At 36.0% G+C, this 127,743-nt stretch overlaps 1 protein-coding gene across 1 annotated transcript; it reads left to right on the top strand.

Annotated features, from left to right (window-relative positions):
* The first annotated feature begins 7,971 nt into the window (after positions 1-7,971).
* Positions 7,972-107,877, top strand: KDM5A (lysine demethylase 5A). The gene is made up of 28 exons (XM_044679413.1): positions 7,972-8,136; positions 10,349-10,426; positions 13,366-13,488; positions 19,342-19,512; positions 20,151-20,285; positions 24,484-24,589; positions 25,922-26,010; positions 28,849-29,007; positions 30,132-30,251; positions 31,163-31,321; positions 40,948-41,129; positions 43,259-43,421; positions 44,548-44,667; positions 48,244-48,438; positions 55,572-55,753; positions 56,996-57,120; positions 57,850-58,000; positions 61,256-61,370; positions 62,227-62,582; positions 66,584-66,722; positions 80,277-80,456; positions 81,118-81,279; positions 86,145-86,696; positions 87,995-88,138; positions 95,151-95,310; positions 98,682-98,902; positions 100,149-100,559; positions 106,046-107,877. The coding sequence occupies exons 1-28, from the start codon at positions 7,972-7,974 to the stop codon at positions 106,250-106,252; spliced, it is 5,070 nt and encodes a 1,689-aa protein (XP_044535348.1). The 3' UTR covers positions 106,253-107,877.
* Positions 107,878-127,743: the final 19,866 nt, after the last annotated feature.

The following is a 127,743-nucleotide window of genomic DNA, read 5'->3' as shown; positions in this document are numbered from 1 at the left end:
AGAGAGAGAGAGAGAGAGGAGAGGGACACACATAGAGACAGAGAGAAAGAGAGAGAAAGATAGACAGAGAAAGACAGACAGACAGAGACAGAGACAGAGAGACTGAGAGGGAAAAGGAGAATCAAAATGCTAGCATCAGTAGCCTGCTCTCTCCACTCCTATAAAAATGAGCCTTGTAATTACAGGCCTTTGTTCTTTGTTCTTTTGTCTTTTTTTCTTGCTTGCTTTTAGGTAAAGGCTTATCAAAGTAGGCTAAAACTTCTGTGAGCTTCAGAAGGTCAGGAGAATGAGCCATTAGAGATTTCGGAGCTGTAGTACACACTGGAATCTGTGGCCACTCAAGCCCAGTGAGGAACGAAGTTCTGCGCCGTCTGCTTGACCCAGCATTTGAATCCAGGGATGCCAGTGAGGGAGTGACTGTGACCCGTCTATGGACACATTCAGAAGTGAATTTGTTAGCATAAATGCAATGCAGAACTTTCTTTTAAGTTTGAACTCACTCTCTCCAGGGACCAGTGTGGCACAGGGGAGAGTGTGTGTCCTGATGTCTCAGGAAAATATTTGTACTTCTATTTTAATTATGTATTTCTAGTAAATATCCTTTGTAAAAGCAAATTGATATTAATTGGCTAAATGAAACCGGGATGCTAATCTCTTGTAATTTATCTTGGGAAAGACCTAATAGAATGGGAATGTGAGTCAATAATATTAGAGCAAGGACCTTCTTACCCCTTGGGAGGGCCCCTAAAGCTCTGAAGGTGAAGAGGTGGACCACCACCCTGGGGAATCTGATCTGCTAGTGTACGTGTGTATTGGGAATAGGTAGGGCTTATTGAGAGAATAATTCCAGAGCCCTGCTGATGCTGAACGTAAGAGGGAACCTTAAGAGCCAACTGTGCTAAGTAGGTCCAGTACAAATAGAATATATTCTGAAGCATGGTTTCTCTGGGTAGGCCACTAACCTTTGATTTCTTTAGTTCCTAAATCTCTATTAGATTTTGTAATTTTTCACTGTTCTATCCTGACGTATTATGTAATGAAGTATTGAAGTTTATGCTGATTTAGTTTGGAAGTATTGTTTTTTTTTGAAGCACTTATAATCTTATGTACCTCATTAGCTGATTTTATTTTATTTCCCATTGTGTAGTAACTGGAATAAAGTGTTTTTTTTGTTGTTGTTGTTGTTTTTTAGGGGGAAAGCTCTGTGTTCTATTTTTAGTTTAATTATAAAAGAAATAGCCATATTAATCTGACATTTTATAAATGAATATCTAAATTTGTAGTGGATTCCATATCTATTGGTTTCTTTCATTCTTTTTAAAATATAAGATAGATCTTTTACATCAGAGGGTTTTTTAATATAATTTTATATCAGGACCTTAGTCCACCTGGAGCTGCACCAATCAGATTAAAATGTAAGTGGGAAATATTTAACAAAATAAATAAAAATACAATACAAAATAGATGCTAATTTGTGGTGTTCTAAGTCAATATGTGGCCTACAGAGTTCCATTTCTTTTTGAGAATGAGACCACTGTTGTCTATCACAAACTTTTTCCTTTCTCAATGATATCTGAGGGTGCCGATTTTTTTTTTTCAGATATTAACCAATGTAGGCATATATAATTACTTTCTGTATCTTTAAATATTGAATGGAATGGAAATGAAATGGAAAAAATGATGTTACCAAAATTAAACTGGGGCCTCACTTAAGAATGGCATTCTTTTTTCTTCTCCCTAATTTTCTTTCGTAACGTGGCTAATGTGGAAATATATTTTGCATGCTTGAGCATATATGAAATTGCTTGCCTTCTCAAGGAGGGAGGAGGAAAAGGAAGGAAAGGAAGAATTTAGAGATCAAAATTCTAAAAAAAAGTGTCAAAAATGTTTACATATAATTGAGAAAATTAAAACAAGAAAAGTTTCTAAGGTTAAAAAAAAACTGATTAAAAAAGTTCACCACATCCAGCCCCACTGAATAAACACAATTCTATATGGAGATGTGTGGGGTTGTGCTTAGAGGATCTAAGTGCTACTCTATCACTGTTGCATATTTTTGCTATGTTAGAGCTAAGCAAACCTAATTTTGTCAACTATCCTATGACCTACACATGCTTCATTTTATCCCATCATTGAACTTGATCTAACAGGATGCCAGCATCAGGCCTGCTTGTCTTTGAAATACAGATGAAGCAATTCAAAGCCACTTGTATTGGGCTCAGTATTCACCATTTACAAGGTGTCAAAAATAGTGTGCTCCTGGCAGCTGGGTAGCCCAGTGGATGGAGAGCCAGGCCTAGAGACGGGAAGTCCTAGGTTTCAATCTGGTCTCAGACACTTCCCAGCTGTGTGACCCTGGGCAAGTCACTTGACCCCCATGGCCCACCCTTACCACTCTTCTGCTTTGGAGCCAATACACAGTATTGAAAATAAGTAAAAATAGTGTGCTCTCATCAGCCAATTACTCCCTGTAAATGGATTAGCCACCAGGGCCATTACAGCATGTGCACCTTGTGCAATCACTCTGGCACATGAAACCAGGAAGGAATCTGTTGAAAGCAGGATCCTTTGTAGCCAAATTCCTCTTCTCCAGTGCTCAGAGCATAGAAATTTTTTTTTTAATCATTTTTGGAATCTTGTCTCAAACAGCTGAGTAACTCAGCCAAGGGGATTACTGATGGTAAATGCTGAACTACAAGATGGGATTGGTATTTGCTGTGGTTGATTTGATTGGGATTCGTAGTGAAGGTGGTGGTTGGAAGATTCAGTGTCTGATAGAGAAAAGCTCCCTCTCCCAACTCCTCCACACAGATTTAGAAAATGTACCAGCTGGAAATCTGATGGGGAAAGCCAAGAAAACGTCACTAGTGAGTCATTTCCCAACCCAAGTTACCTGGGGAGACAGAGATGTCTACAGACACAGGGGATGGCATCTGGTGATGAGCACACTAGTGTCTATCGAGCATTTGTGAAGGGGGGCAAGAAAAGATTCCAGAACCATATGGGACAATACCTTGGGGACGGGTGAGAACTGGAAGGGTGGTTTTTCCCTCCCACTCCCAGGTCTTGGGCCTTAGGAGGTATAAAAAGAAAGGAGGAAGCAGTGGCGGGACAGCTCAGAATTCGGGCCTCCAGACCAGTCTGAAGCCAGCAGGAATCCTAGGCCGAAGGGAAGCTTGCAGTTCTGTTGCTCTGGACCAGCAGAGCTTCCCAGTCACTATGGATGCCTAAGACTAGCAGCAGGCTACTGTTGGCAGAATTTTGCTGGTTGAAAGTGTATATGTATGTGTGTGTACGTGTGTATAGAAGTGTATACTTTTTAAAAATTCTTTCCTTGGGTCTGACACTAGGTAGTGATTCTAAGGCAGAAGAGTGGTAAGGAATAAGCAATGGTGGGGTAAGGGATTTGGCCCGGGTCACAGAGTTAGGAAGTTTATGAGACCAGATTTGAACCCAGTTTCTCCCATCTCCAAGTCTGACTCTCTATCCACTCTGCTACCTAACTGCCCCTATGAGTGTATAATTTAAAAAAGAAAAGTCACAGACTGTGGCGAAAATTTATCACACCAATACAGAACTCCAAGTTAAAAAAATAGGTTTATTGAGAGGAAGCCCACCTCACAATAAAGCTGGACCATGGACCATCAGAACCAGAGCCCCCGAGCCTTAGGGGATGGCCCTTTTTATTTTTATTTTTTTTTAAAATTTTAAACCCTTTACTTCTGTGTATTGACTTATAGGTGGAAGATTGGTAAGGGTAGGGAATGGGGGTCAAGTGACTTGCCCAGGGTCACACAGCTGGGAAGTGTCTGAGGCCGGATTTGAACCTAGGACCTCCCATCTCTAGGCCTGGCTCTCAATCCACTGAGCCACCCAGCTGCCCCGGGGATGGCCCTTTTTAAAGAGAGAAATCTTAGGACATGACAGTGATAAAGATGCTAAAATCTTTCACAGAGGTGGTTCTTAATTAGTGACATAAGTGCTGATTAAGCTAGTGAATATAAAAGAAGACCACTTTGGGTGGCAACTTAAGGCTATTGTTATTGCTGACCTTTTAGAGGCCTTTACACTCTTGGTGTCTTTTACTGACAATATTAGGAGTCAGCAGTTTAGAGAAACAAGAGGGGCCCATCCCTGTGTGACCCTCTGGTGCTTGTGCCAAAGGCAGGCTTGGTAGTAACTTTTTGGGTATAGGCCTAAGGTCAAAAGGATGTAAACAAGATTTGATACCACCTTAAACTGTAACTTTCTTAGCTAATCTTTATAATTTTTATAAAGATTTTATAAATGTATCACTTTGGCTATTCACTCAAAACTAATGATTATGTTATTAAAATAATCATAAAGGCTAATACTATTATAATCATAAAAGGGGGTAGAGAGTTTCACACTTACAAGACATAGGAAATGTTGTGTCATGTTTGAGAGAATTTACAAAAAAATTTATAATGTGGCTCAGCTGTGGACAAAGACTGTCTCTCTAATTCTAAGCCTTCCTTAAAGTATTTTCTAGGCATATTTATATAAATCCTGAGTCCATCTTGGTAGGCTGATTCCCATCTATTTATGCATTCTGTAGTTATTTTGAAAGGGTTTTCTCTATTTTTTAAAGTAATATTTAGATATATTGATAATTCTATTTTATACCCAGACACTTTAATGAAGGTGTTAATTGCCTCATTGATTCTGAGAGGTTTTAAAAAATAAATCATTATAATATCTACAGATGGGGATACTCATAGTATTTTTTTGGATAAATTGTTGGGATAATTTGGTAAATGTCTATTCTTTTCATTGTATTCATTTCTCTAATTATTAGCCAATGATGCTAGTTCTATCAAATAAGGAAAATCCTTGCTTTCTGCCCCCCCAAACTTACTGATACAGTTTCCAATTTTTCTCCATTGCAATACCACTAGCTCTCTTGTATAAGATATATGATTCTGATTATATTGAACAGTGACCCTTTCATGTCTATGCTTTTTAGGATTTAAAAATTAAATGAGCAGTTTATTTTGTCTGTTGTTTCTGAATCTATTGATATAGTCTTACTTTTGGGATATTTTTATGACTAATTATGTTGTTTTCCTCATGCTGAACCATCCTTCCATTTTTAGTATGAACTCAAATTGATTACAATGAATAATTTCTCAGATATGCTGCTATATTCTCTGTTAATTTTTTTTGTTGCCTTTTTGCTAGGACTGGTAGTCAAGAAGTACCAAGTTCAATTTTGACCCCAGACGCTAGTAAACTGTAGTAGAACTGGGCAAGACATTCTGTTGGCTACAGTTTCCTCAACTATAAAATAGTGATAATAATTTCATTTAAGCATCTATGTTTCAGGGTTGTTGTAAGGATCAAACAAGATTAGGACAATGCCTTGAAAAAAGTGGGTGATACATACATTTTTATCCCTTTTTCTTTTCCCTTTTTGGCATCAATATTCATTATTAATATTAGTACATCATTCTGTTTCTTTGCTATATCTCTCTGGCTTGTGTACAAAGACATATATGTCTGTCAGAGAAAGAATTCCACATTAGATGAACTTGTGGATCTAATTTATTATGGAGTTTTTTATATTTTTACTTGTTGATAACCACTTCCCCATAGTTTTCTAAAGCTTTATATTCCTTAGTATTTCAGTGTATCTATGATTTCATTAATATAGGCAGTCCCTCTAACGATGCACAATTCTTCCACTCCAGCCTATCCTGTATGTCTTTTGTTTATGTCCTCTCATAAATTTTCTTAAGGACCCCACCTGACCTATTTGTTGGGGACCATCTTCTTGCATTCTTCACATTGCAGGGTTACTAGTGGTGCATTTGGATTGTTCATTGATTATCACTCACTCTCCTAACATGACTGGCCCATCTTTTTTTTTTTTTTTCTGGTCATGTGTTTTTATGACATTCTTTATACTACCTTCCCATAATTCATCATTTGTAATTTGTTGAAGGATTCTCATAATCATGATGAACTTCTCTATTGCACTTTAGGTGATCAACAACTTACATTTTTGGAGGTTTCCTATATAAGTTGCTGTTGATGAGTTGTTGTTGTTGTTGATCAGTTGTTCAGTCATGTCCTACTCTTTGTGATCCCCTGGCCCATAGCATGCCAACACTGTCCCTGTAATTTTCTTGGCAAGGATATCAGAGTGTTTTGCCATTTCCTTATACAGTGGATTAAAGCAATGAGAGGTTAAATGTCTTGCCTAAAGTCACATAGTTAGTAAGTATTTGAGGCCCAATTTGAACTTGGGTCTTTCTGACTCCAGATGATCTAGTGAGCTACCTAATTGCCTACATATATGGTATCTCATATTAAAATCAAACAACATAGGAAAAATGTTAAATATATGAGCCTTTGCTTTAGGGAGAAGTGTGGGATCAGTAAAAGAACTGCAGGTTCCCAATGTCCCCTTCTATTCTCTTTTTCAGTTCTGAGCACAGCTCATCATCCATTTGCAGTGTCTAGAGAAGATATATATATTGGTGTTCCTGCCATCATGATAGATTTTCCCATGCTACAAAGCTTTCACTTAATTCGGGTTGTATTTATTACTATTTTGATATAAAGGCATTCTGGTGTAGTGGATAGTGTTGGGCTTGGAAGCAGGAAGAACTATCTAGCATAGAATATCAAAATCTCTGAGGAACTGAGGCTAAGGGTCACCAGAAAGGTGACACAATTAATTAATCTGCACAATTAGAGGGCCATTTTTTATGAACAAATTCACTCATCCACAGGAATGCCAGTTATTTTCCATTCTTCTACATCTTGAGAGATGAGGCAGAGAAGAGCATAGGGGAAACCAATGAAGAGGTTCTGAAAGTTAATGCCATTAAGGACCCAGATGAAAACGCATTCAGATCATGGTATGGCATGGTCTTAACTGCTGGGAAGGAACAGAAGGAATTCTTTAATTTAGTGAGTTGTCATGGGAATGAAATTAAACCAATTGGGAGGGAGCAAAAGAAGATAGTGTTCTAGGTGGGGTTGAGTTAAAACTGGGACAGTTAGGTGGTGCAGGGGATAGTATTTGGAGTCGAGAAGACCCTAGTTAGCAGCTTCAGACACGTACTAGGTGTGTGATCCTTGGCAAGCCACTTAACCCTGTTCACCTCAGTTTCCTCATCTGTAAAATGAGCTGGAAAATGAAATAGCAAACCATTTTAGTATCTTTGCCAAGAAGACTCCAAAATGGGGTCATGAAGATGATATGACTGAAACATTAAACTGGCATTTTTTTCGGTATATATAATAATTAGGGGGCGCTTGAAGTGCAATGACGTGGCCAAGGAAGCAGCAGTGAGAACTCTAGGGATGGAGAGGGCAATGATGTCAAACTCGCTGTCATTGAGTCAGGTTAGACGAGCTTTACTGCAGCCATTTGTACACAAAGGAGGAAATGGAACCTTTGAGCGGAAGCAAAACCTTTACCCTCTGGGGGATTACACATTCCTCCGCGCCGGAAGAACGCGGCGTCTTTTTTTTTTTTTCTTCCGTTTCTTCCCTCTGTCCAATATTACTCTTATTCCTTGTAGCTCTCCCCCGCCTTTCCCAGAGGAGGGGGTGGGTGGATTCGAGTGCCCCCTAGGTGGGCGTGGGCGAAGTCCCCAGTCTCATGGAGGAGATGAGCACTGCGAGTAAGAGGCCTTTAAGGGAGCGGTGGAAGGATCCACAACTCTCTCCAACCGCATTTGGCGGAGGGATCTGACATCGCTTCGACTTCCGGGAGCGTCCGTGGGGGCTCGAGAGGAAAAAGGCCCTAAAGAAACAATAACAAACAGGAGGAGGAGGAAGTGCTCCGTATCCCTCCGGTCGTCGCGGTCTTGCTAGACTATGAGCTTCATTCTCTGCAGGGGAACCTGAAAGGACCCGCCTGGGTTCCTGCTGGCCCGTTTTCCCTGACTCCCCTCCTCGCTCACACCCCGGGGAGGGGGTCTCCTCAGTGTGGCCATGGCGGGCGCTGGGCCGGGGGGCTACGCGGCAGAGTTCGTGCCGCCCCCGGAGTGCCCAGTCTTCGAGCCTAGCTGGGAGGAGTTCACCGACCCGCTCAGCTTTATTGGACGGATCCGGCCCTTGGCCGAGAAAACCGGCATTTGCAAGATCCGACCTCCCAAGGTATGGGGGTGGGGTTTTCTGCTCTTTGCCTCAGTTTCCTCAGCCTTAAATCTCAGGTTTCGGGGGAGTGGAGTCTTTGGCACTCGGCCACTTTGTTTTTTCTAGGGATAGAATTATTTGTTGTTTTGGGAGTGGAGCTGCTGTGACCCCCACTCCCCCGCCCTGGTCTCGTCCAGATGGAAGGGGCGCCCTGGGATGCTGACAGGGCCCAGACGGGGGAGGGGTGCGGGGGGAGAGAAGAGGGCGGGGCGGCCCCATCTGCGCCGCTTTGTTGTTGTCGCCTTCGCAGCCCCCTCTCCCTGGTTCGATTTAAACTTGCTCCAAGTGCTTTCCCAGTCCAGCATCTCGGGGTTTGGCCTTGTGGATATCTTAACGAGGCTGGGGACACTTTGTTGTCCCCTAGGACAAGTGACACAGTGCTGGTTACAGCTGCATCGAATGGGCATTGCCAAGAATGAGGCAGGGAGTCGCCGCTGACCCTTTAAACCTAAGGGAGAAAGAGCTGTTAGTGTCAGTAGTTGTTTTGAATGAAGGAAAACGTTCCGTTCTTTCTTAGATTCTAGATATTATGTTGCCGCTTCCTCTGATTTATGTATCTTTTTTTCTGCGGAACAGTCTGAAACGCCTCATACTCTTAGTATTTAAAAAAAGGGGATTAGCATGTAAGAAAGCGGGGATTAGTATTAGTAGTAGTAAGGGCGAGGGGACGACCGGTATTTATAGTCTGAACTGAAACCCAGGGGTCACAGAAAGTGCTCAAGGTCAAATAGCAAGTTGATAGCGAAGTGGTTTTTGAATCCAGGTCTTCCCAGCCTTTATTTTATCCACTGGACCCTTAGGTTTGCTGAGCAGCTTGGATCAAGATGACCATTTTGATGATGAAATCAATGTTAGGCACTATTAAAGATGTTTTAAAAAATCTCCGAAAATACATTTGAAAAGAACTTAGAAAAGTAAAATCAATGTTGAAAGTGAAAAAATCCAAGATAATTGCTATCATGATGGATTTTCCCATGCTACAAAGTTTTCACTTAATTAGTATACAGAATTTCCTCTGGGAGGAGGGGTTGTATTTATTACTATTTTGATATAAAGGCATTCTGGTGTAGTGGATAGTGTTGGGCTTGGAAGCAGGAAGAACTATTATCTTGTTTTCCGTGATACTAGCTTTGTGACCTTGAGTTAGTCATTTAACCTCTATGAACTTTAGGCAGATCTCTAGGGCATCTAACTGCAGTGGTATGGAGAGTTCCTGGATCAAGGGTTCATACACTCACAGAACCTTTCTGATACACTTGTATTACAGGAATTATTTGACTTAAAAAAATTGCTTTTCAACTGGGTAGTTAAGATTAGTTCTTGACTTGTTAATTACAAATTCCATTCAAGAATTTCTTTGGTGATTAGAAAAGCTGTAATTCTTAAAAAACAGTTGAAATAGTAAAGTTAATTGTTCCTTTCTATATCTTTATTAAAAAAACAAAACAACAACAACAAAAAACCCTTGCAAATAATTTTAGGTTAATGTGGGCAGATTTATAAAGTTTACAATATTGGATAGTCACTACTTTTTCATTCTTTTTTCTTTCCAGCTTTTTAAGTGGCTTTACCATTAGGTTTGCCAAATTAAGTTTGAGGCCTTGTCCCCAAATTCACTTAAAGTTTATTCTGCAAAAAACTCTAACCTTAAAATGTTATCCCATTTCATTAATGCAACTACTTTGATCTAGACGTTATGGTGACTTTTTTTGTGTGTTCTTTCATATGTACATTATTTTAAAATATTTATTGAGTGACCTGATACTAGCCATATGTATGACATGTTCTCTCCTTTTGATAGATTTTGATTCTTAAGTACTGTGACAATGCAATTGTATCAAAATACAAATACTTCACAAATTTTAGTTTTATTATTTGATCTATTTGGTTGCTTCTGCATTCCACTTTTCTTTCTAGTTAGACCTAAAGGGAAAAAGTTTTGTTGAAAGTAAGCCTTTATTGTACTTAACTTGTTTGAGAAAGATTCTTTATAAGGAGAATGTAAGAAAGGTCTGTTGATGATTTTTGATAAATGATACTAAAATTTTTTTTCGTTAATTGAATGACTGTCATTTGGCTTAATGTTTTCATGGTTTGTGGCAATTCCTTAAATTGTGGGGGTACATTTCTTGTTTGTGTATTAACCATTAAAACATGAATGTTTCTCATTTAGGACTGGCAGCCTCCATTTGCATGTGAAGTAAAAAGCTTTCGTTTCACTCCTCGAGTCCAGCGTTTAAATGAACTTGAAGTAAGTGAACCTGGAGTATCATTTAGCTTTTATAATTAAGGAGCCATTTTTTCCTGTTCCATTTCTTTTTCTACATTTCTTTAGGAGGGAGATTTCAAAAAGCTTTTATAGTTGTCATTCAGGAGAGGTAGCACTGTAGTAGGCAAAGGTATCAGGATGACCTGAGTTTGAGTTCTGCCTCTGATTTCTCCTGAGCTATAAGATCTTGGACAAATCATCTAACCTCTTAGTGCCTCAGATAACTCTCTGAGTAAGTTGCAGATCAAGTGGTTATCTCTATTAGTAGAGGAAATTGACTGTACCATTGTAATAATAGGTTCCATACTTTGCCCTTACCCCTACCCCATGCTAGTGTTTCAGATTACTGCCAAGAAGACTTAACTGAGGTATGAAGGTTGGGTCTGATTTTTTTATTTATGCTACCTAAATAAGCTACATCAGCTTTTGTACGTAATTTATAAAAAATGAACTGTAATCATGGTTTATAAGTGATTTCCAAAGTGGGCGCTACCGCCCCCTGGTGGGTGCTGCAGCGATCCAGGGAGAGCAGTGATGGCCACAGGTGCATTTATCTTTCCTATTAATTGCTATTAAAATTAAAAAAAAATTAATTTCCAGGGGACTAAGTAATATTTTTTCTGGAAAGGGGGTGGTAGGCCAAAAAAGTTTGGGAACCACTGGTTTATAATATTGAGGGTCAGCAAAGTGCTAAGCTTTGAGAATTTTGTGCCTGTAAAATATAAGCTAACTTTTCCTCCTACATCATTTTTTCCTAAGTCTAATTTTGTTAGTGAATCTTTACAGAAATCATCATTAGATTTGATCTGTGTGTAAAGCAGATTACAAAGATTAATAAACTTGACAATTTCATAGGAAACTTTTTTGTTTCTCAGATTTGTCATAATTTCTGAATTTTTCCTTCTCTTTTGTTTTCCATATTGTAAGCTTCATCTCTCCCTCATTCCACATATCAAATCAGTTGTCAAGTCTCGCCATCTTACCTCCTCTTTCTTGCATCCAGTTTTATTTCTCTTCACATAGCTACTAGTTCAGTTTATGTTCACATTTCTTCTCTTCTGGACTCTTGCAGAGGCTTTCTGTTTTGTCTTTCTGCCTCAAATTTCTTCCACCCCAAACCATTCTCCACATAGTGGCCAAGTGATTTTCCTTGGGCATGGATAGGATTATGTCATGCCTCTATTCAGTAAATTGAAATAGTTCCCAATTGTCTTTTGGATCAAAAATGAACTACTCTGGTTGTCTTTTAAAACTCTTTACAATTTGACACCTCTCACTCCTCTTTTTGTACTATACAGTCCAACAAAATTCTGATTCTTTCTCTGTATCTAATCCATGGCACCCTCTACTGATTGCCATTTATGATATGGATTCTGACCTCACCTCTGCCTCCTAGACTCTTTAATATATGCTTCAGATACTACCTTCAACTTGAGGCCTTTACTGATTCCCTCTTCCTTTCCTTCCCAACTAATAATTTTCTCCCTCTTTAATTCTATGGTATTTATGCCGTATGTGTATATATATGCACTGGTTGTTTATCCCAATCAAATTTAAATTCCCTGGGCGCAGGAGAGGTTTCATTCTTTGTACTAAAATCACCAACACCTAGCAAGTACCTGGTACATAGTAGACGCTTAATAAATGCTATTGATTGACTGATCTAAGTACATATCACTTATACTACACATTTTGTGGTATAGTGGAAAAAGTGCTGGATTTAAAATTTGAAGAGCTCTGGATTTGCATGTTTCTGAATAGTTTTCTGACTTCAGGCAAGTCACTGACCTCTCTGAGAGTCAGTCACCTTATCTTTGAAGTGGGAATGATAGTTAATCATGTTATCTATCTCACAAAGGAGCTATGAGGATAATTTTATGTACGTATATAGTACCTATATATACATTTTATTTATATATGTGTATATCACTTTTTCTATTACTTTTTAATACTTAAATAGAAAATTTGGTCTTTTATTTAACTGAGATTGAAGGTATCCAAAAGGAGTCCATCCAGCTAATTTCATTCCTCAAAACTTTATTCTTAACACTTAATTTTTTTTCTTTTCACAAAAGAATTTTTCCTTATTCCATACTAAATCTATAACTACATATATATAAGTCTACATATATAAATTCGAGTTTATTCCTTCCTTCCACCTTCATGACCATGTTTCTGGCAGTCATTTGCTTTCTTTCATACCATTTCCTTCTCTTTTAACACTTTCTCATTTGCTTACAAATTTGCTTATTTATCCATTATTTTTAAATAACCTTCCTATCCCATCTAGCAATCTTTCCTCTTCTCCTCTCTCCTTTACTACCATATTTCTTGAAAATATTATTTAATATTTTGCCTCCATTTCTTCACCACCCATTTTCTTTTTCGCAACTAGAAATCAGACTTCCAGCTTTAGGACTTCAATGAAACTTCTCTGTAAAGACCATCAGTGATCTTGACATGATAACCTTTTTTCAGTGTTAACCCTCTTCATTTCTTATAGCATTTGATACTGTTGACTAGCCTTTCTACTTTCTACTATCCTCTATTTTCTCCTTTTTAGAGGTGTCATATTCTAATGACTCTCCAACTTCATATATTTCAACTCAAAAACTTTTTTTTTTGTTCTGCATCCTTTTCCCAATTCCTTAACGGATATCAAATTTAGTCCTCTGAAATTCTGTCATTGGTACTCTTCTGGCCTCAATGCTTTTTCTCTTGTCAAATTTTTACTTTAAAATTTAACTACCTTCTCATTTGAGGTGATTCTTAAATCTATTTCTTTGAGGATAAAGATAATTTCATTTGCATTTTTATATCTGTACCATGTAGCAAAGCGCATTTGGACTGAATTTCATTGATGACTTAACTTCATATATTTTTGATATTTAGTGTTTTTATTTCTTTGTTTTGTATCTTAGGCAATGACCAGAGTGAGACTGGACTTCTTAGATCAACTAGCAAAATTCTGGGAACTTCAGGGATCTACTTTGAAAATACCTGTGGTGGAGAGAAAAATCCTTGATCTGTATGCTTTAAGCAAGGTGAGGGGTAAGCTTAGTTTAGAAATTAGAACTTAGGCTATTGAATTTCTGTTTCATATACACCTGGCTTGAAGACATTGAAATTTATGGGTAAAATTTGATAAGAAATTGAATATTATTTTGATTTCATACATATAATTTAATGAAATGGTAAGAGAATAGACTAACTTTTAAAGTTATGACAAATTTTTTTTCTCACATTTTTAATTCCCTCACATCAGACTGAGTGCTGGGATAATAGACATTATATAGAAGACTTATTATCTTCCTAGTAATGGTTTTTGCATTTTGAGCTAAATGAAAAGTATCCTTGGATATAATTTTTTGTCTTTTTTTACTTTTTTAATCAGAATTCACACTTTTCTGAAGACAGTACCAAAAATGGTAAAGATTTTTACTTCATATAGTCTAGAAAGTTGTATAGTCAGTTTTATTTATATCACCAAATTGTTCCTCCTGTTTAGTGTAGGATAACATTATCCTAAGCAATTTCTAGAAACATTTATCTTTATCATGCTCTTGTTTTCAAATTATTGATTCACATTTTTGTACCCTGTAAAATCAGAATAAACCTGTATGACATTTAAAATTTGAAAGTACTGTAAAAATTTTGCCAACAGCAACCTGTGTGAAGAATTTTGAGTAGGCTGAGTATTATGGGTACAAAGATAAAAGTAAAACAGTCAGTTTTCTGAAGGGACTTATATTTCTGTTACTACACAACTATAGTGGTTATAACTTATGAGGGATAAAATGGCAAGTTGTAGTATAGTTTTAATCTGAGTAGTTTTGTAAAATGATCTGTGTTTACTTTTGTTTCAAAAAATTTGGGAGTACTTAATTGATTTAAAGTAGAAATTGCTTCCAAAAGTTAATTTAGTTCCAAAAGTTAAAATTTCTGCAAAAAGTTAATTTTGTACTAAAACTTTTCTTTCACAGTAAAAAGTTAGAATTAAATTAAGTTGCATTTCTTTTATTTAGGCATATTTAAACTTAGAAGTCTGAGAAGCATAGTATTGCTGTGCTTAAAAATAGCTGTTGACTTGTCTGCCTACAAGATGGTAGTGTTAAGTTAATTGTCTGCTATGGTTATATGAAAATCCATAACAGCATTGCTAATTATAACAAATTTTTGGTGGTGCTTGGGTAGGAAATCATTGTTAGAGTAAATGTAATATCCTTTCTTCTTTAGATTTTTGTTTTGTGCCAATTTTAACTATATTTTTTGGGGGCATTTGACAGTTTATATTTTAGGGTCTAAAAAAAAAAAAGAAATCTTTCTTCAAAAGTTATTTTACCAGTCATATTTAACTGCTAGTATTTTTTAAATATAATTTTATTTTAAAATATTTTCCATGGTTACATGATTTATTCTCCCCCCCCAGCTGACAAGTAATTCCACTTGGTTATACATGTATTATTAATCAAAACCTATTTCCATATTATTCATTATTATAATAGAGTAATCTTTTAAAACCAAAATTCCAAATCCTTTACATGTATAAACAAGTGATAAATCAAATGTTTTTCTTTTGCATTTCTACTCCCACAGTTCTTTCTCTAGATGTGGATAGCATTCTTTTTTTTTTAAACCCTAATATCTTTTATCTATATCTTTTTATATTAATTTTATTTGTTACAGGGCTAGGCAATGGGGGTTAAGTGACTTGCCCAGGGTCACACAGCTAGGAAGTGTCAGAGGCCAGATTCGAACCTAGGACCTCCCATCTCTAGGCCTGGCTCTCAATCCACTGAGCCATCCAGCTGCCCCCGATAGCATTCTTTTTTATAAGATCTGGATCATTGCATTGCTTATTAGTAGCAAAGTCTATTACATTTGATCATCCCACAGTGTTTCAATTGCTGTGTACAATGTTCTTCTGGTTCTGCTTATTTCACTCTAGTTCAGTTCATGTAGATCCTTCCAGTTTTTATAGAAATCAAGTGATTCACCATTCCTTATATATAGCACAATACCACAGAATTTCTTTAGCCTTCAAACCGAACTTAATATAGGATAATGCTTTATATAAAATATATAACCTAGACTAAGATGACCTCATATGTTTTTTAGAAACAATATTATAGTTAAAACGTAAAAGTCGAGTATAATCCCATGATGTAAAGTTAGGTTATATTCTAGATTTCATTCTTAAGTGAAAAAGTTGATGATAGAATATCTATTCTTTTTTAACTCCTCCAAACCCTTACCTTCTGTCTTAGAATCACTTCTACGTATTGCTTCCAAGGCAGAAGGTCTAGGCAATTGCCATTAGGTGGCTTGCTCCAGGTCACACAGCTAGTAAGTATTTGAGGCCATATTTGAATCTAAGACCTTCCATCTCCAGGCCTGGCTTTCTGCTGAGCCACCTAGTATGCATTTCTTATTTGATACTTCATTGATCCTGTAAGAGTGAGTGAGAGAATTTATGTTGAGTAATTAAAATTTATCTTGAGTGAAATGGACTTTCTTAGTCCATCTGTTTCCCAGATTTACTGATTAACCTTAAACAAGTTCATCCTAAATCTGTAAAAATATTTGCTATTTATAAGACTGTAAGACTCACTGAGATTCAGAACTACTGAAGGACTATTATAGTAATTCTCTTTACATTTTACAGTGATTTTTCTTCCCTCATAGAGACAGTGAAGTTGATTGGGCTCTTTGGGGTGATCGCTTCCTAAGCATGGCATTCTATTGTTCAGTCAGAGGGTCATCTTGGTTTAAAATATTGTAGATGCTTAAATTGAGAATTCTAGTGTTTAGGGGTTACTAGGGAAATCTTTTAATCTTTTCAAAAGACTGTCTTTTGTGTTTTTATTTGTCAGTTCTTTCTCTGGAGGTGGACATTCTTCAAATTTTTTTTCTGTATCTATATATGATGTTTGTAATTTCATGTAGATCTTTCCATTTAAAAAAAATACCTATTTCTTTCTTATGATTTAGGATTCCATCATAGTCACATACTACAATTTGTTTAAGACATACTTTTTAAGATGGAAAAGCAAGTTTTCAATCTTGTTAAAGTGGATGGAGAACATGCCTCAAAATTAGATGATTTATGATTATATTTTACCTCTGTAATAAAATGGCTCTGTGACCTTGGACAAATTACCTACCTTCCCTTGCCTCTAGTATTAATTCTCTAGGGTTGTTAGTTGCTGGGAAGGTGCTGACCTCATTCATAGAAAGCATTTCCTTTCCTTGGAGTTCCCTATCCCAATCCTATCACAGGTCCTTATCACTATGGTGGTTTCCTGTTTTTGTGTCCCCCCTCCCCCCAATACCCAATAGCCCAGAGACAAATAGTATAAGCATTGTTAAATCCATTTTGCAGCATAGGAAGCTGAGGTTCAGAAAGGGAATGTAAGTTTCACTTGTGATCAGGCCTTCTAATTTCATGTCTAGTGCTCTAACACTATATCATGTTTCTTTTCCATTAAAGGAAATAATAGGATTCATCAAAAAACTGATGTAAATCGCCCATTTGTTTTCAGGCAGGATTTCGAAAACCTCAGTCTTTTAATTATTCTTCCCGTAAAAAAAAATTAAACCCAGTTAGAAAGCCAAAATACATACAAACTCAGAAAATATCCACCTGTTTTTTTGGGCAATGTTATACTTGATACAGTACTTTCCAACAAATAGCCATTCTTAAAAAAATTCATTTCCCCTAGTGAAGCTAAACTACCTATTGGCATGATGCATAATAATTATTTTGTCACATCATTTTATGGTGAATTTCTTTCTGAAATTAATTGATTTATTTTGCAAATTTTCCATATATATTATGTCCTGCTGACGAACGTAACTTTTCTCTTGTGTAAAGTAAGATGAGGAAACTGAGACATAGGTAAAACAATTTGAGTGAAGTTGGGTAATTTACTTCATGAACTCTTTGGATATTAGGTTCCTCATCTGTAAAGTAGCTGGGGGGGTGGGTAGGTTGGCTTTTAAGATCTTTCTAGTTCTAATATTCCATGACTATGCTTTTGGCTGCAGGTTTTTAACTGTAGCAGTTTAGCATACTTTGCCCCAATCCTTCTCTTGTATTTTAAAAAATTTATTTTATTTTATTTTTTATTTTTCTCCTTTTTTTTTAATAATAACACATGCTAAGCAATAGCCCTACTTTTAATCATTCTGATATGGTAGAAAAAGAACACCCGTTTACTTGTTAGTGCTAGGTCCACTGGGTTGGGTCTCAGAAAACCTGGGTTCTAGTACCCAAATCCAGCTCTGCTGTGTGACAATTGGGCATGTTTCTGGATCTCAGTTCCCTATTCTGAAAAATGAATAGGTTGGACTGAATCAGAGATTCTTAACCTGGGATCTGTGGACTAAAAAAAATTCAGTATCTGTATTTTCAGCATAATTGGCTTAATTTTTAATTAGTTGGTTTGTGAATATTTATTAGGTGCCTATCATGTGCCAGGTTCCATACCAACTATATACAGGTTTAATTGGAAATAATCCAGAGAGGATAATCACTAGAATTAATTGTGTGGAGGACTAGAAAAGACTTCTTATAGATTTTAACTATATCTGAAGAAAGCCAAGGGGCAGAGATGAGGAGGGAGAACTTATTCTAGGTATGGAGGACAGCCAGTAAAGAAATCTTCAATCAGGAAATGGAGAATCTTCTGCAAGAATCAGCAAGAAGACTGGTGTCACTGAATCACAGTATACATGAAAGGGTGTAAGGCATAAGAAGCATGGAAAAGTAGTAGAAGGTCTGGTTATAGATGGCTTTGAATGTCAGAGAATTTTATATTTGATTGACTTTTATTTTAGGTGTTTAAAAATAAGAGAAATTAAGAAGCTCTGGATTGTGTGATCTCCTAAGCCCTTTTCAGTTTTAACAGTTTGAGATATTTATATCATACAACCCAAGTATATTGGTGTTTATATAAATTGAGACATGTCTATATCTATCTGCGCATAGAACATAATGCAGCCATGTAGAGAACGTTTATAAGATTTAAAATGATACCTTATTGGCAAATCATCACATCATTCCAGAAACATAATGTTCTGTAGCCAAGCAAATCCACTACTGCCTTTATCTTTCTCACTTTTCAACCTCTTGAAGGATCTAGGTGACATTGAACGATTAGGCTTTGAGGCAGGAAAACTTGATTTCAAATCCTAGACCTTTACTAGTTGTGTGACTCTGGACAAGTCACTTTAACCTTTCTGTGCCTCAGTTTCCTCATCTGTCAAATAAGGGGGTTTGACTTTATGGTACCTTCTATGATCTTGTGTCAATTGGTCTGTTCCTGACTTCAGAAATTTTGGTTCCTTCCTCTCTTTAAATCCTTCCCTTCTAAATTCTCCTCTCCTTTGTTGAGAATTTGTTTAACTCTAGTGTCACTTTTATATTGTATTATCTCAGCATTTAACATAAATGTATTTTGTACTATCATACAAGCATGCCTGCCTTTGTGTACATTTTTTCATGAATTTGTGAAAGTGTCACAGACCTTTTTTCATGTGTTTTCATCCCATCTCAGATTGTAATCTCCTTAAAGGCATGGATTTTGTATTTTTCTTTTTAAATTTTCCATTGACATCTGAATTATGGCACAAGGCTTTACATAAAGTGAGTTCAGTAAATGTTCTGCCTTACTAGTTGGTACCAAAACAGTATTTCAAATTGTTAAAAAAAGTTTAAAAATAATTTTAAAAAGTCATACCCCAAGTGCTGACTATTTTGTGCTTTGCTGGAGTTGTACAAAGGGAATTCCAAGGATTTGAATTCAGAATTTGTTTAGCGTACTACATATAGAACCAGATTGTTGAATAAAATTTCTTTTTTTTCTAAAATTCTTCTTGTTTAACTTCTTTTCTAGATTGTTGCCAGCAAAGGAGGCTTTGAAATGGTCACAAAAGAGAAGAAGTGGTCTAAAGTGGGAAGTCGATTAGGCTATCTGCCTGGGAAAGGAACTGGGTCCCTGTTGAAGTCTCACTATGAAAGGATCCTTTACCCATATGAGCTTTTTCAGTCTGGAGTCAGCCTCATGGTAAGTCATTATGCTTTACAGAAATTCAGCTTAATTTGGCCTAATTCATCTTGTCTACAGTATCAACTTTAGAGGCCAGTTGGTGGTTAGGTATCTTGAAAGAATCTCTCTTCTTTGAAACAGAAGTGGTTTAGCATAAGCTAACACATTATCTACATGAAATTAGATTACCTCAGTCATCAGGGCTAGTAGAAGAACAAATGTGTATGTGAAAGTTTAAAGTCAGATTTGTTGCATTGGTGCAAGGTGAAGACTTCGTATATATTATTGGAAGTATGCTTCTCTTTTCCTAGCTGTTTACTACTCTTTACATTTTAGTCCTTCAGTAATATAAAGGTTTTGTGATTTCATCAGTGTGAGTAAACCTGATGCAGATTACAAACTCTCTGAGACTTGTATGGGATATCATCTAGCACCCAGGCCTGGTAATTATTTCTTTGAACTTAGCTAGTCTGGTGCTTAGATAACATGCCCAGTCTGACACTTGATCCATGTTTTAAACTTCCTAGAAATATAATTCTCCCTGCTTCAGTGGACTTGTAATCAGTTTATTGATTATTTTTATCCTTTTTTCACTGATTTTCATGCCTAGTGTCTGATCAGTGACTCTGGTGTCCTTTTGTGCTCTGATTCTTTAGGGTGTCCAAATGCCCAACTTGGATATTAAGGAAAAAGTGGAGGTTGAGGTCCTCAGCACTGATGCCCAGGCTTCCCCAGAGCAGGGCACAAGAATGAATATTCTACCGAAGAGAACCAGACGCATAAAATCTCAGGTATCTAGGATCCACTGACCACTTGAGAGAAGTATAGTTAATCAGCAGTGTAAAAAAGTATTTCTGGTCATTGGATCTCATTTATATATACTAATTTTTATTCCTCAGAGACTTGCTCTCTTTGGGAGATAAGTTGAAGAAATTGTGGAACTCTTATTAATTTCAGATTGACTGGGAATCTGTTTATTGTGAATATTTCTCAACAGAGAAAGGAATCCGTCAGGTGGTTAACTGGAAAACTGACCTAATTTCCACTCTCATTTTGGTCAATTAAAATTTAAAAAAAAAAAGTCTTTTGGGGGACTTGGATTTTGGGAAGGGTGGTTTTAGTTTTCATTTGTTGTTTCTGTAAGTCATCATAATGTAGGTTTATATAAGCCTCAGCTAACTCCATAAAGTTGATATGATAAGATTCATGAATCTTAAAATAGCACCACTTCCAGGGACCTGTGCCATCAAGTTACTAAGCATTTATTAAGCACTTACTGTGTGCCAGACACTGTTAAGCATTGAGGATATAAAGAAAGGCAAAACAGTTCCTGCTCTCAAAGAGCTCATTGGGGAGATAATGTGCAAACAACTGTGTACAAACAAGATGTAGACAGGATAAATTGAAGATAATCACAAAGGGAAAAGCACAAAATTAAGGAGGATGGGGGAGAGGTTTCTTGCAGAGAGTGGGATTTTATTTGAGACCTGAAGGAAGCCAGGAAAATCAGGAGATGGAGTTGAAGAGGGAGAGAATTACAGGCATGGAGGACCCTCAGTGAAAGTGCTCAGAGCTGAGAAGATGGAACATCTGGTGTAAAAAAATGGCAAGGAGGTCAGAGTTGATGAATTGACTGTGTGGAAGGGAGTAAGATATAAGTAGAATGAAAGATAAAAGGCAGCTGGGTGGCTCAGTGGATTGAGAGCCAGGCCTAGAGGTGGGAGGTCCTGGTTTCAAATTTGGCCTCAGACACTTCCTAGCTGTGTGACCCTGGATAAGTCATTTAATTCCCATTTCCTACCCCCTTACTGCTCATCTGCTTTGGAAGCAATACACGGTATTGATTCTAAGATGGAAGTTAAGAGTTTAAAAAAAAAGCATGAGAGATAGGAAGGGGCCAGGTTATGAAGGGCTTTAAAAACTAACCAGGGGATTTTTATATTTATCAAAGTGGTGATCCAGGGGATTTCTGGGATTTAGTGAATGCAAGGGATAGGGTGAAGTGGTCAGACCTAAGTTTTAGGAAGCTAACACCTAATTGGAGGATGGTTTTGAAGGTGTGAGGAGACTAGAGGCAGCCCGACTCAACAGTAGGCTATTGGAATTGTCCAGGCATAAGGTGATGAGGGTGCGTACTAGGGAGGTGGCAGTGTCAGAATAGAGAAGGGGGAGGGTGTATTTGAGAGATGGTAAGAAGGGAGAATTGACCAGACTTGTTAACTGATTGATCATGATGACATCTGTTGCCAGCCTGGTGACTAGATTGTGGTATATCATAAAAAATCTTTTTCTCCTTTGTCTCTGATATTCTTTTCTTCTCTCTCTTACCCATTCTATTCTTTGTCCAGTGTGATTTTAAAAGACTTTAAAAGATAAATTCTTTCTCTGTCTAGTGGAAAACCTACTTGTTTTTTTAGATGGGAAATGTGTCATTTCATTTTGAAGTGTGATATCTAGTAGCTTGGAGCAGGACAGTAATTTTCTGGTGATCAGAAAATATGTTAAAAGATTAAAAATAAGGTATTTAATTACTTAGTAAATTACTTTTCCTTCCTGAATTCCCTTCTAAGAAGAGAATATAGAAGTTAAGGAGAGGGAAGTTCTTCATCCCTTTTAAGTTATTCATATTACATGGATGTACTTAAAAATAGGCCACTAGGTGGCATAGTAGATAGAGTGCTGTGCCTGGAATCAGTTCAAATTTGATCTCTGATACTTCCCCTAACCCTGTTCGTGCCTCAGTTCCTAATCTGTAAAATGAGCTGGAGAAGAAAATGATAACCACTACAGTATCTTTGCTAAGAAAACCCCAAATACCAAGAGTAACAACAATAGTGACTTAAAAATTGCCAAAGATGGAATTTCTTTCAGTTTTAAAATAAAAACAAAATTGAATTTGGTCCCTGGAGTGAGCACTTTTGACAAAAGAAGCTTTAAAAATCAAATAAGATAATATATGCAAAGCAGTAGTGTCAAGCTTAAATAGAGACTGATCCCTCTACTGTTAGTATTGACTTCAAAAACCACAAATTAACATTATCTTCTTTGATTGTATTTGTATTTATTTTGTTAAACATTTCTTATTTGCATTTTAATCAGGTTCATGAGTTAGATAGGTCACATGTGGTTAGTCCCATCCTTATATACTACACCATCTAGCTGTAAAAAAAGAGCTATTTACTGCAGTGATAATTCTCCTTTAGTGTTGAGTCCTTTTGTAAATTATTATTTACTTAAAATTATTTTATCTTTGTAATTGCAAGGTATTGAAAAAAATGTTACATAACTTGAAGTGGTTTGTAATAAGATGCTATTTTGTTTTACAGTAGTCAAGAATAGACTGTATTAGTGTTTATCACTGTATTGTTCCAAAAGCAATCTCTACATGACAGTAGACAGATAGGAATTTGAATAATAAATTCTAAGTGGAAGGTAATTATTTCATTTGAATTATACCATATTAATAATCATATCTCTGTGCTTCAACACAGAAAATTTGTATTTCATGACAGAATTAGATTTATTTGAAATCTAGGATTAGAAATGAAATTTTTGACGTTCTTTTTTAGTCTATGCAGCTAGATGGCTAAGTGGATAGAATCCTAGGCCTGGAGGTAGGAAGACCTGAGTTCAAATTCAGCCTCAGACACTATTAGTTATATCATCTTGGGCAAGTTTTCTTGCCTCAGTTTCCTCAATTGTAAAATAATAGGGATAATAATAGCACCTATCTCCCAGGGTTGTTTTGAAGATCAAATGAGAGAATGTTTGTAAAGTACTTAGTACTTGGTAGACACTATATAAATGCTAGTTTTTGTTATAATAATAATAATAATAATTGTTGTTGTCGATCTGCCCCAAATTATTTTTCTCTTTCCATTTGCCTTCTTGTTCTGGTCTTTTTTAAAACCCTTACCTTCTACTTTATATGTGATACTAAGTATCAGTTCCCAAAAAAGAGTGGCAAAGTCTAGGCATTTAAGTTAAATGATTTGCTTAGACATAGCTAGAAGTGTCTGAGGTCATATTTGAACCCAGGTCCATTATGCTATTTAGCTGCCCCTCTTGTCCTCAAGTCTTAACTGAATGTGAGAAACTTACCTGTTGGATACTTACCTGTTGGATTATAGACTTGAAGAAGTCTGGATTGAATTCTGATTCATCTTTATATTGGTTTAATATCTTTTGTTTAGGTGTTAGGTTAGGTAGTAATGAGAAATTACTTAATACATATATTCAGATATGGAATAAGGTGTTAAGGGTGTAAGACATTCACTAGTTTCTGTGAATGGATATATATTTAATCTTTTATGAAAGATATAATGTACATATTTACTAGAAAAGGGTAATAGGTAGTCCCTGCTGCTTTAGTGAAAGAAGATTTGAGAAGAGGAAATCAAACTTCAGATTTAAGCCAGTTTTATGACTTTTTTTAGGGGATAAGAAAAGAGCTTGAATGTCAGGGCCCTGGGGAAGAAGAACCCCAAGGGCTCAGATCAAGGGTCGAGGGTCCCTTAAGTAGGAGTGAGAAAGAAAAACAAGAGAAACAGCTTTTTAGGGGTCAGAAGGGCTGAAGGAGCTGATAGCAACTGCTACCAAGTTTATTGTACAGAGAAGAGGCATGGTTTATAAAGGGAAAAAACCACAAGGAATGAAGAAATAGGGGGTGCGTGAATATATGTAGGGTTCAGTGAGTTCAAGATACAGCCAAGAGAAAAACATGTTTTTCTTGAAACTATTTTTTCTGGCCATCTGTATCGATTAAGATTTTGGGGTTAGGGGGGAATGTTTATGTTCTAGCCTTGTCCTTGGGGTAGGGGGAGATATTTATGTTCCAACCTTTGTCCTTAGACCTGGAACATTATTTGCATGGACTTTTTGCCTAGGACCTTTGCCTAGTTTCCTAGGCCCCAAGCCTGTCTGTCTCTGTCACTTGAATATGGAAGACTTAGGCTTCCCAGTGCTCATGTGTTTTTGTTTGGCTTTTAGGCAGAGACTGGAGAAGTAAGTAGAAACACCGAACTGAAGAAACTTCAGATCTTTGGAGCTGGGCCCAAGATGATGGGCCTGGCAATAGGAGCAAAGGATAAAGAAGGTAAATTTTGTTGTCTTAACAGGGAAATGAAATAAAATACAGTAAGAAGTATCAATTATAAGGAAAAATAACATGGGTTTCAAGGGATATGAATTACACACAATGTTCTAGTCAGGATTTGATTCCTATGAGCAACCATACCAATGTAGTATTTACCTAAAATTTCTCTAAGAGTTCTAGATTTCATTTGATTTCTGTTCAAGTCCTCATAATATAATAAGCCATATTACATTGATTGGGCTTTTATGATGGTTAGAAAGAAGTATTTGCATCTGTTCTGTGGTATATAAACCTAGTACTTTTTTCAAAGTTAAGTTTGTAAGAAAAGGTAAAATTAATGTTTTGTCATATTGGTTGCCAGAGTTTTTAAGTAGTTTTAAAGGAAGACTCATTAAAAGTACTCTAACTTACAGAATTTAAAAATTGCTCTAGGAGCAGTGAAAAGATCTTATGATTAGAAAGTGTTAAATTAAGAAAAAGCCTTGATTTTGTTGATGTGGGTAGTATAGATAACAAACTCTTTAACAGTGTCAGAAGTAAACAATACCATGAATTACTATGGAAAGCCATTTAATGATGATCTTCTCCAAACTTACCTGCTCTATTGTTGGGTCCATATTTGCAGCTTTTTCAGCTTATAGAAACTATCAAAACTAGTATTCCATTAGCATAGACTTCTGGATCACGTTAGTTACTTTCATGCCCAAGTATGGTTTTAAAGTAGGAGCTCAGTGGTGGGAAAGTCTTATAATTGAAGAATTATTTTAGGAGTTACTAATTATTTAGGAGATGTGCTATCGTCTTCACTTTCATAGGAAAGATTCATCACCACATACTGAGACTTGCTTTATAGTGGCAAGAAAAAAAAAAAAAGACCTGTGAGACTTTTATGTCAATTTTTATCAGTTTTTATTCTGTTTAGAAATTTTTGGACAGTCTCAAATTCAGTTTTACCAAAGGGTGGATGAATTGTGTTGTGATTGTATTTATAGAAACCAATACAATAAGAATATGAGTCATAATTACTTCTATGTGAATTGAGAGAGAGAACTGTTTCATAATTCAGGATAGATATCTGAAATGTAGTGGATCAGATAAGACTGCTACTTCATCTCTAAAATACTTAACATGGTTTGGTTGACTTATGCTGTGTGTTTTCACCCACTAAAATTAAAAACTTTGCATTTAGGAATTCTGTTCTTTTCCCCAAAGCTTTGCTTGTGTATCTAGTTTTCTTCTACACTTGAAGTTCAGTGGTTTTCCAAATGTTAATTTTATATTACTTCTTGTGCAAGTATCACTTAACACCTTACTTATGTTTTTGCTTTCAAGATGAGGTCTCTCGAAGACGCAAAGGTACAAGATCAGAAGCATTTAGTATGCAAATGAGACAACGAAAAGGGACTCTTTCTGTTAACTTTGTAAGTGTTATGGGGCATTCCAGGATGGAAAGTGTCTGTCAGTTATATATATGTCTCATATAAAAGATATGTTAAAGCTGAATTTGGAATCAAAGATTTTGAGAGTTGGAAAAGGTACACAGAGTTCTTTTGGGCAAACCTTGGACCATGCTTTAAATCTATATTACTCTATAAATATGGTCATCTAGCCTCTCCTTGAAAATCTCCAGTGACTGGGAACTCATTACATCTTAGGTAGCTCATTCCACTTTTGGACATTTCTGATTGTTAGAAGTTTTTTATTTATGGTCTCAGCTAAAATATGCTTCCCTTTACCTTCTTCCCATTGATCTCAGGTCTTCTAGACCGAGACAGAAGCAAATCTGACACTTTTTAAACACAGTATAACCCTTCCACTTTTTAAGACAATCATGTCTCTATCGTAAATCTTTTCTAGATTAAACAAGTTTATTTCTCTTCGTTAGTGTTTCTATGGCATGGCTTTGAATCCAGTCACAATTCTTTTGCTCTCCTCTGAGGACTCTGGATTGTCAGTGTTCCCTAATATGTGATAACACAGTGTGTTCCAGCTTTGCGCTGATAGGTTGGAATACAGCAAAATTATCAACTCTTTTTCTGCAACGATGAAAAAAAAGTTTATCTTGTCTGTGCCCGAGTATAGCCAAGCTATAGTTCAGGTAGATTGGAAACCCAAGATTAAAATTGTAATGCCACAAAGAGAAATAGTTCTGATGAGCAGAAAAAATAAGTTTTCTGAAGAGATTTATGGATGAACAGAGACTAACTCAGGTTTTAAAAGGATATATATAGGAGATAAATATAAAGGGAAGCAAAATTAATAACAACCAAACATAGCTGAATTGGGGAAGAGGAGCATCAAAGAAAGGGATAGGACAGTTGATAGCTGATAGCAAGGAGAAGGCAGAACTACTCAATTCTTTTTTAGCTTCTTTTTTTCCTTGCTAAAGAGAGTGAGTTTTGTACTGAAAACAATAAAACAAAAATGGCTAATACAGAATTGGGGAGATTTAATAAAAGAATACATTGGTGCTATGGATGAACTCAAGTGACTCGGCCCCAGTGAGGTACATCTTTGAGTATTGAAAAAAAGGGCAGATATAATTGTTGTCAATAATTTTTGGCAACTCAGAGAATGATAGAAATACCTTAAAATGCAAAAGGGCAAATGTTCCAATTTTCAAGTGGAGGAAGAGATAAAATAATGAATTCTAATCATTTGGAAAGGATGGAGAGATATAGGTAACACAGTAGTGCAAATGGATGGTCTAAAACTAGTTGAGTACTGGACTCAAGTAGCCATCAATGACTGTTTCTTACTGGAGTGATGTTTGTAGTGGCATGCTCCAGGGATATGTATTTGACCCTTATACTTTAACAGTTTTTAAGTGATTCCAGTAAGGATAGTGATGGGATCCTTCTCCAGTTTGCAGGTGATAGAAAGCTAGCTAAGACATTGGATTAAAATCTAGATCCAGAAAGATCTGGCCAGACTAGAGCATTGGGCTCAGTTTAAACAAGATAAAATTTAGTAGGAATAACCATACTTAGTTTCAAGAAATCAACTTGAATAGTTGATTTGTTGTATTTGTATGTAAAGTGGGGGAAGCATGATTAGATACCAATTTATCTGAAAAAAAATCTCAGGTTTTTAGTTGACTTTGAACTCAATATTAGCAAACATTTGGCCTGGCAGAAAAACTGATATGATCTTGGGCTACATTAGGACAGACATAGTCCCTCTCTGCTTTGCCCTGATCAGACCACATCTGGAGTATTGAATTCAGTTTTGTGCATCATGGTTTAGTAAGTTCTTGATAAGATCTATAGGGGAGCAGACAGAATAGTGAAAGACTTCAGTCCATGTCATGAAGACTAGTTGAAGAAATTAGGGTTGTTTAACTTGGACAAAAGAAAACTGTTGAGAATATGGTATTTATTTTCAAGTATTTGAAAGACTCTTATATTGAAACAGGATTAGTCTTGTTCTTTAGGAAGGCAGAATGAAGAGTAATGAGTCGAAATTGCAAAGGGACAAATTTAGTTTCAGTGCCAGAAAAAATGTCCCTAACTATTATTCTGAGCTGTCCAAAAGTGGAATAGGTTGCTAAAAGAGTCAGTGGGGCACTGGAGGTCTTTGAGTAGAGGCTGAATAACTATATGTTGGGGATGTTGTAGCTGGGATTTCTTTTTTTTTCATGTATGGGTTGGACTATCGGGGGCCCTGAAAATGTGATTTTCTGGATACACATGTCAATGAGGCCCAAGTCTCATGTTTGATTTAGAATGAGCCAGTTAATGGCTTTATTCTTGGCAATAGGCTGCACTCCTAAACTATTTATTGGGTTCTAGGTTCAAAGGTGGTTGTAGATCAGTGTTATGAACATTGTTAATTATATTGCCATTATTGAGAAAACTAACTTTACTCATGATGTATTTGTTTATGTATGGACAATATATTATGTCTTGTTTATGTAGAAATTACTGTATAAAGTACATGAGATATACAGTGTTTTTGCAACAATATAAGTACCTTAGTTTGAACAGTTATTTAAAGGTTGGGATAGAATTAATTCTGAGTTGTGTTTCTGTTCATTATTGTTCTGCAACATGATTTGATCAGTAATTTGATTTTGGTGCTCAATTTGAGAAGCACTAGGAACATTTTTTTAGGCACTAGTTGTTTGTGCAATGTACATTGTGTTTGTTTTTCAGTAATGAATCTGTTCTAACTAGTGGGCTCCTAGTTTGGGATTGGGTATCATTTGTTATTTTTTTTACAGTGAATAAGGGATAACTTCTTTTCTTTCTCCTCCATAGGTGGATCTCTATGTTTGCATGTTTTGTGGGCGAGGAAACAATGAAGACAAGTTGCTCTTGTGTGATGGATGTGATGACAGCTACCATACATTTTGTTTGATTCCCCCTTTACCTGATGTGCCCAAAGGAGACTGGAGGTGTCCTAAATGTGTTGCTGAGGTACAAGCCTAGTTTTAAGCATTTTTCAAAATGCAAATCAACTAGAAAATTCCACAAAACTCTACCTTCAGCTCATGAAATTTTTTTGACTTTTGAAGAATTGTAATAGAAGGAATTAGAATTTGTATTTTGGTAAATTTTATTTGCCTTGCCAAAGTTCTTTCTTTCACTTTGAGTGCTAGATAAATGAACTCACAAGTTACTATAAATGATTGAGTTTTTTTTGCAGAATATAGGAATTAACGAACACTTGAAGGCTCTCTGTTTGCTTTTAAAATTAAAAACAAAAGTAATTGAATAAAACAATTATGATGGAACAGGGTTTAGGCAGAGCATAGACTCTGTGCACTCATTACTTATACTCCTACCCCAAGCATCCCTGGGCAATTAGTCTTGTTTGTCTATATCTTATTTTGAATTTGATGAGCTATTTTAATTGGAAGGATTGGGAAGAAATAATTAAATAGATTTCCTGTAAGTGTGTTTTCAGGGATGTGCTTCTGCAATGAAGGGGGCTGATAAACCCTTTCAAGAGCTGGCTACAGTAAGCCTAAAAATATGTAGAGGTACATTTCTAGCTATTGTATTTATATTTCCTGGATTAGATAATTAAAATGCATTCTATTCTAAATCTATATATCTGCTTATTTGACGGTTGTGATAATGGATACAGAATATGAAGAAATACTTATTCCTAGCCAGATAACTTAATCCCTTTTATTTTTCTTTTTATGCACATATGTCTTTTATGTGGTAAAATCCAGTAATATGTTAAGATTTGAAAAGCTGCTGTGGTCTTGGTTCAAGTCCATTAGTACTGCTTTATTTGTCTTTGTGCCAGAGCTTAATGCCAGCTCTAAGACTTAAAAACTGTCTTATTACCTCCTTCCTTCTGTACCAAGTGGAGTGTGTAAGCCTATAACAGAGCAGGTGAGGTTCTTTGAGCATTTTCCCTGATGTCAAATCAGATTCCCCGATGTCAAATCAGATAGCATATGCATTTCTCAAATAAGCTAATGATAATTGTTTCACCCTCAGAAATTGGCAATATCTGTCGCAACTCTGTCAAGTATTCCTCCAAGGAATGTGACACTTAGTTTTGTATTTTTTCCTTTTTTCTGCAGGAATGTAACAAACCTCGAGAGGCCTTTGGGTTTGAGCAAGCAGTCCGAGAATATACCCTTCAGAGCTTTGGAGAGATGGCAGATAACTTTAAATCAGATTACTTCAACATGCCAGTCCATGTGAGTCTGTGTCTAATGGCTAGTTTAGGGGAGGTGAAAGGATTCAGAAGTTTTGAACCTTTTGGTTTCTTTTTATTTCTTGCCCTTGCTTTCCTTCTTGCTCCTCCTTTTTTTCTTTAAAAGTAATAGACTATGGGACTTGAAATCAGCCTGGATTCTAGTTTTTTTACTGACTTTCTGACTTGAGGGTTCTTAATATGGTGAATTGAAAAGAGATTACTAGATCTGGAGTTGAGAGGCCAAGTTTTAAGTCCTAGTTCTAACACGTAATCTACTGTGTGATTGTGGGTAAGTAATTTATCCTTTAATCCTTTAACTTCCCCATCTCTAAAATGGGGTTAATGATATATATATTATCTGTAGCAAAGGACTTTGAGGAAAACACTTTGTAAACATTAAAATTATGTGTATTAAAATATGAATTATTTCCCTGTTAATTAAGTATTGATGACCTAATTACCTGATAGCCTTTTGGGAGTAAATTGACCCAAGAGAAGTAGGAATCACATGGCAGTTGCTTCTTTTGTTTAGCTATTTGTAATATAGGGTTTGTTTGTTTTTTTCCAAAGAGCATTTCCATTGGCCTTTCATGGTAATTTATCAGGTTATTTTCTAATTCTTTTGAAATTCTACTCTGATTTTTACCTCTTCCTTTTTCCCTTTGATGTTCTGTTTCATCTTCTTCCTTTTCAGTTTTGAAACAGCTTTCTATAGAAAAAGGTTAATTACACTTACAGATGATTTTCTGAGGAACCCAGCTTGTCTATTTTAAAATCCCTGTCACCTAGTGAAAAAATCTGGGATCTAGTCTGCCTGGAACTGGGAGCTTTAGAGGTTTGTCATCTTATAACAGTTGGCCTGCATGTCATGTCATGGTCATTTTGCTGATTAGCCATTTTGTTCCTTTTAAGATGGTGCCCACAGAACTGGTAGAGAAGGAATTCTGGAGACTGGTGAGCACTATTGAAGAAGATGTCATTGTGGAGTATGGAGCTGATATCTCTTCGAAGGATTTTGGAAGTGGGTTTCCTGTAAAGGATGGTCGGAGAAAGATGATGCCAGAAGAGGAGGTGCAAACTTCTGTGTACCTATAGCTAGGCTGAACTTTGTAGAGCAACTTTCTGGAAAACAAAGCACATTTTCACTTTAGCACCTAGACCTGACTAAGTGCAAAAAGCCCTTTGAGTTGAGGCTTATATGATGATGATAAAAACCACTTTAATTGATTTGCAAAATAGTGAGTTTAATAACAAATGAATAAGATTTATTTACATTTGATATATTTGATTCACTTGTTTTTTTAGTAACTTCATTTTAAACTTGAAGTGGTTTTTTAAATCAGGTTTATTATTTTTAAACTTATTTTTGGTAAACCAAGGATCTGAGTCTCAGCACACCTTTGTTTATCACTTAGGTCATTTGTAATAGAGACCAATACACACACACACACCTGTGCGTGCACACACACACACATGCACACGTGCATGCTCATGAGATTGTATATGATCATGATAAAGTCTACTTTCCAGTTTCCCAGGAAAAAAATGTCCTATGTTTGTGTAGGAAAAAACATTGTTTATTTCTTTCCCCTTTATTTTTGTCTCTCTTTTCCATTACCTCTATAATTATCTAGTAAATCTAAGAGACTAACCTTATCTATTAGAGCTGCATTTTATTTTATTTTAAACCCTTACCTTCTGTTTTTAGAATCATTAATGGGTATTGATACTAAGACAGAAGAGTGGTAAGGGTAGGCAATGGGTGTTAAGTGACTTGCCCAAGGTTGCATAGCTAAAAAGTGTCTGGGTCAGATTTGAACTCAGGACTTCCCATCTCTGGGCCTGGCTCTCAGTCCACTGCCCCCTTAGAGCTGCATTTTAGAAAGAATAAGGTATCTTAAAAAATTGACAATTTTTTTTTTTATATCACCTTTGACTCATTGTGTCATCCCTTGTTACAAAGGCCAAAAAGAAAAGAGGAGGAAAAAAAGGAGTTAAGCAAATATAACTGCCACCTACTGAGTCAGATGGTTTATATAGTGTTCTGTGACTGCTTCTACAAAGAAGGCAGGGAGGTACATTTTCTTATCTCTTCTCTCAGGCCAAGCTTGGTCATTATAATTATACAGTATTCAGTTTGAACTTATTGGTGTTCTTTCCATTTACATGGCATACATTGTTTTCTTGGATTTGCTTTGTCATATACTTCAGTTCAGATGTCTTCTCATGCTTCTCTAACTTCTTCATATTTGTTGTGTTTTTTTTTAGCACAATAATGTTCTATTATATTTGCATACCACAGTTTGTTTAGCCATTCCAATCTCATTATTTGTAGTTCTTGCCTATCACAAAAAGTGATGTTGTGAATGTTTTGTTATATATGGGACCTTGTTGTCTTTGACCTCTTAGTAGTAGGATCTCTAGGTTAAAGGGTGTGACATTTTAGGAGCTTGTTTTTTTTTTTTTAAAGCATAATTTGAGATTGCTTTCTTGAATGGTCAGGTCACTTTTCCTTGCTCTATAAATCACTTTATACTTGTCTGATCCCATTCATTTTCTTTCTAGTCCTATCCAGTTCTACCTAGTTCTTTTTTAGTACTACTCAACTCTCTGTGATCCTAGCTAGTTGTTGTTTTTTTTTTAAATATGCTTTTACACTTTCACTGGTTTTTTAGGTGGGCTTCATTTATTCTAGTCCAGCTCTTTAATGGAGGTCTGGAGGAAGCCATAATGTTTTTGTGAATAGAAGGGTACAGATCAAAAGAAATAGGTTGCTTTTTTTAGATATAAAATGGGCATTTGGAATTTCACCAAATAAGGAAGAGGCTGATTACAGAAACAACGAGAAAGAGCATCATTTTTCTAAGAAATGGTTTAGAGGGGGGAGGAGAGGGATAGAGAAAGAGAGGAACGTGTGTTTATGTGTGTGTGTTTTGTCACTGACTCATGAGCCTTTTTAAAAATTAAATTTTATTTTTTTCAATTAACAAAAATTGATTTTTCTTTCCCTCCAGCCTTTCCCCCACCATTTAAAAAAAGAAAAAGAAAACCCTTGTAACATATACATAGTCAAGCAAAGCAAATTCCCACATTGGCCATGTCCAAAAAATATATATATGTCTCCTTCTGCACCTTGAGTCCATCACATCTCTGTCAGGAGGTGGGTAGTATGCCTTATCATCGGTTCTCTGGAATCATGGTTGGTCATTTAATTGATCAGAGTTCTTAAGTCTTTCAGAGTTGTTTGTTTTCACAGTGTTGTTATTGTATAAATTGTTCTCCTGATTCTGCTCAGTTCTCCCTGCATCAGATCATACAAATCTTCCTAGGTTTCACTGGAGCCATCCTTTCAATCATTTCTTCTGGCACAGTAGTATTCCATTACATTCATATGCCATAATTGTTTAGCCATTCCCCAGTTGATGGGTACTCTTTTCTTAATTTCCAGATCTTTGCCACCACAAAAACAGTTGCTATAAATATTTTTGTTCATGAGTCCTTTTCCTCTTCCTTTGATTTCTTTAAGGTATAGATATTGCTGGGATAGAAGGTATATACACTGTTTATAAACTTAGACCATTTCATAGCCCTACTAACAGCATATTACTGTGCTTGTCTTCCATCAGCCTCTTGGACCTTGTCATTTTCCCTTTTTTGGTCAACTCTGGAACCTCAGAGTTTGCTTTAGTTTTTATTTCTCTAATTATTAGTGATTTGGAGTAGTTTTTTATATGGCTACTTTTAACTTGGATTTCTTTTGAAAACTGCTTGTTTATATTCTTTGACCATTAATCAATTGGGGAATGGCTTTTATTCCTATACATTTGAATTAATTTAAGGAATGATTTTAACAGGATGATTGGAGAACCTCAAGTACATGTGCTTTATAAGGTTTTAAAAAGAAGGTATTGTTTTATCTTATGTATGGGACTACTTAATGCAGAAATGTCATTATTAATGCTCAGATTTACTTAAGGAAAGGAGACATTAGTTGACTATTGTTCTTTTCTTCCTCTTAAGTTTTTTCTTTTTGATCCTGGGCATATCATTTTTTTCCCTTTTAGGTGTGAGGAAAAATAAACCAAAGTAGATTGAGTTCTGATTTTAGAGTCAGATGTCAAGTACTACCTCAAAGACATATTTAACTGTGTGGCCTTGGAGAACTCATTTAGCTTCTTAGTGTCCCAGGCAATACTCTAACACCATGAGTTATAGAAAAATTGCTAATATACACAAATGGAGGAAGTTACCACCTCAGGCATTCCCTGTACCAATTAAATTATATGGCCAAACTTCCTTCTACCGTCCACATGAGATAGGAACAAATAGTATGTAGATGTTCTTTAGTTCTGAAGAAATGGAAAACAGAAGAAGATGAATGATATTAATGTAGGAAACCCCTGACTTTCCACCCTATCATATATTTAATTCTTAACAAGAAAGATTCTTGGATTTTATTGTAGCTATAGTTTCTCTTTTTACTTTTTAGCCACCTTTCATCCCAAGGTGAGGAAATTCAGTGATACTGTGACCATAGAGCTATATAGGGATGATCATTTACTATGGCCAAATGGTAGGTAAATGATTTCTTCTGTCTTTTCTTAGCCCTCTATAATCCTTTTCTAAGCTCAAAGAGCTCCAAGGACATGTTTGCAATCCTGTATAGTTATCATTCTTCCCTCTTACTTTGGTCTAATACAAATGAATAATGAAATTTTGGAGTTAGAAGAGACCTCAGAGGCCATCTTGTTTGATTCATACCTGAAAAAGGGTATGTCAATTTTAAATTTGCTGCCTTTGCATTTTCTACCTATCCATTGTTCCTGATTCTTTCTTCTGTGGCCAAGCATTAATAGTCTGGTATGACCTTGTCTTTATGAAGCCATGCCTCTTATTTTTCTAGATGGCCATTAACCATCCTTTTTAGGAACTTTTCTAGAATCTTCTCAGTAATTGAAATCAGGTTCACTGGTCTGAAGTCTGCAGACTGTTGTCTTTATTTTGTAAAAAGATCAGGACAACATTTTCCTTTTTTCAATCTTGCGTATCTTTTATTCTCTGGCATCTTTTGTTTATTATTGATGGTTGCTTGGGGGTTAGATTTGTGAGAATCTTTCTCTGAGGGTGTATGTATGTCGCCAGAGGTTGGTAACATATCCATCAAGAGTAGCTATGTTTTGTCTTGTTCTTCCTGAGATTTCAGGCTCCTTTGTGGCCCTTTAAGTCTACTTTTCTCCATTCAAAGACTATAGTCTCTTTTGCAAACAAAATAAGAATTTGAAAGCCCCTTCTTTTCTCTTAGTGTCAGTCACTTCAACTTTATCCACCAGGACAAGAAGCTTCCTCTTATCTCCCTGTCCCTCAGGTTAATTAAAACCCTTCTATCATCCTGAACTTTTCCTGCCTGCTTCAGCTCACTCTGAGCTTTTGCATTCATGAGACTATTAGAGAAACTAGTTGTCTTTTTATATATGTCCTGTTAACTTTCCTTGCATCTGAATTCCATATGTACCTTTTAAAAATTTTAAGTTGGTTAAGTATTCTTTGTGCAGCTACACTGATCTCTTTAAACAGTGACCCATTTTACACTACACTGAAATAATTTCCTTTTGTGTATTTGGAATTTTATTTTTTGAGTTTTTCAGTCCTTCTGAACTGACTTCAGAAGAACTTTTAGACAGTGGGATCCTATCTAGCTTTTCTCAGAACCTTTTGAAATCTGCTTCTTCAGAATAAAGGATACATGGCTATTCTCTACCTTTCTTATCTTTTTTTGTCCACAAACTCTAGAAGCCTTGGGCCATTTTCCTTAATATTTGCATTATTTCTACCCTAACAAACAGTGAGAATCATATCTTAGATAGAATCCTTTTTTGGTTCTTTTGCCTTGCATTAAGGCACTGAAAGAAGTTATTATCTTATTCTGATTTTGAGGGGAGAGAGGGAGGAGCAAGAAGAGGAAAGAAAGGTAGGGGATAGAGAGAGAATTAGAATGCTTCATCAGCGGTCAGACGACTGCTGTTTTCCACCAGTCAATCAACATTAAATGCCTAATATGTGCTAGGTCTGTGTTGGGAAACCTATGGCACATGTGCCGGAAGAGTTTGCTCCCTTCCCCCTCTCCATGCGCACTTGAGGACATTTCTCTCATCACCAGCTCCCTCTGCCCAGCAGCCCAATTGGAGTGCTTCCTCCGTCCCTATCTGGGGTAAGGAGGAGGCTCACATGCAGTGTGAGGGTGCAGTTTGGGCACTTGGTCTCTAAAAGGTTCACCATCATTGTCTAGGTTCTATGCTGAGGGCTGGGGATGCAAAAAAGAAGCAGAAGGCAGTACCTACCTTAAAAGGAACTTATAGTATATTTGGGGGAGACATCATGCAAACCAAGGTCACAATGGATCTGCTCAGTTTGACCCAAGTCAGACTAAATCTGAATTCTAGTGTTCTGTTCTAGGAGTATGACTGATCAATTTTCTTTGTTTCCTTAATTTCCTCACATCTATATAAGTTCTTATTGTATATTATTATCTCATTCCTCCTTTTGAATAAGATATATTCTTCTAGAGCCATAATCCATCTAGTAATGAGTTTCATTCTGCCAAGCTCAGAAATCTCTATGAGATCATCAGGTCGATTATTCTTTGCTAATGTAAAATCTAGTTCTTGATTGGTGCTTAAATTTTGGGCATCTGCATACAAACATTTGAGTCTGTGAGCCTCATTACTTCCTTTATTGGATTTTGTTTCCTAGGAACTTTCGGGTACCTCATCAGCTGTTCATTCACTGAAACTACACTATTGTATTTAACCTAGTGGATATGCACAGTTTTTCTCCTCTTAGTTGTTTTTAGCTTAAAACCTTTTAAATTAGGTTTGTAGGATATCCAAGAGAGATAGTCTTCCTAGTCATTATTAGGGACATTCTGTGCCAGGCCAGCAGACTCTCATCTCTGTATTTTAAATTTGTTCCAGAAATCCAAATCTCATTCTCAGTGCTATTTTCCCAAATAAATTGTCTTTTTTTCATTCCTTACCTTCAGTGGCTATTCAGTGAGGAAGAAAACATAGACTGAGCCCAAGACTTAATAATCTTAATAGCTTAGTGCAGCACTTTGTACAGAATAGGTGATTAGTAAATATTGGCTGATTGATTTTGTTTCCTCATGACTAAATATAGTTTGTGTCCATATGAATTTCTAGAAGTGGATTTTCAGTAAGTCTTGATTACATACCTCAGAAAGATAACTTGGAAATAAATACAGAGATTCCAAGTAATTAGAAAACCCACTCTTTAATCAAATAAGGGATAGGCTTATAAATCTGGGCACCACACAGATCATAAACAAAATTCCATACAGAACCAAAGCCTCTGAGACTCTGGGAATCACATCCTTGGGAGAAGACACAGCTCTTAGTGCCAACTCCAAAGAGATACTGACCCTGAGAGTCTCTTTATACCTTTTGGGAAGCCTTCAAAGACTAACCACAAACAGGCATGTAGACCTCCTAACATTCAGCAGCCATGGCATTAGAGAATGGTCAGCTGTAACAAATTAAAGACAAAGGTCAAACTCAGGAGCTGAGCTCCTGGAGAGAAAACTTTCATCCAGTAGAGAAGCCTCCAAAACAAAAAGGTGCTTAACATTCAAATCAAAATAGATGTGCTTTAGTACTGGGTTTTCTCAAAAGTAAGGGTAAACTGAGTCATCCAGAAATCCATGTTGACAAAGAAAACCAACTTTTCTTATTTCCCATTGATAGAGAGCTGCCTCAGGAATCCTAGGCAGGGATCACTGTCCTGTGACCTACCATTGCTCTTGTTTCTTCTCCTGACTTATCTGATAATTTACTGTCTCTGCCTTGTCATCCCCAGCAGCTGTTGCCACTCTGCAAGTTCAGTCCCCTCAGCTTTCTCCTCTTCAGGAAGCACCTCTGATCCACCATGGAGCTTCAGGGGAGCACTTATTATTTTCCTTCTCTACCTCTTATGAGAGATAGTGTTGCTTTCTCCAACTACTTCCTCTATTTTAAGGATCTCAGACGCCCTCTTTTAATTTTTGTTAGCACTGTTTTTCCAGTAACCTGGAGTGAGGTAAAGCTTTTCCTTAGCCCCTGTGCCTTTTCTTCCTTGAGGAAGACTAGATGCTTTTGGAACAGACAGTCTCATGATGGAAAAACAAATATCTCTTACTGCAATTTTTCTTGTTCTTGATAATGATTGAGATTTTTAAAAAATGACTTGTGAGTGTTTATACCTTGTTAAGTCGTTGGAAGCCAGCTGTGACCTTTTTTTTAGTGATTTGTTAAGGTATAACCAGCTTTCTTCTGTTAATTTCAACAACTCCCTTGCCATATCATAGGTACTTTCCATTAACTGGTCTTGTTAGCTCACTTTACCCAACTTGTCCACTCTACCAATTTACTTTGCCCAGCACTTTGTTCCACTGCCTTTTTCTTACTTGTTGTGTCAATCATCAACTCCTTTTCCGTGAGCCCTTTTGAATCTTTTCCTTTCAGGTCCTTACATCTCAATCTTCCCTTAATATTAATCTTTTTTCATTACTTTTCTCTGATTGAAATAGAAAGTGAATTCTGGTTTTGGAAACTGTCCTCCCTTCAAATTTTCTTCAGTTTCTCTTACCTGAATTAAATTTCTGCCTTCATAAGACCATTTTTCCTCAAATTTTCTATTTGAATCAGTTTTCTTCTTGATTTTCAGTGGAAGTCTCTTTTGTCTCCTCTCTTCTGTTCCTTCTTCCATGGAAGCTGGAGTGATCTTATGTAGTGTGTACCTCTGTTCTTTTCCCTTTTTCGCTTAATTATTCCATAAAGGTCTTTTTGATTGCTTTGTATTCCTCACACATGTTGGACTCAATTGCATTGTAATATTATGTTACTTTAACATATAGCAATTTATTTTACCCTATTTTGGGACATTTTATTTACTTTTAGCATCTTGTAGTTGTTATTGCAATTCAAGACTTGAGATAGATTTTGTTTCATATTGTGTTCAGTAACACAATGGGAGTAAAATGCCAACATTGAAATTATTGGTTCATTCGGTATGGTTATTTTTATACCTTATATTGTATGTTGTCAGTTGTTCCCCCTCAAATGATTACGTTTTCAATTCCACCAGCAATGAATGGATTTTTGTTTCTTTTAAAGTGTAAATGTCTTATTGAAACTTTTTTCAAAAAACATTACAATGTGACATCCTGATGAAGCCTACATTGGTTTTTGAGATCACTACTTCCTTTTCTAGATATTCACATTGATTCATTTAGTAATCTCTTCTACATTTTGTTAGGATTTGAAGTCAGGTTTGCTGAACTATTATTTATAGACTCAGTTCTCTTCCTGGTTTAGAAATTTGGAACAGGATTTGTCCTTTTTCAATCTCGTGGTATGTTTGCTATCCTCCATGATAATTCAGGGGTCACTGCCATGTCCACAAATTCATAGTCATCTTGAAGTAGTTCTTCTTCTGGTCCAGGTGATTTGAGCTTTTCTAAGTATGCTGTAATCAATAGCATCATCCCTCTTATCTTGGATTTTAGTTCCCTATTAACCATTTTTTTTGTCTGTCATTTTTAGTCCATAGGACATTCTCCTTGGCTGTGAAAACAGAAAGAAAATACAAATAGGCTCAGCCATGTCATTGTGCTATGATATGTGTCATACCTCTTTCTCTACCATATAGTTAAAATTATTTGGGGAATAATTTCCTCAGAGGTTACATGACATTGACATTATATAGACATTGGTTTGGGGACCAATTAGTTTTTAAAGCCTTTGGATAGTATTTTAGACTTAGTTCTTCTAATCTTGACTTTCTCTTATTTATACTGCATACTGCTTATAGATTAATCTTAAAATATGGGTTTCAGATTGCCCCTTCTCAGTAGCTTCCTGTTGCAATATAGGAAGTAGTTATAACTTACATTGAGCAATAAAGTCTAAATTATTTTTGATATATTTGATATTTGATAAATTAATTTTGATATTCAAGACCTGCCACAATCTGGCTTAAGCCTATTTTCTAGCCTAATTTTTCACAGTTCTTCCAAGTCAAACCTTTATTCCAGCTAACTTCTCTGCTTACTGTCATTGGAATTCATCTTAATGCATTCCTACCTCAGAGGTTTTCCTTGTATTGTTCCTTTTGCTTGAAATGCCTTTGATCCTCCTTGATCTTCAAACCATACTCCCAATTTTATCTCTTATAAACCTTCTATGATTACCACAGTCCATAGTGATCACTCCATGCCATAGTACTACTGTCTATTACTTATTTGGCACTAAATTACACTGCCCTTTCTTGTTTATTTTCATATGTGTGGTTCTTGTCTCCAACTAGATTATAAGCTTCTTGAGAGGAGAGACTTGTGTCTTAAAATCCATCAGATTCCCTAAAACACTTATCATGGCATTATTTATGCAAAGAACACTGGATCATCAACAAATATTTACTGCTAAGTTGATTTAAGTGGGGCAAATCATTTAATAGCCTCATATTTGTACTTTAAGCTTCACCAATGATGACTGAGGGAATTGAGATGAGGCTCAAATAGAGTATAGTTTAGAGAATTGGAGAATTGATGAGCATGAGATTCAAAGGTCATAGATTCCATATAATAGAATAGAGTAGTAGAAAAGAGTTCTAAGCTCTATCTCACACTCTTTATCCTTTGGCAGGAGTATGCCCTTTCTGGCTGGAACCTGAATAACATGCCTGTCCTGGAGCAGTCTGTCCTTGCACATATCAACGTGGATATCTCTGGTATGAAGGTGCCTTGGCTCTATGTGGGCATGTGCTTCTCTTCATTTTGCTGGCATATTGAGGATCACTGGAGCTATTCTATCAACTATCTGCACTGGTATGAGTATCCTTTAGTGACCTCATTCTTGTATTTCACTAGGGCAGGCTTTTTTTGGATATGTATGCTTTGGTCATTTGGGGGTAGGGGATAGATGAATGTATTATTAAAGTGACTTATTGGGGAGACCTATATGATCCAAAAGTATTTTCTCCCAAAATAAAAATTTGGTTTAACAAATGAAGTTAGAAATATCATTGAAGGCTACTTCATGCTAAGTTCCTTTCCTTTTACTATAGGCTACAACATCCCAGGTCCCTTTCACTTTCAACCTAAGTAAGAAGTACAGGCAAAAGTTTTGGACCAAATGATACGTGGCCAATATGTTAGGTAATTCTGGTTGAATCTTATATACCTTTTTAGGTTATTCTAGCTTAATATATATTACTAAATAGCATACCATCTGAATGGATAACCTTTTCATCATATGGGTAAATTAAGTCCAGAAAAGTGGGTTAATCCAAACCCAAATTTTCTAGAATTTTTGTTTTTGTATTTATTTTATTAAATGACAATTTACCCTAAGGAAACTTTAAAATATAATAATATCCATTTATTTACTTCTCCTGAATTGTATTTGTGACCTTTATTTAATTTTCCAGTCACTTGGTTAGTGTTCTGGTAACTCCAGTAACTGATCTTTCTTCTTTATATTCTGTTTTTACTACAGAAGGCAGTAGAAAGTCCTATCACTTTCTTACTGTAGCCCAATATTGTTTCCATTGTTTGTGAATTGGGTTAAGAAATTTGACTTGGAAATAGCATGACTGATAATTTCAAGTATTAGTAGCATGGCTTGGTTATTTAGTAGTACTGTATCAGAATGAGGCTAACAGGTTTTTGTTCCAGCCTTGCTTTTGTCTTTTGGATTGTTAGTCGAACATAATTATGATATCTAAAAATGTACTAGAGTCCAGATCAGTGACTATGACTTTGGCCCTGTTGGAGTTGGCATGACTGGTATTGTCATGTTGGTTTATCAGCATCCTTTAGAAGAATGTATGTTTTTAATGTGCTTTTTTCTATGTTCTCCACTAAATGCCTCATTGTGGTATGGAGATGACCCTTTGTACTTGACAGCATTGCTGCTGGAGTCAGAGCTCTGTCAAGTCCTTATAAAGTGGAAAAGTCTCAGGTGCAGGCCTTCTAAATACTTCCACTATTTAAGGATGAGCATAGCTAAGTTTGAAGTTCATTAGAAGATTGGCCACCAAATTAGTTATTTGTACTTCTGTGACTGACTTCTACAAATGGTAACAGCAATTAACATACATTTACTAAGGCATAGAGGGGTTACAGTTTGCATCAATTTATGTAGTTTTCCCTCACTGTAGTGAAACCATAGATTTTCAAAATGTTGGCCTAAGTATCCTTAACATATCAAGATGTGAAAGATTCATACTCGGTATAGTATGTGTTTTTTGAGGTATTTTTTTTAAGGTCTGATCATATCACCCCTCCTATTCAGTAAACTCAAGTGGCTTCCTATTGTCTCCAAGAGCAAATACAACATCCTTTGTTTAGCATTTGAAACCCTTCATTACCTAGCCCCCTCCTACCTTTCCTCTCTTCTGGCTGGTTTAAGAGTGAGACATTCTACCTCTTTACTCTGGGCATTTTCTCTGGCTGTCTTTGAGGCCTAGAATACTCTCATTCCTTTGCTTAGATTACTGACTTCCCTGGCTTCTTTTAAGTCTTAATTAAAATCCCACCTTTTACAGGAAGCCACCTTTCCTAACCTATCCTAATTCCAGAGCTTGCTTTCTTATAGATATTTCCTATTTATCTTCTGTATTGATTGCTTTGCTTCATATATATTTGTTTGCATGTTGTCTTCACCATTATATTGTAAGCTCATTGAGAGCAGGGAATGTCTTTTGCTTTTTTGTATCCTTAGAATTCAGCACAATGCCTGGAAATCATAGGCACTTAATAAATGTTCTTTGAATTGATTTGGAATATATTGCTTTGTCAATAAACTCTTGTGTGGTCTCCAACTTGTCAGCATTTGGGATGTCATCTTTGATTATGAGACAAATTGAAGTTAGTTGGTTGAGAATGACCTTATAATTTTATCTATATTCAGCGTCATATTCTGCCATGCTTAAGAGCTATTTTTTTTCCTGTAGGGGGGAGCCAAAGACATGGTATGGCGTCCCATCTCATGCGGCAGAACAACTGGAGGAAGTGATGAGGGAGCTGGCCCCTGAACTGTTTGAGTCTCAACCTGATCTCCTCCATCAGTTAGTCACCATTATGAACCCCAATGTATTGATGGAGCATGGTGTACCTGTGAGTTTCCTTGCTTCTCTCTTTGGTGTTTTAAACTTTTAATTATTTCCAATTTTGATGTGAATTAAAACAGGCTATTCTGTGCTTAGTTTCATATCTCAGTTAAATGTTCAAAGCCAATAAACTTCTACTTAAATTAGCTTTCCTATGTGAGGAAAAAAATTTTATCTGATGAAAAAGGGATGTTATAAAATATGAGTCAGACTATACTTATCACATCCTGTTTAAGTAAGATATCCTGAAGAATGACCTTTTGTTTTCAGTAGGGTATTTTGTCCTATGTTTATATAGCTTCATAACTTATGTTCTTGTTTTAATAAAGGCTGTTATTAAATTAGAGCAATTCTATAGACTAATCTCTATGCTTGTGAGAATTGCTTTTCATATAAAGATTTTTGTAGTCACTTTAATAGGTGACCTAATGAAATAAAGATAGTATATCCAAACATTTTTACTCAACAAAATGCTCAAATATATTCTTAAACTTAAATAATAAGCTACTTGTAAAGTACTACTTCATCAAATTGGAGAGAGATAGATGTCTAAATATCACTTGGATAAGAAAGAAAATGTCCAGATTAAATAAGTAAATTTTTTTCTGCTTTCCTTTTGTATGAATTTTACTCTAGGCTCTTCCAAAGGACAAATTTAAGTATTTTTGAACAAAGCTGATTCATTGACAAAATAACTAGCCTTAGAGTGACTAACCTGGTTGACTTCCAAAAAGGTGCCTCTACACCTCCAAAGGAAATATTTATCTTTCTTGTTAGTGGCGTGAATGGAGGGAAAACTGAATGCCAGCTTAGCTAGTATGTAGTTTTCATGATATAGGAAACATTCACTACATTGAGAATTCATTATTTTGGAATCTGTATGGCTACTAATTCAGGCATTTGGTAATTTTGGTCTTAACAGGAATGGGTTTTTTTCCTCAACAATGGAAAAGCTGTTAACTGTTCCTAAAAATCTTGATTAATTTCTTTCTTAATGCAATTATAGTAGTGTGCTTGCTGGTTTTTAGTTTGAAAAAAATTTTCTTTAACAGCTATTTGATAAAAACTTGTCTCTCTTCCCTTATGCTCCCCTCTCTCCCTTTTTTGTATTTCATCCCTTAATTTGCATTCAGGTATTCAGGACCAATCAATGTGCAGGAGAATTTGTCGTGACATTTCCTCGTGCCTATCACTCTGGATTTAACCAGGGCTACAATTTCGCTGAAGCTGTGAACTTCTGCACTGCTGACTGGGTCTGTTCTATTGCTAGTGGTTGTTGTTTATTTGCTAATAAGTCTGTGATGTGTAGTTTAGTCACTGTGTTTGCTTAGTTCAGTTGGGCAATGAGTAGGGTTCATAAACTGGAGTGATGACGTCAGACAGCATTTCCATTATGTTCTTTATTTAGAGGGTTTATAATTAATTGCTTCTAGTTCATTCCTTATTCCTACTTCACTCTGTCTGATTTAAAAATGAGCAATTGATGTCCATAGTTCTTTGCTTTTAGAGGTGGCTTCTTTAGGCTTTTTGTGATTGAGCTCCATTGTCTCTAAGCTTTTGTAAGTTTTTGATATCAGAAACATGACTAAACTTGCAGGGATGATTGAGGTATTAATTTAACAATATTATATCAATCCAAAGGTAAGCTTCTCTGATTGCAGGCCACAGTCCTAAAATTGAACTCTCTCAAAAGAAAAACATTTTCAGGTACACTTTGAAAAGTACTTAGACAAAATTACTGTGAAAGCTCTTTTAAAAAACATTTAAAGTCAAAGTTTTACTCTGATGCTTCAGTTTTGATTTGTAGGCAGTTCATATTCTGAAAGATAAGACTACTAGCATACAAACTCTTGATGGGCTTTACCGAATAGGAAAGGCTTCATGGCAGTCCAAGGACCTTTGACTACTGGCCCACATCCATAGACCAGCCACTTTATGATGAAATTTTTGGTTGTCAAAACACATTTTAAAAAAATGACCATTGCTATTTTCATTGTTGTCACTTTGTTATTCCTACTAAAAATGTGTTTATAGAATAAACTTGGGTTTTGTGCAACCCAAATTTGGGGGAATAGTGATGATAGCTAGGGGCACTCTGCTATCCTTAGAGGATGATAGTAATAATTATATCATATAAAATGAACATGAGATTGCATGTTTTAGAATATAGTCTTTTAGAAAATCCTTGCATGAAAGGATTGGGATGACCACCACTCTTAAATTTTGCTTTTGTTTTTGGTGACTCCGCTGACTTTGGCTCTACATATCTAGACTAGCTTGGTCATTAGGGTTGATTGTTAATTCATTACCTACCAAATACCTAGTGGTATGATCTTGACGTGAGGTAGAAGCTTAATGAAGAAAGAACACTTGTTAGGACTTAACTTGAAACCTTAAACATGTAAAAGTGACATAACAGGATGAATGCCCATTAGATATAGGTAAATGTTGCTATGGTTTGACAAACAATTGAAAGAAAAGCTTTCTGAAAGGATCATGTTCAACTTGTGATTGTTAAGCAGAGGACCATCTAGTTTGTTGATGATTACTAACACTTGATTTTCTTTCCTTTTATCATTAGTCTTTTTTCCCATTTCATTCTTTCTAAAAATTAGTTATAAGGAGGTGGCAAAAAATCCCAAGTCCTTTTTTCCCCCTTGAGTTTAATAATATACAATAAATAATATTGTATGTAAGATAATATGTGTCAAGTACTTTGTAAACTGTATGGACATCAACTGTTAATTCTAATTTTATTAGCACAATAATATGTGGCCATCAAATAAGGGGGCTTTTTTGGGCATGATTTGTGGATATTAAATCTCTAATGACTTTATTATTATACCTCAGGTATTATATTACTATCTTGGAGAAACTTAGAGTGTTTTCATGTAGGTAATCTCATTTATTATAATTGGATAAAGCAATATCTTAGCTTTAAAAGTTTTTTTAGTTGAGAAATAGAAGACTGATGAAATTTGATATTTGTCCATGGTTGGACCTTTGCTGGTAGAGTTATTACTCTTATATTAGGTTTAACTCCCAAATCTAGTGCTCTTCTTACTAGGCAGTGTTACTTCCCATAAAGGATAAATGAGGGAGAACTTTGAGATGTGAATCAAGGAAACTATCAGTTAACTTTTCTGTTTTTCATTGATTAGTAGAATAAACCCAACTTTAATGTTTTTATCATTTTCACAAAGGCATTTATTAAAAAAATAATTCCCATGAACACTCCTTTCTAAACTGAACCATCATGTTTTATTTCATTCTTAACAATAGAAATAACAGCATAAATTCTTAACAGTATAAATTATTTATAAACAATTAAATGGGAGTTATACTAATTTTCATTAAGAAGATCAAATTGAACAAAGTTTCAACTTAGCAATAAAATTTTAAAATACCAAATGATGTATTTAGTGACTTAATTTGATCTGCTAATTTTAGTTATTTTGTTTTAATAACTTAGAAGACAGAAGAGTGGTAAGGGCTAGGCAGTGGGGATTAAGTGACTTGCCCAGGATCACAATAGTCTAAGGTCAATTTTGAACCCAGGACCTCCCATCCCTAGGCTTGGTTCTCAATCCACTGAGCCCCCAGCTGCCCCTTGATTTTAGTTACTTCTTAAGATAGACTGGATATATCCTTAGCCCTGTCCTTTACATATTCTGCCTTTAGTTAGTGTTGTACTCTGTTACTATGTGATAATTCATTTCACTTATGCCTTTGTTTATCTCTGAACTGTATAGGTCAATAGGAGTGAGTTTAATATATTGATTCACTATCTATCCTATGGTTATTTCAAAGTGGAAGATCATTCTAAGCTCTCAATTTTCTAAAGGTCTCCTATATTTTATTTTGTATTCCAGCCTTCAAATAAGATGAAAATTAAATTTACTAAAATTCATACAAATAAAAATTTTGTCATCTGACCTGAACAGATTTTTCTTTATGTGTGGTATGGATAGTATTAATACCTTCAATATCATAGATACCAGTGTTTTGGAGTTAAACTAAGATTGGGCTAATTATTTTGAGGAAAAAAAATCCTTTGCCAAAAAATTTTAAAAAAGACTTTTGCAGAAAAGGCATTCTTAAATGTAAAATTAATGCTTGATTTCTTAGTCTTTTAAAATAACATTTATCTTAGAACATGGGTCCTGACCTGTACAGTTTGATTAATGTTTCTCTTTCTAGAGTATGGAATATAACTTTAGAGGGCATTTTTGGGAACAAAGGGAGGGATCTGTTAGATGACAGTGTGCTTTAGAAGAAAGCAGACTGGACTTGGAGTCAGAGGCTTAAGTTCAAATCCCACGTGACACTTATTGTAAGACCATTCACAGACCATTTAAGCTCTCTGAGCCTTACTTTCCTTATCTTTAAATTGGGGATAATACTTTGAAGCAGTGCCATGTACTGGATGGATGCCAGCCTAATAGCCAAGAAAACCTAGGTTTAAGTATGACCTCTGACATATACTCATTCAGTGATCCTGGGCAAATCATTCAACCTCGAGTGCCACTGGCTACTGACTTAAGACTATAAGTGGCAGAATAAATACTGACTTAAAATGGTAGAAGATGGTAGAAGAAGTTTGTTTTTAAAGTTCCATTACCAAGAATGTAGCCCAATAAATAACTAACTAAATAATAGTGCTTATAGTACTTACCTGACAGGGTTATTGTAAAGCTCAAATGAAATACTGTATGTAAAACTTTGCAAACTTTAAAGCGCTATATAAATGCCAGTTATTATTATTATTCTGCATTATAGAATGTAACGTAGACAAGTAATTCGATTTGGGTATCCTTTCATGGCTTCAGCTGCCTATTGGACGTCAGTGTGTGAATCATTATCGACGACTAAGGCGTCACTGTGTGTTCTCACATGAGGAACTTATCTTCAAGATGGCTGCAGATCCAGAGTGCCTTGATGTAGGGCTTGCTGCTATGGTCTGCAAAGAAATGACCCTTATGACTGAAGAGGAGACTCGGCTGAGGGAATCTGTTGTACAAATGGTGAGTAAACTTAGTGCTATTTTATAATTTTTTTTAATTACATGTAAAAACAATTTTTAACTTTTTTTTTTAAATTTTGAGTTCCAAATTTTCTCCCCCATTCTCTCCCTGAGATGGTTAGTAATTTGTTAGCTTGTGCTGTCATGCAAAAATTTCCATATTTGTCACATTGTTGAAAGAAAACATAGATTGAGAAACAAAAAATAAAATGAAAAATAGTTTGTTTTGATATACATCCAGACTCCCATCACTTTTTTCTCTGGAAGTGGCTAAACATTTTTCATTACGAGTCTTTTGAAATTGTTTTAAATCATTCTAATGTTGAGAGTATTTATATTATTCACAGTTGATCATTATGTAATATTACTGTTAGTTCTGCTTACTTCACTTTGCATCAGTTCATAGATTTTTCTGAAATCATCTTGCTTGTCATTTCTTATAGCTCAATAGTTTCCCATTACAATCATATACCACAACTTGTTCATCCTTTCCCTAGTTGATGGGCATCCCCTCAATTTCCAATTCTTCACCACCACAAAAAGAGTTTCTTTAAATATATTTGTATAAATTGGTATTTTCCCTTTTTTAAAAAAAAATCTTTGTGATTCAGACCTAGTAGTGATATTGCTAGGCCAAGGAGTATGAATAGATGCATAGCCCTTTGGACATAGTTTCAAATTACTCTTTAGAATGTTTAGATCAGAGCTCACAACTCTACCAGCAGTGTATTAGTATCCCAATTTTCCCACATCCTCTACAACATTTATCATTTTTCTTTTCTGTCATAATAGGCAATTTGATAGGGGTGAGGTTGTCTTAATTTGCATTTCTCTAATCAGTAGTGATTTAGAGCATTTTTCCTTTTGACTATAGATGGCTTTGATTTCTTAGTTTGAAAACTGCTTGTTCATATCCTTTGACCATTCATCAATTGGGGAATGATTTGCGACATTATAAATTGGATATTGTTCATCAAAAACACTTGGCTGTAAAAATTTTTTTTCCAGTTTTTGCTTTTCTTATATTTGTGGATGCATTTGTCTTGTTTAGGCAAAGCCTTTTAAAATTTAACATAATCAAACTTTTACATTTTATATCTCATAATGCTATCTTTTGTTTGGTCAACAATTCTTGTTATCCATAAATTTTATGGGCAAACTGTTTCATGCTCCTCTAATTTGCTTATTACATCACCCTTTATGTCTAAATCAGGTATCTATTTTACAATATATCTTGGTATACTGTATGAGATGTTAGACCATATCTAGTTTCTGCTATACTGTTTTGTAGTTTTCCCAGCAGTTTTTGTCAAATAGTGAGTTCTTAGCCCAAAAGCTGTGATCTTTGGATTTATCAAACCCTAGATCTACTGTTGCCATTTACCATTATATATTATGTACCTAATCTAGTAGACTTATCTACCACTATTTCTTATCCAGGATTAGTTTGTTTTGATGATTACCATGTTATAATACATTTTGAGATCTGGTACACCTAGACTGCCTCCCTTCATATTTTTTCCGTTAATTCCCTTGATATTCTTGACCTTTAGTTCTTTCAGATGAATTTTGTTGTTGTTTTTTTTTCTAGCTCTATGAAATGATTTTTTTGTAGTTTGAAATTGGCATGCAATTGAATAAATAAATTAATTTAGGTAAGATTGTCATTTTTATTATATTGACTTGGCCTACCTGTGAACAAATAATATTTTTATAATTGTTTTTAGATCTAGCTTCATTTAACTTTTCCTCTAAGAATTTAGATGCTATATGCCTTTTGAGGCATATGTGTCTGGTGCTGATATTACATCATTGTATAAGATACCTTTTAAGAAAGGTAGTTTGTCTGTTTATCTCTTTTAATTAGATTTATTTTTGGTTCGTCTGAGATCATAATTGCTACTCTTGCTTTTTTCACTTTAGTTATAATAGATTCTCCTCTGGCCCTTTACTTTTATTCTGCGTGTGCCTGTATGCTTCAAGTGTGTTTCTATAGACAACATAATGTGTGATTCCAGTTTTTTAAACCACTTTGCTCTCTGATGGTATTTTATGGGTGAATTCATCTCATTCCCATTCAGTTACTAACTTTATTTCTCTTCATCCTGCTTGTCCCCATTTATCTTTCTCCTTTCATCCTATACAAAAGTTATACTATTCCTTTTCTAATGGGGAGATAACATATATGGAGAATTTAAGTTTTGCACAAGTCATATGAGAAGCTCTAGTGGTTCTTACCATACCAGTTTCTGATGTTGAACCATTTGACAGTGACAAAGTCTTCGGTGTCATGAGCTTTCTTTTGGGGGATTTTAGTAGCTATGGTCTTACCTTTCATTGTGCCTCACAAAGCATCCCACTTCCCAACTTTGCTATTTCTTTCAACTATGCTATCTTGTATTTGATTGGTTTAGCTGAAATCTTTGGTGTTATTTTTGAGTCGTCTATTTCTTTAACTTGGTATTTATATTTTCTTTTATTGTTTAAAATCCTGAACTTAAAAGGAGCATTTCTATATATGTGTATATTAAACAGAAGAGGATCGCAAATGAAACTCTGAATCTCTGTTATATGGAGCTTGCTTTTATTTAGAATATATAATAAATTCAATATGTAATTTTGAAAGCTCTTTGTCTTAGTCTGTGATTCCTTCTGACTCTTCTTTTCTTCTGCCCTGTCCCCTACTTAGTTAAATTAAATTGACATTTTCCCCTTTCAAATGTTTTTTATGTCCACCCCTTCTCTATTCCCATTGTCACTGATTTGATTCAGTTCTAATAATTTATTTGGTGGATTCTGACTTGAAATTTTCCCTAATCTAATCTTTGTTTTCTTTGCTACTATCAGACATTTTTTGAAGTACAACTTTAGTGTGTTATTACTTTGTTCAAATACTTTGTTTCCTGTTTTCTGGCATATTAAATCTAACCCCCCTGCTTAACTTTCAAGGCCTTGGTGGACCAGTCTATATATTATTTCTTACTAAACCCTGTCTCTCTCTGTTCTAGACAGGCTTATTCCCTTTCCTTCTCAATCCCTCCCTCCATGTTGTTTTCCTTACCTGGAATTCTTGTCCCTTCACTTCCTTGGCCTTCCCTAGCTATTTCAGTGTTCATTTTTTTTTTTTTTGTACTCCTATTTCCTTTATGGTCTAAACAAGTGATGGGCAAACTACAGCCCCCTGAAATGTTCTATCTGGTTGTGAGACATTATTCTTAATCTGATGAATACAATGAGTAGGATACAATACAATGAAACTTCGAAAGAGTTGCTTTAGAAACAGACTGAGGGATGAGCATTTCCTTTCCTTTGGCCCCCTCTTTAAAAAGTTTGCCTATCACTGGTCTAAACCATAAAATTTAGCATTAATTTTGTTTGATAACACATATCTTAAGGGTTAAGATATTCATGTAAGTGACTCAGATCTTTAAAGCTTACTATGTTTTAAACCTTTACCTTCTGCCTTAGAATCAATACCGTATATTGGTTCCAAGGCAGAAGAGGGATGTGGGCTAGGCAGTGGAGGTTAAGTGACTTGCCCAGGGTCACACAGCTAGGAAGGGTCTTTTTTTAAGCCCCCCCCCCCAAATTATTTTATTTATAATCTTTTCTCTTTGGTTACATGATTCATGTTTTCTCCCTCCCCCGCTCCTGGAGCTAACAAGCAATTCTACTGGTTTATATATATCTTAACTACTCAAAACCTATTATTATATTATTAATATTTGTAATTTTTTAAAAACCACAACTCCAAATCATATACCCATGTAACCAAGTGATAAATCATATGTTTTTCTTCTGCATTTCTACTCCCACAGTTCTTTCTCTGTGGATAGCATTCTTTTTCATAAATTCCATGGGATTATTCTTGATCATTGCATTGCTATTTGTAGCAGAGTTTATTACATTTGATCGTCCTACAGTGTTTCACTTTCTGTGAATAATGTTCTCCCAGTTCTGCTAATTTCACTCTGTATCAGTTCATGGAGGTTCTTCTAGTTTATATAGAAATCCTCCAGTTCATCATTCCTTACAGCACAGTAATATTCCATCACTCCCTAATTTGTTCAGCCATCCCCCAATCAAGGGACACCCCCGTGTTTTCCTTTTTTTGCCACCACAAAAAACGCAGCTATAAATATTTTTGTACAAACATTTTTAAAAATCTTTTGGGGGAACACACACAGTAGTGATATAGCTGGATCAAAGGGCATGTGATCTTTTAAAGGCCTTTGAGCATAATTAGGAAGTGTCTTAAGGCCAGATTTGAACTCAGGACCTCCCATCTTTATTATGGGAGTCAAGATAGAGGCTATATTTCTAAAATGAAATCTTTGACAAGAAAAATCAGTATGTGGGCATATACTGAAAGTAACGATGATTTCATGTCACTTAGGTTTTATAAAATGAGTTAGATTTGAAGGAACAGTAAGGTCAATCACTTTTGTATTTCCCTGCTCATTAAGGAGGATGTAAAATGGCAAGTTGGGTTGAGAACTGGCCTTGGATTTAGGAATTAGCAAGTCAGTATTATTTATTAATTTTTGCAAGACCCTGTGCTAAGTAATAGGTATACAAAGAAGGCAGAGAAGGTAGTGTTGGCTTTTACAGACCACACGAAGTTCAGTTTCTCTTGGACCCATCAGGAGGCCTTGTCACCCTTGGGAAGTTGCTTAAACTCTCAGTGCTTTGAGCAAGTCTGAGAATGGAATCTAAGTTGAAAAAGAGTTGCCATTGTGTATTGGTAGAGTGATTTTCTTTATTGGAAGTTCTTTATATCCATGAGATCATGGGTCTTATTCCCAAAATAAAATCAGTTACTATATTGTAGTATAATACTACAGAATTTTTATTTTGTTTTATCTTTGTTACTTGTGGCTACTTTTAACAACCCTCCTCTTTAAGTCTTAGTCATGTGCTCTCAGGCTACAACAGTAAATTCTGAGTGAAACCCTCAAGGTTCCAGCTTTTAAAACACAAGTTTTAGTGTCTGAGTTTTATTCTAACTCATTTCAGTTACTCACAGGTCTTTTTTGCTTACTTATGAATTCTTGCTTCTGATGTATATAACTGAAGTTACTAGAGGTAAGATAGGATGCCACTGTATTATCTTATAGTGTTTAGTATTGTCATATGGTGTGCAGGGAATATATATTATAATTTTGTTTTCTCCTTCTCTTCTTGGCTCTCATTACCTGGGATAGGGTTGAGCACATCAGCTCAGTAAAATTTTCAAGATTTTGATCACTATCTTCATTACTGTGAGGCTATAGTAATCATGTTTGAATATCAGCTTGTGGTATGATCTTTTTTTTGGAATATCTTTGTTATTCAGCCATTTCATTCACATCTGACTCTTTGTGACTGCATTTGGGGTTTTCTTGGCAAAGATCCTGGAGTGGTTTGCCGTTTCCTTCTCTAGCTCATTTTATAGATGAGGAAACTGAGACAAACAGATTTAAATGACTTACCCAGGATCACCCAGCGAGTAAGCAATTGAGTTTGGATTTGAACTTCAAAAAGATGTGAGTTTTCCTGACTCCTTAAGTCATGCTTGATCTTTGTAATTTTGTTACATTGACTTTTTTGATGTGTGATTATTCTTTCCATCTACTTTGCTGGAGTCTATTTAAATTGCTATCTTGTACCTGCTTACTTCACTTGGTATCAGAACTTTGCATGCTTCTCTGTATTCATATACATCATTTCTTGACAGGACAATAATATTCTATTACATTCATCTACCAATTTATTTAGGTATTCCTTAATCAGCAGGCATCTATTCCTCCCTCCCCCTCAATTTTGTTGTTGTTTAAAAAAGGGGCTGCTATAAATATTTGGGTGTATGTGGAAACTTTTTTCTTATGAATGGCTTCTTTAGAATATGAGTTCAGTTAGTGGAATCTGGTTCAAAGAGTATGGCCATTTACATTTTGTGTATTATTTTATAACTCCACTAATGATGTATTAGTGCATCTATCATTCCAGCATTGAGTATTGCCAGATGGAATGGTAGTATTGCCAATACCGAAGCCAACAACGAATGTTGCCATTTTTTATCATTTGCCAAATTGTAGGCTATGAAACTTCAGGGTTGTTTTGATTTACATTTTTTTTATCATTAGTTATTTGGATTATTCCTTCTTATGATTGTAAATATTTTATGCTTCTTTTGATAATTGTTCATTTCTTTTGACCATTTACCTATTGTTTAAAGTTATTTTTGACATTTTATTTTCTCAATTATTGTAGTAACAGTTTTCAACCTATTTTTTCCAAAATTTTAAGATCACTTGTCTGACCACTTATCTATTGGGGAAAACTTAATTATTTATTTAATAGCACGTTGGGCTTTATGGGGTAAGTAAGGGAAAATAAAAATAGAACATGTAGACAAGCTAGGCATGGAGAGCATAAGGCTCTTGTCTTAATCCACAGAGAATTAAAGCAGTATCCCTAGAATCATAGTGTTAGAAATGTAAGAGATTTCACACATTCCTCCTAATAGAAAAGAGAAGACTAGTAAGTTCAAATGACTTATTTATTGTTGCACAACTTTTGGGTCTGATAATGGAGCCTAGTTCTTCTGACTTCTTCTAATTCCTTACTTTATCCCTGTATGGTATATTTAGTAGTAGGTTTTTTAGATTGGTTTTAACTTCTGGTAAAACTTAACTTTTTACCCTTGTTGTATAAGGTTATTTATAGTTTCAATTATTGTCCCCATAGCAGTAGTTGAATTTATGAATAACATTAATAGCAAAGACATTGCTTTATCTCTGACAGATGTGAGTACCATACTTTCTTGCATGCTACAGTTTCTACCCTAAATAAGAAGAAAAATCATAATACTTATGTCTTTGTGTATCAGGGTTATTGCTTGGATATTAAACTCTTAGAAGTTAGAAATAGTTTTCGACTTTTGAACCATGTCATACAAATAGGAACTAATACTTTTTTATATTATTTAAGGGTAAGGTATTGTTTGTTATGTATGGTTTTTTTTGTTTGTTTGCTATTAAAAGGAATTACACCTTCAATAATTGTACTCATAACTAATCAGTAGGTAATTTTTGTTCCTTTTTAAGGGCTTAAAAAAAGATAATTTATTTTTAGTGAAAAATTCTGTTTTAGGGTGTACTATTATCGGAAGAAGAGGTGTTTGAGCTTGTTCCTGATGATGAGCGACAGTGTTCAGCTTGCAGAACTACATGCTTTCTCTCTGCTCTTACTTGTTCTTGTAACCCTGATCGGCTTGTGTGTCTCTACCATCCAGCTGACTTGTGCCCTTGCCCCATGCAGAAGAAATGTCTTAGGTATGAAAACTAATCATCTTCTTTTAAGCTTTCTGCCATATTCCTCTTGTTTGGGGAACTACAAACCCAGCTAGAGGCAGCATGGTAGCACAATGGATAGAAGATTAGACCTGGATTCTGGAGGAAGATCTGAGTTAAATTCATCTTCAGACATTTACTGGCTACAGACTCTGAGGTCTCCATTAAATCTTTGTCTACCTCAGATTCTTCATCTGCAAAATGGAAATCATAGCAGGCTCTACATAACAAGATTGTTGGGAGGATCAGATGAGATAATATATCTAAATTACTTAACCTACCTTAAAATACTATATAAATGCTAAGTATTACAACTATTAAGATTATTAATAAGTTTGGCAAACTTGGAAACCTATAAAATAAAAACAGGAAGCTAAAATTCTAGTAAGAAAGCTATAGGAAAATAGGGAGCTATATAGAAGCCTACAACATAATTAACTGTATTGCTGAACAGCTCTCTTATTGCCAATGTTTTATGATTTTTTAATTAAATTTCTAGAAAACGGAATTGTATTTTCTCATTAGTTTCCTCTGTTTTACCATTCCTTTAAATTTTGTTCTGATCATGGATGCTAAAATTCAGCCTTATTAGGTATTTACTATGTTTCTCTTCCTCCTTCCACACACATCCTCCCCTCTTTTTAAATTTCTAGAGAAGCTCCTTGTGGTATACATCTATACCAGTGATGGGCAAATTATTCCCCATGGGCCAGATCCAGATCGTAGTTTGCCCATCACTGCCTTAAGCAATTCCCTAATCACTTCATCTGTAGTGATGACAAGCCTTTTAGAGATGGAGTGCTGTGCCCTCCCCAAACAAGTGCTGTGCCTCTCCCCCAAGACCATGTGCCATGCCTCCTCCCCCCACCAAGTGCCAGGTGTAGGCACCCTTCCCCCTTCCTCCCCCCCATACACGTGGGAGGGAGAAAGTGTTCCCATGGGAAAAAATGTTGTCAGGCATGGTAGAGAGGGAGGAAGAGAGCAGATCTGCCCATATCCTTCTGCCTTTCTAGTAACAAACTCTGGCAGGGGGTGGCCACATGCCCACAGAGAGAGGTCTATATGCTATCTTTGGCACCCGTGCCATAGGTTCGCTAGCACTGACCTAGACCACACTACTACAAGTCATCTTGTATTCTTCTTAGATTGGTTACATTTCTATTACCTAATTTCTTTCAATTTATTAGAATTTTTGACGTTTTTGCTGTCTTATCTTTTCCTAAGGTACCGGTATCCATTGGAAGATCTTCCTTCTCTCTTATATGGTGTTAAAGTTAGAGCACAGTCCTATGACACTTGGGTCAGTCGAGTAACAGAGGCATTATCTGCCAGTCTCAACCACAAGAAAGGTCAGTTTTCTTTATACTAAAGCCATTAAAAGGGGATAATTTCTCTAATAGAGAATTTACACATTACTTATCTTACACAAAATCATTTTCATAAGGGTTCAATAGGTGGGATGAGACTCTTATTTTTTTTCTTTTAAAATCCCTCCCAGACCACCTAGAGAAGTTTGAACTTCTTGAAGTTTGTGATGAATGAATGGATTGGCTAAGAACGAAATAGCCTTCTCTTTGGGAATGGATATCTAGAAGAAAAGTTGACATCTTTAACCTTTTTATGTTGTGGATCCCTTTGGCAGTCTAATGAAGCCAATGGCCTGCTTCTCAAAATAATAGTTTAAAATGTTCTTGAAAATACATAAATTAAAGGGAAAGTTGAAACAAAATTATAAAAATATTAAAAAAACCAAATTCATGGATCATAGGTGAAGAACCTCAGCCTTGGATCAGTGATCTGCATTAGATGTCAGATTCTCTTTGGGTGATGATTGTTCTCAATATACTGACACCAAAGGCAGATTGAATGAAAAGAAGTTTCCTCACATGGGAGAAAAATTGTAGCACAGAGGAATAAGCATCTAGTGAATTATTCTTATTGTGCTGGTAAGATTTTCACAGCTGCAACTTGTTGATGCTAAAAGATGATTCACTTGTATAGAATAGGGTTTAAGAGTTTAAAATTATTTTTAAAGTTGATTTTGTAGTGTTCATATAGCTTTTTTGTTTATGGTATAGATGTGATCGAATTGAGAGTGATGATGGAAGATGCTGAAGACAGGAAGTATCCAGAGAATGATCTCTTTAGAAAACTCAGGGATGCTGTGAAGGAAGCCGAAACCTGTGCTTCAGTGGCTCAGTTACTTTTGAGCAAAAAACAGAAACACAGGTAAGGATAAAGAATAGTTGGCTCATTTATGCATTTCTTTTCAATAATTTAATAATTTTTGTCACCTTGCAATTAGCCCTTCAGCATTTTGCATTTGTCTTCATTAAACATGAAATGTTATCATTGTTCTTAACTTTTTCAGCTCTTTCAATTTAGGTTTTCCTTCTTTTGGATACTCATATGTCCATAATTCTTTAGGAAGAGACAGATTGTAATCCCCGAACTTAAAAGATAGAAACTGGACAATGAAATGGTAGAGTGAGAGGTCATAAGATAGCCTAGTGTCCTAATGCCCTTTGCAAGAATAGTGTTGAACACCTTTTAAAGTAACAAAAGATCTTTAAAGAAAATATCATTTCAAAACAGGAGAAGGGAGAGTAAACAGAATCAGCAAGAAGATGGAAAAAACCCAATGAATAAATATTATGGATTAAAATAAACTGAGGAAAATATACTTCATGGTGGAGAGTAGGGGTTGATATCAATAGTGTTCCAAGAAATCAATTCACAGGATACTTCCAGATAGGATAATAAGTACCCTAAAGGGAACTAAAGAAGGAGCTATAACTAAAGAGGATTTGATATTAGTAAAGGGACAAGAGATGATTTTTTAAAAATTGCAAAATAAGGAGAAAATGGACATTTTTTTAAAAAAATGAAATAGATGAGAAACAATTATTCTATGAGCTGAGGAAATGTACTTATTCTCCATTTGCTAGAGAGGGTGAGGGAGTAGGGGATAAAAAGTTACATATAATGTCAGATACAGTTGCTGTGTTGGATAGTTTTGCTTAACTTTGCCATAAGAAAGGACTCATTGATATTGTTTGATCATGGTCTCTGCAGAATTGACTGCAGTCTAAAAACAAAAGGCATCAATAATATTTTTTTTTCTTTTTTTTTCCTTTAGAATATTTTTCCATGGTTACATGATTCTTGATTTCCCCCCTCTTCCTTCATCCCTCCTGGCTGATAAGCAGTTCCACTGGGTTATACATGTATCATTGTTCAAAACCTATTTCCATTATATTCATATTTGCAGTAGAGTGATCTTTTAACATCAAAATCCTAATCATATCCATTTCAAACCACATGATCAATCATGTTTTTCTTCTGCATTTCTGTTCCCACAGTTCTTTCTCTGGATATGGAAAGCATTCTTTTTCATAAGTTCTTCTGGATTGTTTGAGTCATTGCATTGCTGCTAATAGAAAAGTCTGTTACATTCGATTGGGCCATAATATGTCATCATTCTCTGTGTACAATGTTCTCCTGGTTCTGCCCCTTTCATTCTGATCAATTCCTGTAGGTCTTTCCAGTTCACATGGAGTTCCTCCAGTTTATTATTTCCTTCAGCATAATAATATTCCATTGCCATCATATACCACAATTTATTCAGCCATTCCCAATCGATGGACACCCCTTCATTTTCCAATTTTTTGCCACCACAAAGAACGTGGCTATAAATATTTTTGTACAAGTCTTTTTCTGTATTATCTCTTTGGGGTACAAATCCAGCAGTGAATTTCCCTCCAGAATAGTTGGACAATTCACAACTTCACCAGCAGTGTATTAGTGTCCCAATTTTGCCACATCCCCTCCAGCATTTATCACTTTCCTTTGCTGCCATATTGGCCAGTCTGCTAGGTGTAAGGTGGTACCTCAGTTGTTTTAATTCATCAGTAATATTTTAAAGAAACTAAATCAAAGACCAGCTATTCTGGAAGGCTTGATAACTTTGTAAGCAAAAGTCATGTAAGTAGAGAATGGCCAATAGGAGAGAGAATTTGAGTCTCTGAGTTATTGGAACAGTGACTAGGGAATCTGAACATATTTCTAGAATTCATATAAAAAATTTCCCCTAACAGTTGAAGTTAAAGGTCAGACTTTATGGACAAAAGAATCTACTAGATGCTAGGAAGAATAAATGTCAGATTCAGCTCATCCAGATATCAGAAATTCTTTGCTGTGGTTCTTCCCTTCCCCAATTTTGGCCTTCAGCTAATATAACTAAAAAGAACAACAAGAATGTAAGAACTTACTATGCTTATTGTTTCTATATTATAAAATTTAGCATTTTGATTCGTGTAACAAAATAAGTTTAAGTTTAAAATGACATGTCAAAATGATACAAGATTCTTTGGAAGATAAAAACAGAATTTTAATGTTCTAGTTATTCATATACAGTGGGCATAAAACTAGAAGATGTAAACTCACCAGAGGTGATGACTAGTGTCATGGATGCAATCTAGTGAAGCATCCCAGATTGAAGAGAGATTCTTTTTAGATGATACAGTACTCCTGATGTTTCTGTGCATATATGATATTATTCTGATTACATCTCAAGGTCTAGAACATTGTTGAGTTTCCTAAGATCCATAACAATTGTGTTCCAAAAAAAAAAGTTATTTTCAGACAATTGTCCAGGTGATGATATGTAGTCGGATGGACAGTCTATTGGCTAATTTATCAGTGTGTGAATATATCTTGGATAAACATTGCCAATGCATAGTTATCTGAACCCCAGTTTAGATAAGAAAAGAATGAACTAGATTGCTTTTGGATACATTGTTCTTTAAATTTTTTTTTTTAATAATCCCAAGTTTCTCCTTAAAACCCACCTTTCTAACAGTTATGTTAATCTTGTAATGTTACGTGGCTATAAATTACACAAGGCTACAGTCTCTGAAGAATTGAAACTGAGGATCACCCAAAGGGCAGTGAAACGTGAACAGGTTACCACACATTCATTGATCCATAATCATTAAGACTAAAAAAAGCCTTAGAGGAAGACTCCTGTCTAGTGATTATTGTGTATCCCTAAGTGCTTAGTACCACACTATGCATTATTTTTATTATCTATAAACAATGTCACCCAATCTCTAATGTATCATCATGGGCTATGCATGCAGGCTTGGCAATTTTGAGGGCTTTGAACTTTAAAAGTAGTATATTTTTGTATGTTACTATAGGTATACAGGCCTGCAACCAAGACTAAGACTTGTAGAAAAATTAGAAAAAGTAGAAAAATTCAGTTTCTAATTAAAAAGCTATAGAATTAATGGTGAAACTATCACTAGTAATACAGTGGATTCATTTGAACCAGTTGGATTGAAAAGTCCAGTTATATATGTTGGCTTATGACCTTTGATGTCAAAACTATCATGTATGGATTTTTCTGTATAATCAATACTGACCTGTCTGAATGCTATCCTATATCATCTGTGAACTCTCTGTATGTTAATTACATAGCAGACAGAGCCCGGAAAGTGGGAAGACTAGGACCAAATTGACTATGGAAGAACTCAAGGCCTTTGTCCAGCAACTCTTTAGCCTTCCATGTGTCATCAGCCAGGCTCGACAAGTCAAGGTTGGAGTATTTTATTTTTTCTTATTGCTCTTTTTCATTTGGAGTGTGAGAATAAAGAGATTCAAGAGAAACTACCAGAACAACCCTGGATGAACAAAGAGTAGTTTAGCCTCTGTGATTTGCCACCTCCCAAATATTTCTTTTCTGATTCATTGAGTGATATTAGAACTAGAAGGGATCTTAGGAGATCCTCTTGTTTACCCACCTCATTTTAAAGATGGGGAAAGAATAAGCTTTGTGCTTTCTTTTTTCCTTTCTTCATAAAATTGCTATTATTTGAGATCCTGAAATGAGAACTACTCTAAGAAGATATACTGTTGTCTTTTTATTAATTTCTATTCCTCCACTTTAACTTTATAGGATCAAAAATTATTTTGAATTATATTATTTTCCCCATAACTATATGAGGCATATCAGTCCCTTCTTTTTTTTTTTTCTCTCTTTTCTGCCCCTTTCCCTTCCCCTTACCTTATCTGTGAATGCCAAGTTTAATATTTGTTCATAAGAGTCTAATTTTAATTAATAGCCTAATCTAATAATATCTACTACATATACTATATATATGCTAAATATAATAAATAGTACTTTAATGTTTAAATACATTTTAAACAAATGGCTAGGAATCAGCCTGTTGGTTTATTGTAAGAAGCAATAGTTACCAAGTCACATAGAAGTAATAGATTATAGTGGTCATTACATACAGCTGTATGGCTATAGTTGTTGTACTGGATCCTTTTGTACTATAGAGATGAAATTTAATTGAAATGCCTAGAAGTGACAGTGTGGATGATCACTTCCCATTTTGGTTCCAATAATTTTTGTTATAACTTAACTTAGAATATTCTTTTTATGTTAGAATCTACTGGATGATGTGGAAGAATTTCATGAACGTGCTCAAGAGGCTATGATGGATGAAACCCCAGACTCTTCCAAACTTCAGATGTTGATAGACATGGGTTCTAGTCTCTATGTAGAATTACCTGAGCTGCCCCGGCTGAAGCAAGAGTTGCAACAGGCCCGGTGGCTGGATGAAGTGAGGTTGACACTTTCAGATCCACAGCGTGTCACTTTGGATGTTATGAAAAAGCTAATAGACTCTGGGGTGGGGTTGGCACCTCACCATGCTGTGGAGAAAGCTATGGCTGAACTTCAGGAACTCCTTACAGTTTCAGAGAGATGGGAAGAAAAGGCTAAAGTTTGCTTACAGGCTCGGTAAGTTCCTTTGGGTGACTAATGTCCCATGTAATTTATCAAAATGTAGAATTTGGAAGGGGACAGGGTCAGAAAGATTCACTAAATGAATAATTTACATCGTGTTTCCATGAGTCTGTATTAAACTCTCATTCGAGGCTGAATCTTGATGGTTTTAGGTAGTCAGAATTTATTTGACTTAAGTGCAGGACAGTATGCCAGGTGCTTTAGGGAATACAAGATAGTAAATAATATGGTCTCTGTCTATCCTTTGGTAGCTTACAGTTTGAGATAAAGCACACATGGCTGTCATATACTACCCTATATTTAAGTGTGAAATAGGTGATAGATATATCATTAATTTTGAAAAAAAGATCACTTATTGGAGGCCTGGGGAGAGGGAGAGAGTTTTCACGGTTGATCATTGTACAAATATTGCTGTAACTGTGTACAGTGTTCTCCCAGTTCTGCTTATTTTGCTCTGTATCTTTTTTATACGGATCTTTCCAACTTTTTCTGAAATCATTTTGATTATCATTCCTTATTACATCACTAATATGTACCACAGTTTAAGCCATTCCCTAATTGATGGACATGCCCTCAGTTTCCAATTCTTTGCCATTACAAGAATTGCTGCTATAAATATTTTTGTACAATTGGTCCTTTCCCCCTTTTTTTAATCTTTTTGGGATACAGACCTGATAGTGATATTGCAGGATCAAAGGGTATGCACAGTTTTATAGCTCTTTGGGCATAGTTCCAAATTGCCTTCCAGAATAGTTGGATCAATTCACAACTCCATCAACAATGCATTAGTGTCCCAATTTTGCCACATCCCCTCCAACATTTATTGGCCAATCTGATAGGTGTGAGGTGGTACCTCAGTGTTGTTTTAATGCATTTATCTAATCAAGATTGATTTAGAATACTTTTTTCATATGATTATTGTTGGCTTTGAGTTCTTTATTTTTGAAAACTGCATTTTCACATCTTTTGACAATTTGTCAATTGGGGAACGGCTTGTTTTCTTGTAAATTTGACTTGGTTCTCTATAAAATTGTGAAAATTAGTTATCAGAGAAATTTGTTATAAAATTTGTTTCCAGTTTGTTGTTTCCTTTGTTGTAATCCTGGTTACATTAGTTTTGTTTATATAAAAGCCTTTTAATTTAATATAATCAAAATTATTCATTTTACATCTTATAATGTTCTGTGTCTCTTGTTTGGTCATAAATTCTTCTCTTCTCCCAAGATCTGCCAGGTAAAGTATTGCGTTCCTCTAATTTATAGTATCACTGTTTATATCTAAATCATCCATTTTGACTATATCTTGGTAGAGGGTGTGAGATTCTGGTCTTTAGCCAGTTTCTGTTATACTGTTTTCCAATTTTTTTTAGCAGTTTTTGTAAAATAGTGAGTTCTCATTCCTAAAGCTGAGGTCTTTGGGTTTATCAAACTCTAGATTGCTACAGTCATTAACCCTGTATATTGTGTATCTAATCTAGTCTATTGATCTACCATTTTATTTCTTAGCCAGGACCAGATTGTTTTGATCATTACTGCTTTATTATACAGTTGGAGATCTGGTACTGCTAGGCTATGATTCTTTACATTCGTTCCCTTGATAGTCTTGATCTTTTGTTCTTCCAGATGAATTTTGTTATTATTTTTCCTAGTTCTGTAAAATAATTTATTTGGTATTTTGATTGGTATGGCACTGCATAATAAGTAAATTAATTTAGGTAGAATGGTCATTTGTATTCTATTAGCTCTTACGTATTATTATATTAGCAATTAAATGTTTTTTCCAGTTGTTTAAATTTAACTTTATTTGTGTGAAATGTGTTTTGCAATCGTGTTCATATAATTTCTTGGTTTGTCTTGGCAGATTCCAGGTATTTTATTTTGTGTAGAGTTATTTTCAGTGGAATTTCTCTTTTTATCTCTTGCTGCTGACCTTTGTTCATATTATGTAGAAGTGCTGATATTTATGTATATTATTTTGTATCCTGCAACTTTACTAAAGTTATAATCTCAAGTAGTTTTTTAGTTGATCCTTTAAGTATACTATCATATCATCTGTAAAGAGTGATAGTTTAGTTTCCTCACCACCTACTTTAATTCCTTCAATGTTTTTTTCTTTTCTTATTGCTATAAAGCTAGCATTCTAGTACAGTTTGAAATATTAGTGGTAATAATGGCCATCCTTGCTTCACCCCTGATCTTATTATATATCCCCATTGCAGATGATAATTGCTATTGGTTTTAGGTGAATACTAATTATCATTTTAGGGAATGACCTATTTATTCCTATGCTTTTTAGTGTTTTTAATAGAAATGGGTGTTTTATTTTGTCAAAGGCTTTTCCTGCATCTATTGAGGAGATAATCATGTAATTTCTTTTAGTTTTGTTATTGATATATTCAATTACGTTGACAATTTTTCCAGTATTTAAACAGACCTACATTCCTGGCATAAATCTCATTTGGTAATCGTGAATGATCCTTGTGATTACATATTCTTTATCTTGGTCATATTGACCGTACTGTACCTCCTTTTGGGTGTGACGAACAACATAAAAAACTGCCTCCCAAAAGGTAGATAGCTCCTTAAAAATACCAGTGATCCCTTGTGATTGCATATCCCTCTTTTCTTTCCACTGTTTTCTTTTGCTCTGATCATTTCCTGACTCAGTTGAGAATTTTCTTTTCTACATCATGTTCCTTAGACCATAGTTTTAGACTATTTGGTCCAGACTTATTTCCTGTTTCATTATAGCCTCAGAATATCTGGGAAGAAGCTTCAAGAGATGGAACTTGACTTGGACCTTAAAGGATAGGTTGGGATGCAGATAGGTAGGAAGGCATTTCTGGTGGGAGGAGTAGTAAGAACAGATCAATCAATAAACATTTTTAAATATCATCTTTTACGTGGCAAGAACTTTTCTAAATGCTGTGGAAACAGAGCAAAATAAATGAAGCAGGTCTTGCCCTTGGGTTTATAGTCTATTGGGAAAATATATACATATCTAGTTCAGATATAGGAATATACCAGGTATATGGAGAACAGTTAAGGATAAGAGTGTCTAGAGTGTTTATGTTGGGAAAGGTTAACCCTGAGATAAATAAGCATTTTCATTAGAGTTATTACTCCATCCGACTTTTGTGAATTTGGTCCAAATTTCCTATATAAGTGAACTTTTTTTTATTTAATAGGTGGTATTCGTTGCCATTATTAGTATTAATTCAGAGTGGCCAAAGAGGAGCCAGCTGGGTAACTCAGTAGATTGAGAACCAGGCCCAGATACAGAAGGTCCCGAGTTCAGATTTGGTCACAGACACTTCTTAGCTATGCAGCCCTGTGCAACCCTCCATTGCCTAGTCCTTACCACATTTCTGCCTTGATACCAATACACAGTATTGATTCTAAGTCAGAAGGTAAGGGTTTTTTTTTTTAATGGCTAAATAAAATATGGGCAGTGATTGATAAATTAACATGATAATAGAAAATGTATTTCTCTGGGTTTTCATCTCTTTTCTGGTCTTTGCTTAAAAATAGATTAAAACTCAAAGAATGTAAAGCTCCTACATAGCCATCAAGTGATGCAGCTTCAGCTATGTTACCTTGGCTTTTCCTTTTATTAATTCTAGAATTCTAGGGATAGAAGTGATTTTAGAGGTCACTAGACTTCTCCTATTCCTCTAGATAAGATCATATTTAAAACTATTGCAGGTAAATGATTATACTAATTAACATAATTTAGAACTTAATGTGTAACTTCCTTGCACTAATGACGTGTGTGTGTATGTGTGTGTGTGTGTGTCTCTACCCAAATATATAAAATCATGAAACTATAAAGTGATATTTTGTGGTTAATAAGATTTTGAACTTGTATGTATAAACCCCAGTATATTTCTAATCTGTTACTTTTTCTTGTTATCATGTCTGAAATTAGCATTGGATGCCTCACAAAAAATAGCCTTATTGTTCTGACTCTGTTTTCCTAATTTTTTCTTCCTTTAGACCTCGTCACAGCATGTCAAGCCTGGAGAGTATTGTAAATGAAGCTAAGAATATCCCAGCCTTCCTCCCCAATGTTTTAGCCCTGAGAGAAGCCTTGCAAAGAGCTAGAGAATGGACAGCTAAAGTGGAAGCTATTCAGGTGAGTACTTTGGTCCAAAAGGCATGAGTTTCTTTTTCTTTCTACCTTAATAATAAATAATTTGCTCTTTGGTAAACTCTTCATCTTGTTCCAAAAAGCAGTTATTCCAAACCTCTGCTCAAGCCATGCTGTATCTTGTTCCCATACTTTAAGGTAACCTACTTAGCCTCTTATTTCACTAGTTGAGGCTACCTGGTATCCCAAACAGTCCTCCTTCATAGTTGTCAAAAGCATTTGCTAGTGCCATCACTCATTCTCTCCTAATCTAGTACAATCCAGTCAACATTTAGATGCCTACTTTGTGCCAGGTGCTGTGCTAAGCTGGGAATACAATTAATTATTAAAATTCCAGCCCTCAAGGAATTTACATTCTAGTAGGGAGAGACTATTCCCAGGGATACCTGTTTTGAGGTTGGGCGGAGTTTAAACAAGAATAGCAGATATAAAGTGGAGTGAGCTTCAGAGTCCAGTTTCTGCCTTTTTTAAAGTAAAGTATTGAGAGTAGTTTGGCATTCCACCCTCTAGCCCTTTTGTTGAGGATAAAGAAGGCTGAGGGAGGTGATGTCAATCAGGGCTTGAGTTTATAGCATGATGATGAGTTTAGATGTGATAAGCTTAACCTGAGAGAGAGGCAGTTTATTCTATGAAGTTGAAACCAGATAGGGCAATTGTACAAAGTCACCCTTACTTCTTTATTAAGGCTAATCTCTTTCTACTTTCATTCTTTTTTTATTTTTTAAACCCATGCCTTCCATTTAGAATCAATACTATGTATTGGTTCCAAGGCAGAATAATAGTAAAGGTTAGGCAGTGGGGGTTAAGTGACTTGTCCAGGGTCACACAGGTAGGAAGTGTCTGAACCCAGGTCTCTAGGCCTAACTTTCAATCCACTGAGTCACCTAGTTGTCCCTGTACCATCATTCTTAGTTCCATTTTTTTCCTACCTCTTCCAGAAACTTGTTCCAACTTTCTCATTTATCTTTAGTCATTCCTTCTTACTGATTCCTTCTCATTTGACTGCAAACATACCTGGGTCTCTCCAATCATAAAAATAGTTTCCCTTGATCTTTTGCTTCATGTTTCTCTTCCCCTTCACTACCAAATTTATTGAAAAAGCGGTCTCTATTCAGTATTTATACTTCATCACCTGCTTTCTCCTTGCCATAAATAGTCCTATCATATTTTAAAACAAAATTCTTCTTGGTCAAAATTGCTTTCTCAGAGGTTCTTGGTGACCCTGAACTACCATCCAATGACCTCATTTTAATCTTCCTCGACTTCTCTGTGTTTTGACCACTATCAAAAATTACCTTCTACTATATAACTTCTCTCTTGCATTCAATGATTCCATACTCCCCTGATCTTCATACCTCTCTAAATGCCTCTTCAGTGATTCTTTATCTTCTTTCTAATATCTGAAAGATTCTAGATTCTGTCCTCTCTTTTAATGTTCTTTCTCTTGGCATTCTCATTCACTTTTTTAGTTTAAATTATTCTTTCTATACTGCTAATTCCAAAATCTGTGTCTTCAGCCTTGACTCCTTTGAGAGCCAAACTACCATCTCCAATTACCTATAGGATATTTTTTCTTTTAACAAACATTTGTTAAGCATTATTTTATGCAAAACATTGTGCTAGGTGCTTGAGAAGATAAAAATTTTAAATAAGATATGATCTTATACTTTAGGAGACTTGGTAGTTTATTGAGGGTAAGACAAAGCCATAGGTAATTGGAATATAAAATGTAACAATTGTTAAGGAATCAAGTACTTAATGAGTTTTGGCACAAGAGAGTCATTAGCAGCTGAAGTCAAGAAAGACTATGAAAGAGGCTGCATTTCTTTTGGGCTTTTGAAGAGTGGGTAGGAATTTAGAAAGCAAAGAATGGGAATGATAATGTCAGGTGTGAGTATTGCTATAGAAATAGGAAAGCATAGAGAATGAGTAATCAGGTTTGGATGAAATAGAATTTTTGTAGAAGGTAGCAGCATGAGAGGCCTGGAAAGATTAGAGTGGTTTTTAGTTGTCTAGGAACTGATTTCCCTTCTAGAAGAGAGAAGGTAAAGGGGTTCCGCTTGGGAGGAATGCCTCTTCACTTTCCTAGTCTTGAGGGAGAATGAAGTTTGTTTGTTTGATTTTAATGGAAGAAGGGCTACAATGTGAAAACCAAGAAAACAAAAAATCTGAAGAAGCAGTTGGAAAAATCCATTTGTATCTGGAGAATGGAGGATGAGAGTATGTCATACAGGGGAGAAAAGCAGGCAGAAGAATCAGTGTACATCTGGAACTAAGAAACAGATATATGAAGTTTTTTGCAAGAATACTTTGAAGGGGAAGCAGCTTCCCCAGGTGCTGATAGGTGAGATCATTAATCAGAAGTCAGAGTAAGAAGGGACAAGTATTGGTGGGCGGTGACTTCTTCCTGAAAGATTCTGAGGCAACTATTTTTATGGACTCAACAATAGAAGGTCTGATGTCTTCCAGAGGAATATATCCAAGAAATGAAAGAAAATGTCCCAAGACCAGAAGATTGCTACCTACTTTTGAATCGTTTGTGAAGGGTACAAATGAAACTCCTAGAGGAAATATAGAAAAAGGCTAATGATTATAAAATATAGTGTTTAATCACTGCTGCTAATTGAGGTAGACAACCAATATGAAGAAAGGGTCTTGAATCCATGTCATAGGATACTTGGTTGAAAGAACCAGACCTGCTTAGCCAGGTTGAGAGAAATCTCAGGGAGACAAGACAACCTCAAGTATTTTCAGGGCTGTCATATGGAGAAGAAATTAGACTAGCCTGAGGGGAAGAACCTGGAACAAAACTGAAGTGGGCCCTTTTGAAAGTGTTCACTTTTTAGAGGTCTTCCTGGTGAGGCTGGATGACCATTTGTCAGGTAGTGAAATTTCTTCAGTGTATAGGTTGGACTAAATGGCCACTTAGCTCCCTCCCATCTCTTAAGTTTCAACTCTTTAATAAGTTTTGTGAAGGCAAGAGAAGAGCACATTTGGGAAGTAAAGAGTTGGTAGTGAAAATGGGGATTTATATTTTTGGACTACAGTTTTAAAAAGTCTCTTGGCCAGGAATGAAGTGCATGTGAAAGGGCTTATAAATTATATTTGTCAAGAGCCTTGTATATCTAATCAAAAGACTATAAACAGAAAAGGTAGAAGAGAAAAAAATATATAGTTTTGTTGTATGGTATCTATCTAGCTTTGCTCTAACCTATCTTTCTAGGCTTATTATAAAAAAATGGCATTCTCCTTCTTATACTTTACAATCCAGCCTAACTGATCTTAATTTTCAGCCTAACTGATCTTAATTTTCCTTATATAGAACATTCTATTTCCCATCTCTGCTTTTTTACAAGTTCTCTCCTGTGCATGCCTGGAAATGTACTCTCTTAAAGTTAACATCAGTCTGACCTCTTATATGAAGACTTTCCTATTTTTCTGTCTTGAAAAAATGACCTTTTCTTAATTTTGAATAGATTTTGTATACCTTCACTATGTGTCTGAGGCAAGATTTGAGTCCTATCTCTGAAACCAGCTTTCTTTTTCTTTTCTTTTTTTTTTTTTTTAAATAAAAACCCTTACCTTCCGTCTTGGAGTCAATACTGTGTATTGGCTCCAAGGCAGAAGACTGGTAAGGGCTAGGCAATGGGGGTTAAGTGACTTGCCCAGGGTCACACAGCTGCGAAGTGTCTGAGGTCAGATTTGAACCTAGGACCTCCTGACTCTCAATCCACTGAGTGAGCTACCCAGCTGCCCCCTGAAACCAGCTTTCTAACCAGTATGTCATGCTAACTTTCAGAAGCTCTATTGTCAGTGTCATTATATTGTAGACCAGTAGTGTCAAACTCAAACAGAAATAGACCTCTGCAAGCTAAATACTGATCTATAAACCACAAAATAGTATTATCTACTATGTTGTATTGCATTTTTATTCATTTTGTTAAATATTTTCCAATTGCATTTTAATCTGGTTCAGTTTCCCACTGGCTGTGAATTTGACATTTCTGTTATAGACTTCCTACACAGAACTAGGAAATAAAATATATGAATATTTCAGAAAATGCAATCTTGGCATGAGTATATGATAATAGCAATGTGGGACACCATTTATTTGTACATCTTCAAAAGATCTCTGTCTCTCTCTGTCAAAAGCAAAAAAGCTAGTGACATAGATTTTGTGATGAAAATTTCATCCTTCAAAAGTCTGTTCTGAGCATCCTGGTATTAAGGGAAGCAGATTTTACAATATTCAGGAAAAAAAAAAAGGTAGGATCCTACAGCCTAAGAAGTGTAGGGAAAGGTAGCTCAGGAGGTATAGGAAATCTTGAGGAATTAAATTCTGAAACACAGAGAGAAATAATTTCATTGAAGAGTAATTATTTAAGGAAAATGATGTAGATATTTAGAGACTATATCAACTAAATCAGGGGTCGGCAATGTATGGCTCTTTCTACAGGAGCCATAAAGTCCATTTTTTTTCAGGCACTGTTATGGCTCTCACGAAATTACATTTTAAAAACTGTGGTGTTTATGGTTCTCAGGGCCAAAAAGGTTGCTAACCCCTGAACTAGATGGAAAAAAAAGGTTTCTATAGAAGATGAAAGCAAGACCAGGAAATGAAAGATAAATCCAGATTGTGCCATGGTTCTATAAGAATGAGTTGAGGACAAAAGTTCAAAATGGGTTTCTTCTGGCAAGGAAAGCTAAGGACAACTAAAAGGATTTTTTGATGTTTTACTATATTAAGGGATCCATGAGATTATAACTGATAACAAAGAGAAGGTATAATTGCTAAATTCGTATTTTGCTTTTGTCTTTTTTCCCCAAGGAGAATAACTTTTTGGACTGGAAAATACAAAACAAAAATGGCTAATAGTGAATTTATATTAAAGATGAATAAGGAGACATAAATGAGCATGTTGTTTTTGAAGAGTTCAGATTAGCAGGCCTAAGTGGATGGTATTCTGAAGGAACTAGCAAGGTGTGATTGTTTTTTGCCAGTGTTCTTTATAAGATAGTAAAGAAGTGAAGATGGTACTTTGGGATTAAATGGCAAATGTCCCTCCATTTTCAAAAAAGGAAAGAGAATGGAATCTGAAAATTTTAAGTCAACCAATTGATTTTGAATTTTGGCTGAATTCTAGTATGAATATGATAGATAATTCTATTAATGAGATGGCTAGAAGATCAAAAAAACTTACATTGTCACTATAAAATTATTTCCTTTTTTTTTTTAAACCCATACCTTCCTGTTTTAGAGTCAATACTGTGTATTGGTTCCAAGGCAGAAGAGTAATAAGGACTAGACAATGCAAGTAAAATGACTTGCCCAAGGTCATCCAACTAGGAGGTATCTGAGTTCAGATTTGAACCTAGGTTTGGGTATCTTCAGGCCTACCTCTATCCATTGAGCTACTACCTAGCTGCCCTTTATTTACTTTTTCTTTTTTTGACGGTTTTATTAGACTTCTGAGAGGTAGTGTGTTAGAATGGATAAAGAGCTGGCCTTAGAATTAGGAAAGCCTGAGTTCATTTGACACCTTTCACATCTTGGGCGAGTTATTTAATCTCTCAGTGTTCCAGACAGCTCATAGACTCTAAATTGCAGAGATGGTGCTGATATTCATTGGTAGAAATTCCTTGCCAGGAGTTTATTTTACATTAATGAAATTACAGGTCCATCTTTCTTCCTCTCAAACCAAATGAACAAAAAAAGCAAAACTTTTATTTTTTATTATTTTATCATTATTAATGTCATCTAAGACATTAGATGAATCTTCGGATTTTTCAATATATGTGATAACATCTCATGTTATTCTTTTGGAAAAAAAAATGAAGTGATTTGTGTTAATTGATGATACAATAGATTCAGACTAGTTGAATAGTCATACCCAACTAGTAGTTACTAATGTTTTGATGTGAACTTGGAAGGAAGTTTTCAGTGGAGTGCAGAGTGCATGAGGGATCTGTACTTGGCCCATTGCTGCTTAACATTTTTATTGTGACTTATATAAAAGAATGAATGGTGTACTTATAAAATTTGTAGGTGACATAAAGCATGGAGGGATAGCTAACATATTAAATAAGAGTAAAGATCCAAAGAAATTTTGACAGGTAAGAACATTGGGCTAAATCTATTAAAATGATATTTGAAACTTGGGTTTCAAAGAACTTCACAAGTACAAGTTGAGATAACTGCGGCAAAATAACAGTTTTTATATAAAAGATCTGCAGTTTTGAGTAGACTGTAAATTCTTTCTATATGAGTCTACTGTGTGATATAATAGCCAAAAAAAGGCTAATGTAATCATTAGCTGCTTTATGGAAGGCATACTACATACAGATGATAATCCATCTAGAGGTGATAATCCCATGGTTATGTCTTTGTTCTGGTCAGACCATACCTGGGTCATTGTATTCTTTTCTGGGCACCATATTTTAGGAAGGACACTGATATGCTGGAGATGTTGAGGGTAACTAGGGTGATGAAGGGCCTTGATTTTCTGCCATATTAGGATTGTTTGAAGGAATTAGGGATATTTTGCTTGGTAAAAACTTTGAGGAGGAAGGTGGAACATGACGGCTTTCTTTTAGATACTTCCTAAGGCTAATTTTTAGAAGAGGACAAATTATGTTTGTTTTGCTTGGCTCACAGAGCAGAACTAGGAAAAATTGAGTTGAAGTTGTAAAGATGTAAATTTGGGCTTGATATAGGGAAAAGCTTTCTAACAAAATAAATTTCTAATCCAAAAGTTGAATGAGCAAAGGCTGAATTAGAGCAAAGGCTGAATGTTTCCTCTTGGCAAGTATTTTGTAGGAGCATTCTTATTTAGGTGTGAATTTGACTAAATGTCCTCTGAGATCCCTTTTAGTTTGGAGATTTTTCTGGTCTGACCTTAATTCAAACTTATCATTGTTCAAAACTGAACTTTACCCTTTAAACTTGTTTCTTGCTTCAGTTTTATTTCTATCATTAATACTCTTATTCTTTTGATCTTGCATCTGATCTTTTTAGTCCCACTGTCACTGAAGTAGTATACCCACCAGAGATTTTTTGTCTTTCTTTTTTTAACATGAAAAAAATTTTTTTTGGAGCTAAGTTTTTTCTTTATGATGTCATTACATTCATTTTAGATTGTTTTGCAGTTTTATTATTCTATTTATATTGTTATTATTGTGTATATTATTTTCCTAGATATGCAGCTAGATGGTACACACTGGATAGAGCATTGGAAGTCAGGAAGACTTGAATTAAAATTCAACTTTAGACACTTCCTACCTGGGTGACTTGGGCAAATCAGTTAAACTCTTTCTCAGTTTTTCAACAATAAAATGGGGACAATAATAGCATCTAAATGAGTTGTCATGAGGATCAGGTGAAAAAAATTTTTTTTGTAAAATGTCTAGCAGAGAAACTGGCTCATTTAAGGTACACAATAAATATTCGTTTCCTTCCTTCTTTCCCCTCCTTATTTCACATTGCTTCAGTTCCTTTAGGTTTTCCATGCCTTCTGTTTGCATGAATTCTCTTATTTCTTATAGTAAAGTAATAGTCTATTCACGATTTAGCTATGTTTCTCTTCTTTGCTATCTCAAAGGTGCAGCAATATATATTATGGGGGTATGTAGGTACTTTCTTTTTAATTACTTCCTTGAGGTATATGCCTAGCAGCAGAATCAAAAAAATTTTTTTTGAATCTTGCATTCTCATTCTTCCTCCTCCTCCCCCTTTGCTGACAGAGTAAGTAATCTGATAAATTTTACATGTGCAATCGTGTAAAATGTTTTCCATATTGTTCCTTTTGTGGAAGGAAACTTGAACAATAAAACTTGAAAGAAACTTGAACAAAAAATATTAATAAAGAGAGTATACTTTGGTTTGGATTCAGCCTCCATCATTTCTTTCTTCGGAGCAGATGCATTTTTCATCTTGAGTCTTTTTGGATTACTGCCAAGAATATAGCTAAGTTATTCACAGTTGTTCATTGTACAATATTGCTGTTACTGTGTACAGTCTTCTCCTGGTTCTGCTTACTTCACTGTGCATCAGTTCTATAAGTTTCCAGGTTTTTCTGAAATTCTTTTCATCATTTCTTATAGTATTAGAGTATTCCATTACAATTTTCTCAGCTATTCCCCAATTAATGGGTATCCCCTCGCTTTCCAAATCTTTGCTACCACAAAAAGAAATGCTTTAAATATTTTTCTCCATATATAGGTTCTTTTCCCTTTTGTTTTTTTTTATCTCTTTAGGATTCAAACCAAATAGTGTTGCCAAGTCACTGTTTTCTAGTCCTTTGGACATAGATTGAAATTGCTCTCCAGAATGGTTAAATTAGTTCACAACTACTCCCACAGTGCATTAAGTGTCTGTTTGCCCACACTTCCTCCTTGTCTTGTCATTTTCCATCTATCAAAGTAGGTAATCTGATAGGTGTGTATCTTAGAGTTGTTTTAATTTGCATTTTTCTAATTAATAGTGAATCAGAACATTCTTCACTGACTCTAGGTCTAGTTATTTTGCTTGAGAACTGCCTATTATGTTCTTTGACCATTTACCATTTGGAGAATGACTTCTTTTATACATTTGACTCATTTCTCTATGTATTTGAGAAATGAAGCATTTATTAGAGACACTTGTAAAATTTTTTTTCACCATTATGCTTTTACTGTGTATTACCCTACCATGCTGCTTTCTCCCATTTATTCTGTTCTCCTTTAAATTCTGTATCTTTAAAAGTGTTTTGTTTCTAACCACTGTCTCCTGCAATTTGCTCTCTCTACCATCAGTCCCCCTACCCCTCTTCTTTTATCCTTTTCCCCTCCTACTTTCTTGTAAGATAAGATAGATTTCTATACCCAATTGAATGTGAATGTTCTTCCTTCTTTGAGCCAATTCTGATAAGAGTTTGAAATTTGGCAGGAAGGGTCTATCACATCAGGGTGGGGCTAAAGCACAGAACAGTACCTAGGCAGGCCCAACCTTGGCAAGCCGGTATTGGGTTTAGAGATACCTGAATTGGCAGCAAAAACTTCTGGAAGTTTTAGCTAGATAATAAGGAGGTTGGACAACTGGTTAAAAGGAGATTTTAAGGGTCCCATTGTTGGCTCTGGAAGCAGGACTGTTGCGTTGTCCACATGTAAATCCAGGTCATAGTCCAAATAGCAGTACTAGTGTGAGGACAATCATTAGTACACACCTGCGCTTGAAGCCACAGGAAAACAGAGGACCCTGGTCACCATGCCAAGATGAAAAAGAGGCTTGTGGTTGTTCAGAGACCAGAGCACAGGCCAAGAGAATATTAAACTGCCTCTCAAAACCAGACTACCTTGGAAGAACGGAAAACTTATAGATCCCCAGAGCTAGATCAGAGGCTTCACAAAGAACCTGAAGCTTGAAACAGTGCTCTCTTTACTTCAGTTCCAAACCCCCAACGTTAGCAGCTTTTTAAATTAAAAGAAAAGGAAGAGACTGGAAAAATGAGAAAACAACAAAAAAAGGAAACTCAACATAGATAGATAATTATATTGGTGATAGGAAAGACCAAAACACAAACTCAGAAGAGGATAACAAAGTTAATACTACTGTATCCAGAGCCTCCAGGAAAAATATGAATTGGTCTCAAACCTAAAAAGAATTAATGGAGGAGCTCATAAAGGATTTTAAAAATCACATAAGAGTGTTAGAAGAAAAATTGGGAAAATAAACAAGAGTGATACAATGAAATTAAGAAAAAAAGAGGAGAAAACTTAGTAAAGAAGACCCAAAATATACTGATGAAAATAATACCTTAAAAACTAGAATAGGCCATTTGGTAAAAGAGGCACAAAAATACACTAAAGAGAACTCCTTAAAAAGCAGAATTGACCAAATGGAAAAAGATAAACAAAAATACACATCAGGGAAAGAATTTCTTAAAAGGCAGAATTCATGACATGGAAAAAGAGGCATAAAAATTCACTAAGAAAAAGAACTACTTTAAAAGTAGGATTGGTCAAATGGAAAAGAAGATATAAAAGCTCATTAAAGAAAATAATACCTTAAAAATTAGAATTGGGCAAATGATACCTAATGACTTCACATGATATCAAGAAACAAATCAAAGTCAAAAGATTGAAAAAATAGAAGAAAATGTGAAATAGCTCATTGGAAAAATTATTGACCTGGAAAATGAATCCAGGAGAGAAAATTTAAGAATTATTGGATTATACTTGAAAGCCGTGATAAAAAAAAAAGAGCTGAGACATCTTTCAAGAAATTATCAAGGAAAACTGCCCTGATATTCTAAAACCAGGGAGTAAAATAGAGATTGAAAGAATCTGCCAACTTCCTAAAAGAGATCCCTAAATGAAAACTCATGAAAATTATATCCAAATTCTAGTATTCCTGGGTCAAGGAGAAGTAGCCAGAAATCAGAAGCAAGAACTCAAAAAGAAACAATTCAAATATTATAGAACCTTATTCAGGACATCACAAGATTTAACAATTCCTACATAAAAAGGATTAGAGGACTTGGAATATGATATTCCAGAGGACAAAGGCGCTAGGACTTCAATTAAGAATCATCTGCTTAGCAAATCTGAATATAATCCTTCATGGAAAGAAGTCTCTCTGCTCAAAAATCTTCCTACTGAATATAATTCAGACAGTTTTAGCTTGACATTTAAGGCCCTCCATAAGTTGGACCCATCCTACTTTTTAAATTTTATATTATAGGTTTGCTACCAAGCATGCTTTACTCTGGCTAGATTGGAATACTCTATGTTCTTCCTTCATATACTTTGTACTTTCTTGCCTCTGCTCAGGAACATTTCCTAGAATGTCCTTCCCATTTTGACCCTGTTGAATTCTTATCCATCTTTTAAAATACCAGTTAGATGCCATCTCCAAAAAGCCACCTATCTTTCTCTTGGTTGAAAATGATGTTTTCTGACTTATATATGCACATTCATAGAATCTCAGAGTTAGAATTTGAGGCCATCTAGTCCAATACACAACCGAATTGAATTATTTCAGTTGTGTCAGACTCTGTGATCTCATTTGGTGTTTTCTTGGCATAGATCTTGCAGTAATTTGCCATTTCCCTTTCTGGCTCATTTTACAAATGAGAAAACAGAAGCAAAACAGGGTTAAATGACTTGCCCACAGTTTAAGAGTCTGAGGTTAGATTTCATCTAGGGTCTGACTTATTTTGGGTGTGATGCTTCATCTATTATACTACTACCTAGCTGTCTCAACTTAATAAGAACTCTATTGTTGGCATACCTGATGAGATGTACTTATCTAGCCTTTGCTTGAAGGCCCGAATTTAGCTCTCACCTCAGACACTTATTATGTATTTATTATGACCTCCTTTGGCCTCATTTATCTACTCTGTAAAATGGGGATTATTTACAATGCCTTAAGGATTGCTCTGAGATTCAAATAAGATAAGGTATTTAGAGTTTTTTATAAATGTTAAGGCACTATATTGTTAAATTTTCAAATAGTGGTAGTTCAGCCTCCCTAGATTTGAGATTTTTAATTTGCCCTATATGTTAAATGATCTGCAGAGACCCTAAAAGTAACATAGCTTAATCTAAGATTCCAATTTATAGTGTCTTTGAAGCAAACAGTATTTCCAGGGACAAATTATTAAATTGGAATGGAATTTAAAGTGGGCTTAGAATGTCAGAGTAATTTTGTGAGTGAATTTATTATCTTGATGCTAAGCCTTGAGACCTTAATTAGTAAAGTTCCTCTCTTGTAATGAAGTCGTCTGATTAAGGCTATCTATGCCCTTGAGTTTTCTTTGAACTGTGAAGACGGCTTCATTCTCTGTTGTAGAAACATAGAGGAACCAAGTAGAAATTCAGGCATTGAGTTGTGTAATGTTTCCTTAAACAAAACTAATTCCCTATATTTCTGTGGTGAATTTTTTAGATAATCCTGATTAGAATGTTGTCAGTGTTTGTATTGATTAAAAGGTCTTCTTTATCTTCTTTAGACTCTGGCTTTGAGATCCCTTCATTCTTTTAGTTCCTTTCTGTGGTACTGAATCATATTAGAAATGACACCCACTCAGCCTTGTAGGGTACAAGATTTTATTGTATCATGGGGAATCTTGGAATATCATGTTATTGTGTTGACTTGAACTCATCTGGTCCACCTCCCTTATTTAACACAACAGGAAACTGAGAAGTAGAGAAAGAAAGTAATGTGGCCAAGAACCCATAACTAGTGTACTAAGTATTTGATCTGTGCTCTTATCGATATCCCTTCAGTGGTATAGATCATAGTCCATTTTTGCCTCCTCATTCTGTATAACTCACCTATGCTGTCCTGGAAGTCTTCCACTTCGTGTTTATCTAATCTACTCTGGACCTGTTTGACATCATAACATTAGAACTGTGCATTAGCCATTTCTTCTTTTTACTGCATGATTAACTTATCTCCTCTTCTACTTATATAATTTTTATATTTTACTCCCTACCATGCATTCTACAGGCCAGTCATATTGGCTTCCTTGCAGTTACTTGCAGACAACACTTCATCTCTCGTTTCTTTGCTTTTATGTGATCTTTTCCCCATGCCTGGGAAGCTTTCTCTCCTTACTGTTGAATCTTAGAATCACTGACTTTCTTTAAGACTTGGTTCAAGCATCATCTCTTCCAGAAGGCCTATCTTGTTTTTCTCAGCTGTTAGTACCATCCCCTCTAAGTGTACTTTCCAATTCTTCTGTATTTATCTTGTATGTTCTGATGTACTGATGCTTTCTTCCCTATTAAGCTGCTTCTTGATGATAGGAACTACTTTTTTGCCTTTCCTTTGTATCCTCATCGAGTAGTATTGTGCCTGGCTCAAAGTAAGTAGTTAATAAATGCCTGTTGATTGATTTTGATATCTTTTAGGTTTCTTTATGTGGCAACAAATTATGCCTACATGGTGTAGCTAACATGCTAACTTAAAATTTTAACATTCAAGTCTGGTTACCTTTTTGTTCTACTCTGATTCTATTCCAAGATGAGCCAAGTCCTTCGAGGAATTGAGACTCTTTTACCTGCTTCTGTAAGCACAATTCCCAAGTTAATATTAAAATTCTTTTTCTGGAAAGTTTTCCTGACTGCTACCCCACTCCCCCTTCAATACTCAAAAATATTTTAGTAGCCTCTTTGATAGGAATCTAGCTTAACTCTTTAATTTGTTGTACTTCACTTTAACTTATTCCTTTCTCCTTAATCATGAACTAATGAAAAAAAAAATTTAAGTTCCTACTAAAGCACTATAGTGAGAATTCTCTTTACCTTTCATCTGCTTCCCCAGCTATCTTCTGGTGATGCTTTCTTTCCCCACCAGTTTTAGCCTGAACTTGTTGTCAACCTCAATTATTTGGATTCCTGTCGATTGCAGTTTTGCTTAATGTAAAAAATATATATTTTCAAATTTATTTCATCAGTGTTACAAATAATATAAATAATTTGCTCCAAACTTTTTGAAAAGATTTTTTTTAACTATATGCCATTATACTAAATGAGAAAATCTTAACTTTTTTTTTTTAGAATGGCAGCAACTATGCTTACCTTGAGCAGCTGGAAAGCTTGTCTGCCAAAGGACGTCCTATCCCAGTACGACTTGATGCACTGCCCCAAGTGGAGTCACAGGTAGCAGCAGCACGAGCATGGAGGGAACGGACAGGAAGAACCTTTCTTAAGAAGAATTCCAGCCACACACTGTTACAGGTGAGCAGCAGTATTACCTGGTGGAGACTACTAATGCTTCCAACTACTTTCTTTGGGGGGTCAGAATCTAAAAGTTTTGGGTACTGTACATTTTATTATTTTGGTGTAAAATATGTTCAGGGGCAATTTTTTCTCATCTATTTAAATCATGTACAAGAGAATCATACTTACTAGTGTCAGACATTAGTATGGAATTTAAATACTCCAGCAATTTTATTTACTACTCTTAATTGTTGTTGTTCACTTGTTTTCTTTATGTCCAACTCTTTAGGATGCCATTTGGGGATTTTTTGGCAAACTTACTGGAATGGTTTGCCATTTCCTTATCTAGCTCATTTCACAGATGAGGAAATAGGCAAATAGGGTTAAGTGAGTTGCCTAGGGTCACATAGCTAGTAAGTGTCTAAGGTCAGATTCGAACTCGGGAAGATGAGTTTTTCTGACAACAGGCCTGAGACTATCCACTTTGCTACTTTACTGCCCTCTGTTTTTAGGGATATGTTCATAATCTTTTTAGTGTGGCAGAGGAGTGACTGGCCTGACAAATAACTTACGTACTTTGATCGGCTTCTAACTAAGAAAAGTCTTTATACAGGGATAGAATTCCCTCTCAGTTTTTTTAGTCCCTATATCTCACTTTTTCATAATTTTTTTTTTAAAGGTACTAAGTCCTCGGACTGATATTGGTGTATATGGCAGCAGTAAGAACCGAAGGAAAAAAGTTAAAGAACTAATGGAGAAAGAGAAAGAAAAAGACCTTGACCTTGATCCCTTGAGTGATCTGGAGGAGGGATTAGAAGAAACCAGAGATACAGCAGTGGTGGTAAGGAGTTCATTTGAGGAATTCTGTGTTTAAAATATAATTGTGTATGTGTATGTACAGACGTGAGGAAATTAGCACTGTCACTGTCTCTATATCTGCTTCAACCTTCCCACTACATTTTTGAGGAAGGAATTATTTTTTACCCTCTCTTGAAGGTTAATTTTTCTATCCGTATGGTGGACTCCATCTTTCCTATCTCTTCAGGATCCTTGATCTTACAATTTTCTTTCCCACCTCTTAAACATCTTATTACTTTCAAATGTGGTTAGACACCTCTCTCTTCAAGTCTCTTTTGAGAAAGAGAACAAAAATTGACCTTGCTTCCTCTTTTAGTTATTGTCTTCTTTATTCTTTGACTATTTGCTATTGTTTTTCCCCTTCTCTTTAATTTATGTTGTCCGTAATTACTATGTAGTTCTATATTTATTTTTCTCATTATTTCATGTATGGTAGTTTTTGCATTTCCAATTAGTAATATACTTGAAGATAAGGAGGGACCATGTCTTATACTACTTGTTTATCTCCCATTGTGCTTTTACCTAGTTTGGTAGGTGCTCAACATATTTGATTATCTAGATAACAGAAAAGGGAAACTATTCTTTTTTTATTTTTGTTACTTATTTTATAATTTTCATTTTTATTTTTAATTTAAACACTAAAAAGGAGCTTATATATACATAGTACAATACAAAAATATGTAACCATAAATCTCCATTTCATACTACTTGCTTTAAACAGATTTTTTTAGTAAAGTCCATGTGTTGTATAATAAATTTCATATATTACTTTCAGAACTCTGCTCGTGAGCTTCTTTCTGTTCTCTTTTGTGCATCAGCCACCTTTTTTTCCCACTACTGTTAACTCCCTCTCCTTTCTAGTTAAAAACCTTGAGAATGAAAAAAAAAAACAAAATAATCTCATAACAAGTAAGTATAATCAAACAAAATAAGCCCACACAGTGACCATTTCAGAAAATTGTATATTTCTTTCTATACCTTGAGATTATTACCTCTCTGCTAGGAGTAAAAACATTTCATTGTTTGTCCTTTGGAGACAAGGTTGATCATTTCATGAGTCACAATTGAGTCTTTCAGGATTAGTTTTATTTTTATTTATTAAATTTCAAAATTTTTTTCCAGTCAGCAAAAATTTACCTTTTCCTTCCACCTTCTTCATACCACCCCACTACCAGTTGAGAAATAAAAACAAAGCTTTTGTTAAAAACATGTATGACAAAGCAAAATAAAATTTCATATTAGCTATGTCCAAAGAAATTTATCTTATTCTTCCTTTTCATGTCCTTCGCCTTTCTATCAGAATATTTCATCATAAATCCCCTGGAATCATGGTTATTGTATTTATTAGAATTCTTAAGTGTTTCAGAGTTACTTGTCTTGAAGTTTTGTTGTATAAATCATTTTTCTGATTCTAAGATTATATTCAGTTTTACTGAGTAATTTTTCTTGACTATAAGCCTATTTCTTTTGTCTTGTGGGGTGCCATATTCCAAGCTTCCCTGTTCTTTGTGATGATGGCTGCTAAATTGTGTATGATTCCGATTTGGGTCCTTGGTACTTGAATTCTTTTTTTTTTTTCAGTGTTTGCAGTATTTTTTCTATGATGTGGAAGCTTTGGATTTCAGGTATAATGTTCTCAGCAGTTTTCATTTTGATCTTTCCTTTGGGAGGTCCCTAGGTTCATTTTATCTTTACCTTACCCTTTTGATTTGCAGCCTATGCAATTTTCTTTTGTGGTTTCTTCAAATATGTCTAGACTCTTTTTTTCAGGGTGTGTATGTGCATGCACATGATTTTTCAGGTGATCGGGTGATTCTTATATTATCTTTTCTAGATCTGTTTTTGAGGGTAGGTTTTTTTTTGGTTGATTTTTGTTATGAGATAGTTTACATTTTCTTCTATTTTTTCCTAGTCTTCTGAATTTGTTTTACTATTTCAAATTGCCTCATGGAGTTAGCTTCTATTTGGTCTTTTCTAATTTTTAGAGAATTTGTTGCTAGGACAAGGTTTTATATTTCCTACGCCAGACTATTAATTTTCTTTCCAGTACTTTCTTCCATAGCTTTCATTTCATTTACAAAAAGCATTTCTAACTCTTAAAAAAAACCCTCTAGCTTTATCGCCCCCCAAAAACCCAAAACAAAGCTAGCTCTTTGTCTCTCTTAGTTAATTTTTTCCCCTAATCCCCCCAAGAAGCAAATTTTTCTTTGAGGTTTTGCTTGTAGATATTTTTGAGTCATTCTCTTTTGGGTTTGTGTCTTGAGTGGAGACCCTGTCACTATAATACCTTTTTATGGTGGGATTCTTTTTTTGTTTTCCTTATTCTTCCTGCCTGCTTCCCGACTTTGAACTTGATATTGGGGCCAGACTTTGCACCTTCTGGAGGGAATGTCTGGATTGTCCTGTTGTTATTTTCTTGGGATATTGAATATTATTACTCTGGATCTCAATGATAGCTCAGACTGGGTTCCTGCAAAATACCAGTACTTTTACCAGGGCAAAATCTGATCAGTTGTTGCCTGTTCTGAGTTCTGTAAGTTCTTGACCTAGTTTTGGGGCTGAGAAAGGTGATTTGGGCTTGTTCTATTTGGTGTTTCAGAAGTCTTCTCCTGGATTTAGCCACTATCAGCCTGCTGGGAAGCTCTGTTTGATTCACATAGTAAATTTCCTCCTGGTGTAGAATTCCTGCCCAGCTCTGAAGCTGGTTAAGCTACAGACCAAGTCTAGAAGCTAGAACTGGACCCTGTATTTTACCTGAGTACCCTTTAAGGAGAGGAGGGTTTAGTGGAAAAGAAAATGATTTCAGTTTTGAACATGTTGATTTTAAGATGTCTATGGGATATCCAATTTGAGATGTCTAATAAGGAGATGGAAGATGTAGGACTGGAGGCCAGCAGGGAGGTTAGGGCTGGATAAGTGGGTCTGAGAATCATATCCATAGAGAGGGATAGCTACATATATGGGAGCTTTTGAGATAACTAAGTGAAGTAGTAGGGCAGTGCCCTGGGAGATATACACTATTATCCAGGTAAAGACCTGGATAAAGATTCAGCAAAGAAGACTGAAAAGCATTTAAGATTGGTAACAAGAGAACTAGGATAGAGTAGTGTCACAAAAACCTAGAGAGAAGAGATCACCAAGAATAGCATAATCAAAAGTATCAAAGGCTATAGAGAGATCAAGAAGGATGAAAATTGAGAAAAGGACATTAGGTTTGGCAATTGAGATCATTTGGAGGGATCAGTTTCAGTCAAATGGTAAGATTGGGAGCCAGACTATTAGATTTGTTTTTTTAAACCCGTACCTTCTGTCTTGGAGTCTATACTGTGTATTGACTCTAAGGCAGAAGAGTCATAAGGGCTAGGCAATGGGGGTTAAGTGACTTGCCCAGGATCACACAGCTAGGAAGTCAGACTATAGATTGTTAAAAGAGTAAGTTATGACATTGATTATGACTTTCCCATGATGATAGCTCATGGCAATGAATAAATAAAGTGAGGGTTGAGAATGGGAGAGATGTGTTTGTAGGCAGAAAGAAAGAAGCAAGTAGGCAGAGCTGGAGTGAGAGGAGATGAAAAAGGGAACAATCTGCTGGAAAAGCAGAATGGGATGGGGTCACTTGTTTATGGAGAGGATTTTTATCCTGTAAAGAAGAGTTGCCTCTTCTTGTGAGACTGTTTTGTTTGGCCATTATTCCTTCATTGCTGTTACCTTCTTTCAACTCCCTCCTTCACCCTAAACTCTCCTCTTGAGTTTGCTATATTTCTACTGTGTGTGTGTGTGTTCTTTCCTTTCCTGTTCATTTAAAATAAGAATAATTGGATTGATGTCTGCTTTCCTTAACCTTTTCTGCTTTGTCTGTTCTCATAAACTGAAATTACATTTTTTTTCTTACAGTCTTCCTAATAAAATAATAAACCGGAAGTGTATTCACAAGGAAAATATAGTTGGGAATATATTCAAAGGAAAGGGCATAAGCTTTTATTAAGAAACTACTATGTGTTAGGTACTCTGCTAAGGACTTTTTAATTTTTATTTATTTTAGAAAATTTTCCCATGGTTATATGATACATGTTCTTTCTCTCTCCCTTGTGGTTGATCAAGACCTATTTCCAAATTATTGATAGTTGCCCTGGGATGGTTGTTTAGATCTGCCAAGGACTTTTAAAAAACTCTCTCATTTGATCCTCACAACAACCTGTTAGAAAGGTGCTATTATTAACTCCATTTTATAGTTTAGGAACTGAGTTAGACAGAGGTTAAGTTACTTAACTTACCCAATTAATTATTAACTTGCACAGTTAATAAGTGTCTGAGGCTGGATATGAATTCAGGTCTTCATAACTCTAGGCCAAGTGCTCTGTCTTCTTTGTTTTATGAAACACTTAGATTCCAGATTTGGAAAATTATTTTATTTGATCAAATTTGGTCTCCCTCTCTCCCTCCTTCCCTCCCTTTATTTTGTCTTAGAATCAATTCTGGGTATCAGTTCCAAATCAGAAGAGCAGGAAGGGCTAGGCGATTGGGAATCAGTGATTTGTTCAGGGTCACACAGCTAGGGAGGGTCTGAGGTCAGATTTGAACCTAACTGCCCTGGCCATGCTACTTTCTACAGGAACTGAAGGATATTACTGGATTTTCTTTTTTAGAACTTTCTTAAAAGAAGCCCAAATTACATTGATACCATATTAGTCATCAGGAACAGATGAAACTCCCTAACTTATTGATGAACTGATTTTATTGGTTAGGCTAGATGACTAGACTTCTGAGGTTAAAAATGGGGCCCCTGCTGTCGGGCCTGTGTATTATGGTGATTCCCTTATTCAGTAAAATGTTGGTGTTGCACAGGTGGCAGTTTTCAAAGATCGGGAGCAGAAAGAAATTGAAGCCATGCATTCTCTCAGAGCAGCAAACTTAGCCAAGATCACCATGGTGGATCGAATTGAGGATGTGAAGTTCTGCATCTGCCGCAAGACAGCAAGTGGGTTTATGCTTCAGTGTGAGCTCTGCAAAGACTGGTTCCATAGCAGCTGTGTGCCCCTTCCCAAAACAAGCTCCCAGAAAAAGGGATCCAGCTGGCAGGCCAAAGAAGTAAAATTCTTGTGCCCTCTTTGTATGCGCTCTCGAAGGCCCCGACTAGAGACCATCCTGTCTCTTCTAGTGTCCCTGCAGAAGTTGCCTGTACGACTGCCTGAAGGAGAGGCCCTTCAATGCCTGACAGAACGTGCCATGAGTTGGCAAGACAGAGCAAGGCAGGCACTGGCCACAGATGAACTCTCTTCTGCTCTAGCCAAACTTTCTGTGTTAAGCCAGCGTATGGTAGAGCAGGCAGCCCGAGAGAAAACTGAAAAGATCATCAGTGCAGAACTCCAGAAAGCAGCAGCCAATCCAGACTTACAGGTAAGTATAGTATATTCATCTTTTTTCCTAAACAAAATGATTTTCATCCTTGTGTCAGTGGAAACTTTTAAGTCTAAAATGTAGTATCTTTATTCTACCAGCTAACCTAGAGAGGCAGCAATGATTCGCTAATTATTACAAAATAATTAGAGAATCATCTTTCTGCTTGCCTGGTCAATAGTTTGAATCTACTCAGGCCAGACTTTCCAAAAATCAGGTGACTGAGTTTTGAGTCAGTAATTCAGTTTTCCATATCACCAAGACCCAGTTAGTGGTTAGTGCCATATTTATAACTTAAGACCTACTTTAACTTCAGCTGACAAATTAATATGGAAAAGATTAGTCTCTTACAACATAGCGGTATATGCATGAATCTTTAACAAGTATTACTGTCTTGTTAATGAGATAGAAATACTTTAATTAAGCTATTACCACCACCACCCCCTCAGTGTAGAAACAGAAGCCTTAGAGAAGTATAAGGGGTAGTAGATAGAATTCTGGTTTATTAAGAAGTCTTTGGTTCAAGAGCTCCTCTGATACATACTGGGCAAGGCACCCATATTCTCAATGCTCCCAGGCAACTCTATAGAGTGGAAATTGCATAATTGGTGCTGACATACATTGATAGATAGGGAGTTTCAGAGAAAGAGGGTGGAGTAGAGGAGAAATAGAGAGGGAAAGGGAAAAGGGGAAGGAAAGGAGAGAGGAAGATGAGAAAGAAAAAACAACATAGTGTAATGTATCTGTATTTGAGTTGGGTGTTTAGCAGTAGAGAGGTTGGTATATTGAAGTATAAAGAGGAGAGGGAAGGTACATGAAGGGACTCATTTTTATTTCTTGGAAGTACAAAATAAATGTAAAAGTTTAATTTATATTCAGTTCATCTGCCTTCTCTTCCCAAGTCTACCAGGAGGTAATTTGGTTAGAGACTGCTACATGAATAGTAGCCAAAGAAAGATTTTGTTACACAATTATTTATTGGAGAAAATTGTTGTAACCGTGAAAGTACAGTTTGTACTTTGGACTATATAACTAAATTTATTTCCATATTGTGGAATTAAAGGATTTTAATTGTAGTTCTGAGAGTTGAAAGTAGCCTTATGCAGAGTTCTTTATAATAATATTCATTCTAATGAGAATAAGACTTTTTCTTGGCATTTTAATCATAAACATAGAATGTAATCATTAGCTATTGAAGCTATCCCCAGATTATTCCCTCACATGACCCTAAAATATAGTTCATTCCCACGGATCTGTTCAGAAGTTTTCTTTCTTTCTCCTGGCATTGTTTTCCTTAGGGACACCTTCCTGGCTTCCAGCAGTCTGCTTTTAATCGAGTGGTAAGCAGTGTGTCATCCTCTCCTCGGCAAACCATGGACTACGATGATGAGGAGACGGATTCTGATGAAGATATTCGAGAGACATATGGCTATGATATAAAGGTACTTAAATAGAGGTCATATTGAACATGGATACCTATTACACGTATTAAAAATTTTGAACACATTGATTCTTAAGGATGAAAAATTATTTTCTCAATCTGAGTCTACCCATACTATGAGAAAGATGCTTTATATTCTGTGTTTAGTTTAAAATTATACTGTCTTTAAAAATTACAATGTTTTAGTTACTCGTATTTGATGTTTAGGGCTTCTGGAGGAAACATATTTTTAAGTTCCTCAAAACTTTTGTGGTGTCAGTTTAACAATATTTTGTTTAGGGTTGTAAAAGAGCTTGTTTATTTTGTTTGACCCTCTTACTAATATCCTGACTTCATGATGTGAGTTATATTCAATGATTATATTGACATCAGCATTTTTATACTTATTCTTATCATTGGCGGTGATGAGTTAGAGCAGTGATGGGCAAACTTTTTAAAGAGGGGGCCAAAGGAAAGGAAATGCTCATCTGTCAGTCTGTTTCTAAGGCAAATCTTTAGAAGTTTCACTGTATTGTATCCTACTCATTGTCTTCGTCAGATTAGGAATAATGTTGCCCAACGGGATAGAACATTTCAGGGAGCCTGTATCTGGCCCGCACGCCGTAGTTTGCCCATCACTGGGTTAGAGTGTTAGCATTATACTGAATTGTTCCATTATTCATTGTTGTAAGTTGCCTACTTGTTTTTTAACTTTTTGACTAGCTATATTATCTGTGACTGAAAAGAATAATTTGCTGGGTCATAATGAGCCCTGTTTCACAAATGTGCCCATAATCAGAAAGTTGTTACTTTTTATTCTTAACATTTTTTTCCATGGTTACATGATTCTTGTTCCCATCTCCCAGAGATGACAAGCAGTTTCACTGGGTTATACATATATTACCACTCAAATTCTATTTCCATATTATTAATTTTTTTAATAAGGAAGTTATTTTTGTTGCATGAGGCTCCCTCCAAAGAACTACCAAATCCTTTAAAAAAGATTATTAAACCTTCTCTTGTTTTCAGTGTGTCAGATATGTGTGTACCATTTGGTCTTAAGTACATGAATTCAATCTGCAGTAAAATTCTTGAAATGTGAAACTATTAGAAAGTCTTTTAAATATGTCTGCCTATAAAATATTTTCATGAGGTAAACCTGAATTCTAGTTCCTTGTGAAAGAACTTTCAATAGTATGGATTATATAGCCTTTGAAAAAATTGGATTGCTAGTCTAACTGTCAATAAACCTGATCACCATGATCACATAAATCAAGACTGATGATAGGAATTTTTCTTATGCAATTCCATTTCATTTAATTACTCAGACTTGTACTAACAACATACCATTAAAATAATTAGTCTGACTCATATATAGATGTCCAGAAAGAATGACTTTTTAGCAAGCTCTCAGGTTCTAGTTTAGTGTCTGACTCCTGCTTTTTTAAACTGTCAAGGGTATTCATCTCATTATCTTTAGCTGAGGAGATATATAACAAATAGCTTTATAAAGGTTAACAGGTACCCTAAATAGTGTAGATTTCACAAACTATAGTATATATTTTGGGAATAGAATGTCTCTTGCTAGAAATCAAAGACCATTTCTGCTATGTAATGAGCATGGTAGGAAAACTAGTAACATCTAGAAGGGGTTAATACAGGTTTTAGAATGTACAATGTTCTTAATAAAATCTTTTTCATTTATTCAATAGCATGCCAATTCAGTAGCATTCAGAGAAAAAAGCTGATGTCTAGACCAAACCTGCTAAGGACTTTTTAGTTTTGGAAGCAGAGGCATACTTGGCATGTGTAATTTTCTGTAGCATTCTATCAGTCAACTATGATGTGACTAGACGCTCTAGTGGTGAACTTTACTTGAAAACAGTTTGGTAGGCTGAAAAGACAATCTGTAATTGATCATATATGACTCAGATGACTCTGAATCAGTTTTGGCCCAATCAGTTCAGGTGGACTATGGATCAAGTAGCTGACAAAGCTGTCAATTTTGATTTAGGAATATGTTGGATTAGACAGTCTGAAATACTGCTAACTTAAAAATTCTATGATTCTTGGCTAGGCTTTCTTGTATATTGGATGGTGTTAATTTGCTGAATTTCCCTCCTGGTTTTTGAGAGGATTCTAACAAAAAGTCTCAGACTGTGTCGTTAGCAGTAGTTTTGAAGTTCATATAGTGACAGAGTAGGGCTTCAGGATTATTTTACTTTGATTCTGGTATTCTTGAGCTTTATATTATTGCTTTTTTTTATTGTTCTTGTCCTATTAGGCATTTGCCTATTGAGTGACTACTTGTTTTGTAGTAAAGGTTTCATTTGACGATTCTGCACTGTGGAACATTTGGCTATAAAACTGAAGCCATGCCATCAAGCTGGCGATTTTTCCTTTTTTGTTATAATTTCTAGATCATAATTATTTGAGTTTAACACTTTTCCTTAGGGAAAAGGCTTTTTACTCAACTAAGAAAAAGATTGGAATAGTTTGGGTAGAAATAGAATTCTCATCAGTCATTCGGACAACTGTCATGCCATTTCTCAAATTGCCAATCAATTGTTGAGCATAGATGGTTTGTTCTTTAAGTGTCTTCTTTCATTTCACTTCCTCATTAACTTTGCATCAGAGGTCAGGGATGGTAATGCACTATTGGTAGAGCTGTGAATTGGTTTATTTTGTAAAGTGATTTGGAATTATGTAGCACAACTGACACAAAATTCCCATAGTCTGTAAGATTTCACTGCTAGGCTATACCTTAAGGTATATGATAAATGACAGAAAGAAAAGCTCCATCTATATACCAAAATAGTTACAGCAGTACTTTCTGTAGTACCCCAAAACTGGAATTGAAGCAGCTGCTCATCTCTTGGAGGACAGCTTAAAAATCTCTTGGTGATACATCAATGTTAATGAATATTACTGAATATAATGAATAAAGAGATGCATGGGAAGAATTTACATGAACTGATGCAAGATGAAGTCAGTAGATCTAGGAAAACAGTATACACAAACAGTATACACAATGATCATTAAATGGAAAACATTTAATGTTCATGTAAATGGACAACAAAACAACTGACTGAATGCTATGAAATTATGATGATCAAGTGTGGCCCTGGAGAAGATAGAGTTGAAAGCTTATTACTCTTTTCTTTGAAGAAATGGAGGATTAAGAGTGTAAAAACAGCATTAGAAATGACTAAACTTTCCTCAGTGGGTTTAGTTCTGCCAATTTTTTTTTCTTTTTCTTATAACAAGTGGCTCTCTAGAATAGGAAAGGGAGGAACTATAGTGAGATATGGGTGTGTTTTAAAAACAAAAGATATCAATAAAAATTTATTTTAAAAAACTTTTAAAGTATCATCACTTGCGCTCATAGCCACCTTTTGATGACTCAGAAATTATTTGAAATAGTGTGTTCAGTAATTTCTTGTTTACCATAATGTGTAACTTGGCAAAATTTTGATTTTTTTGAACATAATCTGGTATTTCTTCAACCCTCTTCCATTATTAGCACTGGTGCATTCTCTTTGAATGTTTACATTCCTCGGTGCTTCTGTGCACATGTTTACAGGATATCACATTGTTAGACATTTTGCTGATCCATTATTCTAACTGTCCTGTCCATATTAATAGAAACTTGTTTCAAGTACACATAATGTGCAAAATGACTAGTTTGAAAGAAGAACAGCTCCTAGTACTACCACAAAATCCTAGGAGACTCCACTGACTATTCATCCTAGAGTGTCTTTAATTCAGAGGCATTTTTATATTTGCCATTCCCCCCCCTCCCCCCAAAGCAATACTGAGGGAATCTCAAAGGATGTAGGTGTTCAGAGCATTGGTTCTAAGACCAGAGCAGCTCCAGTTAGTATCAAATCAGTTCCCTAAGTCTGTGTGACTTTTTGTTTTCATATTTGTTTTTCATTATTATGAACTTGACAAATCATTCTACATACAAAGAACAGGAAAAAAGATCATATATGAAACTAAGCTATTTTTATGCAGTTTTTAAAAAAGTGTCCCCTTTTGAGTTATATTTTCTTCTCTACTATGTATTCATTTATGTGTTTCATTGATGCTCTTTTTTTTCCATTCTGTTATTCTACCTCACTCTTTCCTAAGGCTGCTCTTTTCCCCATAAAAGCCCTCCCTTAGTAGAAATGAATATAGTTGGGGAGTAGTTGGGTGGCTCAGTGGATTGAGAACCAGGCCCAGAGATGGGAGGTCCTGGGTTCAAGTCTGTCTTCAGATATTTCTGAGCTGTGTGACTCTAGGCAAGTCACTTAACCCCCATTGCCTAGCTCTTACCACTCTTCTGCCTTAGAACCAATACACAGTATTGATTCTAAGGGAAGGTAGGGTTAAAAAAAGAAAGAAATGGATATAGTCAAAAACAAATCAGCTATGTTTTAGTTAAGTTGGTTGAGTACAGTATGTTCTGTACCTACTGTCATCATTACTGTGAAGATGTAGTAAGTGCCTTTCATTATCATTCTGGAATCATGATTGGTTGTTGTCTTGACCTGAGTCTTTGCAAGTTTTTGCCTTTTACAGTGTTGTAGTCAATAAATTGTTCTTCAGGTTCAGATCACTTCACTCTCCATCAGTCCATAGTTTTCCTCAAGCTTCTCTGATTTTGTCCTTTTCATTACCTTTTATGGTATAATAATATTCCATTATATTCTTATGTCATAATTTGTTCAGTCGTTCTTCAATTATTGTGCACCCGTACTTTGTTCCCAGTTCTTTGTTAAAACAAAAAAGTGTTGCTATAAATATTTTTGTACATTTTCTGTCTTAGAGCTTTTAGGGATATAAGCCTTGTTAGGGCATCACGGTTGCATGGTATAGAGAACCTTGTGACTTGAATCCAGCTTCAGAAACTTTCTAGCTTTGTTACTCTGGGCAGGTCATTACCTCAGTTTCCTCAACTGTAAAATGGAACAATAATCATCCATCTCAAATGTTGTGAAGATCAAATAAGATAATTTATATTTATAAAGAGCTTAGCAAAGTACCTGGCACAGAGTATATGCCATATAAATACTTATTCCCTTATGCTCTCAGGGTATTACTGGATCGTACTCCAAATTGTTTTCCTAAATGGATGGATCACTTAACAGGGCCACACCATTAGTGCACTAGCATGTATAACATGTCTTTCACAGTGATATAGTTCAATTTTTTTTTTTAATTTAAAACCCTTACCTTCCATGTTAGAATCAATACTGTGTATTGGTCCTGAGGCAGAAGAGCAGTAAAGGCTAGGCAATGGGAGTTGAGTGACTTGCCCAGGATCACAAGGCTAGGAAGTGTCTGAGGCCAGAGTTGAACCTAGGACCTCCCATCTCTAGGCCTGGCTCTCAATCCACTGAGCTACTCAGGTGCTCCTAGTTCAATCTTTTAATTAACGTTGTTTATCCTATAGCCTTTATGTGGGATTGACTTGAAATTTTCTTCCCTCCGGAGAATATATATTTATTTTTTAAAATGTATTAAATTTATTTTAATTTAAATTCGTTACATTAAAATACCCAGTTAATTCCTTTCCCCATTAGATGTATCATTTGACCAAAAAAAAAATTTAAGACATAGTTTATATGCATATAAACAATATCTTATTTCTTTTTATCATTCCTTTCTTTGGAGGTGGACATACGTAAATCATTCCTCAAATAATATTTCTCTTGCTGTGTATAGTGTTCTCTTGGTTCTGCTTATTTCATCCTTCAGAATTTCATGTAGGCCTTTGCATTGGCAACCTGAAAAAATACAGAACTACCAAAGTAGTTATAATAATGGTCTTTTTTTGAGATAGAAAGACTAATCTGGGAAGCATCACAGAACCACAGTCCTGGGACTTCCCAGAGAGTGTGTCTTTAATTTCTAAATTTCTGTTAAACTCTCTCCTGCCTTTCTTTTCATCATTCTTTTTTGGTCACTATCCTTTGAATAGGAATGAAATGTCAGATAAAAAATGTCAGATAAGGAGCATATATTCCAATTACTGATAAGAAGCCCCTGGAGGATAAGTTAGTACTTACTTGTGAATTCTCCCTGGTTTGACATTTTCTAAGTCAAATTCTCATATTGGGAGAATCCTTTAATCTCTTGGTGTTTCTAGGTTCTTAATTGGTGGCATTAACTGTGGACATAGTTTTCCAGAATTGCCTTTAAAACCTTTCTTCCAAGTACTCTTTTCCTTATCTACTTATGTCTTCTAAAGAGTTTCCAGGAATGTTCAATTTGAAAATAAAGATAACTTGAATTCTTGTTCTCATTCATCACATAGCAGACTATAACTTGATTGGTGTATCATCTGTGGCTTTAAGGTTTCAAATTTGGAGTTAAGTTTTACATGATTTTGATATTAATAGATAGAGTCTGTGCTAAAGAGCAACAAGAAAGATTCTAAAAATCAATCCTTCCCTCTTAACAATCTACATCTAGAATTTTACTTCCTATTTTTAAACAAAACTGTTTCTTTTTATGTTCCACAGTCACTTTACTTGTTATAGGAATAGCAACAACATTGTATTGTAAGCTGTAGAAAAACAATATACCTTATTGTAATTTTAGTATTGGATCTTTTGAGTAGATTTTTGGAGAAGCTTGTTGTTTTTCTTTTTTACTTAATGCTATACAACTTGCTTTTCTTCTCCCAAAATGGTTATTTGTGTGCTGCACAAAGTTGTAAATTTGACTTACATTGATAGGTTATTGATAGTTACTATTGGAAGTTAACAGTTCCGAAGCATTGTGGGATGATCAAATGTGATTGACTGCTACTAAAAGCAATGCAATGATCCAGGACAATTCTGAGAGACTTATAGAAAGAATGCTATTTACGTCTAGATAAAGAACTATGACTGTGGGAGTAGAAAAGCAAGTTGTATAGCATTAAGTAAAAAAGAAAAACAACAAGCTTCTCCAAAAATCTACTCAAATCTTTATTTAACAATTTATCTGTAAGCCAAGTTCAGTTATTGTATGGTGATATGTTCTCTGGGTTTCTTCTTTAGGACACTGCCAGTGTAAAGTCTTCTAGTAGCCTAGAACCCAATCTCTTTTGTGATGAAGAAATCCCCATCAAATCTGAGGAGGTGGTGACCCATATGTGGACAGCACCATCATTCTGTGCTGAGCATGCATATTCATCTGCTTCAAAAAGTTGCTCTCAAGGTAATATTCCTCTTGTAAATGTGGGATGGAGATGAACTTAATGCCAAAAAGAGAAAGACATTGTGTTAATGAAAGCTGATCAAAAAATGTTGCTTTAAAATTGTCATGTAATTGGTGATCAATGTACTAAATGCAATTCTTAGTTAGAACTACTAACTTGAATCATTAGGTAATGGTATAACAGATCAGCTGAATTTAGTGAAAGATAATCTGAAGATTTCCATTGTGATTTATAGTGTTATAAAATTTTAGACTAAGTCTAATAGCCCTCTTATTTTTTAATTATTTTTTCCCATGGTTCCATGATTCTTGTTGTTTTCCCTCCTTTCTTCCCTCCCCACTCTCAGAGCTGACAAGCAATTTCACTGGTTTATACGAATATGTTATCACTCAAATCCTATTTCCATATTATTTATTTTTGTAATAATTTTTTAAAAACTAAAACCTCAAATTATATACCCATATAAATAAGTGCTAAATCTTGTTTTCTTCTGAATTTCTACTCCCACAGTCATAGTTCTTTATCTAGACGTAAATAGCATTCTTTCTATAAGTCTCTCGGAATTGTCCTGGATCATTGCATTGCTTTTAGTAGCAGTCAATCACATTTGATCATCCCACAATGCTTCAGTTACTGTGTACAATGCTCTCTTGGTTCTGCTTATTTCATTCTGCATCAGTTCATGGAGGTCTTTATAGTTCTTATAGAAATCAAGCAGTTCATCATTCCATATATAGCACAATAGAATTCCATCACCGTCATATACCACAATTTTTTCAGCCATTCCCCTATTGAGGGACACCTCTTCATTTTCCAATTTTTTGCCACCACAAAAAGTGCAAAATAGCCCTCTTTTAAAAGATAGTTCAACTTATACTTTCTGTCTCCATCCTTGTGCGAGAGCCTTTTTTTTCTATGTAAACATTCTTAGTTTCTTTATTTCCTTGTAAGATATAGTTTCTCCACCTCTTCATTGTCCTTCTTGCTTTGGACAGTCTTCTTTTCGTTAAAGCATTTGTTTAAAAGGTGCTATTCACAATTTGGAACTATGCCCAAAGAGCTCTAAAAGATTGCCTGCCCTTCGATCCAGTCATAGCATTGCTGGGTTTGTACCCCAAAGAGATCATAGATAAACAGACTTGTACAAAAATATTTATAGCTGCACTTTTTGTGGTGGCAAAAAACTGGAACTGTCCTTCAATTGGGGAATGGCTGAACAAATTGTGGTATATGCTGGTGATGGAATACCATTGTGCTCAAAGGAATAATAAACTGGAGGAATTCCATGTGAACTGGAAAGACCTCCAGGAATTGATGCAGAGTGAAATGAGCAGAGCCAGAAGAACATTGTACACAGAGACTGATAAATCACACTGTGGTAAAACTGAATGTAATGGACTTCTGTACTAGCAGCAATGCGATGACCCAGGAAAATTCTGAGGGATTTATGGAAAAGAATGCTACCCACATTCAGAGGAAGAACTACAGGAGTGGAAACACAGAAGAAAAGCAACTGCTTGAACACATGGGTTGAGGCGGACATGATTAGGGATGTAGACTCTTAATGACCATACCAATGCAATTATCAATAATATGTAAATAAGTCTTGATTGATGACACATGTTAAAACCAGTGGAAATGTGCATTGACTATTGGTAGGGGGTAGAGGGGAAAGTAAAAACATGAATCATATAACCATGGGAAATTTTTCTAAAGAAATAAAATATTTAAATATTAAAAAAAAATAAAATAAAAGGTGCCATTCAGAACTAAACACAGTATTCTGAATATTTTCTGATCCATGTAGAAATTAGTGAGGTTATGAGCTCTCTTGATATAAATAACTCTATCTCCTCAACATAGGGATTTTTGTTTTATTTTTTTAAACTATCACATCAGTGAGCTGATGATGCTGGCTCATTGGGTCAATTAAAGCCTGCATATCTTTTCCCCATAAGCTGCTCTCCTTATGCAATTTTTAGAACCTCTCTAGTGCTTTACTTTTCATCTTGTTAAAATTTCATCACATTGGATTGTGTGGTAATGTAGTTGAAGAAAACAGCCCAGTAGACCAGGCCTTGCATCTTGTGGGTTGAGTAATTGGTAATTATATACTAACTAGTTTGTAAATTGGATATGGGGCTGATAATTGTTTTGTATATGTGCTATGACTATCATCTTTTTCCCAGTTTCCATAAGAAAAATTGTAGGAACAAGTGAGAAGTATTTGAAAGAATTTCTGAGGTACTTTTGAAGGTTCAGAATCCTTTTATTTGTTGTTACAAGAATATTAATGTATAAATTGCAGATTATAGAAAGTAGTACCCAATAATAATTTGCTTCTGCATCTGAATCTTTTTGGATCGTAACAACAGTTTACCATGTTCTTTTTGACAGTGAAATTGTAGCATTCTGAAACCTCAGACCTAACCCACTAAGATAAAAGTGAGTTTTATTTTTCTCTAGTGAAACCCACTATATCAATTAGGTCATATGCATTTTTATCCCTTCATTTTGAGGCTGAGTAACTTTGTTTTGAAGCATAACTATATCCTTATTATGGAGAGATAGATAGTAAGAGATTTCTGTATTTATTTATGGAATAAGAAATTAAAGTTTATACCAAGCCCACCACACCCTATTGCATGTAAACATTCAGGAGGTGGAGGGCTACTTTGGGGCGTAAACTCATGACAGTCAGAAGGGAGAGAGAAGGCTGCTTTTGGGTATAAATATCAGTCATCCAACTGCCGACTCCTAGTATTTCATAATAATTGTCAGCAGAAAACAATTACACTCCAGCCCCTTATTACAGAGGCCATGGAAAGGTCAACCATACTATCAGACATGGGCTACCTCCCATAGTGATTATTTTTGTACTGTCCAGTACTGTCCAACTTATTCAGCCCTTGCATCATTGGTTAGTACCTACCTATGTGAAAGATTTATGCATCCATTCTATTTTAATTTTGTCTGTATTTCTTTGTCACTATGTCATTTCTATGCTTAAAAAAGGCTATCTTCTAAGGCTTTGGGGTCTCTGGTTTTTATCTTGACCAGAGTCTGGCTTTTTATTGTGAGACTGGCCACCTCTCAATAAACCTATCATCATTTAGCTTGGAGACTGAATTGGTGTGATAAAAGATCTTGTGAATCTTTTTATAATCACTTTTGTATAGCTAGAAATTTGGATACAGGATGTTGAGGCAAGAGATTATCATGTTTATTTTTACATTAATTCATAATGGTATATTTGTATCTAATGCAGCTACCTGGATTAAGACTTCTGCTGTAAAAAATTTCTTTGTCACAAATATTATAGTTTTTCATAGTTTTTTTTTCTTTTCATTATTGTCTCTGCTTGCCAAAGGTTCTAGTACCCCAAGAAAACAACCCAGAAAGAGTCCTTTGGTACCACGAAGTTTGGAGTCTCCAGTGTTAGAGTTATCAGCTGGTGCTAAAGCCCAATTAGAGGAACTTATGATGGTTGGTGATCTCCTAGAGGTATCCTTGGATGAGACTCAGCATATCTGGAGGATTTTACAGGCCACACATCCACCCTCTGAGGACAGATTCCTACATGTCATGGAGGTACATTACTTTTAAATCAGGATATTAGGCCAATGGAGGTAAAGTCATAATAATAACTAATATTCATATGACACTTGAAGATTTACAGAGTGCTATATGTACATTTAAATTATCTCACTTAAACCTTATAGCATCTCTTTGCAGTGTAGGTACTAAAGGCATTATAGTGCCTCATTTTGCAGATGATAAAGCTAAGGCTTGATGAGACTTAAAAAGATTTCCTCATGGTCACAGTTATTAAGTGTTAGAAGAAGACTATATAAATCAGCCTTCCTGACTCAAGTCTGACACTATACCATAGTGGTTCCCAAACTTTTTTGGCCTACCGCCCCCTTTCCAGAAAAAAATATTACTTAGTGCCCCCTGGAAATTATGAAACTATTTATTGAACTCAGAATAGAATATAATACAAAAAAATTGTGGCCATCATTGCCCCCCTGGATCGCTGCAGCACCCACCGGGGGCAGTAGCACCACTTTGGGAATCACTGCTTTACCATACTGCTAAATATTGCTAAGAGTAACTTTTAGAAGGTCTAAAACATAAGCAATAGGTAGTGGTGAAAATAAAAGAGTAGCATATGTAGGAAGGGGAGGCAAGATTGAAGGGAATGGGAAGAGAAAGAAAGAAAAAAGAAACTTTTAATTAGGAGTGGAGCATTATCACTAGTTGCCATTCTCTGGAAACTATACTCTAACTTTTGTCTAGACTTAGTTTAGAAACTGGGTCTGCATAGTCCTAAATTAGATCCAAGCCAATTTTCAAGTTCCTTTTCATCAGTTTTTAATGCTTCACTCCTGCAAGTATTACTTTAGGATCCTCCCAAACTTCCCATCTGTACCTTCTTAAATGATTATTACTCCCATAGTTTTCCCTTATTCCTTCCGGCTTTTCATTCATTAATTCATTAATTGCATTGGTCTCTAGTTTTCTTTTTCACCTATGTCTTTGGTCTCTTTAGAGATCAATATCATATTTGCCTCTTGCTATTTTTTGAAAATATAATTTCAAGTTGCTTATTCCTTTTTAAGTTTTTTTTGGCTTTGCTTGTGAACCCATTTGGGCTTGTCTTTTTTTTTAAAATTCCCTTCTTTAGGAAGCCAAAAAACTTGGAAAGAGGCGTGTTTTATTTTGTAGTACTTGCTAATCTTCATTCAAGAGACCTAATTGCTTTTTTTTATTCCACATTGTGGAAATATTTAAAATCTCCCGATTTTACAAAATTTCTAATTTTATCTCTCTAAAGGATGACAGTATGGAAGAGAAACCACTGAGAATAAAAGGAAAGGACTCTTCTGAGAAGAAGCGAAAGCGGAAGCTAGAAAAAGTTGAACAGCTCTTTGGAGAAGGGAAGCAGAGGTCCAAGGAACTGAAGAAACTGGACAAACCAAAAAAGAAGAAATTGAAGATGAATGTAGATAAGTCAAAGGAGCTGAACAAATTGGCCAAGAAACTGGCAAAGGAAGAGGAAAGAAAGAAGAAGAGGGAGAAGGCCGCTGCAGCCAAGGTTGAACTTGTAAAGGAAAATACTGAGAAGAAGAGGGAGAAGAAGGTGCTAGACATCCCCTCAAAGTATGATTGGTCAGGAGCGGAGGAGTCAGATGATGAGAATGCAGTTTGTGCAGCACAGAATTGTCAGAGGCCTTGTAAGGACAAGGTAAATCCTAGCTCATCCCTACCTCAACCAGATGTAAGAGAGGAAGAAGGATTTTGACTTCCAGAGGCTAAGAGCTTATGAGAGCGTAGATGTAATATGACAGTCTGGTTTTGTTGCAGCCCAAATTGGCCTTCGAAATAATTTGCTCTCTGCATTTTTAAAATAAATCCTGGTAAATTGTGAGGCACCTAGGCCACTGGGATAACATTCAGTAGAAGAGTTTTTTACTCATTAAAACAAAGCAAAACTAGAGTACATTGGATGATCATAAAAAGGCAGATGCAAGGAGAAGCAATACAAACAACTGTTAGCATGCAACACATTTTCTTTTAGTATTCATTGTGAATGCAGCTTTAATTACAAAGCCAATTAAATTTACTCTTAATAGCATTGAGAATTTTAAAAAGATCTTTAGCATAAAGGTATCTGTAACAAGCCTAACAATTCCTCCTTTCCTTTGTTCCCTTTTGTATTGTCTGTCTATTCACCCCTGGATTTATGTGTATTTTCCCTTCTTTATAGTTGTCATAAATGTGAGTGCTGCTCTTTTGTTCCTCTGTTCTTCACGTCATATGTCTTTATATTTTTCATGATTGTTCACAGGATTATAAATCTAGAGCTGGAGCCACCTAATCCAACTCCCTCATTTTACAGATGAGGCAGCCCAGGGAGGTTAAAGTGACTTGCCCACAGTCACAAAGGATCAGAGGTGGGATTTGAACCAAGGTCTTATGAGTCTAGAGCCAGTGTTCTTTCCACTATACCATGTTGATCCCATGGCTATTGTTTTTAATTGCAATGTATTATTTTATTACATTAATTTAGCTTAATGTATTTTAGTCACTCCTATATTGTATATTGAGGATGTGGGATCATAGAATTTAGAGCTGGAAGATACCTTAGAGATCATGGAGTCCAATCACTTGATTTTACAAGTGAGGAAACTGAGACCCAGAAAGGTAAGTTAACTTTCCCAAGGTCACATAGGTAAAAAGTAGCAGAGCCAAGATTCAACTTCAGGTTCTCAGACTTCAAACCCCAGTATTAATTCTGATGTATCCTACTGTAAGTTGTTTTCTGGTGTTTTTGAAGTTACAAAGGATTATAAACATATTTGTGTAGATAGTTCTTATTTTCTTTTTTTTACTCATACTCTTAGGGCATATATATAATAATGGGATTATTGAATCAAAAGTTATGATTATTATACATTTAAGAAAATGAACCAGTTTTAGCGCTCTATCAGATTGCTTTCCAAAAAAAATCTAGCAATATGCATCACATAAGGAGCAGCTAGGTGGTGCAGTGGATAGAGTGCCAGACCTGGAGTCAGGAGGACCTGGATTCAAATTTGGCCTCAGATACTTCCTAGTTGTGTGACCCTGGGCAAGTCACTTAACTCCCATTGCCCAGCCCTTATATATATCTTCTGCCTTAGAGATATATTTGGTTTTGTTTCTGGGACAGAAGGTAAGAGTTTGTTTTTTTTTTAATGCCATCTCATATATATGCATCAAGTCTCACTTGTTAACAGAGTTGTTGAAAAGTGGAATGGATTGTCTTGGTGGTAGTGGGTTTCCCCACTTTTTGTTTCAAGTTGGAGGCAAGATGTCCTTTTATTAGGGATGCTATAGAGGGGATTTCTTTTGAGATACGAGCTGAGGTAGATAACCTCTGAGATCTGTCCAACTCGGAGATTGTGTGATTCTGTGCTTGTCCTGTCTTGCTGTGCTGTGTTATGTGAACCTTAGAACCAAATCTTTTTATCCGCAAATATTGAGCTAATAATAATATTGAGCTAACTGCTTTAGGAAATTGTGATTTTTAGTGGGTTGACCCTGAGAGATGATGGGAATGAAGCTGTTACCGTTCACTTGGTTGTGCCTTTCTGTCAGATTTCAAGCTTAATATTTATTATGTACCCTCTAAATGAACTGTTCTCTTTTGCAACCCCTTGCTTAAATCCTGTAAACTCTGGAGGCTTTGGGGAATATTATGGATTTTATGAAAGCCAGAGACTATTTGGCTTCGTTTGTTTCTTGGGGGCCATATCTGCAGTGGTCTTAGAGGTGGAAATCTTGACTCCACTGTCATCATTCATTTTCAGTCTCTGGGCTTGAGCCCAAATTTTATTTATGTTTTATACATTTCTTGACTTATTTTACTTTGACACAATGAAAGCTCAAGTAAACCCATTTACAAAGTACATTCCCTAAGAAAACGAAGCTAATTATTGATTATTATCTGAAAGGAGGGGATGTATACTTTAATTTGACCAGTATAATACTAACATCAACTGTCATAGTTGATTTTTGTTATCTCTTTACGTTGGCATTATTGACATTGTTGCAGTCACTTTGTATGTTGCTTTTAGCAGTTTTCTTTACTTTGCATAACTTTATATGTTTCTTTCCATGTTTTTTTAAACATTCTTAATATTCATCATTTCTTATGACATGAGAGTATTCCATTACATTCCTATGTTAGACTTGTGCTCAACCATTCTCTATTGCTGGGCACATATTTTGTTGCTAGATTTTTATTATCACAAATAATACTATTCTATGAATGTTTTTGTAAATAGTTCTTTTCTTGCTGTCAATAGGCTTAGAATATAATCCTAGTAATGAGATCTGATGTTTTCTTTTATTAGAAGCTTTATCTCAAAACGTAAGTGATAATAAAGATTTTAAATATATATAGAGAAAATGAGACTTTTTGATTGAAAATATTAATAACTGATTTGGGAGCAGTTATTACTTATGGCATTCAGTGATGTATTAATTTTAGGACAGTATTTAAAATTCAGTGGTAATAAAGACTTGTCAGGTACTTGTGATGTGTTTATTCCAGTTTCTCAATTCTAAAGTTCAGGTCCAGTAGTTACATGATGATGTTTTCATTAGCAAATGATAAGGATGTGCAATATATAAAGAGCCTTCGAGTCAGTACAACTTGATAAATTTACATGATTCTTCTTTTATTAGCATTAGAAGAAACTTTGATACTATAAAAATTTTTATCCATGTTATATTTATTCATTATGTTCCAGAAGATATAAATTTCTTATTATTCCCTCAATTAAAAATATGAAAGGGCAACATGTTATATACCACGTTGCTTTCTCTGGTAGGTTTCCCCCCTTTCTTGTTTGAAATAGCTTTGTATTATAAATTGAACATTTCTTCATCATCATTATCAGCTAATATTTGAGCAACTCACATTTTTTAAGTTCTTTATAATAATTTTTATTATTTTTTATTATTCTCTGTGAAGTAGTAAACTATTTTATTCTACCAGGAGCAGAAAAAAGGGGGAGTATTTGAAGTAATTTTTAAGGACTGAGTGACCAAAAAGAAATTTCAAACCCCATTACTCTTGAGTTTTTAGGCTGCTTCTTCTCACTGAACTTTTAGCTTTTAATTTCTCAGTCATTAGGTTCCTTTTTGAATTAAAAAAAAGTAGAATCCAAATTGATGATGGAAAAGCAAAATAATGGCTATGGCATATTTCAGAGAAATAAGATTAAGATAATCTCCCTACAAGTTAGCATATAACATGTAATTTTTCATTATTACCAGTGTAGCGGTGCTTCATAGGAAAACTTGTTCTTTGGAAAGGTAATAAAGGATCTTAACTCTGGGAAGGGATATCTAGCTAGCTACCAGGATAAAAAAGAACTGAACTTCTATTTGCTCTTGCCTGAAAGGGAAAGGTAAATTCATACTTGTAGATGATCTTCAGGAAACTGGGTCCCACTGGTTATGTAATAGTGCAGGATAAGATGTCAGGAAAAGTTCAGGACGTGGAAATGTAGGTAATTGATAACTCATTTGACATTTGGGCAAGCAATGAGTGGTGACAAACCTAGTTAAGAAAGTTAGAGTCAGAGCAAAGGTCTGTGGGTTAGCTAATAAAAAAGATAATATAATAATGTCATATCTAAGTGACCCAGAGAGACAAAAGTTCACCACTGTATTTAGAGTTACTGTTCTCATGTTCCAAATTGCCAACACAGAGCATTCTATTTGTATCTACTTACTATCCAATTAGCACCTTGTTAAATTGCATACATCTACAGTGCCTTTATTTTGCTTTGTTGCACAGAAGTGATTAACTCTCTTCTCCAGCTTTTACCATGTTTACTGCTGGGATAGGTACATTTTGATTACTTATTTGTGCTGCGCAGTTTGAGTTCAAAAGCTAGATTTCTTACAGAAAAAAAGGAGAGGATTTAGTTTGGGGAAGAACTATAAAAGATTTACAGCCACAATGATACTATAGACTTTTCTTCTAAAAGATATTCTGAGTTAATGGTGCTAATTAAATTAGTAAACTTGAGAAGCAGTGTGACAGAGGAGTAAACAGTTAGGTGTTGGAAACATAAGTGAAGTGATGTTGACAGTCCTGTTAGGCTGACAGATACCGGGTCTGAGAAACAGAAATTTTGTGGTTTGGGGATGGGGTCTGCAGGGCAGAACTGTAATGCAACTTTAGTGCTCAATACTGTCAGAGACTGGCTAGTGAAGATCTGCCAAAATACATCAGCTGGGTGCTGATGACACATTTGTAGGGAAACAAAACCACTTGAGATTTATTCTAATTTTGTAGGTATAGCAACTTTCATATAACTGCCCAGCTTTCTTCTTCCATAGTCCTTTTAGTGAAGAAATAGAAATTGTCTTGGCTGTGGGCCTCTCAATTATTCTGCTAGCATAACCTACAGAGCTTTTCTTTTGACAAGTAGCTTGGTATTATGGAATGGTTCCCCACTTTTGAGAATAAAGGACCCTTTTTTAATGTCAAATTTCACAGACGCCCCATATGATAATAGTTGCACTGTCATTGTTGGATGATAAAAATAGATATGGACAAAAACTTACTGATGATTCAGCAGTATTTTTAAAATTTGTATTTTATTAATTACAAATGTGCAGAATCTACCTCTGGAAAAATTACAGGATATATAGCATACATACATACATAATACATAAATACATACATGCATGTATACATACACTATTGAGTTATACTACATATCTTTATGGAGTTAAATGTAGAAGTCACAATGATTGGTGCACATATGGGTTTTTGGACTCTTTGCAGTGTCTGTAGTTTCTCAGATGTTCTTGCCCACAGGTTGGGAACCATTGGTATAGTGAATAGATTTTAGTAGTGAACTTGGGAGTCAGAAGACCTGGGTTCAAGTTCTGACTCTGCCATTTACTCACCATGTGATCTTGGGCAAGTTAGTTAACCTCTGTAAACCTCAGCTTCTTAGTCTGAAAAGTGGGGCTTATACTTGTCCCAGTTACCTCACAGAATTGTTGTGAGGATAAGATGAGATAATGGATGTAAATAAAACAGAAATTCTTACAAGACAATAGTTATTTAAAAAATAAGCTGTTATTTATTATGCCTTGACTTTACTTTCACCCTAGGGATAGCTAACTGTCCTAAAGCCCTCTCAATCTTATCTCCTACAGGTAGACTGGGTACAGTGTGATGGTGGCTGCGATGAGTGGTTTCATCAAGTCTGTGTGGGTGTTTCTCCAGAAATGGCAGAAAATGAAGATTACATCTGTATAAACTGTGCAAAGAAGCAGGGGCCAAGTAGCCCAGGACAGGCACAACCTCCTTCTTTCATAATGAGCTACAAGCTACCAGTGGAGGAACTGAAGGAGGCCAGCTAGCAGAAGCTTGGTTAGTTTAGAAACATGAGGGAAATGGACCACACTGAGACCCTTTTCATCAAGGGAGGGTGGTTTGGATCTACTCAGAGTTGTTGCTTCCAAAGATGAATGGCCTACAGCAGAGAAAGCCCTCTTCGCTTTTTCTATGCAGTGGGACTGTGTGAGCCACATACTGTACCAGCCCATCTATGCAGAGATGTCTTCTTTGGTATTCCAGCCATTATCTTAACTGAAGTGTTTCTCATGAGTGTGGTGTCCTGCATTGTGTTCAGAGACTTGATTGAGCAGTAGAGTGGCTAATACAGCTGGGGTGTGGAGTTGGCTTGGGGCCTATAGGTATTAGCTAGAGTTTCACAATCTAAAGGCAGCACTATTTGTAGGCATGTGTGGAACCAGAGTGCCTTAGGCCTGCCTGAATGTGACAGCAAGATAGCAGTCAGAATACCTTAGTCCCCTTCCACTGTTTCTAAGTATTTATATTCTACAGCTATTGAAGGGAGGGCAAATCTGCAGATTGTTAGAAGTCAGATGGAAAAGCAGCATATTGCAAACATCAGTTCCTAGTGCTTGTTTGTACCAAAAAAAGAAAACCTGGAGCTTCCCTTCAGCTGGGGCAGATCCCCCCCGAATGTGGAGAATGCCATCTCAATTCAGATGTTTGGTTAGGCTGGAGCTTGGAAAGAAGAGCATTTCTTATTTCCTCCAAGAGCAACAGCTTCTCTTATAGAGACTGGCTTTGAGGATTCTCAGTACCCTGGGCCTACATGTTGGAGAGGAACAACTACATGGACCCAGGATTCTACACAAAGAAAAAGAAAAAGGGCCAGATGGGTTGTCTTGCAGAGCCACAATGGTGCATGCTTTGGGCATAACATCCTTTTACAAGTATTCCTGTTACCACCAGGCTTTAGGGCATGATCATAAGCAAGACCACCATGTAACTGCTCACCTTGTAGTCCTGACCCATAATCTACTGTTCCAAACACTGGCTATTTCAGATTCTGGCCCAGAAGCAGCAACACATGATGCTGAGTCATGCCCTGGCTTCGACAGAAGATGTAGGATTATGGTACCTCTAGGTGATGAGGTCATTTTAGTCAATCCATTTTTAAAGAAAAGAACTTGTTTTTACTTTTTTCTAAATGTCTCTGACTACTGACTGTTCTATAAATAGATTATTTTTCCTTTTTTTAATATACATATATAAATATATATTTACCACTATTACCAGCAGCATACATACAGACAGTTTTCCACCATCAAAAACCCATTTGGGGGCTTGTTTTTTGTTTTTGTTTTTTGCTTCTTAAAAAGGACTTTCATTCCTTCCTTGTAGTACAAGGAGTTAGCAGTCACCTTTTCCCAAACTAGACTAACTAGACCTTCCATCATCTTGCCTGTGTTCAAATAGGTAATTACATTTTCTTCATGTGTTGGGATTTGTCCCTGTCTTTGGGGAAGTGCTGGTCTCACTTTAGTCTATGCTGTTTTGTATGTGAATGTCTGAAGCTGGCCAGGGTGCTGTATTTTCTCCCCTCCCACTATGTTTTCATTTCTTGTACAGATGATAGGCGAGTTGTAGAGCAGAGTCTACTTAGAAAATGAGCTGAGATTTAACAAAACAAAAAAATCCTTACTAAAAATAGTGTTTTGTCTTTGACTATTCTGCGTCTCTTCTATGTGTCCTAAAAGTAATGATCTTTGACATTTCAGCAGTTGAACTAAAAGGTATCTTGAAAAGGGCTATAAACTCTCTTTTTTTACCTCATTCTGTTTAATAGGAAGCTAGTGGCTACTACTGTCCAGTTACCATTTGAGTTAACATAACAAAAGAAAATTTTTATAAAATCTGGTTTCCCTAAAGACATTTTCCATGGCATGCCATCTTTCCTAGTAATTTCTCCCTTAATATTACCATATTTTTAGTCTTGTGAATTAATAGCAGTTCATATTTTAAGGTTTTATCAATCCTAAATAAGGAAAACATAGTTGTGGTTCAAGATTTAATAGATGGATAATTTTATTTTTTACAATTTTTTTATTATGAACTTAATAATCATCAACATATAGATATTTTACATTTAATTCATGCATGAACTGTACAAGTTTTGTCCCTGCCCCTTACTCCTACATATAGGCTGTCAATCTCCTGTTACAAAGATAGAGAGGAATAAATGAAATATCTTGTGATTAATTGTTGATTATGCAGAGAAGAATAGAAAATAATTTTGAGAGTTGAGAATATGAGAGAAATCCTAACAGTTCCTATTATTATGGCCCTCTGTGTAAAAGTCAAAGAACTACTATGACAATAGAAATCTCCAGGTTAGATGATGGCTGCTTAGAAATGCAAGTTTCTTCTCATTTCTCTTGTTATGCTCTCTAGAATTTAGCTTTTTCAAGCAAGCCATAAAAATGTTTAGTATGGTGTTTATTGAAGTTTCATGTCCTTTAAAATGGCAAGCCAAGAAGAGTGGCTCTCTAGAATGCGACTTCTGTCCCTCGGTGTACATATGTTGGGGATTGTCCCCTAGAAAACTCACAAGAAACAAAGTAGCCTCTAGCAATGTACTAATATAGACATCACCTGACTTTTATAAATATTTGAAATTCATCATTCATTTAGAACTATGAGATGATAATTCAGGTAAAATCTGAGAACTTATTTTGACTAGATTACAGATAGGGCCTTGAGTTAGGGAACAAAAAGTGAGGATTATACCAAGCTCCAATTTTTGGGAGGTGTAGAGGAAGTGAAAGCTAAGAGATATTTGTATTCTACTAAAGCATAATTTTAAGTAAGAAACTACTCGTTGATGTTACCACTTCATTCCATAACACTATAGATATTTTGGTATTGAAGCTTGATTTTTAAATGGTTGCTAACAGAAAATGGCAATTCATCATAGTTGAACTTTTGACGTGTTTATTCCTTTTTAAAGGCAGATCTCATTGCACATCATTTTGACAAAGGTTATGGAAAGTGATGAAAGGAAAAGTTTAAAAATGAAAAGATGAAAACAGTTAAAAAACAAACTGGTGCTTGGCAGATCTGTCAAATTAACAAGAAGATTTTAGTTGTTGCCTCATTTCTTACTTTTGTGCCTCAGAAAATGTTCATTTATTTATTACACACTTTAGATTTTAGATATAAAACAATCCATTCAAAGGATACTTCTATAAATTATTATTCTAACCAAGAAATAAGTCTGAATGGATTAACTAGTACTTGACATTAGTCAGGGTCTCATTCAACAAACTTCGAGCACTTACTATTTGTGAACCCCGAGGGGTTCATGAACCTTATAGTTGGTGAGATGAGAAATGTCAGCAAATCACTAATACAAATGTAGAAGTTGAATGTACAGTAAAAGGTATAAAGGGATACTGAGAATTCAGAGAGATATAATTTCAGAGCCGAAATCTTAATTTTGGGCAATAAAAAAAATTGAGAATTGCTTTCCAAGAGAAAATGATTGGCTACTTTTTTTTAGAGGGTTGGTGAAATCAGAGTTTGAAGGCTGAAAGTTGTATTAAGGTGAAACTTAAAAACTTGTGTCAGCTTTATGACATATTTAAAAACTTGATGTTGCAAGTTTTGTTGACTGCCAGATTGATAGGGGAAATGATTGGTTTGGTTTATTCTCTACTCTTCTAATTATTTTTTGTTCCTTTTTGATTCAACAAATGTTTGTGATCACCTGTTCTATGCAAGATATCATAGTAGGCACTAGGATACAAAAATAAAAGTCCCTTCTCACTGGGAGTTTACAACTTGGGACTAGAAAGGAAAGCTGGGTATTGTTAAATTCTGAATTATGCCTTTGTTAATTGTTGCTTATGGAAAGCAATTGGAATAGGGGTTAGGGGAGTGGTTTTAGAAGTGCAGGGTTCAAGTTCTGCCTCTAATACATTACTGTGTGATGAGGCAAGTTTGCAAGATGATTCTTCTGTGGCAAATGAGTAGGTAGGGAGAGATTTCGTTAGTATGAGTTTCTCACACTGATAAAATCCCATCCAGAAAAAAAAATGTTGGTAAAAAAAATGGGCAGAACCGAACATCTTAAGCCAAGAATTATAATAACTGCTTATGTTTGGAGGGAGTGTGGTATAATGGAAATAGGACCAGGCTTGGAGATAGTCCTGAATTCCAGTTCTGCCTCTGAATACTAGCTTTTTTACTGGGAGCAAATTACAACTTAGTGACTCAGGCAGCTTTCTAAAATTATATGTTGTTTCTTATTTTCATCAATGAATGGACGTTTCTGTATGAGAGAATTCCTTACCTCTATTTCAAATTATAGATTCAGAACAAAACAATATTTTTTTACTATCTAAACATTCCTAAAATGGAATGTAGCCTATAAATAATTCTTCAAGAGTTTCTTCCTAGTGAGCAGTGTTTGTCCTACTGTCTGCCCATGGCACATTTCTAGGGGTCCACAAAATTTACTGCCCAAAATCCTTACCACATGCTTTTGCCTTGCTTCAAAGTATCTAAATTTTTATCATGTGGGTATTCCCTGTACCAATGCAAATCACATTTCCTTAACGCCTTAGGGGGAGGAAGAATAGTGGGTGTTTTTAAATAACCTGGCTTCTGACTCCTGTTCCTCCTCCCTGCATTCCTCCATCTTCTTACTACTCCTCAACTTTTCTTTCTTCTCAACTCTCTTCCTTTAGGTCTTACTCTTCCCCTCTCTCACTCCTACCCCCCAGCTCTGAAATAGAGAATTTAAAATATTTTACCTAGCTGAAGTATGCTTTGGATTAGGAAAATCTGTTGTAGGACATTTTCTTAGAGATTTATTATGTGCAAATTACTTAAATATAATAATAGCTCTCATTTAACAGGGCTATAGGTGCCTTATGATAAGTATGACTTATTTCATCATTTGGGTCATCTGAGCAAAGTGATTTTACTTTTGTTTCCTGGGGGGAAAAATTTGGTGTTAGAGAATATTAATTATTACACATAAAAGCCAAAAGAAAATAAAGCATTCATGTTCTCTTATTCTCATCCAGGCTGGTGGAGAGATGAGTTAGAAACTATTGTACATATTGAATAGGAGTTTCCCAAAAAACATTTCATTTGCTCTTTGACCAGGAGAGATGTCAGATACCTGATGGTATTAACAGCTGATACCATAATGAGAACAGCCTTCAGAAATGCAGATGGATTTGGTACCTAAACAGGTCAGCTGTTCAGCTGGTAACAGATATATATATATACACACGACTCTGCCTCTGTTTCTTTGAAATTTTGGCCTTTTGCAGTGAACCAATACTAATCACAAAACTAGGGTGAGGTGAATCTTCTGAAATTTTTGTCTCCTTTCCCAAATACTCATGACTGATTTGAACCCAAAATTTCTTTAGGTAAAGAAATATGGGTTCTCATACAAGTCTGAAAGACAAAATAATGGGACTGCTAAAGACTGTCTGGTTATAAGCATGAAATAGACTCACTATTTTTATAAATTAAGAGTGAGGGAATTCTTTTCTACTTGTAATTGTGTGCCTGCATTTTCTTAGGATGGTAATTTTTTCTGAAATTCCCTCGGGCATTCCCTGGTAGTTGGTATGTATTGAGTTTCTATGTGTCTACCACTATGCTAGATACTGTGGAAAATACATATCTCCTCCTTGAAGAACTTTGCATTCTGATTGAGAGATGAGGTACATATGCATGAAACAAATGGCAAACAATACTAGGGGGTTGATAATCAAATAATAAAATGCATAATGTAGACTAAAATTACCATCAGAATTCTTTTGACATTTCTCCTGCAGAGAGGCATTTACTCATTTTAATTTATTTTTATCCTCTTGATAGGGAGAATTTTAATCTATGTGATACTACTTGCTTGGTACAGTTCATTGAGAGGCAACATGGTATAGTGGTTATAGAAGCTGGCCTTTGTGAGTCCAGAAGACCTGGGTTCAGGTCCTTTTTCTGACCTCAGGCAAGCTCGTCACTTATTTTTCAGTGTTACTGGGGATTCTTAAAGGTGAAGCTACAAAATAGTTGCCAGTCTGCTTTGGTACTAATGGAAACAGCTCCCCAAGATTTCCGTATGCTAAGGAAATCATAGTAAAAAAAATGCAATTCATCACTGTTCTGAATAGATTGTATCCTGCAACTTCAAGACCAGCCTAGGGAAGCTTTGTCATTATGTTGGCTGTAGAGTGATAATCAATTTAGGAAGATTCTTTATTGAACTATAGGGGGATTGAAATTTGGCTTCATTAGAGGAAGGCCCTCCCCTAATGAATTTACTGGTTTAGTGGCTATGGCAACTTTTTTAGCTTTGGTTTTCAGCCTCAGTTTCCTCATTTGTAAAAGATATAATGCTGCGCCTTTCTTAGGCTTGTTTTGGAGATCGAATGAGATAATGTGTAAAGCACTTTGCAACTTAAAAGAACTATGTAAGTGCTATTTTTTTTTTTTTTACCATTAGATCCTACTGGGGACCTCTCTAACCATTGAGAGTGTTGACTCTTCTTGTGTGTTGTGTTATGAGGGTATCACAGAAACTCCCAGAAATGATTTGGGAAGCTTCAAGATGGTGAACATTGTTTTCTAAAACCCAGTTAGATTGTTCAGGAATCTTGCAATGGAGTGGCAAGTTTCCCATTTATTAGGAAAACATTTCATTTCAGAAGTGGCAGGTCTCCTTTCTCCATGTAGAATTTTGTTGCATAAAGAACACCAAAAGAGGACTAGATTCTAGTCCAGTTGTGTAATCTTGGGTAAGTCATTCAACTTATTAAGTCTGCTTGTCACTATCGTGAGGTAAGTGATCTAAATGATAATTGTCAGGCAAGATTGAATACCTTACATGGTGTACTTAGGCCCTCATATAAAGTGCTATGATTACAAAAGGGGTAAGATTGAAGGCATTAAAGGACTAAGCATTTAGTTGAAATTATATATTTATATGTATATATTACATATATATGCATATACATATATTTACATATATGTATTTATGATATATGTGCAGTGATTTTTAAAGGAAATCTCTTCTATCTATAAAATTCTGTGATCTTGAACAATATATGTTGTACTTTTATACTTGATCAGTCAGTCAATATTAATTTCCTACTATGTACCAGGCACCGTGTTAAGCTCTGGAGTTAGAGAGAGGTAAAAAGATAGGCCCTGCCCTCAAGAAGCTTACAATCTAATAGGGTAGGCAGCATGCAAACATAAGTAAAGCATGTTCTATACATGATAAACGGGAAATAACAGAGGGAAGGCACTAGAATTAAGAGGGGTTGGGGAAGACTTCCAGGACTAGCTTTCATTTTATAGGAAAGTACCAGATCTAGTCTTCTCCCTTCATGTAAGATTTTTCAGCTTGCACAAGATCATAGATTTAGAGATGGAAAAGACTTCAGGATATTTACAGATGCAGAAGTGGTCCCAAAAAGATGAACTTGCCCAAGGTCACACAGGTAGAGCCCATAATTCAAAGTGGACCCTCTGATGCTAAAACTAGTACTCTTTCCACTGTATTATGTTGCCTGAGGCTAGCCATAGGTTAAACATATAAAAAAGCCTGGCCTTGTTTGCTTGATAACTGACTCTAGAAGGTGTTCTGTCTGATCAGTCAGAGGCCTGAAGCCTAATTCAGTATTCTACATTAGTATCTGCTCTCCTGTATAACCGTCATTGTTAGTGTGACATTGCTAGTTTGATTATAGGGCTTCTGAGTCATTCTGTTTCATTCCTCTCATTCACGTTTACCTTATTCAAAATTGCCATCCCGAGTTCCTTTAATGCTTGCTCTTTATGAATGTTTGGTTCAAAAAATAGTAGGGATGGAAGGGACCTCAAATCTTCCCTGTCCCTAGAAATGGATACCACTAAAACCAATGCAGGAGAAATATTAGTGTTGACCTCCCTCTTTAAAGATACTTAGGGAGCTGTTTTTGTTCTCTCTGTGTTATTGTATGTTTCTTTTTGGTTTGTGAACTCTCATTGACTTTCTTGCCATCTGATTATTTTTCTCAAACTCATCAGTTCCTAATGTATTGTGTTACTCTATTTTCCAAAATTTTCTTTACTTTATCTTCTGCCCAGATTTGTTTCTTATAGCATTCCTACCCTCTTTTGTTTTTAAAAATCTTCCCTGATCTGCTCTACTACCCATGATTCAACACAATTAATTGGCCTACACACCTCAAGTCTACCCTGCCTTCATAAAAGAATACACATGTATCTATATATAGCTATGTTTATATAGACACAACATATACATTAGCTCATCTTTTTGTAGCACTTTAAATTTTACAAAATGTGTTCCTCATGATCCTTGTGGCTAAATATGAACATGTATATAGAGGATGTTCATATACTCATCATATATGTGTATACATATACCCACTTAGTATGAAAGATTTGTAAGAAAGCTATGAATGATATACCTAGAGAAAGAGTCTGCTCCCCTTGAGTTGAATAGTTTACAGTAAAATATTTTTCTTTTTCCTCCCAACTTAAGTATCAAAATTAAAAAAAAAAAATTGGTATTGCTCCTTTAAAGTTAAATCTTATAATGGTTTTTTTAAAGTTCTTTTCTTTTTTAAAACATTGTCATTTTCCATTGACATTTCCTCTCCTACCTGAATAGAATCCTCCATTGAAATTAAAAAGAAAAAAACACAGTTAAGCAAAACAAACCAATATATTGGCCATGTGTGACAACTTGTACTTCATTCCATTCCTATACTATATTACCTGTGGTGTGGCACCACAGAAATTTCTTGATAGTGTCAGATGCAATGCAATTACTCTGGATATTGGTTTATTGAGCTTGGTAAGTCAGACCTTTCCTGCCTCTCATGATCTCAAACATCCCCTGCATCCTTTTCTATGCATACTACTATGGCATTTTTTTTTCATTTCCTTTTGAAGCTGCCAACATATAATTTCTGTTCCCACCTCATTCAAATGTGGAGATTTGAGTGGTTTTCTTTGGGATGCAGTATGAAATTTGATCTTTATTCCCAAGAATGGATAAGATGGGAATTCAGCAGTTTGGTTTCCTCACAGAATGTAAGAAGTAGCTAAAAGGGCCCAGAGTTCCTCATCCTAGAATTTGTGGAGTAGTATGTTCCTACCCCAAATGAAAAAATTGATAGACATGCCCACAGTGTTTCTACCTTATGAACTGGATGATTTCCAGTTAATAGAATTGGGACTACTGGATCCCATTGGTATATGTAACTGTTCTAGCCCTGGAAACAGACTCACTAGCAGACATCCCTGTCTCCACTAATCTAGTGCCAATGGCTTTACTGCTATAGGTTCTAGGGGTTAACATTGAATGTCTTCAGGATTTTAGGAGGTTATTTTGTCCACATCTCTGCTATCAGGCAGGATTATACCTAACCCATTCCTAAAAGATACTGCCTGTTTACTGGAAAGCATTTGGAATACACTGCATGTAAATAAGCTGGTACTGTCCCACTTTTCTCTAGTTACTATCGCCAAATAATTCGTTGTACAATAAATCTTTGTTGGCTGACTGAACAAACTTTTTCTCATTTGTGACACTGACATTCTTGTAAGGTGGTTGGCCAGGGTGTACTGTGTGTACAGAGTTCACCTTCCTAAATAAGAAATGAGGACATTGCAGCATGGGGCAAACCTATTTAGAATCAGATCCTAAAGATCAATTTTCTATTACACTAATATTTCCCAGAGTTGTCTGGGAACCTTTAGGAGTTTTCTCTTTTTGCTAATGCTGGTGGTGATGGGTATTGGAAATGGAAATGGAAAGGATCTGAAGAGAAAGCAGTTCAGAGAATAGAATTTAAGTTTGACATAGAGGCAGTGCAGAATTGGTAATAAAGGGAATGTTCTGTGGGTGATGCTGGAACAAGGAGATAGAGCCTAATGGAATTGAAATCACAAATTAGAGGTTCCTTTCTTACTGTAAACTTTTCTTTCTTCTTCATTGACTTTTCCACACTTCTAGCTAAGGATGGAGTGAGATTAACCCTCCATGGAGATTAAACACAAAGTGATCTGCAGAAATTAGAATTAGAGGGACATAAAACAGGATGAAATGGATCTTCAGCAAGCTAGGTCATCTTAACAGCCCAGATATAGGGAAGGAAAAACTGGAACAAAGTAAATGTTGAATTGGTCGACAAGTATTCAGTTTGATATTTAGCGCCACTTATATGTCAGGTGCTAGGGATATAAAAACAATCCTTGATCTAGAGTTTACAACATATATAAAGAAGTAAGCAATTGATTTAAAGGAGATTAACTGGGAAGATCGTGGCACATACGGCTCCTGAGCTGAGCCTTGAAGGAAGGGCTTTTGAGATGTAGAGATGAGAAGACCATGCATCTCGGCTATGGAGACAGCATAGTTTTTACAAAGGTATGGAATGTAGGGTTTTGAGGACGGTTAGTGGTCCAGCGTGGCTGAATATGCAGTACCTGAAGAGGGAAGATATGAAATAAATGAGACAAGTTTGGGGAGATCATAGATCAAGAGCTGGAAGAGACTTCAGAATATATCCTATTTGACAGATGACAGGGAAGTGAAGTGATTTACCTGAGGTCACATTAAGGAGTAAATTGCTACAGGGAGAATTTGAGTTCAGGTTTTCTGACACTATAGCCAAGTAGGCTGTTACCTCTCCCATTAGAATGTAAATGCAGGGGGCAACTAGATGGCTCAGTGGATTGAGAGCTGGGCCAGTCTTGAGTTCATATCTGGCCTCAGAAATGTCCTAACCGTGTGACCCTGGGTGAGTCATTTAACCTACACTGCCTAGATTTTAACCACTCTTCTGCCTTGGAACCAATACAAAGTATTGCTTCTAAGATGGAAGATAAGGGTTATTTTTTTTAAAAAACTGTAAATGCTTTGGTTTTGTTTTTTTGTTTTTTTTTGTTTTGTTTTTTGTTTTTTTTTTGGTTGTTTACCTCTCTTGGACTACAATTTTTTCTTAGCAACGTTTATTTTTTTCCTCTTATTTGAACTTGATTTTTGAGAGAATGTTGAAGCAAAACAGGTGAAATAGATATGTTTTTCATCTTCTCTAAGCTTATTCTCCCTTCTTATTTCCCCTCCCTACCTTACTCCAAACTTCCCTTTAACACTCTTCTTTGCCATCCTTGCCATCTCTTAAAAGTCTCTTCGACCTGAACCTTCATGTCATACAACTCCATGTCACTTTTACATTTGTCTTTTGTTATATTTCTTCCTCTACTTTCTTCCTGTCCCCCCTGCCTTTCATTTACTTTATGTGCAATGCACTGGGCTAAGTCTGAGAAAGCTACCTATCCTCATTTACCATTTAATAGATGATGCTAACAGTCATTTAAGAAAGAATAAATGATGAGATCACTGAGAAGTTTTTGAATAAGACTTGCTTTGGGGAAGTAGCTGTTGAATTATCTTTCATATTAGGGGTTTTAAACTTACCAGTCTTGCAATTTGACATTGTGAGCCTGTAAAGTGCATGAACTAGGTTGTTTTATGTGTCACCTTTTATATACTACCAGGCCATAAATAGATGTTGAAATGCTAATCGGTGAAGCTGCCCTGTTTTTCTTTCATTTTGATGATTCAATTAAAAATAACAAAGTAGCACTTCAAGGTTTGCAAAATAGTTTACACATTAATTTGTTATTCATAAAATCCTGTTGCAGATGAAAAAATGGGAAGAGAAATTGTTACTTGTCCTCATATAGCTGATGCTTGAAGAACAATTCCAAATCCAGATTTTTCTGATCCAAGTTCAATGCTGTGTCTGTCACTTCTCCCATCCTGCCTCCTATTTATAACTTTTAATAAATAGGCCATTATTATATGGTAGGCCTTGGGGATTTAAAAAAGAAACTAAAAACTATAATACTCTCCTCTGAAGGAGCATACAGGCTTGGAGGAGAGAGATGTGTACTTAAATATAAAACAAGTGAAAAAAAGACCTGCAAAGTTCCCCAGGAAATTTGAGAAAGGAGTGATTCCTGTTCCTGGGTGGGTAGGAATATCAACTCCTGAAGGATGATAGCTTCAAAGGGACTTTATAGGGCACTGAGACCCTTCTTTTAGAGATAAAATATTGAAATGATTTAAATACCACATTGTACACTTAGGATAGGGCAATGATGTCATTGTTCTGTTGAAGCCTACCTGAAATTGAAGGGGCATCCCTATATCCCCAGAGAGATGTCTGGAAAGTGGAAACATTTGGAAATTAAGTTATTTCACTAAGGGCTAGAGGAAAAGGGAGAACAGGGGGAAGCAAGAAGGGAGAAGGATGTCCCTCAATGTTGGATGGAAACACTAAGGTGGCCCATTGTCACTAAGCAAACTTGTGTTAGGGCAAGTAGAGAAAATACAATGCACCACCAAATAGCTAGTCCAGTTGGAGAAAGAGAATAGCAGCTAGAAGAGATTGTTCTCTGCTGGCTAGAGGACTGGAAACGGATCTTTTGTTATCACAGATGCAACTCATTAATGAGACCCCAATAGAAGAACCTGGCCCTTTTTAAATAGAGTGGTTAATATAAAGTGACTCAAAATGGGGGATTAAACTTGACTCATATGAATTAACCTGTAGAAATAAGCATTGCGAGGCCGACTCTGTGAGAATCTGTAGACACAGCCCAACCCTGATAAGTTCTCTAATATAACCAGAATAGTCCAGAACCTCTTAAAGCAAGAGCCTTTAACCTTTTTTTGGATCTTGAACTACTTTAGCAGCCTGGTAAAGCCTATAGACCCCTTCTAAAAATGATGTTTTTAAATACATAAAATAAAATGTATAGTTTTACAAAGGAAACCAGGCATATTAAAAAACAACAAGGTCGTGTAGCCTAGGTTAAGAACCTGTGTCCTAGTGGGTCCTCTTCTCACCTGGAGACCCCACCTGTCCTACTTCTAGTCATCCCTAAGGTGAGTGAGGACCCTACAGCTATGATATTACTGGACTGTGGGGCATCAGACTGAGGGCAAGCCTGTGATGAAAGAGCCCCCGTCTCAGGGGAAGGTAAGGATTAAGCTATTTAAATGGTCACTGAGGAGTATGATAGGCTCAGAGATGCAGAACTAGAAGGATCATCCATATTGTCAAGCCAAGATGAACTTATGCATCTTCTCTTTAGCCTCTGGCCCACTTTCCAGCCAACACCAATGCTAGGTCCAATGAAAGCCCAGGCCAAATGCTATTGTCTGCAATCTTTAATAGGTCAGGTGGCCTCCATTCATTTGAGGTCTCCCTGGCTGGAAAAGTCACAAAAGGGGCTGCCCCTGGATTCAACTTTCCCCACTTTTCTAGGCAAAGGTCCCCCTTGGGTTGAACCAGTCTAGATAAGTTTCTTCATTTCCTAAAGATTTTCAACATGTAGTTTCCTCTTCATCCAGATCTTATTTCAAATCCCTGCCATCATCTAAGGCAAATTCACATCTATGACTCATCCATAGGTCCCTTATTGGAGACTTTCTTAACTCTTCATCACTTTCAACCTAATCATCAGGGAATCTTAGCAGTAGGTGGTTGTGATTCAAAACCCCAAATATCCTCTAGTTCTGTTTTGTAGCTCGGCAGATGACCCAATTGCTAAACTACAGTATGATGGAGCTCATAACTGGTTTTCTGTATTGTGGGGGGGGGGGTTGCTAAAAGACCTTTTTTTAGCAGGAGATTGAACTTGAGCATCACATCACTGTTTTTTCCTCTCCATCTTCCTCTGAGCTGAGGTCAGAGCCAAGCAGTAGGCCTCCTTTAACCTATCTCTCAAGTTAGGTGTTATACTGGTTACAAACCTCTATATCAGCGATGGTGAACCTTTTAGAGACCAAGTGCCCAAACTGTAACCCTCACACTCCGCATGAGCCCCCCTGCCTTACCCCAGACAAGGGAGGAAGGAAGATCTCCCGTTGGGCTGCTGGGCAGAGGGGTGGGTCACGAGAAATGTCCTTGGGTGCCCATGGAGAGGGGGAAGGGAGCAGCCCCCTCCAGCACGTGCACCATAGGTTTGCCAAAATGACTATCATTTGTCTTCGAAGGCTCCACAGGAGCTGTGGCTCTTGTCCAATCATCAAATGGAGTGAAACCTCACTCCATCTAGGACGGCTGAGGAAGCGGAGGGCCTGACCCTGAGGAATAACCTTTTCTCCTCTTGTTTTCTCTCTTGTTCCACCTTTCCCCTTTCCTATTAGTTCAAGAACTAATTTCCAAATACATATCCTTCAAGTCATTTCTTTGGGGATCTAGGGATTCCCCTTCAGTTTTAGGTAGATAACTCAACAGAACAGCTATGTCTTTGTACTGTCTGTAAGTGTTAACCAGGACCTAAAGTCCCTCTAATATGTGCATACCCAAGTTTGAGAGTCCTTTTAATATTTTCTTCATTGTATTTAATAGTTAGCTGCTGGGGGGCAACTTGGTGGCTCAATGGATAGAGAATCAAGTCTAGAGAGGGGAGGTCTTGGGTTCAAATCTGGCCTCAGACTCTGGGCAAATCACTTAATCCTTATTGCCTAGTCTTTATTGCTTTTCTGGCTTGGAACCAACGCATAGTATTTATTTTAAGATGGAAGGTAAGGATTTTTTAAAAATAGCCATTTCCGGGGGCAGCTGGGTGGCTCAGTGGATTGAGAGCCAGGCCTAGAGATGGGAGGTCCTAGGTTCAAATCTGACCTCAGACACTTCCTAGCTGTGTGACTGTGGGCAAGTCACTTGACCCCCATTGCCTACCCTTACCACTGTTCTGCCTTGGAGCCAATACACAGTATTGACTTCAAGACGGACAGGAAAAAGAAGATAAGAGCCAATTAATAGAGAGTTCTGTTACTGAGCACCATAGCATCTCTATGGTGGTTATTTATCCCACTTCATAAAAGAAACTTCAGCATCGTTATACAATTGTGGTCGTGTTTCAGGTGTGTCTTACTGTTTATACCCTGTTGGACCATACTATCTGTGGGGTTTTCTTGGCAAAGATACTAGAGTGGTTTGCCATTTCCTTCTCCAATGAATGAAGGCCAACAGAGGATAAGAGGGTCACTCAGCTAATAAGTGTCTGAAGCTAAATTTGAATTTGGGTCTTCCTGACTCCAAGCCCAGCATTCTAACCACTGAGCCACCTACTTGCTTGTAATCATAAAATACATTACTTTAAAACAGTGTTACAATGATTCCTTGAATCCACTTGCCTGACTTGCTAGCAGAGTCTACTGGAAAGAACAATTGCTCGGTTATGCTGAGACCTTGAAAAAATCCTCAGTAAAACAAGAATTTTTTTTTCAATCGAACTTGTAATGTCGTTGGTTCTATGTGGAAATTCTACTAGTGAAGTTACACCTGTTCTGCAACTCCTGGTCTTGGATGTCTGGGGGCACTATGGTTAAGTGACTTGTTTTGGGTCTCACACCTAGTATCTGACTGGAGCAGGGACTTAAACCCAGGGCCTTCTGACTCTGAGAATAGCTTTCTATCCTTTATACCATATTCCCTTTTTATTTTTTATTTTTATTTTATTTTTCATTTTTCATTTGAATATTTTCCCATAGTTACATATTTCATGTTCTTTTCCTCTCCCCCAAACTCCCCAGCCTCCCTTAGCCGACGCACAATTCCACTGGGTTTTACATGTATCATTGATTAAGACCTAATTCCATATTATTGATAGTTGGGCTAGAGTTATCGTTTAGTGTCTTCATTCCCATCAGCCCATGTGTTCAAGCACATATTCCTTTTTTAAAAGTTTTTTTTTTTTTTTTGTTCAGTTGTTTCAGTTGTATCCAACTTTTCGGAACCCCATTTGGGGTTTTCTTGGCAAAGATACTGGAATGGTTTGCCATTTCCTTCTCCACCTCATTTTACAGATGAGGAAACTGAGGCAAACAGGGTTAAGTGATTTGCCCAGGGTCACACAGCTAAAAGGTGTTCGAGTCCAGATTTGAACTCAAGAAGATGAATCTTCCTGACCCTGCTACCTAGCTGCCCTTCTTAACAATTAGATCTCTTTGAAAATATACTGAGATGCTTTTGGAAGAATGGAATTAAGCTTTGTTGGAGATCTTTAAGCAGAGGCTGTACGAACCCATGTATTGTAAGTCAAATTCCTTTTCAAGAAAGGGTTGAACTTGATGCCTCTATTTCTTTCTATGCTGTTTTTGCGATTCAGATTCTAATCCTCCATCTCTATTTCTACTGCCTACAAACACACCCATATTTCCTCATCATTAAAAAATCCTTTCCCTTGATCTGGCTATCCTCACTAATGATCATTCTATGTCTTTCCTTCCTCTCTTGACTAAACTCCATGGGAAAGTGGCTTGTACTCAATGCCTCCACTTTTTTCACTCTTGTTAACTCTTTGCAATACGACCTCCAGTCTCCTCCTACACGACGGAAAAGTTCATTTCCCTTGGCACTATACTTTCCATGGGGGTCCACAGAGATGACGAGATTGATGTACGAATTGCCAGAGCTAGCTTAGCATTTGTGAGGCCCTGAAAGACAGGAGAGACGAGGCCCATCGAAGGTCTGCAGAATCGTGCTGGCATTATGGTTGCATGCCTGGGAAACCCAGATAGTCTACCAGCTCCGTGCCAGAAAAATCAAACCTTTTCTACTTGAACTGTCTCAGGAAGATTCTGAAGACTATCTGGCAACATAACCTCTTGGACACCGAGGTCCTCTCTCCAGCCCAACTGCCAAGTATTCAAACCCTACTGCAGTTGCAGAGAACAACTCTGACCAGCTGGCTGTGTATCCTAAATGCCAAATGAATATTTACTTCAAGGGCTACTTTATGCAGAACTTGCACAAGGCAAATGCTTGTTACAAGGGCAGAATCAGCCATTGTGAGGCATGGGAGGTGTTGGCACAGGACCACCCACCGTGTCATGCCTGAATTAAAGAAGGCTCTGTGCTCCATGAGCAAAGTGGAATCACAGCAGCCCAAAGGAAATATAAGATATACACATCTAGACATCCATCCCAAATGTTCAGTGCTCCACCTGGGGTGTTGCCTTCTGAGCTCAGATTAGAATGGCCAGCCACAGCCACACACACTGCACCTTGATCCTGATAGAAGCACAAAGGAGAACAAGGCTAAAGCTCCACCAAGGCTACCCAAACTCTACTGATTGCTTAATCTGGTTGCCCAGCCCAGTAGCCTTTCCTCCATCCTCCACCTTGACCCTTGTGTAGCATTTGACACTGCCGATCACTTCCTTCCCCTGTATATTCTGACCTCTTTGGGTTTTTATGACAGCTCTCTCCTGGGTCCTCCTCCTGTGTGTCTAATTGTTTCTTCTGCCTTTTTTTGCTGGGTTTTCATCTGTGTTTTGTCCGTTAACTGTGGTTGTCCCCTTGAATCCTTTTTTCCCCCTCCTTCTGTGCCGTCTCAGTGATCTCATCAGCTTCCATTGGGTCAATGATTATTTGTGTAGATGATTCCCAGATCTAGCCTTTTCTCACACCCAAGTTCCAGTTTCACATCATCAACTTTATTTTGAACGTACTGAATGGGATGCCTTATAGGTAAGCCCAACTTACTACGTCCAAACTACTCATGTCATTCCCTTCTCCTCCACTGGATAAATTCTCTTGGGCCAATGGCCCCTTATTACTGCCAAGATCCAATAGAAAGTCCTCTGTTTGGCAGCTTAAGCTCTTCACACCTTTCCCTCTTCCTATTGTTCCAGTCTCCAAATACTTTACTCCTGATATTCCCGTGATATTGGCCAACCCTCCCCCTGCCCACTTGACACTCTTCCTCTTATCTCTGTGCCTTTGTCCTGACTATCCCCCATGCCCACATTCCTCCTCATTTCTGTCTCTTCCTTTTCTTAATGCCCCTTAAGCCACAGCCGAAGCCCCACTTCTACAGGAATCCTTTCTAAGCCCCACCATTGCTCACGTCTTCCTTTCTGATATTCCTTTCCATTTATTCTGTACATATCTTGTATAGAATGAATTTCATGTCATTCCCCTACCAGAATGTGAGCTCTTTAAGGACAGGAACTGCTTTTCCCTTTCATTCTATCCAGCATAGCACCTGGCATATAATCAGTGATTAATAAATGCTTGTTGGCCAACTGTAAATGTACAGCGACTTCTCTGTCATCACATACGCTAACCAGTGCACGTGGAGACAACAAAGAGGCTTCAGCTTCTCAGTGCACACAGTGCAGACATCAGCCCTTCTGTGAACCAGCCACCAACCTGAGGTGGTCTGATCAGGGCTCGTGGCAGAACTTCCTCTCTGCCACTTGCCACCTCTTCTAAGTTGGCCATCGAACAGGTCTCAGTCCTTCTACAAGCTATTCCGGTCTGGGGCAGCGCCGGAGTCTATTCTAGTGCAGACTGAGAGCTGGAGCTTCTAGTGAGTTTCTTATAATTCTAGCGATGGGTTTTTCTAACGTATTTGCTGCATAATTTGATTTGTTCTTCTACATAAGCTACTCGTAAAGTAGTTTATAGTATTTTTTCATTGGTGGTCTCTTACCAGAGGGCTCCCATTTGCTCATCAGTCGTTTACAGAAACTCTACATCCTATGATTGCCTTACTTTTGTACTTTATATCTTACTTTGAGAAATCATTTATAGCAAAACAACTGACTCAAAAGCAACTCCATTGCAAAATGGAGATTTAGGACAAAATGGAGCCAGTTATGCTAAGTTGAAAGACTTATTCCTACTACTATTAAAGTAAGAATGCTTATCCCCATACTGACTGAACTAGGTACCAGGTAACAATAATAATGATGATAACTTAGCCTATTTATAATGTTTTAAGGTTTTTAATGCAAAATATTTTCTGATTTAATCCTCACAATAGCTCTGGAAAGTAGGTATTGTTATTATTTTCTCCCATTTTATAGATGAGGAAACTGAGACAGGCAACACTTAAGAGACATGCTTAGGGTCAATTAGCTAGTGTCCCAGGCTAGATTTGAACTCAGGACTTCCTGACTCCAGGGCCACAGCTCTATCCACTGTGCTACCTGTATCTTTTACCTACCTATATTAGGAGAAAAGTTTGTATCTTGATTTCAAGAAATTTATGATTGAAGGGAATTGTGATTTAAAAATGTAGGAAGACAAACATTATTGGAGGGAAAAAATAATTTCTAGGAGTAGTATTAATAGGAGAATGATCAGATTCATTAACTTCTTTCTTTAAAACAGGCTTGAGTCAATTTTAGTGGTACTGACTCATAAAACTGAAAGCTGTCTTGTTTTTTTTAAAGCTGTCTCGTTTAAAATAATTTCTTATTAAAACTTTATTCAAGTCTTTTGTGTTTACATTTCTACAGGAGTGGCTAAGTGGTTCAGTGGATCGAGCTCTGGTCTTGTATTTAGAAAGATGTGAGGTCAAATTTGGCTTCAAATACTTACCAGCTGTATGACCCTAATCAAGTCATTTAACCTGTTTGCCTCAGTTTCTTCAACTGTAAAATGAGGATAATGATAGCATTTGTATCTGAGAATAGTTGTGACACTCATGAGATATGATGGCATAAAGTGCTTACCACACCTGACACATAGGTGCTATGTAAATACTAGCTATTACTATTATTATTATTATAGATAAGAACACTGAAGTGCAAGAAATAAATTTACTTGGTAGTTTTTATCATTTGTACTTGGAAGAGGACCAAAATGACATCACTTTGTTGGGGTGTAGGTGATGTCTTTTGACTCATGCATAAGTTGGATTTCAGTAAGTCAGAGTTCCTCAGAGTCATAGACCTCTTCTTCTAGAGCCATCCAAGTCCAGTGGCAAGGCAAAAGTCAAGATAGCGCCGGCTTGGGATGCAGTGGATGACCAAGCTCTAAGCTTTCCACAATGCCTTCTTATGCCACCTTTGGGTCCCTTTGGAACAAATTGTTCACATCTGCCGATTCCAACGGGGAGGTCTTCACGTGTGGAGTGAACCTCAACCTGGTTTAGCCTGTCTAAGGAGACAGTTTTGCCAGGATGTGCCCGCTGCTCATTGCCATAGCTTCTTGGACCCAGAGTTGAGAATTGGCTGGCAAGTGGACACCAAAGGTGGAAAGCAGCCCTGAAAAAGTCTTGGCAGCTCTTAAACCAGAGGCACTAAATCTTCCCCACAAATCTGTTACTCCCCAAGTTACTTATCCAAGCTCAAACAACCAGTCTGTGGCAGAGCCAGGATTAAATTGCTTAACTCCTAACCCAGTGCTCTTGCTACTACACAACTATTTTCTCTTGTTTCATTCTGGATCCAGTATCTTCAGACCCTTTTCGGACTTTCCCTTACGAAGCCCCAGGATGTCTCCCCTGAAAAACTTCCATCTCTTTCCAAGAGAGACTCAACTTCAATATTTTGCTGCTTCTGACATTTGGCTGCTTGGGCTTCTGCCCAACTGTCATTTTGCTCTCTTTTTCTAGATCATTTGAAACTAAGCATATAATCAATGATGTTCTTGCTATTAAACTGAATATACCAGACCATGTAAACAGGAATATACACATGTTGCAACAATGAGGCAGTCGTTCCATTATGCTCAGCATGGATCAAGCCCTAAGAAAATGCTCTGTACATTTTCAGACCTTGCAGTTCAGCAAGGATCTAAAGAACTTGGAAGGCATCCAGAGAAAAGCAATGAAAATGACTTAAGGTTTTGAAAAATAGGACCTGTGAGGAGAGATGAAAAGAACTGCGGTTATTTATCTTGGAGAAGAGAAGATTAAGACTGTCCTGAAAAAAAGAAAACAAAAAAAAAACAAAAACTTTCAAATATACGACCAGCTGTACTTGTAGAACAAGTTAGTAGCTGTAGGAGGGCTTGGGTGAAATAAAAGACCTTCCTGTATGTAAATAAATACTTCAAAGCCATTGGATGGAGGCAAGCTGGGGAATCTCCTTTCCGAATTGGTTTAGAATAGGAGAAACTTTCATTTTCCTAGAACCCTTTGCCTAGGCTTAGACTTTAGTAGTCTTCTGGCACAAAGGAGCCCATAACCCTAGTCTAGTCCATTTCATAGCTTTTTCTCACATTGGTATTTTATTTTCTGAAGAAATCTTGAACTTGGACATCATGAACCTTGAAAGAGAGAACTAATATTCTAAATTAATGGTCCCTGTAGGATAGCGTTACCAGAAAAGAAACATCCATTTAACTGCTTTCCTTCTACAACTTCTACAATCTGATTCTTCTTTCTCCTTTAACTCATATCTAATCAGTTACTAAGTCCTGTTGATTAACTAGTCCATAGATTTAGAGCAATAAGGGACTTTAGAAGCCATGTAGTTCAATCCCTTCATTTTACAGATGAGACCAAGAAGGATTAAATTCAAAGTCTCTCAAGTAGAAAGCAACAGAGCTAGTGTTTGACCCCAGATCTAGGTCCAGGGTTCATTTCATGCTACCACAAATGCCTCTCAAATTCATTCCAACTCTGCAACATTTCATATCCATCTATTCCACTCTCTTGCCATCACCACCACCCAAATACAGGTCTTTATTACCAA

Source organism: Gracilinanus agilis, chromosome 5, assembly GCF_016433145.1.
Source record: "Gracilinanus agilis isolate LMUSP501 chromosome 5, AgileGrace, whole genome shotgun sequence".
Classification (NCBI taxonomy): domain Eukaryota; kingdom Metazoa; phylum Chordata; class Mammalia; order Didelphimorphia; family Didelphidae; genus Gracilinanus; species Gracilinanus agilis.
This window is presented reverse-complemented; position numbering and strand designations above follow the sequence as displayed.

Coding starts and splice junctions, on each gene's coding strand:
- KDM5A (XM_044679413.1), top strand. CDS start 7,972: ATGGCGGGCGCTGGGCCGGGGGGCTACGCGGCAGAGTTCGTGCCGCCC. Junction 24,590..25,921: donor AGGAGCAAAGGATAAAGAAG/GTAAATTTTGTT, acceptor TTTGCTTTCAAG/ATGAGGTCTCTCGAAGACGC. Junction 41,130..43,258: donor TCTATCAACTATCTGCACTG/GTATGAGTATCC, acceptor TTTTTCCTGTAG/GGGGGAGCCAAAGACATGGT.